At 41.6% G+C, this 133,959-nt stretch overlaps 12 protein-coding genes across 18 annotated transcripts; 7 read left to right on the top strand and 5 right to left on the bottom strand.

Moving 5' to 3' along the window:
* Nucleotides 1-802: 802 nt before the first annotated feature.
* On the top strand, nt 803-8,925 carry ctdnep1a (CTD nuclear envelope phosphatase 1a). Its single transcript, XM_083937562.1, has 8 exons — nt 803-1,451; nt 4,722-4,788; nt 6,593-6,711; nt 6,813-6,884; nt 7,159-7,275; nt 7,408-7,519; nt 7,804-7,888; nt 8,702-8,925. The coding sequence occupies exons 1-8, from the start codon at nt 1,347-1,349 to the stop codon at nt 8,760-8,762; spliced, it is 738 nt and encodes a 245-aa protein (XP_083793688.1). The 5' UTR covers nt 803-1,346; the 3' UTR covers nt 8,763-8,925.
* Nucleotides 8,926-14,359: 5,434 nt separating this feature from the next.
* On the top strand, nt 14,360-18,612 carry LOC310964425 (gamma-aminobutyric acid receptor-associated protein). The gene is made up of 4 exons (XM_083937545.1): nt 14,360-14,595; nt 16,979-17,057; nt 17,159-17,277; nt 17,625-18,612. Exons 1-4 carry the CDS (start codon nt 14,506-14,508, stop codon nt 17,703-17,705), a joined length of 369 nt encoding a protein of 122 aa, XP_083793671.1. The 5' UTR covers nt 14,360-14,505; the 3' UTR covers nt 17,706-18,612.
* Nucleotides 18,613-27,232: 8,620 nt separating this feature from the next.
* On the top strand, nt 27,233-31,343 carry gps2 (G protein pathway suppressor 2). Of its 4 annotated transcripts, none has more exons than XM_083937473.1 (11): nt 27,233-27,363; nt 27,787-27,904; nt 28,145-28,254; nt 28,407-28,519; nt 28,644-28,723; nt 28,817-28,896; nt 29,140-29,311; nt 29,447-29,530; nt 29,689-29,765; nt 30,029-30,124; nt 30,575-31,343. In XM_083937473.1, the coding sequence occupies exons 2-11, from the start codon at nt 27,811-27,813 to the stop codon at nt 30,665-30,667; spliced, it is 999 nt and encodes a 332-aa protein (XP_083793599.1). In that variant the 5' UTR covers nt 27,233-27,363; nt 27,787-27,810; the 3' UTR covers nt 30,668-31,343. The 4 variants fall into 4 exon arrangements, with proteins under 4 accessions (XP_083793599.1, XP_083793597.1, XP_083793598.1 ...); XM_083937471.1 differs by having other exon boundaries at nt 30,017-30,124; XM_083937472.1 differs by having other exon boundaries at nt 28,407-28,522.
* Nucleotides 31,344-31,582: 239 nt separating this feature from the next.
* On the bottom strand, nt 31,583-40,532 carry LOC310963745 (eukaryotic translation initiation factor 5A-1). The gene is made up of 5 exons (XM_083936663.1): nt 40,249-40,532; nt 37,819-38,011; nt 37,301-37,405; nt 35,977-36,108; nt 31,583-34,677 (listed from the first exon to the last, which is right to left on the bottom strand). The coding sequence occupies exons 2-5, from the start codon at nt 37,984-37,986 to the stop codon at nt 34,615-34,617; spliced, it is 468 nt and encodes a 155-aa protein (XP_083792789.1). The 5' UTR covers nt 37,987-38,011; nt 40,249-40,532; the 3' UTR covers nt 31,583-34,614.
* Nucleotides 40,533-42,658: 2,126 nt separating this feature from the next.
* LOC310964407 (Y-box-binding protein 2-A-like) lies at nt 42,659-46,439 on the top strand. Of its 3 annotated transcripts, none has more exons than XM_083937527.1 (10): nt 42,659-42,751; nt 43,720-43,783; nt 43,880-43,913; nt 43,986-44,075; nt 44,177-44,419; nt 44,627-44,712; nt 44,785-44,986; nt 45,324-45,449; nt 45,536-45,602; nt 45,984-46,439. In XM_083937527.1, the coding sequence occupies exons 1-9, from the start codon at nt 42,670-42,672 to the stop codon at nt 45,569-45,571; spliced, it is 963 nt and encodes a 320-aa protein (XP_083793653.1). In that variant the 5' UTR covers nt 42,659-42,669; the 3' UTR covers nt 45,572-45,602; nt 45,984-46,439. The 3 variants fall into 3 exon arrangements, with proteins under 3 accessions (XP_083793653.1, XP_083793651.1, XP_083793652.1); XM_083937525.1 differs by having other exon boundaries at nt 45,533-45,602; XM_083937526.1 differs by having other exon boundaries at nt 45,533-45,609.
* A 501-nt stretch (nt 46,440-46,940) lies between these two features.
* LOC310963821 (solute carrier family 2, facilitated glucose transporter member 4-like) lies at nt 46,941-60,325 on the bottom strand. The gene is made up of 11 exons (XM_083936751.1): nt 60,100-60,325; nt 58,159-58,254; nt 55,123-55,283; nt 53,327-53,451; nt 53,062-53,177; nt 52,565-52,727; nt 51,034-51,221; nt 50,804-50,908; nt 49,101-49,202; nt 48,807-49,010; nt 46,941-48,712 (listed from the first exon to the last, which is right to left on the bottom strand). Exons 1-11 carry the CDS (start codon nt 60,130-60,132, stop codon nt 48,488-48,490), a joined length of 1,518 nt encoding a protein of 505 aa, XP_083792877.1. The 5' UTR covers nt 60,133-60,325; the 3' UTR covers nt 46,941-48,487.
* Nucleotides 60,326-65,636: 5,311 nt separating this feature from the next.
* On the top strand, nt 65,637-72,474 carry tp53 (tumor protein p53). Of its 2 annotated transcripts, none has more exons than XM_083937482.1 (11): nt 65,637-65,767; nt 67,458-67,576; nt 67,665-67,734; nt 67,852-68,040; nt 69,221-69,395; nt 69,520-69,632; nt 69,950-70,059; nt 70,279-70,403; nt 70,489-70,589; nt 70,680-70,750; nt 71,096-72,474. In XM_083937482.1, exons 2-11 carry the CDS (start codon nt 67,503-67,505, stop codon nt 71,190-71,192), a joined length of 1,125 nt encoding a protein of 374 aa, XP_083793608.1. In that variant the 5' UTR covers nt 65,637-65,767; nt 67,458-67,502; the 3' UTR covers nt 71,193-72,474. The 2 variants fall into 2 exon arrangements, with proteins under 2 accessions (XP_083793608.1, XP_083793607.1); XM_083937481.1 differs by having other exon boundaries at nt 67,849-68,040.
* Nucleotides 72,475-74,287: 1,813 nt separating this feature from the next.
* LOC310963959 (receptor-type tyrosine-protein phosphatase eta) lies at nt 74,288-81,398 on the top strand (the record flags this gene model as incomplete). Its single annotated transcript, XM_083936916.1, has 9 exons — nt 74,288-74,864; nt 75,595-75,849; nt 76,819-77,070; nt 77,705-77,828; nt 78,452-78,600; nt 78,730-78,987; nt 79,981-80,256; nt 80,966-81,063; nt 81,235-81,398. 9 exons carry the CDS (start codon nt 74,288-74,290, stop codon nt 81,310-81,312), a joined length of 2,067 nt encoding a protein of 688 aa, XP_083793042.1. The 3' UTR covers nt 81,313-81,398.
* Nucleotides 81,399-82,779: 1,381 nt separating this feature from the next.
* LOC310963958 (natural killer cells antigen CD94-like) lies at nt 82,780-86,041 on the top strand (the record flags this gene model as incomplete). The annotated part of the gene is made up of 5 exons (XM_083936915.1): nt 82,780-82,828; nt 85,015-85,137; nt 85,226-85,386; nt 85,459-85,583; nt 85,924-86,041. 5 exons carry the CDS (start codon nt 82,780-82,782, stop codon nt 86,039-86,041), a joined length of 576 nt encoding a protein of 191 aa, XP_083793041.1.
* An 831-nt stretch (nt 86,042-86,872) lies between these two features.
* LOC310963956 (uncharacterized protein) lies at nt 86,873-92,305 on the bottom strand (the record flags this gene model as incomplete). Its single annotated transcript, XM_083936913.1, has 10 exons — nt 86,873-87,423; nt 87,513-87,539; nt 87,980-88,058; nt 88,776-88,904; nt 89,067-89,168; nt 89,298-89,435; nt 90,595-90,693; nt 90,782-90,927; nt 91,389-91,438; nt 92,235-92,305. The coding sequence occupies 10 exons, from the start codon at nt 92,303-92,305 to the stop codon at nt 86,873-86,875; spliced, it is 1,392 nt and encodes a 463-aa protein (XP_083793039.1).
* A 3,439-nt stretch (nt 92,306-95,744) lies between these two features.
* capgb (capping protein (actin filament), gelsolin-like b) lies at nt 95,745-108,076 on the bottom strand. The gene is made up of 9 exons (XM_083936775.1): nt 107,948-108,076; nt 102,031-102,224; nt 100,326-100,480; nt 99,318-99,476; nt 99,033-99,182; nt 97,677-97,763; nt 97,438-97,570; nt 96,259-96,350; nt 95,745-96,131 (listed from the first exon to the last, which is right to left on the bottom strand). Exons 2-9 carry the CDS (start codon nt 102,221-102,223, stop codon nt 96,066-96,068), a joined length of 1,035 nt encoding a protein of 344 aa, XP_083792901.1. The 5' UTR covers nt 102,224; nt 107,948-108,076; the 3' UTR covers nt 95,745-96,065.
* Nucleotides 108,077-112,331: 4,255 nt separating this feature from the next.
* On the bottom strand, nt 112,332-124,849 carry polr2a (RNA polymerase II subunit A). Its single transcript, XM_083936711.1, has 29 exons — nt 124,540-124,849; nt 123,637-123,769; nt 123,385-123,521; nt 123,093-123,266; nt 122,696-122,977; nt 122,388-122,549; nt 122,049-122,269; nt 121,803-121,935; nt 121,562-121,686; nt 121,256-121,466; nt 120,963-121,172; nt 120,703-120,871; nt 120,479-120,573; nt 120,153-120,356; nt 119,829-120,051; nt 119,456-119,639; nt 119,149-119,320; nt 118,925-119,030; nt 118,564-118,769; nt 118,216-118,479; nt 117,905-118,112; nt 117,692-117,792; nt 117,500-117,604; nt 117,197-117,379; nt 116,885-117,088; nt 116,618-116,804; nt 116,401-116,514; nt 116,158-116,307; nt 112,332-116,004 (listed from the first exon to the last, which is right to left on the bottom strand). Exons 1-29 carry the CDS (start codon nt 124,624-124,626, stop codon nt 114,854-114,856), a joined length of 5,901 nt encoding a protein of 1,966 aa, XP_083792837.1. The 5' UTR covers nt 124,627-124,849; the 3' UTR covers nt 112,332-114,853.
* Nucleotides 124,850-133,959: the final 9,110 nt, after the last annotated feature.

Genomic DNA, 133,959 nt, shown 5'->3' with positions numbered 1-133,959 from the left:
ATTTCTGCATGTATTTATTTATACATCTATTCATGCATTAGTTATTTAGTAATTTCTTTAAGCATTTATGCCTTTCTGTTTTTATTTATTTATACATTTTTTACCTATTTGAGAATTTATTAATTTCTGTATTTATTTCAGCATTCATTTATTTATTTATGAATTTAGTTATTTAGTAATTAATTTAGTAATTTCTGCATGTATTCATTTATTTACTCACATCAATTTATGCATTTAATTATTAAGTAATTTATTTAAGAAGGTATTTATTTATACATCTACGCATTTAGTTATTTAGTAATTAATTTAGTAATTTCTGCATGTATTCATTTATTTACTCACATCAATTTATGCATTTAATTATTAAGTAATTTATTTAAGAAGGTATTTATTTATACATCTACGCATTTAGTTATTTAGTAATTTATTTTTTCATTTATTCATTTCTGTTTTTATTTATTTATACATCTATGCATTTAGTTATTTAGTAATTTATTTTTTCATTTATTCATTTCTGTTTTTATTTATTTATTTATACACCTATGCATTTATTTTAGCATTTATTAATGTCTGTATTTGTTTATTTCAGCATGTATTCATAAATACATGTATTTATTTGTTTATGCATTTAGTTATTTAGTAATTTATGTCTGCATGTATTCATTTATCATGTTTAGTCTTACACATTCACAAACTCTTGCTCGTCCACGTCTGTTTATTTTCTTTCCACGTGGACGTGCTGCGCGCAACCGCAGGATCCCTCGCGGAAGTGACGGCAAGGCGGCGATGGCGGCTCTCAGTCTCATTCCGGATTTCCACTGGACTACAAATTGATTTTAACCGGACCGGTTAGACTTTGTGGAACTTTTTGTAAAGCCGTCTCTCTTCGGACGCCGCACAGAGTGAAGTCGCGTTGTGCCGGTGCTTGACAACGGGCGGCCCCGCACCTTTTTGGGGGTATTTTTGTCCAAAGGTTCAAGGTGGTCACCCTGTCGAGCTAGCGGTTAGCTCGGAGGCTACGAGCTAACGTTAGTCGGTGCACAGCTAGCTCCTGCGTGCTAAGGTCCATCCATACAGCAGCAGCAGCAGCTTTTCTTTCCACCACGTTTGTCTCACAGTTACAATGCGAATGTGCTCTATTTAATGCTAATTGTGCCACAAGTGTGCAGAGCGAGGTACTCACACACGTTTGCTTGGCCCTCTTGTTCATTTGAAGTGCTAGTTTGGCGGCTGTGGGCTAAGAGACGGCTTTTGACTAGCACGTTTTCCCCAGTAATTATCCTGCAAAGGCTTGCTCATCGACTGTGAATTGAAAGCTACTGTGGGGTCTTTGCGTGCTCGTCAACATGCTGAAGACCCGACAATGTTTACTTGGCATCCGCACGTTTCTCGGCGTCACGTCGAGAATATGGGGCTTCATTATGTACATCCTCAGGAAGCACCTACGGACGGTGAGAAAGGGTTTGACATACTGTTGATCCTGTTGTTTCTGTGACAAGTGAGCAAAAGTATTTACGTTGCCATGGCTGCCATGTGCCTAAACATTATTTTTCAGGTCACATCCACCTCGAGGGATGCTCAGTTGGCTCTCAGACAGCTGTAATTGTCTTGTTTATTATGATTAATTATGGTTTATTTGAAAGGGACAAATCCAGTGTACATAGACAAACTGAGAACAGCTATCCAATGCAAGCATCATAGTGCTTATAGTGGATGCTAATTTGCAACATCTGTCCCTAGAAGGGCTTTTGTGGTAAAAAGATTAAAACAATAAGGGTAAACAGAGTACAGAGATGCAATAAAACACGTTGAGTGGTAACATAGCTACAGACATGAGTACAAGTTAGTTGCTTAATTTACAAGGATTTGGTAAAATTGTTCAAGTTTGCAATAACTCAAGTGATCAGGAAGAAAGTTTCCTGACTGCTCTTTTCACAAAAAAAGCTGGCGTTATGTGCAGCCGTCATAATCATTTTTGCTATATAATCTGTTAATATGTGAACACATCCCACTTTATTAGCATCAACCTCCCACTTAGTAACATCAGTGTCGAATACATCCTTTTTCCATTCAGTGTAAAGATAGTTAGTATTGTGTGCTCAAAGAAGATATTGAATAGTGTTAACACAAGCACAAGAATTGTATATAAAGTGCCACCCAAGGATGTTAAAGTGCACCGTTTTTTAATAACGCCCATTATAAGGTGATTAACAATTTAGGCTAGAAAATGTCAGAGAAACAGAAAATAGTGCAACGTGTCTGCCACAGAAGGTCCAAAACCAAAGGATATTTCAAAATAAATGATTCCAACAATAATACAAAACCAGCAAATCCTCCCATTTGTGAAGCCAAAAGGTCAACTCACTGATTAATAGACTAATTGTATTTTATCTTGGGGTCTGTTTTTGCGTGATGTGATCATGTGAATGAATGGGTTATTCAGCTACAGTGCAAGGTGGAAATCTCCCACATCTAAAACAGTAGATTTAAAGAGCAGCCAGCACAAGCCTGCGGGTCACCTTCAATTGCTCACAAATGCTTCAACAATAAACCTGGCATTTAAGGTGGCAACAGCCGCCTGCCTCTGCCTGTAACTTAGACATGCACACAGGTGTTGTCGAGTCGTTAATAGACATGCATATATGTCTTGTAACACGAGCGGACTTCGACTTTAGCTCCATATCAAGGCAACAAAGCTTGGAGGAGTGCCCCGTGTGTTGTAATCATCTCGCTGTTTTCGAGGTTTGTCTGCAGTTTATTGTGTTGCAGTAACACTTGCCGGGTTGTCAACAGGCCCTGAGAGAGCAAGTAGACCAGTCCATGTTATGGCTGAAGTGAGAGGGATTATGTCGGCACAGAGAGTGCACTGTTCTCTCTCTCCCTCCCTCTTGTTTCTCTCATTCTCACTCACAGTTTAACGCTGTTGTTTACAAAATGCGATGCACTGGAACAAAGTCATGATCCAGCAAACAGCGCAACGTAGGTGAACCTATCAAAGCAGGGGATTTGATGACAATTATTTAAGGCGAGGATGTTGTGAACTAACCCATTTAATACCTTTTTAAAACGAGAGATTGATGCAGATGTTTAATGCCAAGGTTGTTCTGATAACCCCTTTCATAAATCTAATAATCCCCCTGTTAACTACTTCTTCTGTCCATTAAGTGACCCGATCCAAACATTTGGATCAATAAAAAGCTCTATTGTATAATGAATTTCAGGAGCAGCTAATAATCCAATGCTCCGTGTCAACAGATGACAAGCTGGTTGTTTATTAGTCTTGCATAATGGTTCTGCCTATTATCTCCTGTATGTGTGTAACTGTGTGTAACAACGCATGGTGTTGGTGCTGAAACTGTTCATTAAACCACAGTAATATCTTAGTTTTAGCAGTTCTTAATTGAACTGTACTGTAGTTAATTTACAGAAATTTAATACAAACAACAACTTTGATAATAATTTAAGTCATTCTTAATCAAACCAAAGTATCTAGTTTTGGCTTCTCAACTGTGAAAATCTGCTACTTTTCATAGTCTTCTATGAAGTGAAGTCAATTTTGTAGTTTTGGACTATTGGTCGGACAAAACAAACAGTTTGAATTTGTCATCTTGGGCTCTGGAACCAAAACCTAATCAAGAAAATAATCAATAATGAAAACATTAGTTTTGACTTATAGAGCTATTTCCTAAGTATCTTGTTTTCAGCCACACAGTGGAGGTTAGGCTGGTTTTCTACCTTTCATATCATTTCACATGGAACAATTTGAGATTTTTTTATTGGCTGCAGATTATTTGAAATGTTAGTTGTAGCCCTCGTCTGAAGTTTGCAGGCCTGGGGGTCCAGATGGACACTCTTGGAGGTGCAGAGAGCTGAGTCCAGGGTGAGGTTCCCCCCGCGGTGCTCAGCAGCTGCTGGTCCCAATAGGCTTCCCCCGAGCTTCCTCTGCCAGACAGCAGTGGGAGGGCACACATAGGGAGGCCCTGTCCATGGCGTAGGTAGCGAGGCTCAGTCAAAGTCACCCTGCAAGTCTCCCTTTCTGGGTTCGCCCCACGCTCCGCTGACACCCACTGACAGCTGGGGGGGATATAAATAGCCCTGTGAAGAAAAGTGCAGAGCCCCCTGGGCGAGAGTGTCCCTGGAACAGGTCCTCTGTATTCATCCTGCCGAGAGCAGAGCAAGGAAGTTACAGAGAGAGAGAGAGAGAGCAAGTCATGGGGTGGGCACAACTGTGTTCATTTCAGAATGGAGTCCTAATCTGTCCTCTAGCTGATCTCCCAATAATCTAATGTCTAAAGGCTCAAGTATAAGTTTTGGGATTTCAAGACCTTCACAGGGATATAAGCTGTACTTCTGCTCAAACTCCTTAGCTCAGTTAAGTTTCAGATGTGATGCTTTCTTCAAATTGGATTATGGATCGCAGCAAATAAGATGACGTAATACCGCTTCGTTGTGCCCCCAAAGGGTTCCTAAAATACTTTTACTGCTTTTCTGTGTGGCGTCACACAAAATATAGTCTTGAAAATGAAGTGGGACACCTGTAGAGTGCATTAGGAAATTAAAAGATTGGAGCTTTCAGTGTACTTGATTAAAAAAAAACATGCGTTTGAAATCTATCCATGGTGCCGTTAACTCATGGCTCAGTATATTGTATTTGGTCTGTTGTTTTAACAGTGGCCTGTTAAGGATTGATGGACTGTTTTGTTTGCCTTGTTCTTTTGCAGATAATCCAGTATCAGACGGTGCGATACGACACTTTGCCTCTGTCGCCTATCTCCAGAAACAGACTCAGTGAGTACAGCACATGTTCTGATGTCATGATATGAGGCTCAGTTAAATGTCCGGGGCCCCTGTGGAAGACGTGTAAACAAAGCTGGAAATGTACAGCAAATAATGCTTTTTACGTAGATATGTTTGTTTGTTTTTTTGTGAGAGGAGAACAACATATTTACGATGAGGGAATTTAAGAACAAGTTAAACCTGTCTGTCGAGGAAGAAGTGATTTACAGAAAAGTTATCAGCTACACAACACACACTGGTGCTTGGTCGTTCTCCGGACTGTCGTCACCTCAGAGTAAATGAACATCATCTGTATTTCTGGACAGATAGATGCTACACCTATGCCTTCTCCATATGAGGAGTCTCATGACTGTGCTTCATGATAACTGCATATAATGATTAAGGTGGATCAGATCATTTCCTGTTTCAATTGTTTCAGTAAACCTGTTGTGCTACATTGGTCAGTAATTATTATTTTTTGCAAGCAAGTCGTTTGACAGCAGTGCAGTGAGATTGTTTCTTACATCATTACAATTAAAAGCCAAACGGGTAGTAAGAATATAACAAGTGATTTTGATGACAACATACCTGGATTTTCCTCAGACACCACCAGCATACGGAAGTGTCAGAATGATGCACAGCTGTAAATATAGAACGTGAAATGAGACAGATGTGTCAATAAAGCAAAGGAAGACATTTTCAAAACAACAGCTCATCAGCATCACATTCATGATATCCATTGATATTAAATAAATAAATAAAACATGGCGGACCCCCAGATCCTGACCTGCTAGCTAGCATCTGCTCTTTCAATTTTCAAATCCTTCATTAAAAAGATCTGCTTCATGGTATCAAGTGTGACATAACATTTTGTACGATACTAAGGCCATATGGTCAAATTTAAATATTTTAATTAAAAATATGGGAATCATTAACCTGCTTTTGAGTTTGACTATAGAAATTGAAAGCTCACTTTTGAGTTGAACAACCTTTACTGCTCAAAATAACCCCAAACCTCTGCAGTAGCATGATAAGAGTCCTTACACATAAAATGAAGCACCAACAACTTAGTTAGTGAACCCAGAGTTTATTAAAAGAGTGTTTAAAGACTTACCAACTGACCCCTGTACCAGCTCCTCTCATAGTAAAGTCCATTCAAGTGGATCACCAAAGTCAATCCAAAAGGAAGGAGCCCATTGGCGCTTTTTTTTTGTGTGTGTAGGAACTCTTATCATGCTGCTGCAGAGGTTTGCTGTTATTTTGAGCAGTATTAGTGGTTAAAAAAGACGTTTTGATGCCTTCACCGTACTGCCCCTAGCTAATCAGTGTTAGCCACGTCCAGCTGTTAGCGACTCTACCGGATTTCTCCGTTAATAGTTGATCAACAAAAAAAACTCCCTCGATGGCTTATTTGACATATGTAAGTGCCAAAAAAGACCATGGGAGGATTTGTTTAGGGAAGTCCACACCTAAACAAGTGACTATTTGTACAATGGAGACACAAACGAGCCGTAACAACTGTGCACTCTTTCACTACACAGCTTTTCCTTTCACTGTGCTCTGAAATAAATCAGAGTTGTCTTCCTTTGTCAGGAAAACACTTGAGCAAACAAAGCGGGTTATGGTTTCAAAATAAAGCTAGGGGCAGGGGATAAATCTGATCACGTGCTGTATTTATATGCAGATTTTACAGTATCTGTTGTTATTATAGTGCGTTGGGATTTCCTGTGTAACCGCATTTGTCTCAGTATTCTGGATTGTTTAAATGTACAGAGATAAAGTAGCTCATGTGTCTATATTGTGTGATAAACTCCAGATGCAGTAAAGAGGAAGATTCTGGTTCTGGACCTGGACGAGACGTTGATCCACTCTCACCATGACGGGGTCCTCAGACCCACAGTGAGACCTGGCACGCCGCCAGACTTCATCCTCAAAGTACGAGCGTTCAGCCACATGACGTACATGTTTGACCAAAACACATTCAAACCTAAACACTGTCGTTCTATCTTTCTATCCTTCTTTCTTTCTTTATGTAGGTCGTTATTGACAAGCATCCAGTCAGATTCTTCGTACATAAAAGGCCGCACGTCGACTTCTTTTTAGAAGTGGTGAGTGTCAGTGATATGCGTCACTATTTGTGTGTTTAGATTAACATGGAAGGGAAGAGCAAAGCACACTGTGAACTTGACACATCATTGCTCAGGTCTTCCTTCTATCCTGTCTGTCATCTTTACCATCACTCCCTATTGTGCTGCACTCGCAGAACCTGATGTCATAAAACCCTATTTGATTTGGATAATGATCCGTCGTGACGACCAAAAGCACTTGCTGTAACTTGTTTACTTATACTGCTGTTTTGCTCTATACCTTGTGTGTACACAGGTGAGCCAGTGGTATGAGCTGGTGGTTTTTACAGCTAGTATGGAGATCTACGGCTCAGCAGTGGCAGACAAGCTGGACAACAACAGGAACATCCTGAAACGCAGATACTACAGACAGGTACTGCTCTATTAACTGTGTTTAAATTGCATGTGTTAAAGCTAAGGCTCTTTACTTCCATTGGCGCCATACAGTCTCTTCATTCTCTCTCCTTGTTGATGGTGGCTTTTGTGTTTTTGTTTCTTTTGCCAGCATTGTACATTGGATCTAGGTAGTTATATAAAAGACCTGTCTGTAGTACACGACGACCTGTCCAGTATTGTCATCCTGGACAACTCGCCTGGTGCTTACCGCAGCCATCCAGGTAAGACTTAAAACGTATTGGGACTGGTGACAGGTTGAGCTTTATATTCATCTTTAACACGCAAAGTCAAATGAAACATCATTTTGTACACGACCTTGTGATGATGAAACTAGAAGACTAATAACCGAGCAGTTTATCAGTACAAAGCTTGCATTGTAAGTGATGTAACAGTACATTAAATCTGCAGTTCTGCTAACACTGCGTGGCCTCTTTGACAGAGCTGCATAAAATCACAACCATATCCATTTCACTGACACGACTGACTGCTTTTTTCTGCCCTCCAGACAATGCAATACCCATCAAGTCCTGGTTCAGCGACCCTAGTGACACAGCACTTCTTAACTTGCTGCCTATGCTGGATGCACTAAGGTAAAGGGCATAATGAAGTTGGCATGAAAGCAAATAAACCCTAACCCCTGTGCGTACTGTCTGTATCCAAATGGTCCGCAGTGATTCAAGAGGTGCAAGCTAATGGCTGCAACTGGCATTCGGAATTTTAGTCATAAACGCCTGACAAATTCTAATTTGGAAACATTGAATGCAGGTGACTTCTTATGGGCATTATTCTGAACGACAGTGCTTCAGTAAAGCTGTTGACAAATGTTGGTTATGTAATATTTCATTCATATTCCCATTTATATGGTAGGGTGCACAGCCCGATAAGTGACTAAAGATGCTGCCTACCTACACTAGCCTTAAACCTCACCTGTCTTTCGTGTTGCAACATTATACTTTGAACGCCATCTTGGGACTGTGCTTTGGGAGTAGTTTAATATTTTGTGGAAATATGCTTAAATATGCATAAGAACAGGCGGAGTTAGCCTGTGCTTACCCGCACTATAAGTCTGAGACGGTGCAACTTTGTGCAGATTGATCGACTGATTAACTGTTTGTGTTTTTATGTATAGATTAAACAAAAGGGATACAAAGTTGTTTATTTGTAAGCTCTGGTGGTATTTATATTGTATTGTTTTTTCACAGAAAGCAAAAGTTGAGCTATTACTTTAACGGCCGGGGTATTGAAACATTGCCAAATCATAACAAAAGTTATCTTAAGACACTTCACATATAGAGTAGATCAAGACAACTCTGTGACTTATTCATGATTTACAGACCCAACAATTCCCCCATGAGCAGCAACAATGTCAAGTGGTTCAATCGCCCCTCTTGTCTTTCTCCTAGGTTCACTGCTGATGTCCGCTCCGTCCTCAGTCGAAACCTCCACCAGCACCGACTCTGGTGATTGGCTGAACCAAGAGGGGCGGGGCTTGTTGACCGGCCTCTTCCTCTCTGCAGGCTTCCATCCTGCCCTCCGTTCCCACACAGACGACCCACCAGCCCTCTCTGAGCCTCTCAGACGTGTGTCCTGAGGAGATGAGGGTTGGGGCGACCGCCTCACACGGGATGAACAGTACGGGATCACCAGAGCCCGGAAACTACTGAGGAGGGTGGGGGGTGGGGGCCAGCTTGTTTTTTTTTTTGTTTTTTTTTCTTGATTCTTTATTTGTATTTTTTTTTTTCCAAAACAAAACGGAGCCTCTCTGCCTTATTGCTCCTGATACTGACTGTGTGCGTATGGAGGTGAGCTTGTGTACGTGAGTCGGAGAATGCTTGCTGAGTTCATTAGTCCTTTTTAAACTTTTTTGAGAGTGGGAGGAGGAGGAGGAGGAGGATCAGCAAAACAACAAAGACAATTCTACATTATTATTTCTTCTTCTTCTTCTTCATCATCATTTGACATTGCACTTAAGCAGGCAACTCATCAATTTTACTGTCTTAACCTCTCAGAGCAACTGAGCAGGGGAATTAAGAAAAGCGCCCCTTTTTAGATCAACCTCACACCTTCAGTGGTAACATTTTGATTCATGAGGTACGTTTATTTTCCTTTTAACAAGAATGGATCAACTTAAACGGTGTAATCAACAGATTTTTTGCTCTCAACGTACCACCGGCGTTTCTTGACAAGCGGCCGAGCAGCCCGAGATTTTATTTTATTTTTTTCAGCCACATCATCACTCTTTCCCCGAAGCTCCTCATGGGACTCAGTGATAAACACTTGACTGAAAAGTTGTGAGAAAAAAAGGATGGGTTGTAACGATATGTGGACTGCCGTGCCGCCTTTCCATATCTGATTGTTTCTCTATTATAATATGTGATAATATGACATCTGCATACCATGACATTTCGCCCTCCCCCCCCTTCTGCCATCTGATGCCATCCTTATTTCATCTAATAGGAATTGCACTTAATTTTTCCCCCCTTCTGTTTTCGTTGCAGTTGGTTTTGTATTTGATTCAAATTCGCAGCCTTCCTCTTTCAGTTCTTACCCGCTCTGCTTTACTGTATGGGTTCAACTATTCGACCTACCGTCTTTAAATGCCTTCTGAACAATGTCAGTCTTGTCAAGGCTCACACCGGCTTCTTATTGGCTCTGTCTCCAGGTCTGTGTTACTAATAAAACACTTGTCAGTATCGACCAGTTATTATCCAGCCTGTTTTTCTTTTATCTTAATTAATTCTGCGGTCTTTGTCGCACTTGAGAGGCATAACTTTCTGCAGCTTGTCGACCTTCGCTGGGGTGAGAAAGAGCCCCCACACAGTTTCTGCCTGAGGCGATTTGCTGTTATGTTTTTGGGTTGTCCGTACGTCCCTTTGTGAACACGATATGTCAGGAACCCCTCGAGGGAATTTCTCTAAATTTGGTACAAAAGTCCACTTTCACTCAAGGATGAACTGATTAGGATGTGCCCGTCAAAGGTTGCTGTGACCTCTCAAAAAGTTTTTGCATGTATCTCTCTATGCTCCCTACGATAAAATGAACAGTAGGATGAAAATGATGAAGCGATGACATTTAATATCCAAAACTTCACAGTGCCATAATGTTTCTGTCCATTATTCAACGCCATAAATCTGCTTTGCTGCCTGGTTGAAGATGTGTGAAGCATCCACGTTTCACTAAAACAACACAATTAATACCTTTTTTATTAACTCCCTTCAAACTCTTCGCTAGATACTGTATATGAATGTGGAGTGACATGGATGTAAACTGCAACTTAACTGTTTGGTGGAGGCATAAAACCCTGAAGCAGTCATTGTAGGTTTCTAATAATCTGCTGCCATCATGTGGCGTAAAAGGAAACTGCATTAATCCTACCCTGCTGGTCACAAACCAGAGAAAGATTTGTTTTCTCCCTTACTGAAGGTATCAACGTTACAACTGTGCTTTTTTGAGAGCTGTATACTACTTATTAACAGCTTGTTATTTGTGTATAGGTTGGTATATATCAGCTTGAAGGTGAAACACTTTCAGAAGCACTGTCAATGAAGAACATTTCTGTGGTTTCAACATTGGAAACCACACTCATGGTGTTCCAGCCTATTGGTGTGCATGATCTTTAAATGTGTCGTTTCCATTTTATGCGCATTCACTCATCTGCCAGGTTATTAGGTACGGCTCGCTAAAACCTATCAATGGCTAAAACGAATGCGGTCTAACATAACAGTCCTGTAATAACTCACGGTTCAAGGTTTTGAGAGAGCGGTTAATTCAAGTTAGCAGAGTGACAGGGAGCATTGTCTTGCATGAAAATTGCAGCTGATAGGAGACAATTACAGTGAAGGTATGCGTGCTGCTGAAGGAGGTTCACATAACCATTTGCACTGTCCCCTGCCATGTAGCTGTGCAAGAGGCCCAACTCCTGACCAACCATGACACTTTAGAAGTATTTATACTTTGTTCTCTTAATTTTGATCTCCGTAGTATATATTGATTTAAATATTAGATATTCTTCCTTTTAATTCTAGTCATTCACATGCAGGGGTAGGCAACTGTACAACATGTGTACTTCTTCCTGATGATGGTTTTAAAACATGCATTTATCGTTCTTCAGAGCAGGGCTGCCCAACCCTGCTCCTGGAGAGCTGCATGTTTTAGGTTTCTCCCTGCTCCAACACACCTGATTAATGATGTGCTGGTTATCAAGCAGCTGAAGCTTGTCACAGTTTGATAATGATTAGAGTCAGGTGTGTTGGAGCAGAGAGAAACCTCAAACATGCAGGGCAGTAGCTCTCCAGGAGCAGGGTTGGGCACCCCTGCTTTAGAGTAACTCTGGGAAGAGTTTCAACCAGCCACCTCTGTAGCGTTTGTCGACAGTTTCTGGGAAAGGGGAAGACTTTCTTTTTCATTTTTCCTCTTCCACGTCTTCCTTGAAGATTGAGAGAGGGAAGGCTGCTGCGTCTTTGATGCACAGTACAGTCCACTAGTAGATGCAGCAAGGAGTTGCTACACGTGGAGTTGGAAAATACCGAGATTACTGTAACTTAGAGCAGCGACTTACCACTGACCTCTGATGGGGCAAGACTGCGCAGTAGTTGCTGAGTAGGCAATGTGGGGGAGTCAGTTGTTGGGGACCACGTCATGGTTTGTGCTGGAAGGGGAAGGGCGTTACTTGGAATTTGTTACTGATGATGAAGACTATCTTGTGGGAGAAACTATAACAGGCAGCAAAAATGGCCCAGTGTAAGGGGGACATGGGTGTCATGGCCTAATTGCTCCTCTGTTAGGAGACCAAATAAAGAGATTTTATACTCGCTCATCCGCCATTTATGATGTAGATCTGTCATACATGAAGTCCGACAATGAGGCTCTCTGGAACTGGAAGAAAACAAACATCCACGAGTGTGTTAGAGCAGAAAACGTTACAATGAGTACCTAAGAATATCTGTTTACTGGTAATTCTGGTTTGAACGGGGAGTTGTTTCACTTTCAGAAGTGCTTCCTTTGTTAAAGAGAAGTCTGTCAAAGCACAAAGGGGAGTTGAGGTGAATTTGTCACCTGAGTAGACGGAGTGAGTCATACATCACATGCAGGTTAGCAGAGTGTTTCAAGACACATGAATGGTAAACTGTGGCCCTGTCTCTGAATACATGAGCTCCACAGTTAAAATGCAGTAAGAGATTTGGACTGTCAGGGTATTTCCATAACTGGCACAGTTATTATTTTCCCCCACAACTTAATTGCACATTCTCACAAACATGTGACACAAACAACTGTAGAACAGATCTGCGTCATACTTTTTGAAATTATATATATATAAGGCAGTCATTTTTCCCTTCAATGAACATTAAATCTTAAATGATGTTACATGAGTAAATTAAAGAAGAATAGTAAAAAAATAAAACAATAAATACAAAGTAAATAAATAAATACAAAAAATGAATTGAAAGGGAGGCTTTATAACCACATTTAATTCATTAATAAAAATAAAATTAAAAAACAATTTTGAAGGGATTAAAGGTTGAAATTTTGAACATGCAGCTTTATGGATGAGACATTTTCCTTGTAGAATTGAACTAGTACAGTAATCTTAAGCACACGTTGAAAGAAGATTACAGTTGAAAGACATTAAGTAATAAAAACCACGCATTAGCATTAGGCTTGGCACGTAAAGGGCCTGACAATTATTCAACAATATTTATCAAGATGGAAGAAGATACATATTCAGTATAAATATAGATCAAATAAATGAGAGCATAATGAATACAAGTAAGAATATGAATACAATTTAAAAAATAAGAAAAAATAAAATAATGCAATAACCAAATTTAAAAAGTGCATTTTTTTAATTCAGTCCTCCCTTTATTCTTTTTTAAAAAAACATTATTTATCATTAAATAGTATGAATAATTGAAAAAGGAACAAACAAACAAAGCGACAGACATTCAACATGACAAAGGCACACAACGAAATGATGTAAGGACAAACATTATCAAAACATTTAGATAAATAATAAATAGTAGATAAATAATATTAGAAATGACAACATCATAAGTAAATAAATGAATAAGTCTAATAAAAGAAATAAACTATAAAAAAGAAACTAAAAGAAATAAAAATATATATAAACTATAAAAAACAAATTATTATATATATATTATATATAGGTTCACTGAATGTAATTTGAATAAAATTCAATAGCTGATAAACATTTTTTGTTGAATTCAACATGTGACAGAGACTCAAAATGTATTTTTAATTCAATCAAAAAATAATCGGAATGACATTTTGACTTTATGTACATGGAATTTACCAACCTCATATCGAAGTGATACCTAACTGTAGTTTTAGAAAAAGGAGAATTTTACAAAGCTTTCCAAAAGGTGGTACAAAATGGACACTTTAATAATAAATAAACGACACTTTCTCCAGAAGGAGCAGCTGTCATCAGTGTGATAAAATGTGCATATGTTTGCATTAGGATAGGATAGGATTATGTAATAGGTCCTCCCTGTGGTCTTCCATAAGACCTCCCTGCCTGACCATTGATTGTGTCTGATGTGGCAACAATGGAAATTGCGAAACTTCAAGCCCCTGAGCTCTGATAATGAGTGAATAGCATGGTGAACATAAGCTCCATATTCATTAAAAATACCCCTAATTTCCTTGACGACCTGCTGAATGTCTTTGATCAGGTATTTACAGCCCCGTTAAGCTCCAGAGCCAACACTTGTGTTTGAACACCACATGTTTTCCAGTTTCTGTTTTCTCTGCTAACTGCTGGGCCTCGGTCATATGACAAGGACAGCTGCCTCTTCACCGCCCTGCCCCACTGTCTTAACGCGCGGCGGTTGATCAAAATAAAATAGTTCCACAAAAAACGACCCTTTAAACCACTTTTAAAAATAATAATAATAAAGGAAGACACTGCACTTGAATGTAACACCCCGTTTTGAGAATTTAACGTTACCGTGGTGTGGGTGCAGCGTGAAGTCTACCTTGGCGAACTCTCTGCGACGTCATGTTATGTTATTGTATCCCTCCGCCGCAGTCGCACTAGGAAAAACAGCTGTGAGGAGCTAAAGGGGCTAGTTAGCATCGTTTGTTTTTGTCGTGTGTGTGTCAGCGATTTGAGCAGTTCCTTTGAGCAACACCGCTGTCGTGTAAACCTAAGGAGTGACCGACTTGTTGTCTGTCATCTCTTTTAAAGATGAAGTTCCAGTACAAAGAAGAGCACCCCTTTGAGAAAAGACGGTCCGAAGGCGAGAAAATAAGGAAGAAGTATCCGGACAGAGTGCCTGTGAGTAGCCGCCGTTAGCTCGTAATGCTAGCGCGGTTTAGCCTTTCTTCAACGACACCTAATATACGCACTTTAAATCGGTATAACACGTTTTTCAGTTGTAGCTACACCCTGTTATCTTTATCTTTAGCCGTGGTTGACTATCACGGTGGTAAACGGCACACCCGTTAGAGGTGAGATAATGTCGGCCTCAGCACACAGGCCAGCTCCTGCTAACGCCGTGTGCTAATCCTTCCGCGTTTATTTACTTTAATATTACATTACTAAATCAAATACACGGATAATATAACGCCACAGTGCTGATAAAGGCCGTGCTGGTTATTACAGTGAACCACATACAGTTTAAAGGATGATCATAATGTAAGTACTGTACTTGACTGCATGGAGGCTACCTGGATGGGTGGGTTCAGTCTGTTGTTTTTCTCTTAAATGGGGTTTGATGGTTTGTTTCTGTAGGATTTTAGCGTGATTTGATAAAAATGGGGGAAAATCTGTCTCTCTAAATTCTGTTTGTTACAATTGTTTCCTTGAGTAAAGCTTTTATAAAATAGATACATAAAAACAGGCTGATTGTGGTCTGGACTGGGGCTGTGCGGTGAAACGCTCACAGCAGTGCACCTTAAAATAGTGTGTCAACAAACAGGAGACTTGTTTACGCCTCCCCGGCTCTTATAGATGGTTTAGTCCACAGCCACTCAAACTGACCTTATAGTGATCAATAATACATAAGCCACATATACTTAAGAAGAGAAAACCAGGAGATATTTGAGAGATAAGATAGGACTTTATTATCCTGAAAGGAATTCTTGCTCCAGATTGCTCCAAACTTGCAGTAACAATTACAATAACAATGTAAGATATAAAAAAAATTAATATAAGATAATAACACTAAGATAACAGTAAAAGAAAGAGCATCAAATAGGTTAAAACTAAAGTGCAAATGACATAACATGATGTAATACAGATATATTTCACATGATAATCAACATTATAGAGCTCATGGTATTAAAATTAATATTAAATGGCGATGACAGGCGATACTTAGCAACATGTTATAGTAATAATTATAATAATAATAATAATACAAGATTAAATTAAAGAGCTGGAACTACCAAAGTTTTGCTTTGTAAAAAATAATTAATCAATTTCCGTTTGTTCATTTTCTGGCCACCGACTCATCAGCTAAGCTTTTACAATGAGGCCTTACTGCTGTGTGTGTGTGTGCACGTGTGTGGGCAGGTAATCCTAATTTTAGACCGAAGAGAAGACACTTAAAGGAGGTTTAACTTTTGCACTCCTGTCAGCCCCCTGCACTAAATCCTAGCTCTGAATTATAAATATATAAAAATACCACCGTCCGTCTAACTGAACAACTACAAAATACCATATACTGTTAAAACGAAACGCAACGTGCGGTTTAAAAATGTTTCAGTCTTCGCTTGACTGACGATATCGTGTATTCTCACATCCTTTTTCTCAGAAAGGTGAAAACTCCTGTGATACGGAGCCTAAAAATAAATGTGCAGGGTTCGTACGGTGCTGGAAATCCTTGAAAATGCTTGAATTTTAATGTTGTGTTTTCAAGGTTTGAAAAGTGCTTGAATTTTGGATCAAGTGCTTGAAGTTGTAGCCGTAGCCGCATGTCTTAGAAAGAGCGTAAGAATATAAATGTAATTAAATGGTATTACAAAACACCATTTTAGTTTTTTTAAGCATAATACTGTCTCATTTAATGTGATTTTTTTTTTAAGTGAAATAATAATTTTTTATATGTATATATTTGTAGAAATGTGGAATTTACCACGACTAGAAAAGCTTTAAAATTGAACTAGAAATAGCTTTAAAAGTGCTAAAATTTGACCTTGGAAACGTTCTCCGAACCCTGCATGGGCTAATAAATAAAATGATAAATAATGTGGAAACGTAAAGACGAATAACAAAATATAAGATTCTTATACATTCACATTTATTTGTTAATTTATTTCTGTATGTATAAATTTCAAAATGTGTAAAAAATATTTAAAAAATCCTTAGAAATTGTTTCTTTTTTTCTGTTTTTTACTTTCATTTCCTTTATTTTCCTCATTCTTTCCCTGTTGCTTTTGCGTTTCCCTATACAGAAATAGAAGAACGTGTAAATGTGGAAAATAAATGAAAATGCATATAATTGTTCTTTTATGTTCCTTATATTTCCATTTGTATTTATTATTTAGTTTATTTCTCTTTTATATTTCCACATTTATGGTCTTATTCTTTAACAGATTTTGGTTGCGCTCTATATTATTAAAGCCTTTCTCTCTCCATGCGCACAGCCTTTGTTCAGTGGACCGTGTACGAGATTATGTTGTTATATTAAAGAGAAATTGTTTTTTTAATTTTTCAGGTAATCGTGGAGAAAGCCCCCAAAGCTAGAATAGGAGATCTGGACAAGAAGAAATACCTTGTCCCCTCCGACCTGACAGGTAGACGTTTTATAATGTACCAAGATTCCTGACATTTAAAAGTCACTTGTACGGAGAAACTAACATTTTGTCAATCTGGTTGACTGTCTTTTTTTTAATAGTGGGCCAGTTTTACTTCCTCATCCGAAAAAGAATCCACTTGCGAGCAGAGGACGCGCTCTTCTTCTTTGTAAACAACGTCATTCCACCCACCTCAGCTACCATGGGACTGTTGTACCAGGCAAGGATCACTTTCTACCTCAGACTCTGCTCTCTTTATCCACACATTTGCTTCCTTTTTATCATAAATAATAATACATTTGATTTGTATAGGGCTTTTCAAAGGTCCTCAAAGACACTTTACATAATGCAATAAAACCAATACATTTAACCACAGGCAGGCTGTATTTAAGATGTAAGTCAAGGTACAAAGATGCAACGGGATAAAACGGCTAAAAACAGGCACATTTAAAAACTAGTGATGCAATAAAAATTAAATGAAATGGAGGATTATTGTGGATTATTCTAATAAAGCGAGCTTCCCTCTACCTATTTAATGTGCTAACATGTTCTCACCGTCTTCCCCAGGAGCACCATGAAGAGGACTTTTTCCTCTACATTGCCTACAGCGATGAGAGCGTGTACGGGAGCAGCCAAAGGGAAATCTGAGCCCACCCCCACCTCCTCCAACCACTACCACCTTACTGAGACCTCCACCATGCATTCATTTAAATATTAAATCCAGCTCAGCAGCCTAGAGTTCCCAGAGTAAATATGTCCAATGCACTTTCACCACCCATACGTTACCCCCACCCCATCCCTCTCTCTCTCTCACCCATTTATGTCTTTATTATTCTGCAGTCTGAATTGTATTTGCCTCTACTTTCCTTTTCAGTAGCGACTCGGGCTAAGCGGTCTCATGGCCAGTTATTTTTCTAGTGTCGTAATTGATCATACTTATTGAAAATAAACGGAGACATAATGAGATAATGTAAGAACTAGGCCATAAATATAGTTACCCCAGGGTTAAGGGAAGACGTGTCGGCTTGTGGGAGTATACATTTGAGTCGAGGTGATGGAGTTGATAGCATCTACCAGTTGAAGGAAGATTATTATTATTATTTTGTTGCAGAGTAAAGGAAAACTCTTTTGCAGCCGTAACTTTCCTATAAAAATAAACTGAAGTAGCAAGGGTTGTTTTTTTTTTTCTTCTTTAATTCACCAGCTTCTGAAGTCTGTTAATGCGAATCTTAGGGGGGGCTGCCCCGCATCCGATCTTAGCAAGAAGTATAATAGAATTCAGACTAAACAATCATCCTCTGCTTTCAGTGGTAAGACTATTACGTTGACTGCTACTATGATTATTGTTGTTGTTATTGTCCATTTTAGATGGCTTAATTTAAAAACAAAAAAAGGTATCGTAAAGCCGAGTGCAACTTCCTCTTTTTTTTAATTAAGTTTGTGTTCTTTTTAAAAAACAAAAAAAAAGTTAAGATTTGAACTCTGTATACAGCTGCATTACTGGCTCTTTCTCTCCACTCATGACCATACATGATAAAAATGTGATGAAAAGCTATGAGATTCTTGTCTTTATTGATTATCTTAGGTCATTTTTGTGGAGGGCTAAACATGATTTAAGTCTCAATAATTAAATAATTGCATACATTTATTAATATAGTAATGAATAAATACAAAAAATGCATGAATAAAGAAGAATAACTTATTTATACTGCAAGGAAAATTCAATTTTTTCACTCTGTTATTATACAGGCCCGAAATACAAACACATGCACAAACAGGACCTATATACATGCAATTAATGGAGAGATGTCATAGCGAGGGGGCTGCCAATGGCTCAGCGCCTCCAGCAGTTGGGGGCTTGGTGCCTTGCTCAACAGCACCTCAGCAGTGCCCAGGAGATGAACTGGCACCTCTCCAGCCACAAGTCCACGCACCATTCATGGTCCACACAGGGACTTTTATATTGCTAAAAAGTTTGCCTTGAACATGAAACACCCTGTCTTTATGATTGAGTTCAGCCTTTGCAGCTGTATTTGCATGCGTTGTCTTACTTTATCACCGTCTACGGCTGTGCTAATGTCAAATTTATGTGAATGTTTAAACTTGTTTACGTGATAAAGGTTAAAGAAACCAGGGGCAAAAGACTGACGGCAGAAAGAACAGCACACATCATCAGTAGCATGGTAAATGGTCTTGTACCTACATAGCGCCTTTCTAGTCTTCTGACTACTCAATGCGCTTTCACACTACTTGTCACTTTCACACACTGCAGTGGACATCTACATACCATCTAATCTAACCATTCACACCACGTTCACACACCCATGCGCAGCACAGGGAGCAATTCGGTTTTCAGTGTCTCGCCCAAGGACACTTCGACATGTGGACCGGGGGAGCTGGGGATCGATGCGCCAATCTCTCAATTGGATGACGACCCACTGATTCACAGCCGCCCCTCTTAGCAGCATATTCTTGTGTCCAAAATCATTGGATACAGTCGGACGGATATTGAAAGTTAAAGCAAAGAAAGACTACGGATCATCTTAGTGGGATCACATCAACCACACCCACCTGTGGCAGCAGTAGACTGGGGCTTGTTTTAGGAATCAGAGGGTCGTCGGATCGAGACCCGCCCAGGATTCCATGTATGGAGGTATGTGCGGACAGGCGTCAGTTCACCCCCTGTGCATCGCTTCTGTGTACAGGTCCTGTTTGCATCTGTGTTTGTCACATGTTTAAATCCCCTCTGGGGTAAATAAAGGACGACTTATTTTTATTCTTTTAGAGTTCAGCTTTCATTTTGATCTCATATACACGCCTCTAAGGTTTTTCAGTGAAGAAGAATTGCTTTTCCCTTGCGGGATTTCTGACTGTACCGTGCAATTTTGCAACGCTGTAGTGACAAAAAACTGCACGTTTTCTAAATAAATACATTTAGGCAGCTGTATTAGTAGCTCTTAGTGCTACAGCGGCACAGGAAACGGATCAAAAAGGAAATACATTTAAGAACAGCTATTACTATTCACAGGCATGATTTCAAAAGGACTACAATCAATCGACCAAAACCATGAACGGTGACAGATCTTACCTGTGTGTCACATTGTTAGTCATTTGTTTGTAAAACTAAGAAGGAAAACAAACAAAAGAACAGCGGGTTGGGTTTCAAGCTGTTAAACAGAAGGTTGGAGGATCGAGTCCATGCAGGGATGTCCCGTTTAAGGCAGCTTTCTTTTTATCACATAAGCATACAGTTACTTTACATACAGAGTCAAAGAATGTCTGAAGTCCACCATAAAACAAGTGTGTGGTTGGAAGACACTGAAGAAATCCAGCCTTGTGAATGTGATATTTGCCCAAAATACAAAACAATTGTATCACGTTGTCGACTTCGTTGTTGTCAGACTCTACATTCAAAAACAAGAGCATATACCCTGTTATAGGGACCAAGGCCTCATGAGTTTCCCCGTTTAATAAAGAGATTTGAGTCCAAAAGTTACATGAATGAGCACAAGCATAAATGTGAAAGGTACTTTTCCGTGATCAGGGGTAACATTAGCTGGACAGGTGCACCTTATAATTAATCCTATTTATGATGATTTACATAGAATCATAAGGAAGCGTGTTGCATTCACCATTACATTAAATTAATCACTATTAACTTTTAAACTTAGTTATGCAGATGTTTTACTATTTATTCTTATTTATATATAATATATATTTTAACATGAGTTACTTCCTTCCCTCTTTACCCAATGCACGTCCCTGTGCATTCTGAATCTATACTGTTTTTTGTTTTTGTTTCTTTTATTTTAAAATCTGACACTTGCATGAATAACGTGAGCGTTTGAATCGATGTCTCCCCCATGGTGTGTTGAATTTACACAGAAGGGAAGACTTCCATTTGAGCTTAATTTGCCAATATCCGTCTTTCTCATCCAGCACTGTGAAAAGCTTCTTCCCTGCTAGTCTGCACAGAATTTCATCCGTTGTTGGGATGGAGTAATGCTGCCCCGGTAAAGCTTTGTTTAGGTCACTGGGATCCAAGCAACCTCTTGACCACCAGGCTTTTGACCCAGGGTGAGGGCTCAGTCACCAGTCAGTGAGGATGGGTTTAACCCTGTCCATAATGGTATTTCCCTACAGCCGTGTACAACAGGTGTGCCGTTGGGATCAGTGTGAATGTGATATTCTCCAGCAAACTCACCTAAACCTTCAAAGACGGTTGGGTGCTTGGCTGTCAAATCCTCTTTTGTTGTTGTCTGTTTCTCCTTTAATGAGTCGACATCCACTCTTTTCACAAGATGCAGTTCTTCACACGCCTCGTTTCCCAGTATGGGTTTGGATGAGTGCCTGGATACATAGAATGGCAGAATTGCCTGTGACTTGGGTGTGAAGTGTGTGAGTGTGATCACCTCTTCAGGCTACTGCGGTCAAGTGAGCCGCCATTTGTTTCTCCGAAGTCAAGCCAGCCGCACGTATATTTGTAGTGCGCCCGTATTATGATGTTTACGGTCAATTCTAGATGACCTCAGGTATCTTTTTACAAACTTACAGAACTTTTCACTGTGGATTTCTTTCATAAAACGCATTTGAATATGTACTGTACACCAAAATATTATTATATTATTATATATTAAAATTAGTTGTTGTTGCTAATGTCTATCATGGGCTTAAGGGGTTGTTTTGCCCACCACTGTGTTCAATCATAAGTAGTAAATGTTGGTATAAACTATTATATTTTATTTTGATAATTTAGTGTCTGATGTGGACAACAATTGTGCAATGTGTGTCATAGCAAAGCCCCCTGGACCTGTGCAGCCATTGACAAACTGGGTGAGGTTTTTCTTTGAAATGCAGTGTAGCATACCATGTGTCTCCTTGCCTTAAACACTGACATAGTAGCATTTGGAGTAGTTTTTTTAGTTGTGAACGCAATATTAGTAGATACAGTATAAAGCAGTTGAAATAGTAAAATATGAGTGTTTAGATATACAGACATATTGACAGTAAATTGAATATGTTCATTGTTAACAAAACCATTGTATGAAAACATACTGTGGATGTGTAGTGTGCAATATTGCATGTTCAGACAATACTGACAGTTCTGAATTTGTGATTGTAACCAAGAAATAATCTTGTTTTATAGATCCAATGTGACACATACCACAGATGGTTCCATGAACAGTGCCTGGGCATGGACACTGAAGACCTGGAACAAGCCAGGGATCTGGTGGGGCTTGCTCCCACACACAGTCTCTGTTCTGGAACCGTACTCCTGGATAGGGGTTGGACCTTATTCTTCTATGGAGTTGCCCAGGGTGTGAGGCGCTGGGCAGGTGTGGGGATACTCACAAACCCCTGGCTGAGCGCCGCGGTGTTGGAGTTCACTCCAGTGGACGAGAGGGTCACCTCCTTACGCCTGCGGGTGGTAGGGGGGAAAACTCTGACTGTTGTTTGTGCATATGCACGGAACAGCAGTTCAGAGTATTCGGCCTTCTTGGAGACCCTGAATGGAGTCCTGAATGGGGCTCCAGTAGGGGACTCCATAGTTTTGCTGGGAGACTTCAACGCCCACATGGGCAATGATGGAGACACCTGGAGAGGCGTGATTGGGAGGAACGGCCTCCCGGATCTAAATCCGAGTGGTCATCAGTTATTAGACATCTGTGCTAGTCATGGATTGTCTATAACTAACACCATGTTCGAACATAAGGATGCTCATAAGTGTACGTGGTACCAGAGCACCCTAGGCCAATGGTCGATGGTATCATCTGATCTGAGGCCATATGTTTTGGACACTCGAGTGAAGAGAGGGGCAGAGCTGTTAACTGATCACCATCTGGTGATGAGTTGGGTCAGAGGATGGGGCAAGATTCTGGACTGACCAGGTAAGCCCAAACAAGTAGTGCGGGTGAACTGGGAATGTCTGGAAGAGGCCCCTGTCCGAGAGATCTTCAACTCACACCTTTGGCAGAGCTTTTCTGGCATCCCTGTGGAGGTTAGGGGCATTGAACCGGAGTGGGCAATGTTCAAAGCTTCCATTTCTGAAGCTGCAGCGGTGAGCTGTGGCCTCAAGGTCTTAGGTACCTCAAGGGGCGGTAACCCTCGAACACCGTGGTGGACACCGGTGGTCAGGGAAGCTGTCCGACTGAAGAAGGAGACCTTCCGGGATATGTTATCCCAGAGGACTCCGGAGGCAGTTGCAAAGTACAGACGGGCCAGAAGTGCTGTAGCCTCTTCTGTGTCAGAGGCAAAGCAGCGGGTGTGGGAGGAGTTCGGAGAAGTCATGGAGAAGGACTTTCGGGCGGCACCAAGGTGCTTCTGGAAAACTATTCGACACCTCAGGAGGGGGAAACGGGGAACCGTCCAAGCTGTTTACAGTAAAGACGGGACGCTGGTGACCTCAGCTGATGAGGTTATCGGGCAGTGGAAGGAGCACTTTGAGGAACTCCTTAATCCGACTAACACGCCCCCTTTTGCAGAGGCAGAGCTGGAGGCTGATGGGGAATCATTGAGGTAGTCAAACAACTCCACAGTGGCAAAGCCCCAGGGGTTGATGAGATTAATCCAGAAATGCTGAAAGCTTTGGGTTTGGAGGGGTTGGGTTTGGAGGGGTTGACACGTCTCTTCAACATTGCGTGGAAGTCTGGGACAGTGCCAAGGGAGTGGCAGACCGGGGTGGTGGTTCCCCTATTTAAAAAGGGGGACCAGAGGGTGTGTGCCAATTACAGGGGTATCACACTACTCAGCCTCCCTGGTAAAGTCTACTCCAAGGTTCTGGAAAGGAGAGTTCGTCCTATAGTCAAACCATAGATTGAACAATGAACAGGAACAATGTGGATTCCGTCCTAGGCGTGGAACAACGGACCAGCTCTTCACTCTCGCAAGGATCCTGGAGGGGGCCTGGGAGTATGCTCATCCAGTCTACATGTGCTTTGTGGCTCTGGAGAAGGCATATGACCGGGTCCCTCGGGAGATACTGTGGGAGGTGCTGGGAGAGTATGGGGTGAGGGGGTCACTTCTGTGGGCCATCCAATCTCTGTACACCCAAAGCGAGAGTTGTGTCCGGATCCTCAGCAGTAATTTGGATTTTTTCCCGGTGGGGGTTGGCATCCTCCAGGGGTACGCTTTGTCACTAATCCTGCTTGAAATTTGCATGGATAAGGTATCGAGGCGTAGTCGTGGTGGAGAGGGGTTGCAATTCGCTGGGCTGAGGATCTTGTCTCTGCTTTTTTCAGATGACGTGGTCCTGATGGCATCGTCGGTGAGTGACCTTCAGCAGCTGAGTGTGAAACGGCTGGGATGAGGATCAGCATCTCTAAATCTGAGGCCATGGCTCTCAGCAGGAAACCGGTGGATTGCTTACTCCAGGTAGGGAATGAGTCCTTACCCCAAGTGAAGGAGTTCAAGTACCTCTGGATCATGTTCACGAGTGAGGGGAGGATGGAGCGTGAGTTTGGCTGGAGAATCGGAGCAGCGGCGGCGGTGTTGCAGTTGCTCTACCGCACCGTTGTGACCAAAAGAGAGCTGAGCCGGAAGGCAAAGCTCTCGATCTACCGGTCAATCTTCGTTCCTACCCTCACCTATGGTCATGAAAGCTGGGTCATGACCGAAAGAACGAGGTCGCGGGTACAAGCGGCCGAAATGGGTTTTCTCAGGAGGGTGGCTGGAGTCTCCCTTAGAGAGAGGGTGAGAAGTTCAGCCATCCGTGAGGAACTCGGAGTAGAGCCGCTGCTCCTTTGCGTTGAAAGGAGCCAGTTGAAGTGGTTCGGGCATCTAGTAAGGACGCCCCCTGTGCGCCTCCCTAGGGAGGTGTTCCAGGCACGTCCAGCTGGGAGAAGGCCTCGGGGCAGACCCAGGACTAGGTGGAGAGATTATATTTCCACACTGGCCTGGGAACGCCTCAGGATCCCCCAGTTAGAGCTGGTTAATGTGGCCCGGGAAAGGGAAGTTTGGGGTTCCCTGCTAGAGCTGCTGCCCCCGCGACCCGACCCCGGATAAGCAGTTGAAGATGAGATGAGATGGGATTGCACTAATAGACATGGTACACTAACTGCCCCCCTCCTCTTTAGAATAAAATGGATTATTTATTTTTTTGGAAAAAAATATGTAGCATACAAATATGCAGAATTATTAACAAAGAACAACACATGGATCATACCTTGATGTTCACAAGGATGTACATTGATAAAAGAAAATGATTACTCCTGCATAGTATTGTTTTTTTCATTTACTTATTACATTTTGCACTAAATGTTTAATTTAATAATGTGTGAAATTATTTGTACAATTTTTATAAAATTGTTATATCGATCTTTATTTTACCATTTATTGAATAAATCGCTATTTGGAAAGTTTTTAAAGAGATTTAAAAAATATATGATTTAATAAACTAGTGTACAGAAAATATTTAAGGGCATTTTATTCTGATATTCCACAGTGAAAAGTTCTGTCAGTTTGTAAAAAGATACCTGAGGTCGTCTAGAATGTACATGAAGTGAAATTAGTCTTTGAATAAAAGTTAGGTGAATGGTATGCAATTAAACTTATTTCCGTGTTCATCCCGTATATGAGCCTGGTTTTGTCGCACTTTATTCTGAAAACTGAAAACCGGAATTTACTCTAAGCAGTTGCAATGGATTGACCGTAAATATCACAATACGGACGCACTACAAATCTACGTGCGGCTCGCGAGCCGCTTGACTTCGGAGGAACAAATGACGGCTCCCTCGACCGCAGTGTCCAAAGTCTCCTTATCATCATAATTGCGGTGAATGTCAAGTGTGTTAAACACTTCAAGAGCTTCCTCTCCGACGGCGCGTAGTAAGACGGCTACTTTTTTCCACGGTGAGTCCTAAATGCTTCCGTAGAATTATATGTAAATGCGTTGGAAATACTTTGTTGCCGTTACATTGTGACAAAAATGTTTGATAACATTTGCTTCAGAGGGGAGAGAAATCAAAGGTTTTATACCAGTGGGGCTAAATGTCCCCTTAAAACCAGACTACAGCGTGTGATGGTCAGTGTATCGCTTGCTTACTGCATATAATGGTTCTAGTTTATGCATTATTATGTCTAATTACTAACCGCCATCGCCACCTTCGGGTTGAAGGGTGTATTAGCACCTCATCAGCGCTTCCTGTAATCGTATGAAAAGTGGGCGGAGCTTCAAATTAAACCACGCCCATTTCCGTATAAGCTCGTCTCTGTGGCGCAATCGGTTAGCGCGTTCGGCTGTTAACCGAAAGGTTGGTGGTTCGAGCCCACCCAGGGACGAAATGTTTTCTTATTAACCGAAGCTCTCTGACTGACCAGCTGTGAGTTATAACGCACTTCATGTCTCCGTGCGCAGTATTATGTTAACAGGAGAATGGTAAGCGGTCATTGTGTAGCCTTTCATAATATACAAGTATCTTGCATTTAATTCAGATAAAATAAATGGCTATTGTGTCTTTTATTGTCTATCATTTAAGTCACTCTAAACAAAAGGAACAGATAAAAAAATAAATGCATTGACGTTACAACTTAATCCACAGTGCTGGAAATGAAGACTTAAAGCAGCACAAGAAACAGGCCAAACGGTAATACAGCGAAGTACAGCAAACTATTTGTCGGACATGTTTGTTTGTGATTGACCCGAGGTACAGCCTAAGGTGCGGTAAACGTGTCTTCCACACTTGATTGTAGAATGATGATAAATGATGGATCTTACGGCTGTTATATTGTCAGTCAGCCATTTCATGTAAAAACAGGGATCCGGGAACAGGTGATGTTGTGTTATGTTTATAGAAAAATGCTTAAACAGCTGCTAACAACTACACTGTTGTGTGTAATGCAGGCTGCGATGTGAGATTGGATGCAGTCTGATCACCTTTTCCCACTCCCCAAAAACTGAAAGTGCAATAAACCCACCCACCACTTCATTTTGCACCTTTTATTTTATAGTACTACCTCATTGTGTATATGTGTATATATTTATCGTATCTTGATTTTTATGTTTTGCTATTTGCTATTTTAAGTTTGGCTATCTATGCATCCTTACGGCAGTTAGCCACTGGGTGGCATCAAACTCTCGTGCTGGTGGATCTGAGTGCCCTGCTGAAACACGGGACAAACTACAAATCCCGAAATGCAACTCGGCTTGGAAACTTCGCACCGGAAGCGCATCATCATCACCCGGGCTGAAAACCTCTCCGTCTGTTTATATTTTGTGCCTAACGTTAAGTTTTGAATTTACACAGACACGGCTCCAATTAAAAACGCGAGACGGTTCGGCTTTTCTTAAACGACCCCCACAGCAACAAAAGTAAGATGTTTTTTATACTGCACCACTCCACCACAGTAACGTTCAATGACGTTAACTAGAATAGAAACCGTAAAATCCGTAACGTTGTTGCTCAGCAGCTAGCTAGCCCCAGCTAACGTTTGCTCTTGGGCGTGTAAAAATAGTAACGTAATATTGTCGCTGGTATGCATGTTAAATCTCCACGGGTATTTGTCTTTAACACACCCGTTGGAGTATTATACTCATTTAACAGCAGCTAAAGCTAACAATGCTAATTTAGCTGTTAGCCGGGTTGCCGCTAGGCCTTTAACCGTTTACGTTAACGTCACATCCGCTAGCATATCTACTGGTTACAAGTGAGATAAAGATAATCGACACTATTACATGTACCCCGGGTGTTTCTTATGACATTTCACCGCTATTGAATTGTTGCATCTACACCAGCTGGCCCCTCCACTGCCTGTTACCATGCCCGCCCTGTTGGAGAGACCGAAGCTGTCCAACGCGATGGCCAGAGCCCTCCACAAGCACATCATGAGGGAGAGGGAGCGGAAAAGACAAGGTGCGCACTCCCTGTATGTCTGTCTGTCTGTATGTGTGTGTGTTTAAACCAGCCTGGACTAGCCGAGTATGCACTGTCACATCTGAAGAGGTGGCAGTTTTGTGCGTGACTGCGAGTCGTGTTCCTCGAGTCTGTTGTCTTTCTGCATTCCTGAGTTAATATACAACTATATTTCTCCTTAAGCAAAGGATAGAAATATGCTTTCCATCGCCAGTGAACTGCATGAATGTAATCTTTCAGAGGAGGAAGAGGTGGACAAAATGATGGAGCAGAAGATGAAAGAGGAGGAAGAGCGCAAGAGGACAAAAGAAATAGAGGAGAGGATGTCTTTAGAGGAAACCAAAGAACAGGTATGGACAATTTAACAAACAAGTCAACTAAAACCCGTGTGCTTTAAGCTCTGCAAGGCTTTGCCGTCTTACCATGGGTTGAGACAGAAATATTCAGGTAAATACATGACAACTTTCTTACACTGTGATTCCCAACCCCAAACTAACTTCAGGTAATGAAGATGGGGGAGAAACTTCAGGGACTCCAAGAAGAGAAGCACCAGCTCTTCTTACAGCTCAAGAAAGTACTTCATGAAGAGGAAAAGAGGCGCAGAAAGGAGCAGAGGTAGTAAGGATGACGCAGCTTTTTCAGTGCTTTCAGTACATAACGGTATGGCAGAAATTTGTTATCAGTCCCACAGGTTTACTGAAGTATTTTTGGTACTCAGTTGCATTTTTGTCCTTTCTAGTGATATCACAACATTGACATCAGCCAGCTACCAACCCAGTCTACCCATGCACGCAGGGCAGCACCTCCTCAGCATTCAAGGTAAGGCAGTTCTCAAGTATTAATATGCTGAACCTCATCTGGAAAATCTGTCCTTTTGCTGTTATTGACATGATCATTCTCTTTGGCTCTCAGGCAGTCCAGTCAGCCACAGTCGACCCGGTGCGCTGCTTGGAGAACGTAGTAAACAGCTGTTCCCAGCTGCTGTGATTCCAGTGAGTAAAGCTGTGTTTCACTCAAAGATTATGCCTTTTCATAAAACATCTTGCCACATATACTTCTCCATAGCTCATTTGTTTTAGTATAGATTCCTGGTAATATGTATTTTCTCCTTTGAGTCCTGTGTGTTTAGAATTTTACTTTGATTTTTCCCCATATTCCCGTCTTTAAATCCTTTAGGAGATTCACAGTTAGACACCAGTATTTTGGGTTTAACCCTCCTTCTCTTCCTCGTTTAGGCACGTCACTATCAGACGCCCGGGTTCAGCTCAGGCGCAGCAGAGCACGGGCAGTTCAGCGGGGGCCAGGGGGTCCACGAGACCTACGGGGTGGCTCAGGCCCAGCATCCCTCCACCTACGCCCCTGGACCGTCAGTGCCTGTCAGTTTCGCAAGCAGCTCTCAGATCAGAGGTAAAGGACATGGATTACACGCCCTCTGTATTACAAGGAAACTTCCAAGTTTCGTATCGGTTTCATCTTGAAGCACATGAAAGTGTTAGCTGTAGTGATTTTTTTAAAGACAAAGTTGCTTTTGTTCTCCCCCAGGTGCGTCTGCGTTTCAGGCCATGCAGTACCTCCCCCACCAGCAGCCCGGCTACCCCGTCCACACTCACTTCACCTCCCAGCCTGGTCAGTTCCTCTGTCGTCTTCGTCCTCGTGTTCCCACTGCTGTTTCACTGCTAGAGATTATTAATAAACAGCCAATCACAGTCTAAATAATATGTGGAGTAAAATAACCTGAATGTGGGCTCTGTATTTTTCATTCATAACCTTTGGATCTCATGCAGGATACATTCCCGGTGCAGGAATCCCCCTCCAGAAGCAGCTGGAACATGCCAACCAACAGTCCGGCTTCACTGATGCAGTAAGACATGAAATATCTACAGTTTACTGATATGACAGTTCCTTCATAAGCTCATAAAAAGAGGGATCGTGCTGTCCTACAAGTGATGATGATGATGATGTCTAATTCGTAAATATCAGACAGAACATGAAAATAATAAATCCCACTCTAAATAGTGAAAGCAGCTAGCATACGCTTCACCCCTCTGCCCTGTACTTCAGGCCATCCCTTCATTATTTAACTATCTGTTGTTATTTTGTTCTGTCTCGTTGATGTTCTCACAGGGTGCATTGAGGCCTATGCATCCACCAGCCATGCATCCCTCTGCCCCAGGACTGCTTCCCACACCATCCATGTCAGTCCAGATTCCCACCGCAAAGGTGAATCTCCTAAACGCGCACACACACACACACACACAGTTCCTTTTAACGGACCGTAAACCTCCATCTGCTTTGACCAGTAAATAAAATAACGAATACAATTTAAAAATAGGGAAATGAGGCAATGCATTTGAACTATTTAAACTTTACCTGTGTTTACAGCTGACCTCTCAAACTGCATCCTATCAGATTATGAAATCATAATGTTTTGTTTTAGAATCGCTCCCAACCCCGTATTACCAGCCTTTATCCATCATTTTCCTATATTTAGCAATATAAAAACTTTTTTACAGAACATATTGCACAGAAAACAATGCTTAGGGAGTTTAAGAAGTGGTGTTATTTAGCTATTTATTTCATTTTTATGTATTTTTTTTATTGTTTCTGTTCATTCTCTGCATTTACTCCAAACATAATTTCATCACGTTGTTCCAAATTTTCCGTCACCAGGCCCCATTCCAGAGCGCTCCCCAGGCCGCTCCTCGCCATGGCTTCCTCCCCCACAGCCAGAGCGGGCAGAGGTTCTACCACCACGGCAAGTAACCCGCATCCATCTTCATTGTCACTGAGGCTTCACAGCTTCACTTCAGATCCTGGAGAACCTTTTGGACGAGCCATGGATTGACTGCCCCATTAAAAAGTCATCCTGCTGGATTATGCCATTTGATTTCCTGTACAGTATCTTGTTTTTGATCAGCAGTCCTTATGATTACTTTGGTTTTTACATAACTTTGAATGATGTTAATTTGTAAAATATAATTTGCCTACACTGTAAAGCCGTTCTAAAGGTGCGTATGTGCACTAAAATGTTAATATGTTGTATAAAAAAGCAAGACTGCATGAACCAGAGCTCATTCTTTGTACACTGACATTCATAATTACGACATCAGGAACATATTTAGAGTATGTAGATTCAATCAACACGTTGCTATAATTGAAATACTTTATTCCACTGTTCCACTGACTTCTGGTTGACCACATCAGATCCATTAGGGTCAGATAGGTGAACACTTTCATAAATCCCCCCTAAAAAATTTAAGTCAAAAGCAGCTGGACATAAATTTCTTTGGGGATAACGACGATCTGGAAAAATGAGAACATTCACGGGCCCGTTTTCTTGAAATGATGGATTTCGAGTGTTTTTGCATTGTCCTTTTCTACAGAATGAATGAAGTCTGAGCATCTGCTGTTTTAAAGCTTTTATGTTAGTAATAAAATGATACGCAAACGACACGTCCAACAGTTTGTGTCATCTTTTATTTATGTTTTTGGCCATGGAGACAAGTTATCTGCCTCCTGAATCATCGCTCAAGGTTCAGACGTAAGCTCAATTATACTAAAACCCAATTTCTCTAAACCGCTCTGTGTGACTTGTTCTTGAAGCACAGATTTATTTCCTTTTGACCCTTGTGATCCTTGTGACAAAAAGAAATGGGAACAACGGTGTGCCATGTTGGTAACCTTTTGTTTAATAGACAAGTTCCAGGTGATAAACAGAAGGAGGGGCTTGTTCAGATCTCCAAATGAAAAGTGCCTTTATGACAGACACGCTGAACAAGCCTCAACACAACAATGCAGATCTAGAGTTGAAGCCCTTCATAAAACGGGAACATATAAAAACAAAATGTATCACCGCCTTTCTTTTCCCTGATGGTAGGTTAGCTACTGAATATCTGCAGATCTGCTCAATCGTTAGTGGGAGCTCTTTCTCTACACCATTGACCTTTTAGTTTTGTTTATTTACATCTGTGAGCATGTACACAGAGAATGTTTACAGTCACCTGTTTCCAATTCTTTTCTAATTGAACCCAAAACAGAGCGAGGAAGAGAAAAGACAAAAAAGAATGAAAGATAGAGGAGGGGGGTTTGCAATTGACGAGGCAATATCCCCTCTTCCCCAGGTCCAGTGCATCTCGTTTGCCCCTGAAACACAATTACAAGGGGGAAGAATGAAAGGAAGAGAAAGAAAGAGTAATATATTTGAATGAGACAGTGTTTTTAACTGGCCTCTGCAGACGAAACATTGCACAACAGGTATTGAACATATCGTTTGTGGACACTTTACAGCCTGCGCTTTGCAGGTGAGAAAAGTGCGGGAAAGAAAGTGCATAGAACAGTTTGACCCGACAGTTAGGACGCTACACGCTTTTTTCTTAGAGAAAATACAGGAAGCCACTGCTAGATCAGGCTGTAAAATGAAATAAAGTGCAAAGAAAAAAGCAACATTACTCATGAATACAATATGAGCCATAAGCTTTCATTTAAGTCCTAAAGTGCTAAATGATACACATGCTCGTAATAGTGTTACTGTGAGACAAAAAGTATCTTAAGGGGCAGGCAAATCCACAGTGGCACACTTCATACAGGCTTCAAAGTTTTAATACACTCCTCAAGATAGTTACATCAAAGAAATTCTTACCTTTCTGCCATTTTAACACTTTTCTTTTGTCACCTTAAAATGCTCCTAATAAGTGTATGGCACACTACAATGTAAAGGAAATTCACCAGGAGTTGAAACTCCAAAATAATTAATTCTTGTATATTTCTGATAAAAGTCTAACCAATGATTTTATTCAGACCGGAAAAAAATTATTGGCCGAGCTTCCTGCCTGTCAGCGTCCCTTCCAGTTGCCTACCACTGTCACTGCTTGCGGGTCCCGCGCCTCTCTGCAGAGAGAGGTCTGTGAGAGAGAGAGAGCACGGAATGGCGAAGAACTGATCAAGAGGCATATGGAAGTTCAAATTCATGTGTATTTGAACTGGGCTGCGTTCCATAGAGGCAAGGCGTGAGTCAACGGTTCTGCTTTCTAGCGATGGCCGGGGCTAATGCAGCTTCATCCGGAGCTAATAAGAGATGAGATGGCCGTGAAGTATCTGCTGGACAGGTGCTTTTAGTTTGGCTAATCCTAGAACGCATCATTACGTGATAACGCAGCATCCAGATGCTATCAGTTAATACAGTTCTGGGGCCGTATTCACAAAACATTTTATCTTAGCGCTAAGAGTTCTCCTAAAGAGCACTAAAAGTTCTTAGTCAAGAGTAATTTCTTAAACCTACTCCCAAAGCCTCTGAGACCAACCTTTCTTAAGCAGATGGAGGGACTAAACTAAGACTAGAGGGCGGGGTTGACCTCTATGGATGACATCACGTTCATCCCTTCTATGCCCACAGTGATTGGCTGAGAGGGAGTGAGTCCCTAACAGTGAATTTATGACAGAAACACTTCAATAGGGAAGTGAATGAACTGCAGCTCTATGTGGGGTCTGGAGAGAGCGTTTATCATCTGGTGCAAAATCCTCCTGACCGACAGCTGAGAGACGCCAAGATCGTCTACCTTCACAGCTGAATTGTCCCGTGGCCAAATAGTGGAGAGTTGTACCAACTTTAATCTCCGGTGATATTGGGTGTTTTTTATTGGTTGGTGATGTGATGGCATCCCTGACCAACTCTACCACGTTCATAATGCCATCTCAATTAAAGCGATACCTTTATAAAAGCTCACTATCATTTGATCTCTACAAAATGTTGACTGCTGCAGCCACGTGAGGTCCTTCCTGATTTACTCTTAGTGACTTAGGAGTCCTCTCCTCTGGAGGACTCCTACGTTTTCATAGACGTAGGAGCTACTTTTAGCACAAAAATGCTTTGTGAATTACACTTATCTTAAAAAGCGAGGAGTCCTAAAATTTGGAGTGAAACGCCCTTATTTTTAAGAGGTTACTTCTAAATCAGCAAGTTAGGACCTGCTCTGAGCCTTGATGTTTTGTGAATACGGCCCCTGTAATACTATGCTATTTGTGCAAAGATTAGCGCTAAAGTCACGATAGTGTAAACCAGGGTCGGGAAACCCTGCTCCTGGAGGGCCACCGTCCTGCATGTTTTAGGTTTCTCTGTAAACAAACCAGCCATTTCCCTTGCTCTGCTCACTTTCTCACTGCATGCCTGGGGGATGGGGGGAGCGTCAGAGGTCAGGCAGGGGGAAGAGGGTGGGACTTTGGAGGGGGGAGTAGTTTTTCATGTTCAAACTTTTACTTTAAGTGCTGTGCAACATGCCAGAAAGGTAAGAATGGCTTTAATTCAAGTGTCCAGTTTAAGCAAATCTATTCACAAAAGGTCATTATGCATTTATATGGAAAAACATGGCTATTTCCAGTACAGTGGATTTGCATATTTTCTTTTTTGTCTTTTTTTCTGTCACACCAACTAAACATCAAACCTCAACCTTGGATCTTGTCGACTGGAGTTGCCTTCCCCTTGGTCCAGTGATGAACAGTAAACTGTACATGACATCACACACACTTGCACTGGCATGGTACATGCTGGTGGCTGGTGGTGTGACATCCAAACTCACACACACACACATACATCATTTTACATAACACACACACGCACTCCTCTTCAGGCAGGCTGGGGTCAGGCGGTAGTCAGGGGTCATGAGAGGACAGCTGCGTGCAGATACAGCTGTAGCTCTGAATTTACCTGCAGTGGCTCATTTACCCAGCGCTTTGATGCCAATTGCAGCTTCTTCGTCCATTGCGTTTAGAACAGTGATCTGAAAGCATAAAGGTTTTTAAGATGCTTCGGTTTCTTCATGCTTCCTTAACTAGATAACTAAGACGCTGAACTGTCCAACTGTAATCACCATTAGCACTGACACCATCAAGTCAATGTATTGATTAGTCCATCTATAGAAAATGACTCTCAAATTTGAGGATCTGATGTTTTAAATTTAACATTCAGGCTTTGGACTGTTGGACAATGTCACCTTCAGTTCTAGAATTTTTTTATAGACACAATTGATCATTGATCATATTTACCACCATAATTATTATCATTGTCATATTCTATCAACCTAACTGCAGTTGTTTCTACTATTCTGCTATATTAACTGCCATAACATGAGTCATATTCGCATTACTATAGATATTATTATAGTTACTGTTATTTTTGTGGTTGCTTGCATTTCTGGGACTGTTCTATCTGTCTTTGTCTCTCTCTATCTGTCCGTCTTTTCTCTCTTTCTCTCTCTTTTTCCTTCTGCCCAACCGGTGCAGACAGATGTCCGTCCTCCACAGAGCTGGGTCTGTCCGACGTTCCTGCCTGTTAAAGGGAAGGTTTTTTGTCGCCACTGTGTGCACAAGATTTCTGGATTAATCCTGTATATAATAACTATTATTGAATAGAATAGAAGTACTTTATTGATCCCAAGCTAGGAAATTGCAGTAGCAATAATAATAAGAATTATTGCTATTTTTATAACAGACCAGCTGTTCTTTTTAGCCACGAGTTGTACTTCGTTGTCAAATCTGCGCTTGTCTCTCTAGCTTGACACACCTCCTTGCACTGGACCTTAGTCACGACGTGGCTAATACATCAGGGAAACTCGGTACGGTTCCTTCTGATCGGCCAGGTGTTGACATGCAGCATCCTAATACATGACATATGGCAATATACCAAGTATCGCAGTATAAGCTGGGTTTTGCGATATGTGTATCGCGCATGTTAATATCGCGATGAAGGTAAATGTTGGATATATTGTGCGGCCCTAGTTTGAGTGGTTGATTAACGGTGTGTATCGCCTCACACGCCTCCTTTGTTTGTGGAATGCCAGGCTGCTTTGTGAAATCCCACACTTCATCACGCGTTTGCTTAAATCTATGTCAATAATCAAAGCCTACGTAACAGCGTGCTTTCATTGCGGCGCTATTGTGGAATCTCTTTGTGAAGCGGGCTTTTGAGTATTTGTTGATGTTTCTGCGTTCACAACAACTCATGATGCTCTCCGATGAAAGTTTCTGGACGGACAAAGACAGTAGAAAAGAGTGCGAGGTGAGGTGTGACAGTCACTGACCAGGATCTCCTCTCCGGCTTCGTGCTTGCTCTCGATCTCTTTGCCCAGGTCTCCCTCGGGAATCTTCAGGTCCTCTCTCACCTCCCCGCTGTCCTGGAGTAGGGACAGGTAGCCCTCTTGGATCCCAATCAGCTGGGAGAGAGGTAGAGTAGAGCAAGCGGACTCAGTACTTTGATACATGCTGACATCATCTTTTACCTCTTTCTGCTACTCATCATCTGACACATGCGAGTAGTCATTTAATCCATTGTTCTAGTTAAAAATATATTGATTAGAGCAGCTTTAGGAACATATTTCAGATATTTGCATGTGCTGTCTGTGCTGCTGCAAGAGGAAGGGGTTCACACTCCAGTTCATGCAGTACAGGAGTCACGCTCATATGATATTATTACCTATTACGTATGGTAGGACGCCACAGGGGTTGGTCTGGCAATAAGGGAGACGGGGTTTGGGTTCTTACATTTTCTGTGGACCACAAACTTCACCGTATCCACGTTCACCTTCGCTTACACTATTTTCATGTGCTACTGTGTTTTCTTGCTTTTGTTTTGTTGCTCTGAAATAGGAAATAAATCTTTAATCAGGCATGGCGGTACGCATATCCATAACTGGATTATTGAAACGGCGCGTCACGCAGGTGTTGATTGTTCCATGTCTCAGCCTTTCAGCGGCTCATGGTAGTTAAGAAGAAAGTCACTATTTTAAACAAAAGAAAATAAACATTAGTTTTGTTGCTTCGATCTAGCAAAATTAAAATATTTGAAGAAGGTCTACGTGACCTTTAGTTGAGGTCACAACTATACTATATATACAGTAGAAAGTGCAGCTACAGTCATTCCCTGTTTTCAGTGACGGTGCAGAGACGCAAATGTGGAAGACCCGGAAACATTTAACAATCAGAGAAGAGTGCTGCTTCTCTTTCTTTCTCCCAAAAAATGTCCTTAGTTGACTAAACAATCATAGAGCCCTTCAAATCATCATCAGACAGTTTAATGTCCCCCTGCAGCCATGTTGAATTATCTTTAATTAGAACTCAAAGCCTACTTGTGAATAATACTGTAATATGTGAGATGTGACTATTCTTTCAGTCCATTCTCCATAGGCAAAATATTACTAAAATCACTCATCAACTCACAGTTTCTGGTTTGTTGTTATTTGTATATTTGTGTATTCATTGGACATGAGCTTTGAGAAACCTGAATTTTTAGTCACCTGAGAGTGTGTTATTTGAAAGAAATGATTGTTTAACTGGCCAATAAGTGTGGAACAGTTTATTGTAATACTGTATTTTAACAACATAGTAGACAACAAGCTACTGTCTCACCTGGTAATCCATTCTCTTGATGTTGGGCACGTCCATGTTGTGAGTGGAGGGACAGATATCTTCATACTTCTTACCAGAGAAGATGTCGATACCAACCAGATGGACCTGGACCCACAAGATACAATATCCACGTTAGAGAAACATTTTATCATCACAGTCTATAACATATTCAATGTCCAATATGTAAGGAAAGTGCTTAGTTATCTACTATCATTTAAAAATGGTAGTTTAATAATTAAGTGTATCACATTTAAACATAATTTATAATACAAATACTGAATATTTGTTTTAGGAATGGAAAAGTCCTGAGCAGGGACATATTATTGTTCCGGTACAGACTGAAAGAGTCGAATAATTTGCATTAATATGAATGTGACCTTGTGTTTATTCCAGAGACAAATAGATGAACCTGTAGTCAAAACTGCATCAAAATTCCACTATATTCTTTTCAAAGTGAGTCCACAAGCTATTTTACATTTTAGTCCTTCGCCATCAGCATCCCGTGAAGATTTACCGACCTTAGCGTGGCCGTGCTTGCCCGTCTTGGAGGTGGACATCTCGACGATCTTGCAGGGTCGACCTTTCAGCACAACAAAGCCATTTTTGCGCAGGGCAGAGCACTGCATTGGGTAGGTGGCGGATGCCCCGGCATCACCTGTCTGGAAATCCAGCTCTGCATCTGCCATGCCTGCTGTGGAGGCGATGTGTACACTGGAGATCAAAATTAGAGAACAAAGTATTAAAACTTGTTTTATTCTGAAATAATGTTATTTTTTTTGTTGTTCATATTTTGATAGAATATCCGCTGTGGCTATACCACTGCTGCACTAGCATGTTTTAGAATAACCAAGGCACTTTTTTGTGTGAAAGAGAGCAGTAACCATTGTGTCAGAAGAGAAGATAAACCCCATAGAGAATCTCTGGAAAATCCACGGCAACAAAGTAATGTCTAAGAAACCCACTACAGTTACTGAACTGTGGAAGAGACTGAAGAAGAATGAACCAAGATCAAACCAGAGCACTGTGAGAAACTAGTGATGTCCTGTGGGCGCAGATGTGCTGAAGTCATTCAAAGCTGTGGCCCCTACACTTCCTGTTCATTTTTGAATCCTAGAGAAGAAAACATTGTTTAAATCTTCTCTTCTGACAAAATGGTTACTGTTCTCTAATTTTGATCAATATTTTTTTTCACAAAATAAAGGTTTTAAAGTGCCTTGGTTATTAAAAAAACATGCTAGTACAGCAGTGGTATAGTCACAGATGATCTCATCTCATCTCATCTTCATCCGCTTATCCGGGGTCGGGTCGCGGGGGCAGCAGCTTTAGCAGGGGACCCCAAACTTCCCTTTCCCGGGCCACATTAACCAGCTCTAACTGGGGGATCCCAAGGGGGATCCAGAGGCGTTCCCAGGCCAGTGTGGAGATATTCTATCAAATCATGAACAATAAAAAAATAACAATATTTCAGAATAAACAAATATTAACCATTTGTTCTTAATTTTGATCTCCAGTGTGTATACGTTCATGGTCCATTCAGGACAATGACGGTGGTTACCATTAGAGTTAGGAGGCGTACTGATTTCATATTGGGACATTGGACAAGAATCAACTTAGTGACGCTAAAGATGCTCATTCATCGGTTGAAATCTGTTGGTACTATTGTGAACATGATATCAAAACTTTTCCCATGCCTTATTGTGAGACAGGTTTTTCTACAAGACTTTTTTTTAATGAATTGAAAAGGCAGGTGTCTGTTTGAGCCTGTTTGAACCCGTTCCCTCTGTCAAATCGCACCATAAAAACAAGGATTAGAGGAGTTTGACTGTTAGCATTAGCCGTCATCATCAAGCAGAAACGTAGCCATTTGGGCGTGTGTTTTAATGCTGTTGAACTCCTTTATCTCAGTCCATGGAGTGAATGCTTGGCCTATATTGACTCTGGTTTTTGCCCGTCTCCAGTCACTCAGCTGCTGGGACAAAAAAGCAGCTGCAGGATTGGCAAACTCCATTTCTCCCCAGTGCCAGCCTACAGTAGCTGCACCCAACAACAGACAACCCTGGCAACCCGCAATGCCCAACACTATTGGCCGCTACAATGTAAACAGAACGTGACAGAAAGTCATTGTCAAACCCGTCAAAAAGGTTTTTAAATATTAATTCATACCAAACAAAATTTTAGTACCCCTCAAAACGCCCCGTGGGTGAATTATTTTTTTAAATATAGCTTTTAATAAATATTCTACATATAAAACCATTATTTTTTTTATATAGTTAAGCTATATTTTGATCTATTTTTGCTGATTGTCGCCTTGTTCTTAATCTGAAATAAAGATTTATAAATGGAAAAAAGGCAGAGCTACACAAAGTAACAGAGACATAGCACCTGTTAGCCAAACAAGCCCAATTCTTCCTGTAAAGAAAATAATATCCATGAAATAAATAAAAACAAATTAAAAGTTAGACTTGCAGTTTAATTATTCAGCTAAAGGTTTAGTCCGTGTGTCATTAGCTAGATAAACATTTTAAATGGTAATAATGAGTCGTTAAGGTTTACGGTCAGGGAGCACGCATGCGCACTGACTGCTCTCAGGCCGAGGCCATTCTGATGAAGAGACGTTCAAGTGCTCCAGACAAAAACACAACGTTAAAGACACTTAAAGCGTCCGTTATATGAATGTAGACCTCCATATTACACCACCCTGGTTATTTAAGTGCCTGTGCTGGTGGTGAACACGCTCACAGATGTGGAAAGAGAAGTTTGGCAGCTGGTGTGAATAATAATGACAAAGCTAATATACACTCGTGATGGTAACTGCTTGTTGTTGTGACTTCATGGGGGCGTTTACAGGGAATAGGTTATGTCAGCTTCAGACAGACATGTGTGAGGATAACCCGTCTGCTCAGGCGCAAACACGCCCCGTCTATAGGATGTTTTGATAAGGAACTTACCCCAGTGATACAATCTATCCTCTCCTGTGTTATTTATCAGCCTTTCCCCCTTTAAATCCTCTTTTCCTGCCTGTATTCCTGCTCGTCTGGCCCGGTGGAGTTTGTTCTCTCCTCCTCGGTGGCTCGTTTTTTTGCAATGTCGCCCCCTTTTTTTTCTTTATCTTATCTGTTTTTAATCATTCCTCTTTCTTTCCTGTCGTTTCTGCTGTTCTCTCTTCTTCTCCCCACCCTGCTGTGTATTCCAGGCTGCAGGAGGAGAGTCACAGCCCTGGACCCCGTAATGTCTGCACTGTCTCTCCCTCATCCAGCTCCTCCTCACCCTGCTGTGGTCACACACCAGTCCAGACACACCACTTCCTGCTGGGACTGTCACAATAAAACACCCACAGGAGAATAAAGACATTATGACAATGTTATAGATAAGAGAAACTATAGCTGCAGCAAATTATGTCGCTATTCTTCCTGGGGTCATAAATTAAAATAATATTAAAACAAAAATAAAAATAAAAATGAATTAAAACATCACTGTAAATCAAAACACACTGCACAGACAGTACAGTTACTTTTGCCATGCAAATGGTATAAATGCCCCTTCAGAAATATACTATACTATAAGTTATAATTCACTTTACATATTGTGATAAAATCCACTATATCAATGTGACCTTGTACATATTTGACTAGTGTATCAGTTTTAAAAATGTAACATATGTATATTATGATATCAATTATAATAATATACATATGCTACAAATAATAACAAACTGACACAATAACATACTCTTACATTGGAGGGGCAGTCGCATCTTTCCCGGTCTTCCCTTTGCTAAGTTGCAGTGGCTTGATGCTGCTCCCATCCCGATGCCCATGAAACAAACCTCGGTATTTGGTGTGTTCTGCGCATGCGTCACTTTTCATTCTAGTGCAGCATGGACCACTCAAGGTCTGGATTTATTTACCTGCATGGAGCTCTCACCATAGATGCCAAGACAAATGTATAATCTAGCCATGAATTTTACACATTCTTTGACAACAATGAAAATATCTATGTATAATTTATAATAATAAAAAATACAATAATAAAAAGATGAATTTGGTTGCCATACTCCATCTGGATGGTACAAACAGACTCTATTGTCTGTACTTAAAGTGAAACAATTCTCATCCAGATGCAATGTCGCATACTGAAAGTACAATTCAGGCATAGGTCAGGGTGTAAACAGAATTTTGCATTCACTTAATAAAGTCAGGATCCAAAAACAACAGTTTCTTCTTATAATTTACTGCTTCTTTCTAAGTCCGTATAGTGTCAGTGCTGCAGTCCACTCAGTGTGCTCTTCCACTGGCTGCAGTTTCCTCCACAAACAATAATTACTTTTCTGATTACAGTATTTTATCTGTCCAGACACCGCAGGCTTCAGTGCACACTATTTTTATTTGCTTTTATGCAGTGTTGCCGTGTGTTGTCCTGTTGTGTGCATCCACTGTGTGCTCTGGTGGGCGACTGTGCATGCCTCACTGTCCCTGTTTACTTTTATTTGTCTGATGCTCACTTGTTTGTCCTGCATGCTTTGTGTATTTTATGCCATGAACTATTGAATATGTACAGGATTTGTGGTTTGGATTACTGTTTTATCAGAAAGTGTTGTTCTTATCTTAGTTAATGTGTTGTTGTTGTTGTTGTTGTTTTTTAACCCTTCTTGTTATTTGCCTTTTAAGGAGCATATTGTTGCATCTGGCCAAGGACTGCAGATGAAACTCGCCTTCTGGCTAAATCTTGTATATTTACAGAAATGTTCACTAATATAAACTGTCACTGTCACATTATTTTAATGTAGGGCACCAGAGACCAGTGTAAGAAGTATATTAGAGTACGGACAAAGATGGGAAAAGTTATTAGAAATAAAGTGTAGTCAGTTTAAAAAATACTGAGTGAAGAGAATGTAGATACGTGTGAAGTCGAGTGTGTATATATGTTAACACCTGTATCATATTCCAAGCCCAATCCAGATATATTTTATTCTTCTTTTCCTCTTATTTAACACATTTATTGAAGAATACATGAATTTTGTGAGCAAGTAGCTACTGCAAATGTCCAAATATATTGTAGATACGTAGATGCGTTTCCCCCATACTGAATGTATGCTCATTTATGTTTGTTTTTTTTTCTTTAAAAAATGATAGATAAAGAGTTTTAAAAAGAGAGTATGGACAAAGAGTGAAGCTAAGTGGTTTTATGGCAGCTCCTGGTGTGATGACATGACTTTGGTGAAGACTTTATCCAGAGGGAGGCAGTAATGCAACGCCGAGGACGCCGACGGCCGGCAAAGCTCAGAGAAGAAGAAGAAGGAGACAGAAGAAAAGTTTCGGGACCTGCAGGAGGGAGGGGACTCGGGAGTGAGTAGTAGTCAGACAGCGAGCATGACTGACGCTGAGGCGCAGAGCGCTCCACCATCGGCACCTGTGGAAGACGACAAGCCACAGCCGGAGAGGAAAGTCATAGGTGGGTGAACCTGTGTGAGTGTTTGTGTGTGTGTTCAGGGACCTTTAAGACGACTATCTTTAGTGTGAATGTGTGTGCGTTTTATGGATACGAGTGAGATAAACACATGTATGTCAATGCAGAATAAAAATAAATTGCAATTTTTGCCTTAATAATGTAAAAAAACAAACACTTATTTCCGTGCACGAACCTGTGTTTTAACTGCAGTGAGTCACCGCTTCAGCCAAATAAATCATTTTGTTTGGTGTTTTTGAAGTAACACGTGTCCTGAGTGGGTCTAGGGTCTTTTTATTTGTAGGAAGCAGTTATTTATACCAATGATGTCAAACCTATGTGAAACCAAATATCAACCTTATCTTTTACTGGCAAAAAAATAAATAAAAATGAATGTTTAACCCCTAAATAGGTCACTAAAGCGCGCCGGGTTCTCCCTACACTTACGCGCATTTATTTCGCTTACATTAGAGGCTTCCTTTAATATTTTCTGCGCAAAATGAAGCCGCATTATTTGTGTTTTTACGTGTCTTTTAACAGTGTGAGCACATGACCTAAATTTCCTCTTTTTATCAGCCGTCGCGTGCTCAGAGCTGGACGTGCGCGCGCCCGCACAGGTGCAAATCATTTCACTTAAGGCTCAATTGAAAGGTGCGTTCAGGTGACCTTTAAAAAAGCAACAAACGACCCCGCTTTTATCGTCGTGGGTGTGATGGATAGTGATTTTTAAAGACCATTTCTGAGAGCACACACGTAGCCTTGTCTTTGACCCCGCTCCTCGTGAGCTAGGTTTCAAAGTCTTGCTGTTAATGATTGACACACAGAGCTCACATTTCTTGTTGTGAGCAATGGTGCCTTTGATACAACAAAGATAACAGGAGGAATATATGTTCTTTGAATGCCTGTGTAACAATGTAGCTTATGTCTCTGGGATACTTCTTTGTAATCATGTGCCACTTTTTTCATTGTTGTAGCCACATTGGTCCAAGGCACGGTGAAGTGGTTCAATGTGCGTAATGGATATGGCTTCATAAACAGGTACTGTGTTTCGTCTTAGATGATTATAGATAATAATTTTATTGCCTCTTTTAGCCTCATGAGCCATTTTTGCTAATCAGTTTTTCCCCTTCGCAGGAACGACACCAAAGAAGATGTGTTTGTTCATCAGGTAAGGCAAGGGGCATTAACCTTGAATTGTCTTTAGGCATCGATGTGCTTTTGACGTTCAATCTCCCTCCAGACTGCTATCAAGAAGAACAATCCCAGGAAGTTCCTCCGCAGCGTTGGAGACGGGGAGGTCGTAGAGTTTGATGTGATTGAAGCCACCAAGGTGAAAATGCGGGAATCCGTTTGATACCGTGGCTGCAATAGTTTTTAAGGTCTGCTAAGTTTTTACTTTTCCCATTCCCGCCCCTCTTTGGTGCCCCACAGGGCTCAGAAGCAGCCAATGTCACTGGTCCGGGCGGTGTTCCAGTCAAAGGCAGCCGTTATGCGCCCAACAAACGCCGCTTCCGTCGGCGGTTCTTCCCCCGCAGCCCGAGGCCTGGTGACGAGAGCAAACAGGCTGATGGCCAGTCCTCCGCTGTTGAGGGCGAGGGGTCAGGAGACAACGATGGAGCGAGACCCCAGCAGCGCCGCCGTAGGCCCCGCAGACCACGGCAGGAGGCACAAGATGTAAGCTGAAGCAGAGGGATTGGTCCAAAGGGAAACTACCTGTAGACCCTTGACTACAACACAGAGTTAATGGTGTACAGCAGGTTTTGTATTAAAGAAAGTAAAGTTGCACCACTGTTAAGAATAACCCTGGCCTGTTTGGAAGAGTTGTAAGAATCTCGTTTCAAATGGTTTTTGTCAGTCTGTTTTGTCCTCTCGATGTGTCAGGGTGAGGCTGGAGAGCAAAAGAACGACGTGGCAGAGGATGACCAAACACAGCGACCACAGCGTAGATTCTGGCGCCCATACCGGAGGTGACGTGACATGTTTGAGTTTTTCTGCTTCCGGACTGCAGAGCTGATTTTTAATATTTCCTCTTGTCACAGACCGTTCCGCCCTCGCCCAGCTCCTGATCAGGCCGCAGACGGACAGCAGGCCGCTCCAGAGGAGAGCCAGGAGCAGGACGACGTGAAGCAGACGGAGGCCTCTGAGGATCCCCAGACCAACGGAGAAGCGGCTGAGGGCCAGAAACAACGCCGCCAGTCTAGAAGGCGCAGACAAAGAAACTCTGAGTCGTCTACCTCAAAAGTGAGTGTCATTATAGATTATTTAAGAAGACAGGATATCTGTATATATGGGCCTTTTTTGGAGACCAGTTTATATTATACAGTCTGACTAAGTTTCCCTGAAACAGGATGTGATGTCATCCGTGAGCATGGTAGCATTGTACAAAATGAACTGATGAGCTAAGATAAATGCTATTTTTTCCTACACAAGTGTTTGGTTGAAGGTGCATCCCATCATTTTAAGTGTTACCTGTTTAATTCTTCTTTAGAAGTGTTTTGTTTTTGTGCGGACTGTCATGGTTTTTGCTGTTGCATGCTTAACGTGTTTTTTAAAAATGTTTTACTTGCACACATTACAGAATGATACAGAGAAGTCTGCATCTGATCCTGGTACTCCGCCTCAGACCGCCAAACCAGCTGACCTGAAGTCAAAATCACCAAAGACCTCCCCCAAAGCCCCTCCTAAAACGTCAGAGTCACCCGAGGTAAGGTGTTTAAAACTGCCTTTTTTTCTACTCCTTCCCTTAACTGTGATCTCACTGGTGTTTCTTTAACTGTCCCCCCCCAGCAGGCAGCTGCCCCAACAGTCCCAGCACCAACAGAGTGACGCTAGTGAGAGGACAGTCTTGTGACCCTTGGTAAGAGGTGGGTCAGGCAGGGTGGGACGCACGAGGGTGTAGGGTTGCATTTCTTGTGCCACGTTGGCTCACATGTTTCAGAGGGCAAGATGACGGAGATTAACGGGCTGTTTTCATGTAAATGGATCGAAGGTGGAACGATTTTTCTGAGGAGTCTTTAACGACTTGGCCTCGTATGTTTTGACAGACCTTTGTTTACCGTGGGGAACAGTTTAGAGAGAAAGCTTGCACCCTTTGAACCTGGATTTCACACTAATATCATCCTTGTTTCAGGGTCAGAGGTGTCTTTTTTGTGTTGTGTATTTTTGTTTCTGCACTGTCAATCCCTGCCTCTCCCCTTTTATTTGTTTATTCTTTATTTTGTCTTGTCTGTTTTCGTAGGTCCTAGGGTTGGAGGACTGGGCCTATTTCAGAACACATGCACTGCTCTCCCCTCCCTGTAGCCCCCCCTCCCCCATCCTCCAACCCGCCCCGTCTCGCTGTCATCCCTCAGGCCCCCTCCACGCCCCTCTCTCATCTTGTCTTGTGTAGTCCCGTCTTGACACTGATGTTCAGAGAGGGATGAGGTAGGGAAATGGGGGAACATGTGGGTGGTGGATGCATATTTAGAATTTGAAAGTACATTTTTAAAAAGGCAAATGGGAAAGAATGGATAATCTGCTTGGTAGCCCAGTTATTCCAACCCCCCTTGAAAAACTACTTTTCTTTAATTGCCTAGAAGGGTGACATCAAGTAGTTTAGAGGAACCAGCCTTGATCTTTTTGTTTGTTTTTTATTTAACCTTTTTAAAAATTTGGTTGATGGGGAAAACCAAGCACTTGTGAGGTTGGTGGTGCATTATGAGTCAGTTTAGTTCTGTTACCACCTCAATCGATTCCTCAAACCTACGACTCCCTTCATCTCCTCTGTTGAGGATAGATTGATGAAGAAACTTGTTTTTGTTTTACTTATTTGTGTGCTTTTCTTTGGAGGGGTTATGTGCAATTTCAGTAGTTAAAATGCAAATTAATAAATCATGTTTGCAAATCTCAGGGTACGGTCCTCATTTCTTGTCCTATGATGACTGAGTCAGATAAGATCCTGTTTTTGTCATTTGCATTTGTTTTAAAAAATTGCAATACAGTACGAGGTATTTTGCCTTTTTTTTTTTTTTTCTTAATCAAGGGATGTGTCATGGCAAAGTGGGCAATGTGTTTAGTCTGTCTCTGTCGCATAAATCCCGGCGTGACAGTTCTGCCGAAATCCGCTAGATAGTGCAACCATGTCATTGGGCAGATCTTGATGACACGAAAAAATTGCCATCATTAGGGATGACCTGGATTAATATGGATAAAGTATGTTTTTAATAACACAACTAAGTACTCGTTAGAAATAAATGGAGGCCTTCACAGGTGCTTACAGTAGCATTATTTACAGTACTTGCATCCTTTAGTCATGACCACAGCATCATAATTCACTCTGTGCAAATTACAGGTCCTCTCTGAACAACCTCAATACAAATCATCTTCAGAAGGTAGTGACACACAGCATTTAAAGAATAGACAGCAAACGGCACACGACAGAAGAAAAATACACAAGCATGGCACCTATGGGACAAAAAACAGATCTACTCTTAACAGTCAGCCTTTGTGATTGCACATCTTTCTCTAGTGTATCAGGCTTCTGTTTACCAAACCAAACACTGGAGTGCATAAAGAATTGAAACTCTTAGACCCTCATACCTTTTAATATCAACAAACACACTATATGTACACATGAAGTACTAAAATAGTTTCTTTTTTTAAAAGTAGCATTTCTGCAGGTTGTGCAATGAGTTTTGTGATCAGAAATGCACGTTGTGACGGCATGATTGAAAGCCAGGGTAAAGCCCTCTTCTCTCTGGAAGATTGGAGGGACTGGGTAAAGGAGTAGGACAACGCCAACAGTTGGTACGTTGTCATTGTTAGGGCTGGGTTATTGTTTTAAATGTTATTACACCCAATCTAAAATTAAAAAAAGAAATACCTGAGTTTTGGATCTGTCTACATCATTTCTACAATATTTTAACTAAAGAAGCTGTTTTGTTGTACATTTCTGAACCCAGCAAAAACATTATTTAAATGTAAAATTGGCAAATGATCATTTTGATCAAAGAATACAATTCTGACCAGCTTTCAGTAATTCAATATTTACTGAGTGGGTATTGAAGTATGTGTTTTATACCCAGCCCATGCTACTGTATAATGACGGGGATTGAAATTTAGCTTCAAATGAGTTAGACCTGTTATACTATAATATACAGCTTTGAGATCACGATCCTGTAGTTGGAGTGAAATGGTAGAACTCAAAATTAGTTTTTAAAGGGTTGGATTGAGTGTTCCCAGCTTTAGTACAAAATATGCAAGCATACTGGGCTCTATGGCTGTATATCCTAGTTTATAGTATAGGTGTATATCCTATCCTAACCCCCAAACTCTGCAAACTGGCTTTCTTTGTCGATAAAGTGCAGGAATTCCAAAGTCTCTCCGCCTCCGTCTGTCAATATTGCAACAGAGTGCATCACCATGGAATAAAGTCCTACCACACGGGCAGTAAATGGCTCAACAGTCCACACACTTTGTTCTGATGTGCATCCTATGTTTTGAAACTACAGTAGTCAACTCTTAATCTGTAGGCTTTTAGCCTTTGTCGAGCCACGACTCGTAACTTCATATTGCAGTGGTACCAGCAAAGGACAATTCCAAAACAACCAAAACACCTTTAACACTGCTTTGGCACCACAATCTATATGAATAATTGACCTCAATATACATGTCAGAAAACAAAAGTTTGGATTCGGGCCCACACACGCAGTTCATCACAAGCTTTCCAGACTTGGGTCCCATCTCTCTTCAAGCAGGGACTCTTCAGTTGATGCTTTCCTCTCCCAAATAGTCCAGCTCAGTGCTGGGCTTGTCCAGATCCATATCCAGATCCAGATCCATCATTCCCCCTGAAGAGTGATGATGGAAATTTGCTGCGATCTGGTCAAAGGTTTTGCCCCGTGTCTCTGGCACCTTGAAGAATGTAAAGATGAGGAAGAAGAGTAGGAGTGCTGCGAAGATCAGGAAGACGTACGGCCCACACAGGTCCTGAGGAAAAGAAAAAAAACAAGATTTAAAGATACACAAGGAGTAAACGATAGATGTTCGTGTAGGACGTCTGTTCAAGGTCAGAAATACTCACAGCAACATATTGGAAGCACATGCCAATGATGAAGTTAGCGGTCCAGTTGGAGAAGCCGGCCACAGCCATGGCAGCCGGCCTTGGACCCTGAGAGAACAGCTCGGCTACAAAGAACCAGGGGATGGGACCTGGACCGATCTCAAAGAATGCCACAAAGCCAAAGATGGACAGCATGCTAATATAGCTCATCCATGGTACGCTGTCCTATCAGGTGGGAGAAGAGAAGGGTTCAGATATTTTTAGAGAAAACATCCATAACGGTACAGGGCGCTTGCATCTTTTTAAGAGACTGACCAATAAAGCAAGCGCCATGGTCATGACGATGGCACAAATGCACATCCCACCAAGTCCCAGCATGTGGAGCGTCCGTCGACCCATCCTCTCTATCAGGAAGAGCTGTCAATAAGAAGAGAGGTGATCATTAGTAGGCAACTGGTGTTAAAGCTTACATATGCTACTTTTATATGCTAAAGTTTTTTATTGACGTAGATTGTACTAACATTTATTGTCAAAACAAGAGCAAGATTAACAGCCATACTAGCAGTTCAGTGAAGTTGAACAGGGCTGCTGCTTGAATGGATGATCCAGATGCAGGCGGAGGTATGACCCGCCCTACTCTTTCTCTGATTGGCTTACCTTGTCCCACTTTTAATGTCTTAACCTAACCAACCGATCAACCAATCAGAGGCGGGTCATGTCTTCGCCCATCCCTCTGGACTATCCGTTCTAGCATCAACCGTTGAATGATGGTGCTTAGGGCTGAGAGGGGAATTGTTTGGTCCACATTTCAACAGTATAGAAGGGCGGGAATGCACCTAAATGCTCATTGTCACCCGTCATAAAACTGAAGAAGAAGATTGGTTTCCCTCAGAAGCCGATGAAGTGGTAACACCCAATAAATGTACATGAACACAAATTTTTGTCATCTTAAGAGGTACAATGACCCAATCAGCTTTCAATACAATGGTAAGCTCAGTATGCTAACAATGAGGACGCTTACAAGCTGATGTTGGGTCATCCCTATGTTCCCCGGGTTCGACCCTTTTTCCCGAAAAAGGTCTTTTGTTCCCAGGTTGCATAAGCCTCTGCCTTCATAGATTTAATTCAGCATTTTGTTAGGGTTAGAGGTTGCGGTTTGGGTCAGGGTTAGGGTCAGGATTAGGGGGTAGTTTTAAGGTCGACATAGGGCTATTTGCCATGGAATTCGGCACTGATTGTGGAAAAAATAACAGACTGTGGCGCATAGGACCATTTCTGTGAACAGCGGAGAACATCGTACCACTGTCCCCCAGTCACACACAAAGCGGGGAACATAGGACCTGGGGAACGTAGGTATGCTCCCGCTGATGTTTGCCAGGTTTAATGTTTACCATGTTAGCATGCCAACATTTGCTAATTGACACCAAACGCCAACTACAGCTGAGGTTGATAAGAATGTCTTCAGACAAACTAGAGGAAATGTCAGGGGAAGCTATTCCACTTCACCTTGAGAAGGACATATTTCTACCACATTTCATGGCAATCCATCCAATAGTTGTAGAAACATTTAACGACAGCTGTTGACCACATGATGGCACAGGAGGAAAATTTGAGAGGTCTGTAAGGTTTGTCCTCAGAGAGTCATGAATGTCTGAACACAATTTGACCACAATCCATCCAAAAGCTGTTGTGTGGTGGACCAACCGACATTGCTATCCAAAGAGCCATGCTGCTAGCGTGGCTCTAAAAAAATCTTGGGTCCTGACCCATTTAATGACATTGAAAACATCTTGACTTGCTTAACCAAACTTGACCTATTTGGATGCGTGCACAAGAAAAACCTGCCGTGTTATCTTATTTACTCTTTGATAACACTGTTAAACAGTAATAGAGACACAATTTGGCACATAGCAGGACTGTCATCTTTATCATGCTAAATCTACAAATGATTGAACGTTTAAAATTCAATCTTTTAATAAAGGAGGAGGAGCACATCAAAAAGCCAAGCTGTTACTGACCGAGACCACGGTGAAGGCACAGTTTACCACGCCCGCGCCTATGGTGGCGTAGACTGGACTCTGGACTCCTGCTTTCCTGAAGATACTGGTGGAGTAGTAGAAAATCTGACCAGATGGGTAAACGGATTATGATTACGTGAATATCATAGTATCCATTTTATCCACTCATACAACAAAAAAATGTAAAGAATGTGCTTTTGTTGCTGTTAAATATAATTAAACTGACGCACAGCATTGATCCCAGAGAGCTGCTGGGAGAGCTGCAGCAGGATGGAGATGACGATGGGCTGGCGGTAGAGTGGAGAGCGAAAGAGCTCCAGGATGGACACCTTCCTCTCCATGTCCATCTTCCTCTTCTCCTCCTTCATCTCCGCCAGCATGCTGCCCACCTCCTGTCTGCCCGTCAGCCTCCTCAAGCCTGCACAAAGGGGGAATGAATAGTGAGGATTGAGAGGTGTAAAGGTTCAGTAGGACTTTTTTCACAGAAAACTGTTTCAGTTCAGGGCCTACGGACACTTGTTCTAGTACATTCAGCCCCATAAATGTTACATAAGGTGACCCAGGAGTACTTTAGTTCAAATACCAAGATACTGTACTGGAAGTGATTAGATAGTGTAGAAGACCTGTAGACAATTTATTTGAACATTATTTCCTCAGCTGAGGAAAAAAAAAGACGAGTCCTCTCAGGTTTTTACAAACTAACAAACACATGAAATAAGTCTTTCATTCTCAGCGTTCTTTCACAATATTTAGATTATTGCGCTCAGAGAGACACTTGAGTTGAGCATGCCATTTCACCTTTTTTTTTAAATGTAATCTCGCATAAATAAACCTCAAAATAAAAATAAGGTAAAAGTTCAAATTAAAGCACCTTTTTTATTAAAAAAAATTAAGCTTAAGCTTATTCCGGTATAAACCAAAGACCTTAGTAGCAGTAGGCCGATTAATCGATAGAGATGTTTAATCGTAACCCGACTCCACCAGATGGATTGACATGCATGATTCTCATTTGCTCAGCATATCAATCTGGTAACGCTTTGGAGATTTTTTTGGAACAGGCATAAATACAAGTTGCTGATTGGATAGACCATCACAAACATACGGGCCAAATCAACCAATCAGATCAACAAAGCATATGAAGTACGAACAGAGCGCCGAAGCAAAGCTCAGAAAGTGAACAACATGTTGGTAAAGGATATTTGCCATTTGTGTAACGTGAATTTATGGATACAAGGCACAATTACAGGTGCATGGTCCTTATTCCAACAGTACGATCCAAGAAAAAAAAAATGTCAGCGGGCTACTGCTGTCTGAAAATGTGTCTAGATAAGGTAGCATTTAGGTAGGATGCCTTGTGTCACACTCAAACCCACCTCAAAACCAACGTGATTGGACGTTTGCAATTTTTTACCAGACTGATCTGCTAGTACAATACAATGGGGCTCATGTAATCAGGATGGTTCACAAGGCTCGTTTGATTGGGCCAATAAATGCTATTTTGAGATAATCGACATCAGCCAACACACAGCTGTCTGACCTATCTGGTGTCTGCTGTGTTTATTTTATCTACTGTATTGTTTTTCTAGCGTCTTCAATAAACCAAATCTAGCGTTAGAAATGGGGCCATCAGTCAGGCTTAGTGCTAGTGCTGGGTGGTGTCATTAGATCATAGGAATAACATGTATGGATTTTAAAAAATGGCCATAGCTCCTCTTTAAAAACGTTCTAAAACCAATATAAAGCATTTCCAGGCCCGCTCACCTCTCTTGGCTTGGTGCTCCTGGCTTCGGACGATGTAGAGAAAGCGGGGGCTCTCGGGGCAGAAAGGCAGAAGAGCCATCTGAAGTACAGCCGGCACAACGGTTAAACCCATCAGAATAGGCCACAGGTCCTCAACACCCAGTAATGACTCCAGACCGAGGATCTGCAGGGAGAGGGAGTCAGTGTATGGGGGGGTTAAAGTGTAATTCAGCCATCGAGACAGTTTTTTTCATGTATGAACTATTAATGGAGAAATCTGGGAGAGTCGTTAACAGCCGGACGTGGCTAACACTGATTAGCTCGGGGCAGTACAGTGAAGGCATTAAAACGTCTTTTTTAACCACTAATACTGCTCAAAATAACACCAAACCTCTGCAGTAGCATGAGAAGAGTCCCTACACATAAAACATGTTGATATAATGGGACATTGCAGCTGGAGTTCATTCAAAAAGGTTTTATAATCTCTGAAACATCAGTATCACAGTGGGCGTTCATACCTGTGCTATAAGAATACCCGTGACTATAGCCAGTTGGTGCAGCGTGCCCAGAGCCCCTCGCAGACTCGTGGGAGCTATCTCACCCACATACATCGGTGTCAACCCTGAGGCCAACCCTGCAGAGAGAAAAGGTTGCAGGAGAGACAGAAACGTTTTATCAAGTGTGAAGGAGTTGACGGAAAGAGTCAATTATACAGAAGCAACTTTCAACTAAACTCCTATGAATTTCCTTTTCTAAAGTAAACAAGTATATGAAAACGCTCACCACAGTAGGCACCGATGACAAAGCGCCCGATGATGATCATTTCGAAGGAGCGGCAGAGCTTGGCCAGTCCCATCAGACTCCCACCGATGAAGGCAAACATGTTGTTTATGAGCATGGCTTTCCTCCTGGATAAAACACACACGCGCATCTTTGTAGGCATTCAACAGACTTTAAATCCTGTTTTGAGCTATTTCATTAATAGGTCAAATATTTCCTAGAGAGGGTGTTACAAGTCTCAGTGTGTTCTCCAGAAAACTAGCATTGACACAAACATTAGTGAGAATATGTACAGGGTGTCCCAAAAAAATGCATACATGCTTTAGCAGCTGATAACTACATTTATATATATATAAATATATATATTTATATATATATAAATGTCATACAAAATATATTATTACACCTAAAAGTCTATGCTATGCGACCTGCAACAGTCGAACAGTTGACAAAACAATACAATGATGTTTGTAAATGCTATTACATTTTGAAAATTAAATTAATTTTAATAAACACCTGCTTGACAATTGTTTAAAGTGAGTATACATTTTTTGGGACACCCAGTATATAAACATACGGTATACTGTGTAGTGTAGTAGATGAAGCAGACTGAGCCCTTTTTGCCTCCAGAGGGCAGTGTCATACAAAAGCACCGAAGCCTTGCTTAATGCTTGACTGAGATTAAAAGTTATTCTTAAATAAATTTAATTATGACACATTTACCAGGCTCGCCCTTGCAGTTTATTGAGGTTTATTTTCAGACCATGATCATTACAAACCCACATATCAAGATATTTTAAAGACCCCCACCCCAGTCATCTTCTGAGACATTAAAATTACCTTAATTAAGATGTTTTTCCACAAAAATGTTAAATTACCTCATTAAGAAAATCTTAAAATTTCATAAACTCTTTCTTCCTTATTGACCTCCTACTTCACTGTAAAGTATGTGCAATAGAGCAGCCTCCTGTACACGCTGTACTTCATCATTCTCCACAGTGAGCAAAACCTGGTTTCAGAGCAGTCCGCTCACCGCTCCGCCTGTGCTCACATCTGTCATTTTCCTATTTCAGTCTGTCTGTCTCCACCAAACAATAAGATATACTGTCACTGGAGAGTTGAAGTGCATGTAGATCACTTTGACCCCAAAGATCACAGCAGTTCCCATTGCTTTTTTTAGGAAGACCTCGTCCTGAGTGCACCCAAGCTGAACGCTGCCAACACCTCCTGACCCAGTGCTGCCGGCTCTGTTAAGATCCCCTTACACGCACCGCAAGCTGCCGGTTTGCATCCCAGCTCAGGTTGCAAAAGGAAACTGGGTCGACAAGGAACATCCTGGGCAGAGTTTCCCCTGAGAGACTAGTAGAGACTGGACGTTGGGATCCATTTTGGATCCATGCATAGGTGGAAAGGTGAAACGGATGTATCATGACTCGTAAAGTTAGCCACTTAAGTATTTTACAATTTACCTGATTGTCCAAACGTCAGATAGCACGGATTCAAGACGAATTTAGTCGTTTGGTTAAAGTATACTGGTAATTAAGGTTAGTTATGTGTGCTGCAGTGCACGAGCCTTTCTGTTTGTATTGATCTTGCTCTGTTTTTTGCACAAGTGAATCAAATAATCATGTGCATTTATACTCTTTAATGTCTGAGGTTTAGACTATTATATTGGGCAGCACAGTAAATAAGTAGTAGCCTGGAGCATATGAGATGTTTTCAATTGTTGTAACAAGCTTGGGTTCCTAATTTCAGTACAAACACCTAAATAATGTGCGACTTCCTGTGTGTTTCCCTACCTGCCCAGCCACTCGGAGATGAAGCCCACACAGGAGGAGGTCAGCATGCCACCGATGGAGAAGATGGCCACGGACAGGGACCAGAGAGAGGTGAGGGTCGCCGTGGGGATGGGCTCGCCATGCCGGTGCATCCATGTAGAATTATAGTCCGCCTCAATGATCTGCACAGGGGACAGAGAGAGTAACATGAACAGAGGAAGATTCTTGAGGAATAAGTTTATGTGTTAAAGCGTCATTTCAGTGTAAAATCAACCCAGGGTCTTTTCGGCAAATTTGGTCATCAAATAACACCGGCTGTGGCCGGGTGTTAGCTACAAGTAACAGTGATTAGCTCGGGGGCAACATGGTGAAGGCATTAAAACGTCTTTTTTAACCACTAATACTGCTCAAAATAACATCAAACCTCTGCAGCAGCATAATAAGAGTCCCAACAACGTAGTTAGTGAACCCAGAGTTTATTAATAGAGTGTTTTAAAGACTTACCAACTGGCCCCTGTACCAGCTTCTCTCATAGTAAAGTCCATTCAAGTTGATTACCAAAGTCAATCCAAAAGGAAGGAGCCCATTGGTGCTTCGTTTTATGTGTAGGGACTCTTCTCATGCTACTGCAGAGGTTTGGTGTTATTTGAGCAGTATTTGTGGTTAGAAAATATGTTTTAATGCCTTCACTGTACTGCCTGTACACCAAGCTTCGAGACTTTTTGCTGCCAACCAAAATGTTTCAGTAACAGTGTTTTAAGTTTTCAAGCACCGATATGGAAAGCCGGCATTTAAATGTCTTGATATACAAAAATCTTATAATCTCCTGAAAACATGCTTATATTTCTCAAATAAAAATTTTAAAATACAGAACTTTTGTATAACAACGTGTTAGAAGTTGACCTGTTATTTTACTACTGGCTCCTGAGCTGGAACTACATTAAAGGTCCCAATTTGTTAAAAGCACAAAGCTTGTATTCAGAAACTGTGCCTTTAAACGAGCCGTCAGGACTTCTGTATAGTTGTCTGTACATGTCACAACTACACTATATGTAGTTAGAAAGTGCTGCAGCGGTGCTGTTACAGTCATTCCCTGGCTGAAATGTCGGTGCAGAGACTCCGAGATCACAGATGCAAAAGACCCAGAAACATTGACCAATCAGAGCAGACTGGGCTTTTTTCTTTTCTTAAGTATGTAAACATGTTCTAGTAGAAACCCAAAATACAAGCATGAACCTGAAAATGAGCATAATATGGGACCTTTAAAGTAATTGTAAAGAGATGACCAACATACTGTACTAAAGTAAGCAGAATCTGTAACCTAAATGAAATGGTATTTCCTGTATAGAGAACATACCGCTGTATATTAAAAATCAGACTATAAGCCTCTTTCTAAAAAAGCTCTATTGTCACACACACACACACACACACACACACACACACACACACACACACACACACACACACACACACACACACACACACACACACACACACACACACGTAAAGACGCAGTAGCTCAGCTTCTATTCAGGTTTGAGTGTCAAGTCAAAACGTTTGAGTGTTACTAATGCCAAACAACAGTGTATACTCTTTAGGGTTGTGTGACATATTAATATATTGAAGTATTTATTGACTAGTATATACCAGTCCTGATAAAAGAGCATTCACTATATGAGCAGCCATAAGTCGCACATTTCTCACATGCAGTACCCGAGCAGGTGTGGCTGCAATATGAGCAGCCAGAGCAAGTCAGATTTTCAAAAATCATGTGCCTCTGTCTATATATACATATATCATACAGCAGTTTTATGCGAAAGCTCCATGCGTGCAGCACCATGTTACCTTCTGGATGTGACAGTAAACTATTCATACAACCCCCCTTCCTCATAAACCAGACAGAAATACCCCGTCTTTGCCGTCACACTGGAGGCATTGCTGTGTTCCCATAAACACAACTGAGACGCTCAACAAAACTGTCCCCTTGTTCTCCTCCCGCCTTCCCCTTTTTCGTAAAAAGTGTTCACCTGACCCTCTTTCGCATTGAAGTCCTTTGCATCGTGTGCCAGGGTTTGTTTCTCTCCGTCAAGTTTATGTTCTAAACACCATCGTTGATGTTGTGGCGTCAAACACACCGCGTTGTAAAATCAGGAAAACATGAGAAACAGCTGCGTTCATGTCTGGTTAAATGTCACTGTGTTTGCCTCCCTCATTGTTCATCACTTCTTTTAACACACCTCAATTCTTAAAAGGGATAGTTCAGATTTTTTGAAGTGGGGTGGTACGTATTTTATCCACCTTAAAAATAAAAAGATCAGTTAAAGTATATGCCTTATTTTGAATATTTTATCATCGCTTTACCTTGCCGTCGACAACCCTGTTTAAAGGCACTGTACTCAACAGCAAACATGTATTTTCTATGTAAAGTTCTAGTGGGGTAACGGCGTCCTCCTCACTCTCCCTCTGTGTGTGTTGTAATCTAAATTTCTCTGTTGTTTGTTGTGACACGTAATCCTCGATGTTCGTGCATGTGGCTGGAAAAGAAAAAAGTCTGTATTTCATGTATTGAGTGACAGCCGTGTGGAGGCAATCCCAACCCACTTTTTGTTTAGCATTTCGAGTAGAGCGCCATTTAAGTTTACACAGACAGAAAGTGAAGTGTCAAAGCCACCAGACTCCATCAACAAAAACATACATTTACCTGACAGACCATAGATCGAGGCAATGGTAAATAGCAGCTCCAATTTTTTGGGACGGCTTCAGTCCCCCTACATAAACTTAAACAGGGCTGTTTTATGTCAAGGTAAAGCGTTGAAAATATTCTCCAATAGAGTGCACTTTGACTATTTTTTTACGTGACTTAAATACATGTAGCTGCTGCTCCCATCCACAGCAGTACATCGCTTAGCTTCTGTGTCCGGACTCCTGCCTGCTTCTCCAAACTTGGGAATTTCTTTTTTTAAATCGGAACTATCCCTTTAATGCAGATTGGCACCAGTTTCATACCTTTGTGGGGTTTTATAGGCTAGTTTTCATCACCTCATGCTTCGTTTTTACCTTCTGCGGTGCATTGATGACGCCGATATTGTATCCAAACTCCAGAGATCCCAGGACAGCAGTGAAGACTGAGAGAATAAAAGTTCCAGTCAATGTCTGGAGTACAAACAAACACAAAGAGAGGCACAGAACAGTTAGTTCAAAGACTCTTTCAGCAATCGCAGCCCTACTACTCCCTCCAACGTCAACTATATATATATATATATATATATATATATATATATATACAGTGTATAACTGTGATCCGGATGAGAAACAGTCTCTTCAGCACTGTCCATGACTTCACCGTCTACTTCACTATTGACGCCTGAACTTCACTTCCCTGCAGCTCCCCATCAGGCTACAGGCACCTGTCTCCACGGTGACAGACGAGACGACGTTGGGGAGATGAGTTCTTCCCCTCCAGTGAAGTGTGTTTAAGTCTCAAAGAGCCATTTCATTAACTGGCAGATTAATTACCCAGCAGGTCAATGCTAAACACAGAACCACTTAACTGAAAAACATTGTATAATTGATGCTTTTGGAGGGCTTGTGAAGTCTTTCAAGAGCTGCTGCATAAACAAAAGAAACACACCCAACATGGCTTCCTGTGAAGTTGACATTTTGGTGATGTGGGTCTCCTGACAACAACAACGTGATGTGACTTTAAACTAAATCGGGAAACGCTCATCTTAGTTTTTTTACTTTTATTGTATTGTATTTAGTTGTATTATATTCAATGATATTATATATTATATATATATATATATATATATATATATATATATAATATATATATATATTATATATATTATAATGGATATTATATTCAGCAAAGTTTGACTTTGTACTGTGTTTAGTCAGCGTGCAAGTAACAGTCTGCCTTGACCTTCTTGTGTTGAGTCTCTAGATAAGTGCTGTTTAGTATTCATGAACCTAAACAAAAGTTTGTGTGTGTGTGTGTGTGTGTGTGTGTGTGTGTGTGCGTGTGTCCTTGCAACAGGGAAGGTAAAACATCAGAAGCAGCCAGTTTTGCTCTATTACCCTTCATGCATTTCATTAAATATGTCCTCACAGATGAATGGAATTCCTTTGAACTCACATAGTGTGTTTGCTTTTTGATTTGTTTGAGTTTCCAAGCTCATGGGATTCATAAAAGCATCAACCTGCTCTGTCACAGATGTGTTTAAACAACTGTCACCTGTTTTGTTTTGTCTTCGCAGCATCACAGACTCTCTTTATTTGAGATTATTTCAAGATAAAACCGTCCAGAATCACAGGAGTGACACTTTTTGAGCCCTACATTCACCTGACAGAGAAATCATTTCTCAGTAAGACCTGCAGGGAGTTTACAGCACAGGCATTGTTTATGAGGGTGGTGAAAAAAAGGAACCAGTCAAACTAGGTGGCCTATAACAAACCCAGGGTTCTAAGCTCTGACCTGCAAACTCAGATATTTGTCTGGTCAAGGTCACTGCTCAGGACTAAATAAGGGCCAAAGCTGACGTTAGTTCTCCCTAAAACTGACGCATCTATTGTTACTCTAGTTGCAAAGTTGCAAGGATGCACATTGTTGATTTGTATCACTCATTGTTCATTATGTTAGACTATATGTAAAGCACAATATATGCCATTACCTTGCATATTTTAAACAAATATACTACAGTTTTAGAACTGTTAGAAATGAGAAGAATCTTATTTTATATGATTTTCAGATTATCTTTAAATAATCAGTCAACGAGTTTGTCCTTATTTGTTGGGTTTTACGAGGCAACCCGCAATTTGGCATCGAAAAGAGAGGAGTTGCTCTTACAGTTTTTGTGCAGGACGATAACCCCGCGCTTAAAATCTCTCCAAATACAAATACGCACCAAATAGAGAATTACGCACAGACCAAAGAAGGGGGGGGGGGGGTCCAGACACTTTTAAACATTGTGAAAAGTTTCCAAGAAGACAAATTACCTCCCCTCCGAGTTGCTGAAACCCGGCCGGCATGACTTTGGCAGCTCCGGAGAGTCAATGACAGATGCGCCTGGTGCCAAATGGAGGCACGTGAAACTTCTCCAAAAGGACAACAAGCCCCGACTTCAACCTTTTGCGCTTTAGCAACGAAACGCGTACGGAAACGTAAAATCCAACAGTGAGGCCCAGAGGTATCAGTCTGATGCGCCCTGTTTTGGAGTGTGTCCTTTCTTCTTTGTACTGCGTGTTGTGCCTGTCTGGCTGAGATAGAGTGACACCCGCACACGCTCTCTCCGAGAGAGGAGGGGGAGGGGGGCGGCTGCTCCAGGCCACGGGGGCCCAGTGGGCTGATCTTGAGGTCCTCTGGCAGAGGTCGAGGCGTACGCAGCAGGAAGCTCTTTTGACCTTAACTCCTATTGGCTAAAGGGAGAGCAGAGGAAGACCATGATGCGAGCAGAAAGCCGTGATTTTTCTTACACTCAAGGGAGTCTGGTTTGTTTTATGGAAAGTGAGAGCGCTGTGATTACATTTAAAGATTCCTGGATGAATCAACTATAATTTATCTCTGGAGCTCATGGGTGAGAGGTTTGCTGAGGGCCAAATTTGGTCTTAAAGCCTTGTTACATAATGTCGATCAGCCTTTTGAAAAAAGTATAAACTCTCTAGTAAAAAAAACAAAAGCTCACATACAACAATGCTTAGCTTTCCTTTGCTGGTAACATGCAACATTTGTAACATGTTGAAAAAATATGATTTTTGACAGACAACTTTGCAAAGCATCATCTACAGAGGATGAAATGACATCGCTGGACCTCAGACGAACCCAAGTCAAGGTCCAACACCAGCTATGACTCAACATTTCTTGTGGGCAGCAGAGAGGGGCTCGTCTTTGACATCCTGGCTGCCATTGTCTGCCTTCCCAACAGCCATAAATCCCTTTCTATTTCAGATCACATGCCAAAGGGGTCACGCAGCAAACCTTCCCCCTTCTGTTGCACACAACAAAGCTTAATCCCCCTCCAGCAGCCAACAGGTGGACCCTAAATTTGGGCTGTGCCACCTGAGTTAACAGTTAGGGGAAGTTTGGTGATGGAGTGACCGAGGGGGGGATTAGGGGGTGTGTTGTGGGAGGGTTGCACTTGGGCGGGAAAAGCACAGATCTGCCAAAGACCTAAGTGGAGAAACAGCTGCTCTAGATCTCTCAATCAAATGATTCAAGCCCGCCCCTTGCAGACACACCTCCACATCACACCACTCTCTCCTTGGAGCTTCGCCTGCCCTCACACGAACACTGGGAAAGAGAAGAACCCGACACCCCCTCATCCAAAGCCAGGGGCCCCGGTCATGTGTGCATGTGTGACTCTGACTATATGTAGAGAAACTTTACACCATCAGAACAGTGGCATAGAGCCTCACCAACATAGTTTAAGGGTTCATGTGAGTAACCGGGGGGCAGACAGAGATGACAGATTTCCAAAAAGTATCACATGAATTCATACAGAGAGAGCCAAGAACAATAATAGAACTACAAGTACTGACTGAGGAATTGGTTTAAACAAGCGTGCACGCACAACCTTGCTCCATGGAGTCAGTGTTTTCATCCAAAAGCATATGTTAAGCACCGTTTAACAATGCAAAATGTCACCTGTGTTTTTCCAATACTCGAGAAGCAAGTCGTTGTGTGTGTTTCACTGTTATCTGAAACAAAAAGTCACACCACACACAATGGGACTGCCCTCTATTACTCACCCAAAGTGATGTGGAAAAATAGCTCATGTAAATACTGTTCCTCCTTGAACTGTGTGTGTGTGTGTGTGTGTGTGTGTGTGTGTGTGTGTGTGTGTGTGTGTGTGTGTGTGTGTGGTGGGGTCAGCTGGTTCAAAATGTTACAGTTAAGTGGCGTGACGGATGGCAGGTGTCAGCGTTTGTCAGCTGATAATATTTGCACTGAACTGCACGCATGTTCAGTCGTTTGCCGGGAGAGAAACTATGACTTCATATGTTCAGAGACTTCCGACACAAACATCAGTGATTGTATTGTGTATAGACCATGTATGAACATTATGTGACACAATGCAGTGGAAAGGTGGGATAAACTGTACGAAACGACACTCAACACACCACCAAATTATATTTTTACAAAGTCCAAAAAGAGCAGTAGATGTGTATTCAGTTTGCTTAAGTTTTATTAGAATGACCGGAAAGATATCAAAACGGAGTGTCTTTATTACAATGTCTATTCAAAAGACAGTCATTTTAGTCAACAGCTAACCTGGCTCTGTCTCAGCCGTACAGATAAAAGATATGAGATATACAGTCTGTAGATATAACATATTAAGATTTCCATGTCTCTTTTTATTATAAAGCAGGTTGAGGTGCTGTATACATTTTGTGAAAGTATCAAAACACTCAATTCACAGAGAAATGCACACAGCCCGTATGCAGAAACTGTGTTTTTAAAGGAGCCATCAGGACTTCTGTACATTTGTGATGTCACAACTATACTACATAAAGGTATATAGAAAGCAGGCTCCCAGGAAGTACGCCATAGTACACAATGACATAGTGGCCAGAGGGTGTCCGTCACGATGTGATACCGTTGGGCCATAAACTACTTCTTCCCATTGACTCTTATAGCAAAAGAGTTGCCTGTAAATCCATGGATTTTTTTTTTTTTTAGCGTCACAACCCTGCAAAAAGACTCATGTTGCTATTAGAATTTGATCCATTTAGTCCAAAAACATGATGAAAGTCTGGAAGGGCCGCATGATTAAATAATTGAATCCCCATTGAAGTTAGGCAGAATTCTGTAGCGCGCCTAGTCTATGGCCCAAAAGAGCAGAAGTAGTGCCAATCATCCGAGTATGTTTAGACGCGGCAGTTTAACTTTTTGGCTTCATGGGCCACTGAGCAACTTTCACATGAATGAACGGGGCACCGCCGTCAACGCTGTCAGTTCTCTATATACATCATAGTTAGAAAGTGATGCTACAGTGCTGCTACAGTCATTCCAGGGCTACGATGAAGGTGCAGAAACGCCAAGACTGCAGACGCAGATGAACTGGAAACACTAACCAATCAGAGCAGACCGGTCTTTTTCAGGAGCGGGTCTTAAAGAGACAGGAGCTAAAACGGAGCGTTTCAGACAGAGGGTGAATACAGGTATATTCAGACGGACAGGATGAGAAAAATAATGTGTTTTTTGAACATTAAAGCATGTAAACATGTTCTATAAGAAAACAAAAAGTATGACCCTAAATAAACATGATATGGGATCTTTAATGCTAAGCTAGGCTAACTGGCAGTAGCTTCATATTTACCATACAAACATGAGAGTCTCTTATCTAACTCTCGACAAGAAAGCAAAGAAGTATTTTTCCCAAAATGACAAACTTTCTTTTATGTTAACACTGCAAAGCTACAAAAACAACAACTTGTACAACTTTGATTCTTACCAGTGTGCATGCAGTGAAGAGGGACTAGTGCAGAATAGTAGTCTGTAGTCGATAGTAGTCTACTCACACACACAAACACACACACAAACACACACACACACACACACACACACACACAAACAACCTCCTGTCTCATGACATGCACGCTACGAGAAAATATTTGATTACACATAACATTAAATTTGTTTAATATTCTGCTGCCACATTATGCAAATTCTCTTTTCCCTCTGTGCCGGGTCCTGTTCTGTTAGACCTCACTATTGTATCTACGTGCCCACTGCAGTCCCACTGGGATCAGGTTCACAGTGGACTCACAGGCATCCTCACCACATTCACTCAAAGGTCAAACAGCCGCCAGGCTCCAAAGTGACACCAATAACCGCTACGCACCCAGAGGTACATACGAGAGCCAACACAAAGTGCGCACTCTTTGGATGTGACTCGTGCCAGCGAAGGACAAGACGCCAGCAGCGTGGCACAAGTGGCCCGATGCAGTCGCAGACACCTGAGTGAGGTCGTGCTTGGAGTTTCTCTGCAGCTCTGGTCCCCGGGTGCAGAGGTTTAACTAATCAGCACAGGGGCATTTGAAGGGTGATGAGAGGCGATGTCATCCAGCCTGTAAGAGCAGATTATTAAATCATTAAACAGTGTTTAAAGGTGAAATTAACCGATTTAAACTACTTTTAGACCCATGTAACCATTCCTGACGTGTTAGGGGACACTGCTGACCTCTGACCTCCCTGGAGAGAGAAAGAAGCAGGGGCCCATTCACCCCTCAAAGATAGCTTTACAGGAACTTCCAGGTGTGTTACAACTAATGTCTGCGCATTGAGTTATGTAATACTTTAGAATATGTCATAGACCAAGGTTTACTAATGATTCTGATTATACGATTTCATTTTTAAAGAACCTTTTAAAACAAAGTTATAAAGTGCTTCACAGATGCACAAAATAGGAAACTTACATACACAGAAAGGACACATATACTGTATAAATTACATTAAACATATGCATTTGTATGTACAGTAGCCATATGTGTGTTTTTATTTTGAGTGTAGATTGTATGTGAATGTATGGTTTTTGACACTTCAAGGCACAACATTTGCATGTCAGTGGGATAGTATACCCCAGAGATACATAATAACCCAGTCAGCATAGGTGTCGGCTAAATGAAGCAACAATGTAGGGTTATTATATGGTAATCATGGATGGTAACTGTTACATGTATTTATTATATTCCATACGTCAGTGGTTCTCCAGCTTTGTACATGATGTACCACCTAAAATCAGGCTCTCTCAAGTACCACCACTATGACCAACGTTAAAGTACAGCAGCGTAGGCCGACACTATTCAGCTACAGACAGGAACGTTTATTCCGAATCAGAAGATCATTTATCTCTGACTGTCTTCCGCCACAGCCACACTGTATGAAGGGTTAGCATCAGAACTGACATATCAGTGTTTTCAAACCAATTATTTTCCTTTCACAGCTAGGGTTGCAAAGGGGCGGTAACTTATTGGTAAGTTGCTGGAAACTTTCCAGAAACAGAAATATGACAGGAAATGCTAAACTTATTTTTAATTCCATTTCAAGGATCCTAAAAGTTTTAGTATTTTCTTTGTTTTACATTACTTAATAATAAATGTTTCCCTTTTTATTGTGGAGAAGTACCACCAGTGGTAGTACCACAGTTTGGAACCAGTGCCATACCTCATGATGTTGTTATGTTGCCTTCAGGTGCTCAGGAGAAGCTTGTATTTTTTTTAAATGAAAAAATACGTAAAGACTTCGAATTATGTCACTATGTTATTTTTGGGAACAATAAAAGGCACTAAAGTTAAGTAAATTTAAAGTGCATCAACACATTGTTAAGTCTCAATCCAACCGCAACCAAGACTTAAACAATTCTACAAATAACCTTTGCAACTACCCTTTTGTTTTGTTCGGTCATTCTTGAATATTTAATTTCCTGAGAACCCTGAATGCACCGACAGCATTTCGCGATGTTGCGTTTAAGCGCGTCAGGAGAGCAGAGCGCTCTGATTGGACACTGAGCAGAGGTGAAACCACGCCCCTCCCCCTTCGTCTTTGTGGGATTCCCCGACAAAAGCGTGCTCCTCCAAATATTTTGACTTTTTCGCCTAATTTGCACGCCTCCTCGAGACAGTGTCCACTGACTTCTGTGGGACGGCGTATCTGGACCAAAAAAAGGTAGCGGTGTGGTCATACATGTCTCAATCTTTACAGCAAAAGCCACTTATGTGTCCGTTAAAGAAAGTTTTACGGCAGTTGGTCGGTCTGACTTCAGACGTAGTGCCAACGTAATGAGCTAGCAAACAAAACGAGCCGACCGCTATCACGCAGTCGATAGTCGTTAGCTTGTTAGCGTGTTTTAATGACTAAATAATTATCCATCGAGTTATTGTGCATGTGTGGACTCGGTGGCCGAATGAAGCCAGCTCCATTCAGTGTGTGTGTGTGGGCCTCCTACTCACGGAAAATGGACGGTAGCATTAGCTAATGTTAGCATGTTGCAGGGTTTCTCATGCGTGTTTGTTTGTTTGTTTTGGGAGGCGCCGAGTGTGGAGTCAGTTAACCGGGTTTCCATTGCAGACGTTTTATTACGGTTACACATACATGTTTCCAGGGATATCTGTGTTATTAAATGGACACTTACGCGGGCTAACATCAACGTTAGTCAGCAGTTCACAGAGCATGAGGCCTGACGTTAACCTGACTTAATCTAAAGTTCTTGAACCCGCATTTCCTGTCTGGCAACAACAACAAGGGCCTAAAGTTTGAGTGTTCATTCATTTTAAATACTTTAATAGTGTAACGTTTATCATCCAGTCCTCCCTTAGTCCCAAGAAAGGTTGGGAATGTATGGAGGACTAAACGTGACTTTAGTTTCATTAAATAATCAATAAACAAATTAATGCTTTACATTTATCTCTACATTTTGTTGCTCACCTACATGTCTGTATTTCTGTCCATATGCTAATGAGATTTGAGGTTTATTTACGCATCTACTTATTTATTCTCTTATTTCAGTATTTATTTATACATTTATTTATGCATTTATTTGTTGAGAATTAAGTCATGTTTAGTCCTCCAGCATTTTTTGCTTTGTCAACTTGCATATTTTAGTGTTCATTAATTTTAAATACTTTTAATAGTGTATCGTATATCATCCAGACCTCCCTTAGTCCCTTTTAGCTTTTGGTAAGGTTGTGATCGTATGGAGGACAAAATATGACTTAAGTCTCATCAATTCAATAAATAAATACAGTAATAAACTAATAAATAAATCAATTCTTTACATTTATTTCTACATTTTTTGCTCTCCCAAATTTCTGTATTTCTGTGCATATGCTAATGAGGTAGGAGGTTTACTCACGCATTTATTTAACTTTTCTTTTGTTTCTGCATTTATTTATGTTTGCATTTATCTATTTATTATTTTATGTATGCATTTATTTGTTGAGACTTATGTCACGTTTAGTCCTAGTCTTCTAAGTATTGTTATTATTATGTCCTTGTGTCTTTGATAAGCAAAGTGATGATGTTAAAGTGATTTCAAGGAGCGACAGGAAACTATTTCGATAATGACATTTATCAAACACTTTTTGGTTTCATCTTCTCACATCTCTTGAAATTGGACCGTTTGTTGGACAAAAAAAGATTTGAAAACATCACAAGGATCTTTTAATAATGGTCTTTTTTGTTTGTTTTCACAACTTTTCTGACCAAACAATTCATAGATGAATCCAAGAAGTAGAGAAATACATTGATAATAAAAATAGTTCTTAGCCATAGGTGATTGCCCTGGGAGAAGTCAAATGGGAGGGTTTGATAGAGAGATTACTTATCTCAGCAGTCTAACACCTGTTGGTCTCCACAGACTATTTGCTCTGCTGGATTTTCCTCAGCTGGGAACGGAGGAAAAATGAAAAGCGAAGAGCAAGACCTTGAGGAACTGCAGCTGAGCCAGGGCTCTTTTCTAAAGCTGTGGGACAGTGTGTAAGTTAATATTTGTAGTATATTCAGGTTTTAAAATGACATTACTCCAGAAAAGGAAATTAACCAGTTTGTTTATGTTTTTTTGCAGAACTCCTCCTTCAATCTCCTCAATTTCCACTGTGAAAGAGGAAACATGGGGGACCAACATGGATTTGTTGGTGAGCATGTCTAACCAAGCCTCTGTTGAAAACATGACTTTGCTTTAGGAGAGCTTTCTGCTAGATAGTTGTCAGTATACAATGGTAACTTGACTCTCAATCCCCCTCCTTTAGCAGCTCCTGAATGACCACGAGCTGGCTGAAGGGTTTGATGAAAAGCTGTTTGAGCTGCCCCCGCAGATGTCCACCCAAGATGGTGTTACTCCCCCGGCCTCCACCGTCCCAGTTACAACCGACTATCCAGGGGAATATGGCTTCAAGCTTCGATTTCAGAAGTCTGGCACGGCCAAGTCCGTTACTTCAACTGTAAGTAATCCATGGCCTCAGATCTCAGAATTTAAATATTCTTCTCTTATTTTTAAACTGCACTGTAAATGTGTCATAGGTCATTTCAAAGGGTATGGACCAGATTAACTTGAATTATATCTACTCTGATCAATCACAGATGACTTTTGTCAGCAGAGAAAAGCTATACTTACTGCTCATAGTGTATCATTTTATCTCGATTAAACATAATCTAAATGTTAGACCGCAAATGTTAAAGTTGGACAGGACTGGCAGCAGATTTCCCTGCAACTAAACATTGCACAGAGCAGACAAAAGAGGATTTTTACAGCTGCTCAGTATCGCCATCCACTTATTCTAATTAATTTGTTGAGCAAAAACTGTTTTAATTCACCAAATTAATTCCCAACTGAATTATTCAGATTTCTCAAATTTTGACTTTTGGAAATTGAAAGGTTTTACTTTAGTAAACTCATTCACTGGTCTCAAAGGTGTTTTCCACAAACAAAATTATAAGGGTTTTAAAACGATGACAAAGTTTTTGAATAAACCTTAATATTAAGATCCATTATCTTACCTTTGCGTCTTGTTGAAAATCCATTCTTTCGTATCTCCCACGATGGCATTCATGTGGAATCTTATTCATTGTGACGATTCGCTAAATTTGAAGTTCTACAGTCAGTCATTGCGTTTGAAGAGCCAATGGCAACTAATGTTTCCACGGTGACTCACCCAGCAGAGTACTGCGGTTGGCCAGTTTAGTTGAGGTTAGGGTGGTCAGCCCTGAAACTCCCGCCCCTTGCGACTTGTGCTCTGCTGCGAGGGAGAGGTGCTGCCTGGTAGTAAAGCACAGCTCTGACATGACGGGACATGTTCCTGCGCTGTCTTCCTCCAGCACAGAATGGGTTAAAAGCGGACCAAAGCAAGGTAAATATATAGTCTTTTTATTCAACATATGGCCATACTTATTTGGAGCACTTAAAAGGTAGTTATTTATTTATTTTAGAAAAGAAAAAGTTGAGCTTAATTTTATGGAACTATAAACTATAATACAGCGTTTGACTTTCAGTCTTTTAAGATAGTGTGCTCATTTTGTCTGAGCCAGATCTCAGACCACTGCTTGGCATTTGTCCTCACATGTACGCTTAGCCCTGTTGTTGACATTAACGTGCATGGGTTTTCTCCCTATGCTTTCTCTCAGTATTCAGAGCTCCTCAACAAGCTGTATTGCCAACTGGCAAAGACCAGCCCCGTTGAAGTGCTCGTGAGCAAGGAGCTTCCTCCAGGTACTGTCCTCAGGGCCACAGCGGTTTATAAGAAGACCGAACACGTGGCCGAAGTGGTCCGCCGATGCCCCCATCACCAGAATGAGGACGGTAAGGAAAATGTTTCAGTGAAGAATTGTTTTGTACATACAGTGGAAAAATGTTTGGCTCAAAGAATCTTATTATGGGCTTAATATATCTGCTTTAACCTTTTCTAACCTTTTTTCCCCCTCAGCCGCGGAGCATCGCAGCCATCTGATCCGAGTGGAGGGCAGCCAGAGAGCTCAGTATTTTGAAGATTTGCACACAAAGAGGCAGAGTGTGACTGTCCCGTACGAGCCCCCACAGGTACGACCGCCCACTCGATCTGTCTGAGGGGGAACTCTACTACAGCAGATATTTTTACCAATTCACATTTCCTAATATGTGACCTACAGGCTTTAATGTGAGTATATAAACAAACAACAGTGTCATAATTACAGATTTTAGCCAGAAAGTACGAAAATTGTGAAACCGTATCTGAATGTTTCCCAAAATAAAAATAAAAAAGTGCTATGACACCCAGAAGAGTCGACGAGGACTTTAGTAAAACGGGTAAGTTGCATTTCCCTCTTAATGCTCACTCTTTAACCAGCTGAACATTTTTGTTTCTTTTCCTGTTTCAGTTGGGTTCAGAGATAACAACCGTGCTCCTGAGTTTTATGTGCAACAGTTCCTGCATGGGGGGCATGAACCGTAGGCCCATCCTCACCATCCTGACCCTGGAGACTCCAGAGTAAGTCTTTCCTCTCTTTAAACAGGTGCGAGGGGGCCGGTGGTAGTGATTACGTATCTTCTAGGTATAAAGAAAAGGCGATTTGAACCGGGGTTTCCCTGTCTTGTGCATCATTTGATAGATGAGAGTATAGAAATTGCATACGCTGTAACATCTTGGCTACTACGGCACTACATAGACAAGCGTTCTGACCCATACTTTTGTACATCTCCTCTCTAGGGGACTTGTTTTGGGGCGGCAGTGTTTTGAGGTGCGTATCTGTGCGTGTCCGGGCAGGGACCGCAAAACAGAGGAGGAGAACAGCACCAAGACACAAAATGGAACAAAACACACTAAAAAACGCAGTAAGCTTTTGCGGCGTTACTTGATATTTCGGTTTCCGTCCCTGCTTCTCGTTCCCTTGCTCACCTCCCTTTTTTGTTTCTTCAGAGAGCGCCCCAGCTCCACCTCCGACTCCCAACATAACCGCCAAGAAGTCCAAGTCGGCCTCCAGCGCAGAGGAGGAGGACAAGGAGGTGTTTGTTCTGAATGTAAGTAAACGTGTGCTGTTATAAAGTCGGTCATTTTTTAGAGAGATGTTTCACTCCGATTGATTAATACCCCTTTGATCTCTCCGGCAGGTTCGAGGCCGTGAGCGGTACGAGATGCTGAAGAAAATAAACGATGGGCTGGAATTGCTGGACAAAGAAAGGTAAAGGCACCCCGAAAAACAAAATGACCTGAATCCCTTTCCGTGGGCTAAACTTTTAATTTAATCTTTGAAGAATCTCTCAACATGGCCCACACATTGGCTTTGCTCACAGAGTTTAAACTCACATTGTCATGAAGATGTCTATATCTGGATTTTTAGCCTCAACTCCACTGTCTCATAGTGATTGCCTGCCACTAGAGGACACTGTGTACAATGTTTAAGTTAAACCCACCCACTACAGGTCAGCTGAGGTTATTGTGTCATTAAGACTGTTAAAAATAGACCAAATCTATCACGTCTGCCTTAACTCCTGAGACCTGATTCATCCTGCTTTTCTCTCCACAGCAAAACCAAACCCAAGGCGCCTGTGAAACACAACTTTGCTGTGCCGGCCAGCGGAAAAAGACTCCTGCAAAGAGGAGAGAGGAGCGACAGCGACTAAGAAGCTTGTTGCCTTAATCATGAGAACAAACGTCCTTTCTTTCTTCCTCCAAAACATCAGGTTTATTTCAGGCTTTTTCCTCGTCATCGGACCGCAAATCACCTCCTGCCACAGTACGCCAGAACACTTTAACTGTACTGCCTGACCGTCTACTGTACTCCATACTCTGTACAGTGTTATGCTGTTTTATCCTTTTGCAAATGAATAAAGGTTGAATAGATAATGCAGAGGAGAGCAGTTCATACTGTAAGCAGGTCTGCCTCCTCCTCAATGCTGTCATTGCATGTAAAGGTCCTGTGAAATGGCTTTGAGACAGGATATGCGGGTGGGACTTAAAATTAGGATGGACTGTGTTAAATCAGTGTTAAACTGGGCAGGGATTTTTTTTTTTAGTTTTAATGATTTTTAAGTATCATTAATACGAGTCACTGCCATTGACATTACTGTATTACTCTCCTGTCGGGTGTTTGTCAGCCCAAATGTTTGAGTTCAGGTGTGATTAGATGTCCTATCAGACATAAAGTTAGAAACACAGGAACAAATATAAGGCCAGATTAAAATTGCACGTGCTTGGCTGCACGCCACTTCATCTCGTCAGTGTAGCGGGGTTTCTTTTTATACTCCTTTTGATGTTTTTTTCACCACAAAGAGCTGTAAATGCATTTTATCTGTTTATTTCCAAGGGTCTGGTTGTTGACGTCAGCTGTGCCGCCTCCTACCGGTGGTGATTCTGCTCGCAGAGACCTTGTCTGCATTTTTGTGAAGATAAACAGTAGATTTGGTCGATGAGGGGCTGGCTGGATCACCCCAAACCTTTTTAGTTTTTGTACCTTTTTTAATGTACACCACCCATTTTTACATAAAATAACAGGAACATTGGATTGCAAGTGAACACGTAGGGACACAATGTAACAAGAAAATCATCTTTTAAAGGAATGATGAATTGTAACGTCATTCTTAAGGTATTGATAAAACTACTGCCTGTCTAAACTGATAGAATGTGATTTGAGCTCATGGTTCCATCTTTTGAGTATCGCCAACAAATCATGTCATTTGCCTTTCCAATCACTGTCAATTTAACCACTCCCTGTTTTTACACTGCCGTAATGGTATACCTAAAGGCATTTTAAAAATTTGTTTCTGTATCTTTATAGATTATTTTGGGAATTTAGTTTTGTATAAGTGTAATCTTTCTATATTTTTTATTGTCATTCTTTTCCATGTCTTTTTGTACTAATTTGCATTTTGTAACAAAGCTGTCAGCCAAAATAAATGCATTAACATAAAACTTGTTTCTTTCTATGGACCTTTTCAAAGATGTAATGTTGCCTGTGTATTCATTTGTTTAATTCATTAGATCATCCACCTTTTTTCATATGAGTACTTTGCATGTTTGGAGGATGGATGCAAAATTGTGTTGAATGGAGTCTTGTGCTCCAGTCAAATATGCTTTTTATTACCTTTTGAACTTCCATGTTCCTGGAACAGGTTTGCTTTTGTGTGATGTTAACGTCTCTCACACAGAGATAGTTTCCCTCAGTTCACAGGCTGCGTCAGTAGTCAGGGTGAGTAGTGAGACACGTACAACTCCATTTATTTAGTTTAAATGTATTTGCTTTTGCCTCCTGCATTTGCTTACATTTTTATTTTACAGTAGCTTTCCTCCGACATTTCACCAAGCTGCCCTTAATAGGACCCGCATGCAACCATCATGAGAAAGTTGCCTCTCAAGGATAAAGTCTGTTTCTTAATTTCTTGGGGTGAGTATTGTTAACTCAGTGCTTTTCATCTGTTAAGTTTGTGCAGATTTTTTAAAGCTGCAGCCAATGATTATCATTTTCGATTAGCTTAATTCAAATGTGAATTTGTCGAATACTGTTTGTGAACACATGTTTCTACCAAACTGTGCTAAAATATGAAAATCTAAACTGAGGATCCAGAGGCACAGTATATGGGGTCTGTGAGGGGAAACGGCAGGTATTTGGCCAGCTGTTGATATAACTTTAGGTTGTGTGGAGAGCCAAAGTGACAGGTTGATCAAAACATATCTACATGCAATTACGGGAATAATCCGTTAATAGTTGTACTCAATTTTCAAGCAAAAATGCTGTGATCCTGCCTGTCAAATATAAGGCTTTGTTGTTTTTCATGTCAGCGAATGAACATAAGCAATATAAAGGTCCCATACTATTCTCCTATATTGGGTTCCTACTAGAACACGTTTACATGCTATAATATTTAATAAACGCATTTTTCTCATACTGTGCCTGTATTCCCCCTCTTTCTGAAACGCTCCCCTTTAGCGCCTGTCACTTTAAGACCCCCTCCTGAAAAAGCCCTTATGCTCTGATTGGTCAGTGTTTCTGGGTCTTCTTTACCTGTGCTCTCTGCATCTCTGTACTGTCTTTGCAGCCGGGGACTGTAACAGCACTGTGGCTCCACTCTACATAATAAAAATCTCACCTTAATCTGTGTCCTTGTTCTCTGAGAAACTGTCTCTCTGCTGATACTGATCTCGTGGCTGTCGGCTTCTCTTCAGCTCTGGTGCTCATGGGCAGCGTCGCAGAGCCAGAATACTTCCCTCATCCCCCAAATCTCACCTGGGACCAGGCCAGGAACCACTGCCAGGTACAACATGAAGCTCCCATTTATGTACAAAAAGAGCCGGAAACATATGAGGCCAGACTCTTACTTGGCATTTAATTATACACTACAAATTTAATCTGCCATTGTGTTCAGAGCTGGTAATTAACTGTCGTTATTTGCACTGTCGTTATTTGCTGCTCTGTGTGCCCTGAATTGCCCCCCGGGGACAAATAAAGTTTTTTGAATTGAATTGAATTGAATTAGAAAACGTACTTCCACGTGGGTTCACAGCGCAGAGCTTTAGGATTAAGGATTTAATTATCAGTGCAATTGTGTCAGTTAAACTTTATGTCAGTGAGAGGTTTTGACTGTAGAACCTTACAATTAATTACCATAGCTGTTTGGTTTTTACCAATTTAGCTAAAATCATAACTGTTGATATTCATTTTAACCTATTAAAAACATCTTTGTATCCCAGCATGTAAAGCTCGGTTAGATTGTGGCCTTTCATGTCCCGTCAGGTCTGTTTCAAAGATCTGGTGGCATTGACTCCTCAAAACATCCAAAACATCCAGAAACTCGCCCAGAAAAGCTTCATGTCTGACTTTTGGGTCGGCCTCCGCAAGAACTACTCCACCAGCAACTCCTCCAGTATGTCCTGGTCCCACTGGGCAAACGGGGATCCCCTCATCTTCCAGAACTGGTACCCTGGTTGTCCCGTGTTGAAATCCTCCTTCCAAAGAACACACTGCTGCGTCTGTCCAGAAACGACAACCCCAGCAACCACGAGCGTCCCCACATTCACAGACTTTACAACCCAAGATGTGACGAACTTCAGCGCACTCGGAGAAGACCCCAACGAACACTCCTACGAACACGTAAGTGACGGGTTCGGCTCCACCGGTGTCACAAGCCACGCCGCGACAGACTTCAGTGAAGACGGGGAATCGACCGCCCAAAGCCTTCCACCCCCCACGCCCACGGTTCCAGTCAACACCGTTGAAGACTCTTGTGTGGCCATGCTCAGCTTTGGGGCTTGGGTTGAAAAAAACTGCGCTGAGCTTCTGCCTTCCATGTGCTATGAAGGTAGGACTTTTATAGATGACTGTCTATGTCTAGGGTGAGGCATACAGCAACTTCATTGATTTCAAAGAAGTGACCTTTTCATTAATTGGTCTTTGTCTGCGTCACTCTTTCACACACTCCTCTATTCTTTGCAACTTATTTATGTATTGATGGGAGATATTTCATCCATGTCTTTGAAAGAACGCCAGGCAGCCAGAGACAAAGGGTAAAAATACTTAATTCAATTGATATGTTGTCACAAGAAGACTAATTATTAAATTATTACTCATTTGGATAAGTCAACAACTGAAAGAACAAGCAATCTAAAAATACGGCCGATTACCTCCTCAGAGCTTTTTATGGTAAAAAAAATTGTGATAATTGGTCCAAAAAAAATAAATCCTGTCTTTCTAAATTCCTTTATTTCCAAAATAAGCAATCATATTTGATAATCTACATTTTCTGTTGTAAAGAGAAACGTCTAACATGGCTTTTCAAAAATGACCAAAACAATACAGATATGCATAAAAGATCCTCCTTCGCTTTTCCGTCTTTATGGGTAATTGCTATTTAAGAGCTCATGTATTCTTATGGGTCTGTTTATGCACTAATTTAACACATGCAGTAGTCTCATGCACTTATTTGTAACTATACGTCTCGTTTCTGCACCCGTGCTCTTTTTCTATCTATTTCTAACCTTTCTAGATATCTCCACTTCCTTGCCAGTTAACAAGCTTCTTTTCAACCGCAGAGCCTTTCGTTGGCCCGGTCGAGGAAGCAAACGTAACGTCCGAAAGCGCCGTTCTCAAGTGGAGTGCCGGGCCTGGTGTCATCAGCCATTACAACATCGAAGTCCAAGTCCATGAAGGTTCGCAGACAAAATTCCGGACTCACGATGTGACCTATGACCTCGTCAACCTGATTGCAGGCACCAACTACTCAGTCCAGGTGTTCCCCGTTAAGTGCGGGAGAACCCTCAAGCCGCAGCAGGTCACCTTCTATACCAGTGAGTGTGTCTCCTTTGGTAAAGTCTTCCTACATTAATATTATACTTTTATTTTCATGCATTTACACCTGTTGACGTGATCAGCTCAGAAAAATGCTTTTAGAGGGATGGGCTTGAGGTATAGACAAATCTGGCGAGCCATGTGTGTGTTTCGCCATCTAGCGCGCCGCCATTGTTGCGGTGGCCTCTCCCTCCAGTATGCGCGTGCTTGAATGGGAGCTGTCATTATCAGTGTACCTTTTCTATTTTTACATGTACTTTTTATGCAGCACGGTGTCTAGGAAGTCTAGAAGAACCTGTGCAATTATTATTATGGGAAACTTCAACTTTGAAAAAAACTGAATGTAAACTACACAAACCTATACCTCATGAAGAGTGCCCCTGTCTGAGGCCGTCCGGTCTACACTGATTCCCTGGGCGTGCAGATGTTTGACAGAAGTGGATCAAGAATGTTGTTCCCAACAGCAACAGCACGCTAAATTTTGGTTCACACTCGTCAATCTCAAAATGAACAGCATGCAGCTGCACAGCTTAACACAGTGAAAAAGTGATGTCAGCTAAGCTAGCGCTGCTTGGCTAGCTCACGTTAGACGCCTCTATCAAGGCTGCCGTGGTCGCACAGAGTAAATTAACTCAATGTGGTGTTATTGTGAAATATAACCTAAACATAACCCAAGTTGCTCTAACTAGAGCAACCTAATGACCACAATGCAAACGTCAAGTAGCTGAGTTAATCAGTGATGGAGGTAAATAATTACAAGCACTCTTCATGTGGTGAAGGTTGTAGAAATGGTACATCCACATGTATAATGACAGCTCCCATTCAGTCACTTGCAAACTGGAGGGAGACGCCAACGCAGCAATGGCGGCTTGTTCACTTCCGGTGCTTCGCCGGATTAGTCTATACACAATCAAAAATAATGAGCCCAGTAATAAGGCTCTACCCTGACATGTCTCCTTTTTTCTCAGCACCAAACAAAGTGGAAAACCTCACAGTCACCAAGGTGCAAGAAACCTCTGTCTTCCTGAGCTGGAACAAACCTGCGGGAAACGTGGATTTCTATCTTATTCAGGTCCAGGGCGGTGAGACGATTAAAAGCATCACGGAGGGCAAAGAAGTCGGCGGTTTGATGCCTGGAAGCCTTTACACATTCACCGTCCTCTCAGGAGTCAATGACAATTCCTCTAGGAGTGAAGAGTTCGTTATCCAGACATACACCAGTGAGTCGAGATCACATAAAACTTTTCACAAATAAGCATTATATTTCCTGATTACCTGCTATTTTTTTCCTTGTATTTGGTAGAGCTTCTTAGCAGGATGTACGCTGTTTGAATGAGGCCAGTGAACACACACAAAGCTCACATTTATTAAATTCAAATCAGCTGATGCAAATTAGAGCCACATCTGACCTGAACACTGACAATTGTGAGATTGTAACAGGGTTAGTTGCTGATATAGATACAAGACTGCTGTGGTGCTTTATGATGTCTCATCTGTTTCTGTAGTGTAGCGGTTATCACGTTCGCCTCACACGCGAAAGGTCCCCGGTTCGAAACCGGGCAGAAACATATTTTTTTCCTTTACATTCCCTCAAAACAATCAAAATCTTCTAAATTGAATACTCAGGACATTTTAATAAGTAGCACAACTTTTTTCTAATTTAATTTCCGGAGGAGTCAATAAAGATAAGTATAAGCAGGAGGAGATGAGAGACCTTTGAGTTGGCGTATGGCTGTGATTATATTTTTTTTGGATGTCAATTGTTTGTTGTATAGTGTCACCCTAAGATATGTTGATTATTGGAAGTAAAAATCATAATAATCAGTTTATTAATCTGTCTGTTTCCTCTTTCAGAGCCCGGGATCGTGTCCAACCTGAGGGTGGTTAGCACTAACACTACCTCGCTGCTGCTCAGCTGGGTGCCACCTAAAGGGAGCCACGCAGGTTTCCTGGTGGAGGCAAGAGATGATAAAAATGCGTATGTATTTGTAGATTGATAGTCCAGAATTAACTTGTTCACTTTTAAAGTCACGTGTATCTACAGCGACGCTTGTTTTCAGCCATGCTACCGGCCTGGAGGTGGTCAGTCCACCACTTCAGTCAAGGCTGAAATATTATTCATGGTGCCCAGACGATTCTGAAATTGGCTATAATGCATTATACTTTAAAATCTGCTTACGGTACTGTGTGACTAAAGTTATAAATATTCATTCATAATGCTTTATAAAAACATTCTAAAGCATTTTGTTATGACAAGCATAATATTTTATAATTACGACTCACAGATTGACTTTTTTTTTAAGAGATCATAGTGTTTTATAATCCTCATAGTTGTAATTCAGTATTATCTCTTTATAATAGTTATAATGAATTTAAAACATTATATGCATATGATACATTATAATCACTATTGCATGGCATTTTATGACATTATGATGCATTATAACAGTGATTATAATTCAGATACATACATATATAACACAATGTGTTACATGTAATGTAGGTCCCAAACTACATAAATAAGAGATGTAATTAAGTGGTTTGATCAGTTGCCGCTGCAGGAAGCAGTTTGAACGACGTAACTCTATCTCTTCCTAACAGAACAGTCTTCGATCGAGAGGTGAACACAACACAGGAGGATGTGACAGGGCTGCCAGTGGCCACTAAGATAACCCTCAGTGTGACCGCGTTCGCCAACAGCTCTCTGGAGGGGCACAGAGGGGACACAGTAACCATCTTCAACTACACCGGTAACTCTTTTCTGATGGTTGAACAGTTGATTGTTACTGTTTTGTCGGTGTATAAATGTACAGAAACAGAACAAAAACTGTCCTTCCTGTGTTGAATGGCACTAATCTGACCCTGTGACTCCTCCGCAGCTCCTGAACCGATTTCAGACCTCAAATTGAGCACAACGTTTAATTCCCTCAGTGCCAGCTGGACGTCACCTGTGGGTTATTCTTCGCCTTTCACCGTCAAGCTCCAGCTGGACGGTGAAAATGTAAACACAACAGAGAACCTAGAAGAACCTAAGATACACTTCGACGGACTGAAGACTGCAGCCCGTTACACAGTGATCGTCTACACCATGAGTGGACCTCTTGAAACCGCTTCAAGGAATTCCTCCAAATTCACCAGTGAGTCACTATTTTTAACCACCATTTCCTCTGCATGCTACTGCACGGTTCTACTCAACTCTCTCACTCCGAGCCATTCTTTGAGGTTTTCCATCAGCAAAAGTTGTGGATAGTACCTGGTATTTTGTGCGAGCCGAGCCGATACTAGAAGATGGAGTTAAAACACTGCAGATCACTGATCCATCGCAGAGGATTGTCCATTGTGCGACAAGGGACGTCCTTCACAAGCCTACAACAGCCAAGTTACTGTAGCGACTGAGGTTTTTTTCATTTTTCATTCTGTCTCTCTCCTCTCACGCATTAGCGCTGTTGTTGTTATATGAGGCAGTGGGGGTTAGAGGTCGAAGGTGGGGCGATGACTGCATCGTTTGACAAAGAATGCGTTTTCAGCGTCCAGACGACAACGCCACTCTGGGACCAGGTTACAAAAAATACCATTTTCAGGCTCCAGTAACGCCGGCTGCATTTGGATGGTCGGCCAAAACGATACTAAAGTTGTGCGGTTACATGAAATTGCGTCCTCGAGTGGACGGGCCCTCAGAAAACTGTGATACTGTGAATCTGTTCGGACCCTGCTGGGAATGGCGAACTCTGCCACTATTGTGGTTTTGACCCTTGAGTTTGTCTTTATTTTGTTTTTTATTTTTTTGTTTTAATTATGCATTATTTTCTTCAATAAGTGGGTTTGTTTCTCTGGTTGGCCTTGAGCTGTGATGTAGGTCATGTATATTATTTTCTTTTGTTTTTTTATTTGTAAAATACATTTTAAAAAGTGAGTTCATTACAGATTGAACATACATCAAATGCTTGTTGGTGAAAAAAGGCAGACCGTCAATAGTTTCATAAAACAGCGTTTGATTCATGAAAACCTCACGGATTATAATTTAAAAATCCTGAAAAACTCAATTCAGCCGTGTTCTTTGATCAAAAATACGAAACATCGTAAAGATCCTTTGACTGCAGCATAATCCCTGCATCATTTTGTTTTTCCAGAGACGGCACCTCCCACCGACGTCCACGTGGATGTCACTTTAACTGACAAAAAACAAATCACCCTCAAGTGGACGGCTCCCGCCAACATCACAACGGCCACTTACAGGATCCGAATCAGCTCCAGCTTCTGGGGCCGCAGCTGGTCTGAGGACGTCCACGACAAAACCAGCCACACCATTGGTAGTTTGGAATCAGGGACCAAGTACAACTTTGAAGTGCAAACAGTGGCTGACAACGGAGAGGAAAGTGAATCAAAACCCGTGTCACATTGTACAGGTGAGATCCTCAGACCTCGAAGACCATACTGGTTGTTTTGCATGCTTAAGCCTAATCGCAACAAACTGTCACTTCGTTGTTGTTTTTATTTTTACCTTCATGCAGCCATACATTTTCTGTTTGCTGAAAATAAAGTTGAAATGACTTCAGTCTCGAGAAAAATCTAGTTTTGGTGCATTTGAATGGAGGGAGTGTTTTCAAGATTAGAGTAGTGTTTGGATTTTGAATGAAGTGCTTGAAATTGATGTTTTATAGGATACCTATCAAGTCAACTTACAAACAGGTGACACATTTTGAAAGATGAAACTTTGCTGTGTTTTCCTTTCATTTGTCAGCCTTCTGTAGGCACATAATCTTGGTTGTTTCTAACACAATAACATCTTATTTAATGTAATGTATAAATATGTAATTACCGCAGTTCTAAGTGGTTGGGAAAGCTTGAAAATGGACCTTAAAATGCTTGAAAAGTGCCTGAATTTGACTTTGAAAAAGGTGTAGGAAGCCTGATGGCACTCACGAGCTGTGTTGTCTTTGATATTCAGCCGATTGTTTTAGTTTTTGACAGAAACACAACGCCGACATTTCAACTCGACAGCCAAAGAGAGCGCGGGTGTAATGGAGAAGCAAATTTAACAGCGTGAATGAGAGTCCGCTTCTTTGTTCCCACTTCCTCTTTACACATCTCACATCTCTGTGTTTGTTTCCCCAGAGGCAGAGAAAACGCACATCGACCTGTCGATGTTGTGCTCCTCGGCTGAATCTCTCCTCTGTGACAAAAGCACCACGAGGGAACATGTGTTTGAGCAGGTATGTCGATCACCTCCTGGATAAAAAACAAGGTTTGGGAGGTAACTTAAACAAGAGGCAGTCTTAAAGCGCAGTTATTATTTGTGCGACTGGCACAGTTTTGTGTTTTATGAATGAAGCTGGTGTAAAAATGTGTCCCCTAACAGCTCGTGTTTGTGTATTTTGTTGCAGCTGCAGGAACATTTCAAAAAGGAGTTTGGGGACAACATTTTTTGGAAACTCGAGAAGCGACAAATTGAAAACAAATGAACACAAGAACCATCTTTTTTTTTTAATTCAATGGGTGTTGGTGAAGGTATTTTAGACTGAAGTGCTTGTTTTCTGTGTCTCGTATTTATTTCACGTTCACAGACTTTGTCTTCTCAAATTTTACTCCTAAAAAATAAAATATAATAGTAATGAAATCTATTTTATATTTTTGTTGCTTTCCTCTTGTTTTTATTTCTTTTATAGAGGTAATGTGGTTTTGCGTTGTTTTGTGTGTATGGGAAAATCAAAATCATTCAATAATGAGTTTAAAAACTTTGACTTAGTAACTTCCCAAATTAAAGGAAATTTGGACAAAATCATGAAAATCAAAAATGGTCTTTTACTAAGCTAAAATTGTCGTGTGCCTTGTTGTTATTATAATGTTTAACTCTTTATCTTTTTTTCTGCCAAACATTTCAAATATGTCTGATGTTGTAACTAAATAATAAAAATAAAAACAAACGTTTTAGTTATCTAGCAGTTTGGGCAGTTTTCTGATGAAAATTTAAAAATAATGAATCATGTTCCAACTGTTCTGCACTGAATAGAGTATGCAGTACTATGTACCAATAACAGTGTTTGTGTTAGTTTTACACGCATCTTTAGAAGAAGAAGAATTACCTTATTTATCCCGCAACGGGGAAATTGAATTTTTTCACTCTTATTATTAATCATGTTACACACACAGGCCTGAAATACACACATGGACCTCTACATGCAAATAAGGAGAGATGTTAGAGCGAGGGGTCTGCTAGTGACCGGCGCCCTGAGCAGTTGGGGTGCTCAACAGCATCTCAGCAGTGCCCAGGAGGTTAACTGGCACCTCCCCAGCCACCAGTCCACACTCCATACATGTTCCACACCGGGACTTGAACCAGTGACCCTACTGTTCCCAGCCAAGTCACCTATGGCCTGAGCTACTGCTTCCTTCAAAATGGCAATTTTTGAATATTAACTACAGTTAAATAACTTTCCTAAGGTGAATAAGTAGTCCTGCCTTTTATCAACTTACTACTCTAGTTTTTTCAAATTTCCAAACAGATGATAGATAACAAGAAGCATGTTCAAGGCTCAGTTTTCTTAAATCAAAATTAAAACAACAGAATGACCCGATGGCTCTGTGATAATGAGAAACATGGGATGAAGATAATAATCAGTAGATAAGCAGCAGGAAGATCAGATCAGATCAGGTCAGCAGATAAACACGCAGAAGAGTCGATAATAACTCCACCAAAGCTGTTATTTCAGTAACACCTCCAGGGTCTGAGACGGTGCTACAAAAAGTTACTACCCATATAAGCTGTCGGTACGCCCTGACAGCTTCCTCTGTTAAAATGCAACACATTATTTAGTTTTGAGCTAATGTTGAAGAGCAATAAGAGGAAGGGGTGTCACATTTTTGTTCATTTGAACGCTGGAAAGTGAGTGAAATAGTAGAAGTTAGAGGAGAAAGCATCAAACGGCTCCATGGATCAGAGGAACCAGGAGCGTGACGCCGAGAGGGAAACACCTGCAGGTTTGTGATTCGGAGCATCTCCCACTACAGATAGAGTAAATAAAGTGCTATTTTATTTGAAGAGATGCCACTTTCCCTTTAAGCAAAGGGTTAAAACGACAAACTTCAACAACAACCTTGTTAATATGCAGTCGTGTGTGACTGTGTGACTCTCCTACGCTGTTCAGCCTGTCAGCACTTTGTACATCCCCACATACTTCACCTGGTGTTTCTGCTGCAATAACAAGCTAAGCTGCTGTTTTTTTTTTCTGTTTTCAAAGTCCACGTTTACTTTTACTCTTTAATGAAAGTGTCCCAGTTTTATCTTAATGGGTGTCAGAGGTTAAAAGGTGGATTTCTTCATACATGTGCAGGTGATAAGCAAGTCATAATACGATGGACGTGTGTTTGTCATTCAAGGTCTCATACTCTGCTCATTTTCAGCTTCATTCTTGTATTTTGGGTTTCTACTAGAACATGTTTACATGCTTTAACGTTCAAAAAACACATTATTTTTATTATTCTGTCTGTCTGAATATTCCTGTATTCACCCTCTGTGTGAAACGCTCCGTTTTAAAGCCTGTCTCTTTAAGACCCCGTTCTGAAAAAAGACCAGTCTGCTCTGATTGGTCAGCATTTATGCGTCTTCTGCGTCTGCGCTCTCTGCGTCTCTGCACCGTCCCTGCAGTCGGGGAATGACTGTAGCTGCACTTTTAACCTTTATATATAGTATATTTGTGACATCAGGACAGTACAGAAGTCCTGACGACTCATTTAAAGGCACAGTTTCTAAATACAGACTGTATGCATTTCTCTGTGGATTGAGCATTTTGACACTTTCACAATATTTATAAAGCATCTCATCCTACCTTTTAATGAGTAAAAATAAATGGAAATCCCTCTATTTACAATATGGGACCTTTCAGTCACTCATTTACATTTTCACTGACTATTCTCTTCATGTAAAGGATTTACAATATCATGTATAATAACCCTTCTTTAAAGGATGTAGCTGATTTTGGAAAAGCGTCTTGGTGGATGACGTTGTTTGTTTCATGATTGTTGCCTTTTTTCCTTTTTCACCACCACGGATGCAGGATGCTGTCAAACTTGTCAGCTGACAGGTCGTGTGGCTGTTGCTATGGCAACTGTGATCCTGGTCATCGGACTTCTTTTGTGTTTGGTATCATTTGGTGAGTATGAATGTGAGATAATATATTTTAGATATGTTTATATTACATATGGACTGTATATATTGACACGATTCATCTCGGTCGACACAGATTATAGACTACAGATTCCTCAATCCTCTACTCAATGTTTCCATGGAAAAAATACAAAACAAGAGTTACTGTTACTATGAACACCTGTGCTTACTTAAAAGTGTAATTAAGGCACAAAATCCTCCCATGGTCTTTTTTGGCACTTACACACATCAGATAAGCCAATCGAGATTTTTTTGTTGATCAACTATTAACGGAGAAATCAGCTAACACTGATTAGCTCGGGGCAGAACGGTGAAGGCATTAAAACATATTTTTTAACCAATCATTACGGCTCAAAATAACACCAAACCTCTGCAGTAGCATGAGAAGAGTCCTTACACATAAAACAAAGCACCAATGGGCTCCTTCTTTTTGGATTGACTTTGGTAATCCACTTGAATGGACTTAACTATGAGAGGAGCTGGTACAGGGGTCCAGTAGGTAAGTCTTTAAAACACTCTTTTAATAAACTCTGGCTTCAGTAACTACGTTGTTGGTGCTTTGTTTTATGTGTAGGGACTCTTATCATGCTACTGCAGAGGTTTGGTGTTATTGTGAGCAGTATTAGTGGTTAAAAAAGACGTTTTAATGCCTTCATTTTACTGCTTCGAGCTAATCAGTGTTGGCCACGTCCGGCAAAACTTCCGGCTTAGCGACTCTCCATGATTTCTTCGTTTATTGTTGTTACATGGAAAAAAACTGTCTTGATGGATTATTTGATGTATATTCATGCCGAAAAAGACCATGGGAGTATTTTGCGCCGGAATTACACTTAAAAAAACAAAACTTTACACTTTTTTTCATGTTTGTGTGTGTATGTGTGTGTGTGTGTAGCTACAGCTTTACTGTCCAGTCACTACCGGACTTTTCTTACAAACCATCTTGAAGTACAAACAGTGATAAAGTCAAAGTCACATCAAGTTATTCATGTCCATTTATCAGTCACATGGACGGCAGAAGAGGATCAGACCTCCAAAACTTCAGGAGAGCAGCTGATGGAGCAATTGCAGCAGTGCCAAAAAGAGCGGCATGATGTGAAACTGATGCTCAACCACGTCACTCAAGGTTATTAATGTTCTCTGATAAAAACATCTAACTTCCTGCACGTGTGACATCTTGCGTGGGCGATCTGTCGTTTCTGGGGTGTGTGAAGACTCCAGGTGCAGCTTGTGTCCAGATGACTGGCTGTGGTGGAGGGGTCACTGCTACTTCTTTTCGGTGGGACTGCAGGAAGATCGTCAGTGGAACGAGAGCGCTGCGTTCTGCGGGCAACACAACAGCAGCCTGGCTGTAATCAAAGACTCTGCAGAGATGGTAGGAGAGGACGAAGACAGAAAAAACATCAGGTAGCGTATAAAGTCCTCTGAATGTCTTTTTCCTCCTCAGGAATTTATCCAAGGTGTGATGAGGAGGTTCCCTCTCTTTCCCTTCCTGTGGGTGGGACTGACAGACGCCAAGCAGGAGGGTCAGTGGCTGTGGTGGGACGGGACGGACGTCCAGCGTTACATGCCGTACGTCCCATTTAAGAGGGCAGACAGTAATCAAAAATAGAAATGTTTCTTTTTTCTCACAATGAAGACAAACACCTTAAATGTTAATCCAAGTTACTTTTATTACAACAATATAGTACATATATACACGCGTATAAATATATATACAGACATACCTGCTTACAACTGATTGTTTCTGCCTACATGTAAGTATTTTATAATATATCAGCTCTTTACTCTACTCTACTCTAAATTTGTGTGTGTGTGTGTGTGTGCGTGTGTGTGTGTGTGTGTGTGTGTGTGTGTGTGTGTGTGTGTGTGTGTGTGTGTGTGTGTGTGTGTGTGTGTGTGTGTGTTGAAGGGTGACAGTGGAGTGGGATGCAGATCACAGGGACTGTGCAGATCTGAGGGGAGGCGGGAGTCTCTTCGCCACCAGCTGCGAGGCTTATGGACCCTGGGCTTGTAAGAGAGACTCCTGACACACATCTACACACATTTTATATATTTCTTTATACCAAAGGTTAAATGTTGCTAGAGAATTTGGCACTTCGGCTCCACTTTGTCATGCAACGTTATCTATCTAGGATAGAGTAAAGCCAGCTTTGCATGAGGCACATTTATTATTATTATTATTATTATTATTATTATTATTATTATTATTATTATTATTATTGAAGAGCTTTTTATCTGTCATCATGATGAGTGTTAAGTATCAGAGATAAGAATGAAAGACAACATGACACTGTATATTATGAAATATTTATTATGAGCAAATCTGAAAGTGCATTATAAAGTGCATGCATGTACGTAGATGCAGAATGTGTTCACACTTTTCATGTCTTCACATAAATAATATAAATGTTGTGGAAATTTAATTTTTCAAAAATTCCATTTCTATAAATAAATATTTTTACTCAAAGTTGAGTTTTCTAAGTTTTTGTTCCCCATGGTCTGATAAAAAACAATCTTTACATGAATCTGCTGATAGAAAGCGTAGATTTCTGTGTATTTTTAGAGTGGCATGATCAGATGCATCTTTAACAATATCATCAGCACTTTGATAAAGTTTTAGTTTTTTTACTTGTCTACCACTGTTGAAAAGTCAGATTTCAACTGACTTTTTAAATTCAGCTTAAATGAGAGGAAATGACGGATACAGGGAAGTAAAATTCATGTGAAATCACAGGTAGTTTTTGAAAAGTCAGATTGTGCTTTTCAATGAATTTAACCGATGACGCCACATTTCAAAAAGTCTTCATCTTCGTGCATTTTTTTTTTTGGGGGGGGCAAAGCAAATATTTTTGTTCAAATCAAAGTGAATCCTCCCACGGTTCGTCTCTCTCAGTGTTTGTGTGCTGGATTGTCATGCGTGTGCGACCATCCAGCGGGACGAACAGAGGGTACAGCTTCCCCTTGAAGTTTCCAGTGAAGGTGTAGATGTGGGACTTTGTCTCCGCGTTGTAGAAGGAGATCTGGCCCTCTTCGTAGTCCAAGTAGATCCCCATGCGTCGAGGTATGAGGCTGATTGGCAGTGGAGTCTCCGGCTGGGTGCAGACGTAGAGCTGCTTTGTGCTGCGCCACAGGGCCCAGTATCCGTGCTTTGGGGTCATGGGGAACCGGCCGTGACGCTTGGAGTTGGCGGTGGTCAGCCCCACGCGCCATTTGCCGTTGTTGGTTATGTCCACCTCCCAGTAGTGGCGGCCGCTGTTGTAGCCCTCCCAGCCCAGCACGCAGGGCCAGCCGTCGAAGCGCTGGGAGCTCTCAGGGTAATCGGACGCTGAGGAGCCTTCTTGGACCGTGCGCTGGTTCTCTGACAGCTGCAGCCAGGGGTGGTTGGTCATGGGGTCCAGAACCACATCAGCTGTCAGGGGGAAAAAAAGAGGCACACATGAGCTTGTGTCCATTTTTTTATGTTCTATGTCCTGAAGATAAAGTATAGGCTGATCTTACCTGCTGCGCTGCAAATCCAACTCCACACTGAAAATAGAGACGCAGACATTTTATTAAAGTTGCAGTGGAAAAGTGGAAAGACTAAGGGAAATAGTCACTGTAAATCATCTAAACGAGTGATTTCCAGGGAGTTGGAACGAGGAGTCGCAAGATAAATCTAAAGTGTGAGATGATTACAGGATAGAAAACACTAAATGTTATCTTTATTTTTGGGGGATTCTTTATTGTTTTCTTTTAAAGTACTCTTAAGGCCCCTACAACTTATTTTGAGAAAGAGCATCTTACACTGAACCGCTCATGACTCAAAGACGCACTTGAAGAAGAAATTGCTTTATATAAAAGGTTTGGGGACCACTGGAATAACAACCCTTGTAATATAATAATAACAACTGTACTGAAACTTTGGACAAAAAGGCGTCATTCTGAAAGCTACATGATTTTAAAATTATTTTTTTAAAAATGCACACCTGAGTTGGGGATGTATCTGGGAATTCCTGCTGTCCAGGTCCTTTGCTTTGCCAGTAACCATAACTGTGAAACCATTCTCTGAAGAGGAAAAATAAAGATGTAATGAAAAAATGTTACATAGGAACAGCATTTTAATGTAGGGATTCCCTTAATTCTGCCTACTCTTACGACCATGGGGTTTGCAAATATAACCGTAAGCTGTAAATGCTGTGTGAACTTTAGCGCTTGGCTACGTTTTGGCTTGCTGTGGTAAGTTTATGAGGGCAATAATGCTGAACACTGCCATTTTTGGGAGTCTGTTAATACTAAATGAAAGCCCTGAAGGTCATAACCATGAACAAATAGACCAAAAGACAGTTTATTGTTACGGCACTACTACTAATTCCTTAGCTACATACACAACACCATCGTCTGCAAATGTGATGATGTTTATCTGAGTCTTCACTATCAGTTATCAAGGACATTTCTTGGTGCACTTTATCAGGGCGGAGGCCATGGTGACATAAATTGAATCACATCATGCTGTGCACGCATTCGAAGTGCAGGGTTCACTCAAATCCCGTTATGTAAAGTTGTTTCGTAACCCTGGTCGTGTCAGATCTTTTAAGTTTGAGCCAATTCTGCGTTTTACAACTTAAATGATGCTTTATTTCTTTGCTATCAGATTCAAATGTTTAACTTCCCATGGTTTCTATTTCACTTTGGCCCTCTGAAGAACATTATTACACAATTTTTGGTAAAAAAAAACCCCAAATGCTCATTTGTTTTGATTTGATTTGTCAGTGGTTTTCTTACCGTGCTGTCTTCTTTGAGCAGAGACCAGGTGATGAACTCCAGCAGAGGCAGCAGGTTGACCAGCCGTTTCTTCTTCAGGCCCAGCAGACGCAGCACTTTACCCAGCTCGTCGCTCTGCACTCCACAACTCTGCGAACACAAACACTCATTTCAGCTACAAGATTTGGTCCCACTCTGACGAAGTCTTTACTGGCTTGAGAGTGTAACTGAGACAGTCAAATGGCTCGCACTTCTTCTAACAAATATTAAAACCTTCCCACGCATTCAGTTTTAAGTGTAGGACCCCCTCACCTCAGTTGCCTTCTGCAGCTCCTTTGCCCACTCCATTATTCTCAGTTGTGCCCACTCATTGGCGTCCTCATCTTCTTCACCCTCAGAGGCCACCTTCAGGGGCTGAGGACACAAACTCAGTAAGTTAAGATGTTCACAACCGTTTCTGTTATAAAGAATGTACCTTCAATCTGTAATCGACAGTTACAGTAAAGTCTTTTTGAGCACCGCGATACTCGATCACACGCTGACCTTGTCGACATGGCGGAGTTCATCAGCCCATTCCAGGATCAGCTTCCTGCTCTCCTCAAGACTGCGCTCAGTACGAAGGTCTGAACTCTGAGCTTCTTTGTTGCTGGGGCCCTCCTCTGGGTCACTGCCACCGCCGTGCTAAAACACAACACCACACACTGTCAGACAATGTCTTTAAAAGATATTAGTGAGTTAAAAATGGCAAAAATACATATGATAGTCAGCTCATGTCGACACTAATGTGAGTTTCAAGGCCAAAGCTTTTGGAGGTTAGCAATGAATACGCCACTTGTGGGACATTTTCCACTTACACATGTCTAAAGAACCAGGTGAAAGTCGTGTGTAGGAACAGTAGCCAACATAACTTGTTACATTACTTGTTAATCCCCACCCCACCCCCCACCATATGTGTCCTCAGCACTGCAGAAGGTCATGTATCCAGGCTGTAAAAGAGTCAATAAACACGTAGCCTATGAACATTCACCCACTAAAATAACCCAGTCATCCCTCTGCATGACCAGGCAAAAACGTCCTTCCACATTGCAATGCTTCTCCAATCTGCGCTGTGATAAATATTGGTTCTCCTGAACTCATCACGCACTAAATAAGGCCTCATAACTTCAGCTGTGGGTATTAAAGAGCAACATTGCACATTTGTAAGATTTACCTGCAGCTATGAACGTTTAACCGACTGAAATGATTAACCATGTGACACCTTTTTCTCATTTCCCTGTCAGAATCAATCTGTTTTTTGTCTGCGTCAGATATCAGAATTCCCATGCTCGTTAAGTAGCAACTGATGTGCAAAACATTCAGGCAAAAACACTTTTCTGTCTAGAGTAATCGGGCTGCCCGATTACGGCAAAAATCTTAATTGTGATGATTTGATATTATATTATAATAATTATATTATTATTATAAATTGTTTAACACTGTTACTAAGTATTTTAACGGTGGGTTTTAAATAACATTTAACAGAAAAAAACAAATAAAATAGATATAAAATAAATAAATAAATAATAAAAAAATGTTGAAAAAATACTTCAAACAAAAAAATCCTGAAATTCAATATATAAAATACATATGTATTTAAACAAATACTGCAAAAATAATGAATATAAATAAATGAGTAAATTAGTTAGATTTAACAATAGCATCAGTGTGAAAGCAGAATGCACCCCAATAATCATTGTCCCCTTAAATGCTCACTCTAAAGACTGCAGTAAACGCGTGATAACATTAACATGTGTCTGCTGAGCCACTGACTCACATCGTTCTTCCTTCTCTCATGTCCTACCTTGCAGACTCGGTCCACTTGCTCCTTCCAGTGATGGATGAACTGCACACACTCCTGCAGGCTGCGTAGATCCCTCAGGCCGTTCTGACGAGGATGCTGCTGAGGGAAATACACATCACATTGAAATGTTTGTTCCTATGGTAGGTATTTTCCTTTTTTAAGCACAGTCTGTGATGTTTTGATGTACCTGTGAGTGTTTGGTGGAGTTGTTGGCGGCTCTACTGGGGGCCGAGCTGGTGATCTGGATGTCCTCCTCCGGCAGGTTCCAGCGTACGGCCCCGATGGAGCTGCTCTGGGTGGTGCTGCCGTCGTCCACCTTCAGTAAGCTCGCTCCTGAAGAGGGACAAAAAGACAAACAGTGTTCACATCCAGCAGAAAATGAGGGGAAAACTTCTCAAGAGGATAAATCAACGTAACAGAGTATTGATTCTTCCCATAAATGTGATGATTAACTTTCAGGGCGTCACAATCAAGCTTTGAACCATAAATGATTTACTCGTTACTCGATTTACTCGAACGTAAGTATTTATTGAATGTAAGCTCTTAATAATAATATAATAGGACTTTATTTCTATGGCAACAGCAGATGAAACTTCAAAACAACACTGAAATATGATGAATAAGATTTGATGATATCAGGAGAACATAAAATACTGGAGGCTAAATAATAATAATGAATACATTTACCAAGGAGGGATGATCAAATTCAACACCATATCAAATATTCATAAACGGTGATGCCACAACGTGCATGTAGGAGAAGATTATTGAATAAACAAAAGTGCAAAACCTACTTCTAGCTTTTTTCAGGATGCTCTTCATCTCCATGGTGGCGTCCTCTCTCCTGTGAGAAAACACATGAAAAACACTTAATGTTTGGTGTGACCAGTGGTGAAGTAAAAGTAGCATTTAATATATAAAAAAACACACCAATACAAGTTAAGTCAAGCGTTGAAAACCTTAAGAAATATTATCAAAATGTACTTTATGTATCAGAAGAAAAATGGCTCCTGTAAGTTTTATACCAGTGAGATTATTTTAAGTGAAGCAAGGTAATTTTTTAATAGACTGTGAGGTAGTTTATTCTGTAGCAATATAACAGATATTTTATAAATATTTCCAGATTTACATTCTCTTTGTTAAGAAAATTCAAAACTAGTGAGAGACATCTGTTCATTCAGATGTGGTTCACTTTATATTTGCTCCATGATTGATTCATTTGAGTATCAATTTAGAATATGAGACACGTTTTCTCAAGTTTAGAAAACTTATAAGAAATAACATAATTGAATCTGTACTGTTGAATATTCACCACATGCATAAATATACTTATTAACCATCCTAAAAGTGTGTAAAAATGTGATAAATTCAGGAGAAAATGTTCAAGTTTGTCATCATATTCAGTCCCAGTGTGTTGCTGCTGTCATACCTTTAGTCCGAGGGAGCGCTGTTGGTGCTGCAGCTCAGCTGGCAGAGAAGACTGGGCAGCGTCTGCTCTCTAATCAGCCTATTTGTTCCTCTCTCTGCGTCTACCTGAGCTTTGGACTCATTTTATGGCCTCTGAGGTGGCAGAGAGACTCTCTGCAGAGGTCTTTGACACGAAATCCTAACCGTTTCCCGGCAGCTGCTGACACGTTCACCATGGAGGCAGGAAGGCGTGACTCTTTATAACACTCATAAGGCTCTGGATGTCACTTAGAGTGACGCACATGCTTGGAAATTGTCAGTATATAAGTCAACAAAGTTGTAACAGTTAACATATACAGTGGAGATCAAAATTAGAGACACATTAATTCATTATTTATTCTGAAATATTGTTATTTTTATTATTGTTTAGAATTTGATAGAATATCAGCTGTGGCTGTACCACTGCTGTACTAGCATGTTTTTTTTGTTTTTTTTAAATAACCAAGACGGGATTAAGTGAAGACTCTCAATGGGGAATCGGTTCAACACTTCAGCTGGAGTTGTTCTCCAGTTCAGTGCTGAACAGGGCGAGGATCTGTCTCCGCACTCAGTGTCTCGTCGTTGAAGACAATGTAGACTGAAAGCCCACTCTGCAGTGACCAAACCTCTCATCAGCAGAAATAATAAAAAGCCTAGACTGCCTTTGCTGAGGAGCATGTTGTGTGGACAGAGGAGAACTGGTCCAGAGTGACTTCAATAATGAGAGGACGTTCAATTTATTTGTGTCTGATGGGAAACATTATGTCCGGCGTAGAACTAGGGTAAGACTGAACCAAAAGTGTGTAAAGAAGTCAGTTAAATTTGGAGGAGGAAGTGTTGTGGTTTGTGGGATGTTTTCTGCAGCAGGAGTTGGGCCTCTTGTACAGCTACATGGCAAGGTGAATGCAAACGTTTATGTGAACCTCCTTCAGCAACATGCAATACCTTCACTGTGATTGTCTCCAATCAGCAGCAATTTTCATGCAAGACAAAGCCCCGTCACACAGGTTAGACAAGTTAAGCAGTTCCTTGAAGCTAAGAATATTGAAACAATGAAATGGCCCAAAGTCCAGATTTAAACCCCATAAAGAATCTCTGTAAAATCAACAGCAACAAAGTAATGTCTAAGAAACCCACTACAGTTACTGAACTGTGGAAGAGACTGAAGAAGAATGGACCAAGATCAAACCAGAGCAATGTGAGAAACTAGTGATGTCCTGTGGGCGCAGATGTGCTGAAATCATTCAAAGCTGTGGTCTCTACACTTCCTGTTCATTTTTGAATCCTAGAGAAGAAACTGTTTAAATCGTCTCTTCTGACACAGTTGTTACTGTTCTCTCAACTTCACTGTTTTTTTCACAAAATTAAGGTTTTTGTAGATATTGTAGATAAGCAGATATTCTATCAAATTCTGAACAATAAAAAATAACAGTAATTCAGAATAATCAAGTACTAATAATTAGTTCTCTTATTTCCACACGATATAATGGGTAAAAAGAGACGAACGGAAAATAAGCGTCAATTAATGTGTAAAATAATTCTTAAATCACCTAAAAGTCAGACCCTGTGTCCATTGGAATGGACATGAAAAAATACTATTAAAAACATGAGTTACCAAAAATTTGTTTTTTCCACTTTCTTTCTATGGTGAAGAAGAGTCAGAATCAGTTTTAAAATATTTTTTTGAGTAGCCAAAAAAAATGCGGGTCTGAAGGGGTTAAAAGTGTTAAAAGAAACACAATAAACCGCAAAAGCAAGAAGGTCTATGCTTTAAACCATGTTTTCAGTATTACATAATTTAACAGTGCATTTATTTAAAACAGTATCTTTACCGTGACACAGATAATCTTTATGGAGATAATGTTGTTTACACTTAATTACTATCAGTCGTATCTCCTCTGCAGCATAAACCACCATAAAAAAGATCTTTCAGACTGATTTTCAGATAAAACCACAGTAAAGGTTTGATCATAATGTTTTTTTCCTTTTTTTTGTTCACATTTATACATATTTTTAATTACTGGAGGTTAGACTGAGAATGAGGGCAGATCAGCAGCCTCTTTATACGTCTGTAATACTGCACATGGATCGTTTTAACAGGAATACAAAAACATGGTGCTCTCGTTCATCATCATATATCAACTGATCTATTCGTCCTCCAGTCTTTGTAAGTCCCCCTCCTCCCTTCCTCCACCCTCGACAACACATAAACCAATATATAAAGAAAGAACCATAAAAAGAAAGCTTCACCTTAATATTAACAACTTTTTTGGTGTCAGATGTAGTGTTTTTGTCAGGTTTGAGGTTTGATCATAAGCTTTTATCGTGTAAATGAATGTAAAAGTCATTTTTCAGGCAGTTTCAAATAAAACCTTTTCCAAGAAATGATGTTTTACTGCCATGCCTTTTATACGTTCCCCTCTCTTTCTTAAGATTTCAAGATAGAAGAGACGTTTGATAAAGGCCACACAAAGCAAAACAGAAACCCTGTTTGACGCACACACACACACAGAGCAGTGCACGGTCGGTAGTATATGAGGATGCACATGCAGCACGGTTGTTTTATTGCAACTTTGAGAAATTCAAAGTGCTTCATAGAAGTCATAAAATAAAGAAGAGGCGACACTAAAAGACATGTAGATAGAAATTAAGAACGGTAAAATAAATAAGAAATAATATATAAGATGTGACGGGGCATGGATTTGAAATCTAATTATATATTATATAACAGGCTACGAGTAAATGTCATGGACCATGTAATAAAAAAAGACAATAGTTTGTATTTAGTAATTTTTAAAATTGATGTAGAATTTTTAAAACAGATTAAAGCATCTCATCTCATCTTCATCCACTTATCTGGGGTCGGGTCGCGGGGGCAGCAGCTTTAGCAGGGGACCCCAAACTTCCCTTTCCCGGGCCACATTAACCAGCTCTAACTGGGGGATTCCGAGGCGTTCCCAGGCCAGTGTGGAGATATAATCTCTCCACCTAGTCCTGGGTCTTCCCCGAGGCCTCCTCCCAGCTGGACGTGCCTGGAACACCTCCCTAGGGAGGCGCCCAACAGATTAAAACGAACCACATCAACAGATTAAAACATACAAATGTAAAAATATGAAATAACTGCATTAAAAAGTGAGTGAGATTTTCAAATTAAAGTAAATTATTAGAATAGAATAGACCTTATTTCGTACATTTAAAAAATGTAATCATTTTTAATAGAGTTCCTTTAAAGAAAATAAATTAAAGAAAAAACAACAAGATAGCCAATATATAATATAATGTTGAACATATGAGCACCATACATTTATAAATAAATGCTAGTAGAAAGGAGTAGGAAGAATCGACCCCCTTTATATTTTATTACTGCTGCGTTAATATGTAAACAGTTGGTTGAGGTGGAGCAGATTTAAATACTTTAAATGCTGTTGGGTCATTTCATCTTTAACTTTCTATAAACCTTCACATAAGTGCAGCATGTGGGTAAACGTGCAGCATGCGGTTAAACTCCACCTCTGATCACAGTGGACCATGACTGTAAGTGACGTCATCCTACTGGGTTATGTGTGCAGGTAATACTCACGCCGCCATGGCAACACAGAGGGCATAGTTTAAAAACAACGTTATGTAAAAGCTGCCGTCGAGGGCGGAGACGTGGACGAGCGGCTCAGCACGTTATAGAAAGTGATAAAGCAAACCTCCTCATCTACAAGTAGTTTCAGATTTATTCTTCAAATGCAGGCGAATCTGTGACACAAGAACAAATGTAAAAAAAAAAAAAAATCCAAACTCAGTCACTTTATAATCTTTCTAATTAAAAGGAACACGTCTGCGTTTATAAAAGTAGCATCACATCTCTTATTCTAACAGTTTCATAACGAGCTACAGAGTGTTCCAGCAGTACCTTACAAATATGTACATCCAAGTAATGCATATATGTATAAAAAAAGTATTTTTTATCAGATCTCAGCCTCGTTTTCTCCTCCTCCTCGTGTTTCAGGATCTGTCAAACGTTTCCATGAAATGTTTCAGTTCCAGTTCTTGAAGAACTGCTTGAAGATGATGGTCTCCTTCCCCTGCGGCAGTATCTCCACCTGCAGCACAGAAACTCTCACTGCTCATTCTGAACACCATGAACTGATAATCCTTTAAAACCATTACAAGTTGCCGTAAAGGCTGCAGGAACGATAACATTTACAGTCAGTTTTTACAAAGCAGTACCTGTGTTTTCATCCTGGGGTACTTCATTTGTTCGATGAAGTTATCCGCCATCTGGAGGGCCACCTGCTTCTCCTCAGCATTTGCTCCGTTACCTGTCGGTGGCTCACATTAGTGCTGGCACTTTAAAGTGTAACTCTGGTGCAAAATCATCCCATGGTCTTTTTCAGCACTTACAGTCATCAAATAAGCCATGGAGGCAGTTTTTTTTCGTGTATGAACTATTAACGGAGAAATCCAGGAGAGTCGCTAACAGCCGGATGTGGCTAACACTGATTAGCTCGGGGCAGAACAGTGAAGGCATTAAAACTGTTTTTTTACTGATAAAAAAACTGACAAAATAACAGCAAACCTCTGCAGTAGCATGAGAAGAGTCCTTACACATAAAACAAAGCACCAACAATGTAGTTAGTGAACCCGGAGTTTATTAAAAGAGTGTTTTAAAGACTTACCTACAGCACTGGCCCCTGTACCAGCTCCTCTCATAGTAAAGTCCATTCAAGTCAATTACCAAAGTCAATCCAAAAGGAAGGAGCCCATTGGTGCTTCGTTTTATGTGTTAGGACTCTTCTCATGCTACTGCAGTCATACTCCCGGAAGTGAACACTGAATTTCATACATTTAAACTTGCATCTGAATTTGGTATATTTCGTTTTTTTTAACATTGAATTTTTTATTCTGAATTTTGGGACATTGAAAAATAAAGGAGAAAAGAGTTCAATTCAAAGGCCAAAAAAATCATATATATATTCAATGCATAAATATTCAGTGGTAGAAATTAAATGGCTTTTTAATTTCAAATTTCAGTGGAGCCGATTTACTCCCATAGCTTTATCTGTGTTTGTGTTTTTTGTGCTGCATTATTTTGCTTTGAAATGAAAATCTAGAAAAGAAACCCTTAAAATATGTAAAATCTTATCATTGCATGTACTTTTCATTCACATATTAACAATTTTCAAACTGTGCAGTATAGGTTTTTAACATTTTCAGTGAATCTATAAATATTTGTGGTGTTCTTTGAGACTCGCCTCCATGTGAAAAACTGTCAGACAATATTTGCTCATTAAAGTTTGATCCCATCAGACACCGAATATCACTGGCATGTAACAACTATCACTTTCCTCCGTATGCATTTCAGGCGCCAAGAGTCTGCTGGTTCAGGATCAAGTAGTATTTCCTCACCTTTCCAGACGAAGACCTTTCCGTTGGCGCCGTTGTCCAGGATGAAGCAGTCGTCACGGACCAGCAGATCCTTGGCGAACGGGCTCTTCTCTGACACTTTGGTCGTCGTCATGGAACCTGTGGCGTCCGATACCTGTGGGGTAAAAGCATGCAGTTTTATGCTTTACTTAAGACGCAGTGGATGTAAATGGTGGTTTGAGGTTTCGGTCTCGTTTTCAGGGCTCGGCGGATATGGTGACCTTGTAAAGGGAGGCGGAGTTGGAAGCGTCTGCTTTGCTGTCTTCCTCTGGTGTGCTCTCTGGCAGCTGTGGCATCTGTCCCAGGACCTGCTCAGCAGCAAGAGAGAAGCTCAGACACCAAGGCCTTTTTAAGGATTAAAGTGTAATTCCAGTGTACTTGCATTCCATGGTCTTTTAGGGCATAAATATATATCAAATAAGACAGTTTTTTCCATTGATAACCTATAAACCGCAGGCAGTCGCTAACAGCCAGACACGGCTAACACTGAGTTGCTCGGGGCGGTGCGGTGTAGTACTGCTCAAAATAGCATCAAACCTCTGCAGTAGCATGATAAGAGTCCCTACACATAAAACTAAGAACCAACAACGTAGTTAGTGAACCCATTCAAAAAGACTTTTACAATGCTACAGCAGCCGGCTCTGTTCATATTAACAGGCAGCCCAAACAAGTCGATAACAGAATACACTGGAGTTCAGTTCAATACTTTGCCTCCTTGAACTAAACTCTGAGGAACTGTCCAAGATTTCTCCATTAAAACTGTCTCAATGGCTTATGTGATGTATATTTATGCAGAAAAGACCATTTATGCAGAAAAAGACCAAGGGATGCAAATACGCTGGAATTACACTTTAACACAGTTTCAGAACTAATCTCCATCTATACTTGATGCCTGAAAACCACATCACCATTCACTTACACATGCCGACAACGCCGTGGGTCACTGGAATTGTCGCAATTATAATAAAATAATAGCTTAGCTCCTGCACAAGTAGGCAGTAGTGGTATTATAAAATGCAGATTTTTTGCAGGGTGATGTTTGTTGTCTTCCAGAAAAGGATAGACGGCTTGACGAATCAGGGAAGGACGCGTCAGGACTGATGAGACGAATGTGCGTCTGCATCATCGTTTTCGAAGTTCTCTTTTTCTGCCTGTCCAGACTAAAACGCAACCCGGAGTTTTCAAACTTAAACGGGGTCAGCAGCATTTACGAACGTCTCTGTTTTAGAGGCTTGGAAACAAATTATAACATACAAGTTATACGTAGCAGTGAGGTTTAGTAGTAGTTTAGTCACTTAGATCAGATGATTGACAGCGCTCTCACGTCTGTACGCTAATTGTGCAGCTACAGGCATCAGACGGTTAGCTTAGTATGAAGACTGAAAACAAAGGGAAACAGTAAGCCCCCACACCTCTAAACCTCACTAACACATTACAGGCATGAAGATGGTCATCATTTTCTTATCTAAGCACAAAAATCAGAGTTAGTGCACTTCCAGAAATACCAATCTGTTCCTTTTTAAAATGATCTATAAGCCAAACTATTTTTTAATTACACGATAAAAGTGTGCACTCACCTTGAGCATCTCCTCCGGCTCGTCCCCCTCAGTGCTGTCCACGATTCGGGCTTTTCCGTGTCTGTCCGTGTCACGAATCAGCGAGGCGATCTCACGCACCTTCTGCTTCTCGAAGATGTTGGCCTGCGACCCGATCCACGACACGATGATCTGCGACGAGATCACAACGACGGTGAAACTGTCGCCGTAATCATCATTATCTCAAGCAGATTGCAGTTTTAGATGCACAGGGAACTTGATTTTGGATTGCAGCATTTTATTTTATTCTGATTTACAGTTTCTCACCTCTCCAAGGTCGAGGACGAAGCAGTCTCCTTTGTTGAAGCTGCTCCAGGACAGTTCCACCTCCTTGGCACGGATGTTGCGTTTCCCTTTGATTTGGTACAACCTCTGCACCGGCCCGGAGCCCTGAGGCCTCCTGAAGCCCGAGTCCACACCGCCCGCCTGTGAGAGATAACATGGCATCTTTATTTAAAGGCATTGTATGTTTATTTTTTAGGTTGTTTGCACTGGGAAATTTCAGCTTTAACATCCTGGTTTGTTTCTGAACGAGCTCGACATGTTTCAGCCCAAATGGAGTTGCGTGAATGAACTTTGGCACAGAGGCCTGAATATCCAGGGTGCTGTAACATGATAGAAGGCATGAGCAATAAAAAGATGCTAGATAAAAATAGAGATGCGTCTAAAGGCCACTTTTGGAGTCAGATTCTCAGTTATGACTGAAAACTGAGAAAACATGTTTTTGATTACTTTAATTGACATTGCAAGTCAATGAAGTATACAATTAACTGACTTGTTCTGTACATCCAATTAATAGATTCTGATTAAATGATATAGTCATGCTGCATAAAATATCAGATTTGTCGACAAAAAAGCCCACAATTCAACATATAGGAAGGATTACCTTTCTAATTATACATTTTTATTCTGTTATTCTATTTGACTCTTTGTATGTGTCTGAATATGCATTGTTGCTTTTTTTATCTTTTACTTAACTTAACTTAAATGTTAAAAACATATTTAAAAACTGAAAAATGAATGAATATTTAAGGGTTTAAGGAGCTTTTCTTTCATTCCTAGTTGACCTTTTTGCCAAATAATATCATTATTTCCAGGAAACTTTCTTGGAAAACAAGAAATGAACATACTAACACGTCAAAATAAAGCATTTTTGAAATGTAACTGCATTAAGAAATATGTTTTTGCTTATCAATATCAAAGCAATATCTATACTGTCAATGTCCTTCATTTTTCAATGGCATGTAAAGTATCTGTGCAGGTCTTCTCCCTCACCTTGTAGCTGACCCCTCTGGGGAAGAGAGCCATGAACTCGGGGGTCTCGTGACCCTGGATGTGCCTGTGCTGAACAGGGTCACCGCTCAGGAAGTTGTCCAGCTGGGTGGCCAGCATGGCGCACGCCACCTGCTCGTCCCGGGACGACTTCTCACCTACAACAGGAGGAAAGAACTAAATATCAAGTTCAAAAACAACAGATTGTATACCTGTTTTCTTTCTTTAGTCAGAAAATGAGGCCAGAAAGGTTAACATGTCACAATATAGGGGAACAAAGACAGAGGGGGGCGGCTCATGGAGACAAAGAGCTGAGAAGCAAACAGTGGACGCGTGGAGACAACACGGGGAACTGTAAACAAGAGGAGGAGGCTTCAGATGCTTGAGCACAGAGAGCCCTCTCCAAGCTGTGACAATCAGCTTAGTGTTACCTAAGCACCGGATACACGCTGGAAACAACAGCCACATTTGAGCGCTGTAACAGTCCCCCTGCATTTTTAATGGGCTCCTGCTCCAAAAACCTTCCCAGTGTCCCCTGGGACGTGTCTCTCTCTCTCTCTCTCTCTCTCTCTCTCTCTCTCTCTCTCTCTCTCTCTCTCTCTCTCTCTCTCTCTCTCTCTCTCTCTCTCTCTCTCTCTCTCTCTCTCTCTCTCTCTCTCTCTCTCTCTCTCTCTCTCTCTCTCTCTCTCATCGTCCCTCCATCCCTTCTCCACGCAGCCTCTTCTTCTCACACAATGATGCAGCAGGTCAGCGCTGTGTCTCATGTGTCATCACCATCAGTGAGAGGGTTATTAGCTCTTTTCTAGACCTGGATTAGACGTGTGTGGTAAGCACTGGACGATGGGGAAGTGAAATAGAAAAAGGAAGAGTATCTTTTTAATCAGGATTTCATGTTTAAGTGTAAAAGGTCTCGACTCGCGTCTCTCCTGGCTCTCTAAATGCATAGGTCTGGAAATGGTCTCATTTAGATAATCTCATTCTACGGAAGCCCTAAAGGGTTATACATATACACATTTTATTTAATCCGTTTTCCCATGATAATGAGATAATTAATTTGAGATCTGGAGAAAAAAAAACGTTGCTAAGAAGACGATTAGCAAGACTCAGCCTGATGTCCTCATTAACGACATGTTTTTTTTTGTTTTATTTTTTAAACAAACTTAATTATCAACAATATTATATTACAACAACATAAATGCCAGTACAGGGAGGAGTTTTACAGTGTGCACATAAATATAGCGGCTGATTTCGGTTAATAACAAACTGAAATCATCAGTCAGTGTTGTCTATAGTGTTCTTCAAGATATGAGTCTCAACCAGGCATGACATGTCAGGTGTGTTGGAAATATCAGGCCTATCATGTTTCATTCATTATCCCTCAAATTAATTATCTCGTTATCTCAGAAAAACTAAGGAAAATGATCTTGTTATCACGGGAAAACGGAGGAAATAGCTTTTAGGGCTCTTCAGTTGTTCCTATTATCTCCTCTTTTATGATTTCAATGATCTCTGCTTGGTACTAAAATATTATATCTCCCTCTTCAGCTCTTATTTGATTTTATTTTCAAAGTGTTTCAAGTATGCAGTTTGCTTTTTCTTTCATAAATAAATGAAGCTGACTTGAAATGAGTCGAGTGTCCAGCTGCATGCTCCATAATCCTTTTGTGGTGACACACATTTTTATACGACCCAGATGTTTCTCTCTCACCTATCCACATGTGGAGGTCGGCTCCCAGTTGGCCACGGTTCTCCAGCACCAGATAGGAGTCCCCGTTATAAAAGGCTCCAAACTCGGAGGGATCCAGCAGCACCGCCTTCATCTTCTCCACCCTCCACACTCGGACGCCCGGCTCGCGGACCTCTGGGCCGAACTGACCCGGTGCTGGCTTGAAGGGGAGCATTCTGCAAGGAGGAAGGAAAAGACGTAAGACAAAAGGAAAGAGGACAAACTTTGCCGTAGAGAGGGAAGAAAATATGGGGAATGATTATAAATATAAATATGAACTTAAGATAACTCTGAGTCATACTCAGTTGACACAAATGCCCTCCCACAGAAGGGGAAGAAGGCAGTGTTAAAGCTCACAAGGTCCTGACAAATGAAGGAAACATGTCTCCATCTGAAGACGTGTGACATCACAACTGTACAGGAAGTCCTGACGACTCTTTTAAATACACTGTCTATACATTTCTCTGTGGATTGAGGGTTTTGATACTTTCACAGTATTTATACAGCACCTGAACCTGCTTTATAATATTATTTACTGTTGTCCACACTGACTGAAACTTTAAAGACCAGAGCTCAACACAGATGCCTCCAAAGCACAAATCCTGGGTGTGGTTGATGTGATGAGTGCTAAAATGAGGGGTTGTGTTGCTGCTTAACAACCACAGGCTGCATTACATCACTTTTATGCAACACAAGACCAAGCAGGCCTCAAACAGGTGTGGCCCGCTAGATCATATCTCAGGTGATGGATTTGGTTGAGTCACTCTAATGTAAACCTCCCTCTGTCTTATAGTTTTTCATACCACGTCACATGGGAACAAGAAAGAAAAAAGCAGTGCATTTGGATGCTTCTAAACGTGTGTCACCTAACCACACCTTTGTCTCTTCCTGTCTGTTCTTGCCTTGCTGTGCTATAATCTGCATGACTGAAAGAAAGTGAGGTTTGTAGAGAGATGTGTTACTGCTACCTTTCTTTTCCTGTTTACCTCACTCTGTCCCTCTCTGCTGAGATACACTTGATGCACTGTTTAAAATGTAATTTTGTAATGTAACAAGTGTGATTTTCAAGTAGGAATCAAAGAAAAAAACACTTTTAACAATAGAAATGAGGAATGGAAAGATGGTATGTGTCAGAGAAAGAGGAAACAATGCCGGATTAGTTCGCACCACAAGAGCAGCTGCTAACAAACAAAACTCAAAAAATCACCCTGAGTGATGTATGAGGGGTGGACAAAATATTAGAAACACATCCAAGTGTGACGCATAACAGCAGCCTCTTGAATGATTGATCAACTGAACATTACAACCTTCCTGAAGGATTTATTGCATTAGACATAAGGTATAAGATTAAGCTAGGTGTCCCTAATAAAATGGAAACAGGGTGTACTTCTGCAAAAAATGATTATCAGCCGCAACGCCTCTGTTGTTCACTCTGTGAGTGAGTGAGTCTGTGTGTGTGTGTGTGTGCGTGTGTGTGTGTGTGTGTGTGTGTGTGTGTGTGTGTGTGTGTGTGTGTGTGTGTGTGTGTGTGTGTGTGTGTGTGTCATCATGACTGTCTGTGGATGGATTTTATCACTGTGATAGCGTCCTGATCGTGCGAGACACACATAGCCCTGCAAAAACAGCCCTTCTACAAATAAGCCTAATTCACTAAATCTAGTTCAAGTATCTTGTATTGAGCAAAAAAATCTGCCGATGGGGTATGACAAATTTACTAGGAAGAGTTTTTAAAACGTGCAAAAAAAAAGTCCAGCCTCTGAAAAATAAATAATGTGCCTTTAGACTAGACAAAAAGGCTAGAGTAAAAAAAAAAACAGTTGCAAAAAAGAATTGCGGTATTTTCTTAAGATTCTTAAATTGAGAAGTTGAGCAAGTGTACTCAATCTAAAAATAAGGAACATAATCTTGAGCTTGATATCGGCTGGTAAATCTAATTTAAAAAAGTTAGATATAAATATCTTCTCAAAATAAGACTATTTTTGTGAATTTTGTGAAAGAAGCTTGACAAGATTCTTATTCTTTTTAGACAAAAAATAGGACTCATTTTCTAGAAAGGCTTTTTTTTACTTTCTTAAAAATCAGCATTTGCAGTGCAGTTCAGAAATGTTACAGGTGTGTAGTTGAGATCCAAATTGCAGTTTAATTCATTGACTTCAACACTATTTAACTGAATAAAAACACTTCGTCCTAAGATATCTAATGCAGTGTATAATAGTGCTATATATTTGCAGCTTCATGCTTCTACAGATAATCAAAAGGCGTTTCCTGGATGATAATAACACACAAACACTGGAAACCTCTTCAAACCCATGCTGCAGCTACATCAAGTATCTTCTGCTGCGGTTTCCTCTTCTGCAGCTTTATGACGGGGTTGTTACATCGTCAGATTAGACTCTGGCAGCATTACACATCAATTAACATATGGCTGTGTTAAAATAAACAACATTATATGGCCGTCACATTTACTGCACCTCCTTATAATATAACTATTATCATTATATAAGACAGCAGTTTATGTTTCACTTTGGCTGTTAGACCGGCGCCAGGCAGCAACCATGACTGATTAAGAAGTAAACAATAATAATTATAGTAATTAGAGTCAACTGAGGCCACTGATCCAACATAAACTACCAACTCTCCTATATTATCTGTTAGAAATGACTCACTATGCAGCAGAAACAGTTGGATCTATTGGTGCTGATTGTCAGAAGTGGGGTCAGTCAAACAGGATGTCAGCAGCTTTCTGTTTTTTTGGTGGAGTTCAGTTTGAAAGATACATAAAATGTAGAGGAGGTGAGGGAGCGAGGACAGAGAGAAAGGGCCTGAGGCAGCACATGCAGGGGCCCTGAGTTTAGGTTACAAGTGCTTGGATGGCTGCTCCAAGAGTAAGTAAGGAGGGCAGAGAAAGAAGGCCCCGATCCACTTAACTGTATGATCTCCTCTGGTACCCCCGGCATACTGTCTGACTCCGGCTCCATTCTGCGTGTCCACTGGAGTGTGTGTGCCCTGGTGTGTGTGTGAGTGAGCGTGTGAGGGATTGAGGGTTCTGCCGAGGAGCAGTGTTTGCGCTCACCTGGCCTGGTTAGCTTATATGTGGGAGGTAACTGGAGCTGGTGTGATGAAACCTACCTGCGGCCTGTGGATAGGACGCCGCATGGGGGTGGAGGGGTAGAGTCGGGTTCCTGGTTCCTGGCTAAAGCTAAAGACCAAGTGGATAATTACTGGGAGATCACGCCGCTGGCTCCTCCATCTTTCCACTCTTCCCTTCTCCTCTGACTCCTCTCCCTCCCTCGCTCTGACATCTCCGCATTAATTCATGTGTATAGGACCTTTTTGTGCATGTGTGCATACTTGAGGCCTTCGTGTGTGGGACTAATAAAGGCATGCTTTCTTTTCTTTTTCTCTCCTCCTTGTATACCCTCCTTCACCACAAAAGGTCGACGAAGACAGCGACAGATATGTGGAAGTGTAAAACTCACTATTTCTTTCCGATGGAGGGGTTTAGCTAGCTAGTTTTAGGCCCCCAACATGCTCAGGAAATTACTTTGAACACCACCATCCTCAGCCAGTTGAGGTGGTTCGGGCATCTAGTAAGGATGCCATATGGGCGCCTCCCCAGGGAGGAGGCCTCGAGGATTATATCTCCACACTGGCCTGGGAACGCCCAGTTAGAGCTGGTTAACGTGGGCCAGGAAAGGGAAGTTTGGGGTCCCCTGCTAGAGCTGCTGCCCCCACGACCTGACCCCGGATAACAGGTTGAAGATAAGTGAGTGAGTGAGTGACCACCATCGTTTCTCATTCATTTCTCATTTGAGCCTCCCAGATTAAAGATGTAAACGTCCTTTTCATTTTCTGCATAGTGAAACTCACAGTTAGAGCAATTCTAAGGAGTTGATCAGCTTGAAATTCTCCTGGTTGAATCATCAGTATAAATGATAAATTGTGTTAGAAAATATCTGGTTAATCGATAAAACGGCAAAAGGTAGAAGCAAGTGCAAGTAAAGTGATAAGTTAACTACGGTTCTCCATCTCCATCCAATCTCAATACTTGTGTGTGTGTTTAAAATGCACCGGGCCTTCAACTGTAAACCCATCCGCTCCATAATTAGACACACAGAGAAGTGCTCCAGAATTAAAAGCCACAGAGTTCTGGGGTAGGGAGGAGGTCGGGGTGGTTACTTCATCAGGAGACTGAATCAGTTGGACTTCTGTTTTTATCATAAAGCAGGTGGAGGTGCTGTATACATATACTGTGAAAGAATCAAAACCCTCTATCCACAGAGAAATGCACACAGTCCGTATTCAGAAACTGTCTTTAAACGAGCCGTCAGGACTTCTATGATGTCACAACTATACTATGTATGTATATATATGCAATGATAGTGCAGAGATGCAGAAGAACCTAGGAACGCTGACTAACCAGAGCAGACTGGTCTTTTTCAGGAGGGGGTCTTAAAGAGACAGGAGCTAAAACAGAATGTTTCAGACAGAGGGTGAATACAGGAATATTCAGACAGACAGGATGAGAAAAATAATGTGTTTTTGAACATTAAAGCATGTAAACATGTTCTGGTAGAAACCCAAAACCTGAAAATTAGCATATCACCTTTGAAATTCAGAGTCATGTGCCCCACCAATGGTGAGTGGATTCTTTCTTATTTTTAAATCCTCAGTGCAGATCAAGAATAGGGGTACCGTTGATAACTAATGACTACTCACTAACAGCACACTAAGAGCACAGCTTGAGAAAGGCCTACTTTGGGTTTTACTCCAAATGTCATGATGCATTCAAGTGTTATCAAACAGTGAAACCATTAACATTTAAAAGGATTTAGAGTGAAACAAACATGGAAAATCTACATGATTGTTTGTTTGATTGACTTAATCTTTAAAGCACTGATTTAAAATCTGATTTAAATCTCAATAATCTCTATGATCCAGTCTAGTCATTTACATCGGGGGGAAACAATGAAAGAAAAGAAGTGAGGAATAAAGAGTGAGTCTTGATAATTGTTCCAAAGAAGTTCAACATTAAAAAGATAGACGTTCGCCCTTTTGGCCTCGACTACTGGAGCGGTCAGTGGCGTGTGGTAAGATGGAGGAGACATGGAGATCAGAGGGGTTTAGATGGAAACACAAAGTCACAGAGGTCACTGACTCAATCTGTCATTCGTGTGTTGATAAGCAGACAGAAATATGAGAGCAGGCGGACAGAGCAGCAGGCGTGGAGTGATCTGACGGTGAGTGTATACAGCGTGTGTGTGTGTGTGTGTGTGTGTGTGTGTGTGTGTTTGTACGGCTGCGTACGCTGTGTGTTTTTGAGATTAGGAGGCTGAAATCCAGACAGGGTGATGCAGACGGAGGAGGAGAAGTTGAGACTTGACTAGAGAACAAAGAGGAAGGGGACAGGAAATATAGCATGATGTGAATTTTAAATCACACTTTAACGAAAGTGTAATGTTTTTTTAATTCTAAGGTTACTTTTCTGAACTAAAGATACAAAGCTGTTACCGTTTCACACCCCACCCTTACTTTAAGGAAGTTGCAGCAAAAAAAGACCCGGATAATGTGTAGGAAGTGAGACAAGCGACACACTGGGAAAGGAAATTAAAGGCCGGGTTTCCCCCTCCACTGATAGCAGAAAAGGTGGAGCAGATAATAAGCAAAGAGTCTGAATGGACAGATGGATGTCAGAGAGAAACTAAAGGGTTGTTGTCCCGTCGTGAGATTCCTCAGGGGAAGGAATGTGATGAGCAACCAGGGAAAGAAGAGTATGAGAGGAAAGGTTTTTTTTTACAAAGCTTTAGGGTAAAAGAATGTGAGGGAAAATAAGAAAAAAGACACTGAAAGAACAAATCGAACTGCACAGGATTAAAATAAGGTCCATGTTAAAGTTTACCTTGGAGAGTGAGTTGGTGGTGGGTCGCAACACGTCTGTGCAGAGAGTGGAGAGAAATGCAGTCACGCAAGGAGAAACACGTCCCTAAACACACAAATTCTTTCTCTCTCTCCCTCTCTCTCTCTCTCTCTCTCTCACACACACACACACACACACACACACACACACACACACACACACACACACACACACACACACACACACACACACACAATATTTCCTGCCTCTGTCTGGCAGTCTAAGCCCAGCCCTCTGACTCAAACACAAAAGAAGCAAAAAAAAAAGTGCGGAAACTTGATTGAATCAGGACTTAAAGTGGCGTAACTGTAGGCCTCGAACAAATCCATCTGAAACTGCTCATTTTCAACCTGATTAATACTTAAAGTGCATTAGACTTTCTTCCTTTCTTTAACAGATACAAAGATGAGGTGATACAAAAGCACAGAAATTAAAAAAGAAATGTCCATTCATGAAATCCCTCCATAAACTTGCATGTGATTGTCTTGAGCCCCTTTCTGGTCTCTGTGTCTATAATGTTTAAACACAAGGGATTTATCACTTTTTAATTAAGAGATAAGATCTTCTAATAACTGCTCTCTCATTAATGACTCAACGTCACAATCTCCACAGTTGGTAAATATCGCCACAGCAACCGAACCCCCAGTCAAACACACCCATGCGTGTGTGTGTGTGTGTGTGTGTGTGTGTGTGTGTGTGTGTGTGTGTGTGTGTGTGTGTGTGTGTGTGTGTGTGTGTGTGTGTGTGAAGCTAAGTTCAGCCTCAGAGTGAAACCTGTGATTCATCATTTCCACAGGTGAAGATTATTTTAGCCTGTCTGATGTTAAATGCACTCAATCAACTCGATTACGTTTGGATAATCTAAGTAAAAGTTTTAATTTTCAAATGTAAACGAAAAAATACACAAATGTTTCAGCATGTATGGGACAAAAATAAAAAGAATCAGTCTCCACAGTTTTAAGTAGCAGACAGATCGTGTTGAGCTTTATTTAACAATTTTGGTTGAACTCAAAAAATGTAATTTATTACTCATTACTCTTTTCCAAAGTTATTTTACTTTACTTATTAAGTTATTTGTTACACTACTCGTTATATTTCTTTTCTGTTACACCAAACAAAATTGGTAATTGCGTTCCTTCTCCTCAGACTTTTCATGTGCACGTCTGAATGTCAGGGGAATCCCCATCATGCACAGCGAAGGGTGCACAAATACACTTTCCCCTGCAGCCTATGAATCCATACAAAGTTACAGGTTAGATGGAAAACTGAGTGGATCTGGATTGTTGGATTTCAGATCAGTCAATCTAGTTATAACTAGTTTTTGGGGGGGTAACTGTAATATTATTAGAGATATTTTATTAGTAATTCGTTACACTACTTGTTTCTAGTGAAAGTAATATTGTAACTGTAATCTGCTGTGCAGCTAAACATTGTTCAAACCCACAAAACTCATCCAAAGTTTCTAAAAAATAGCAAAAATCAGGGAGGATGTTGTGGAAATGTGCATCAAATTAATCACAAGACATGGTGTTAGTGTATTTTCACTAAATATCATATGTCTTCAATAAGGAGCTGGAACAAGCAGAATATATTTGATAATATCACAGTGAAAATGAGAGGGAGAGAGTTTCCCCAACAGGAAAACTATTTGTGAGAGACTTGTTGATTGCAGGTGTCGGTGGAGAGGCTTTACATTTTGTCAGGAGCCGAGCGGCCTCTCCTGGGGAAACAGACACATCACAGTGATCTCCAAACTTTGTCTGTGCCAAACTCTCTCCATCTGGGGGCCAGAGAGGGAGACGCTGAGATGGTTTTCTACCTGCAGGAGAGGGGAGACAGCACAGACAATGAAGACAGAGCTCAAACAATACTGTTTGTTTGTTTGTTTGTTGCATTTATTTTGAATATTTCTCCAAAAAAATAATACACACATATGTGTACATACACATAAATGCACATACATATCTACAACAGTGATCGCATTCATCATGAAATAAAATATTGGAAAAGGAGTGAGAAGAAGTTAAACTTATAAACTCCCACCCCTTATCCTTCTTTATAACTTACAACAAAAATAGAAATGAGCCTCCTAGCCCAACAGATTTCTTATATAAAAAAAATAGAAAACGCTTTGCTTAGTGCTAAGCAAAAAAATTAAAAAATCTATATATATATATATATATTTGCATATGATATCCTCAACGCACAATAAAGTAACACACATATAGCTGTACGTGTGTTTACCAAAAAATTAATACGTGATTCAGATACACACAGAAAGATATAGAGAAAAAAATATCCACCCCCATACTTTACAGTACACCACATCACACCCTTATGCCCATTATACCACTTAGTGGTCCTGAGTAACTTCATCCCTGTACCTTGTAAAGATCACATCTTTATACCTCAGTTTAAACTGTTTTATGTTTGGACATTCCTTTAAGTCTTTATGAAATCTGTTCCAAAGCCTCACACCGCTGACTGAAACACAAAAACCTTTCCTGATATTAAGACACATAAGCAAGTACTTTTTTTTAGAAATTACTATCTGAACATCCCTGCAGCCTGCACACAAATCTGCTCCTAAACAGGAAATCATTTCCCCCTGGGATCATTCAAGTATTTCTGATTCTGATTCTGATTGAAACAGAACATTTTTAAAATTGTATTGCTGGGCAATATCGTTTTTCAATAGAACTGATATTGTGAGAGAAATAATATTGAGATTTTGTGATGCACAAGAATAACAATAACAAGCACATTGACTCAGAATTTTGACGCCGCTCGGATCCTTGCGCGTTATGTTCATTTTGTTTCAAAGTTCTTAATGAAATTAAGAAATAATTTTCCTTTTTTTCAAGCATTTAATTCACACAGGAGGATACAAAATAGGCTTTACCATGCGTTTATTTCATATAGACTATTTATCTAGATCAGAAACTACAGCCTCAAATCTCCATATTTGACCAGTAAATTTAATGTCTAGAATGAGAGGACAGTTATATTTCAAAATAGGCGACTCAATGTACTTGTTTTTCCAGCTTCTTGTCAGTGAGTGAGTTCACAGCGCCCCCTAGAGGAGGGAGTGTGTTAGCTCAGGTCACTGACTGACACGTGTTTTCCATCAGGACTCATTCAGTGAAATTCCAGGATAAAATCCTCCCATGGTCATTTTCGGCAAATACACACATCAAATAAGCCATTAAAAAAAAAAATTTAGTGTAACAACTATCAATGGGGAAATCCGGTAGAGTCGCTAACAGCTGAACACTGATTAGCTCGGGTCAGTACGGTGAAGGCATTAAAACGTCTTTTTTAACCACTAATACTGCTCAAAATAACACCAAACCTCTGCAGTAGCATGAGAAGAGTCCCTACACATAAAACAAAGCACCTACAACATGGTTAGTGAACCCGGAGTTTATTAAAAGTGTTTGAAAAACATACCTACTGGCCCATGTACCAGCTCCTCTCATAGTAAGGTCCATTAAGTCGATTACCAAAGTCAATCCAAAAGAAAGGAGCCCATTGGTGCTTCATTTTATGAGTAAGGACTCTCCTCATGCTGCTGCAGAGGTTTGCTGTTATTTTGAGCAGTATTAGTGGTTAAAAAAGACGTTTGAATGCCTTCACCTTGCTGCCCCGAGCTAATCAGTGTTAGCCACGTCCGGCGTCTCAACCGGATTTCTCTGTTAATCGTTTATACATGAAAAGAGTGTCTTGATGGTTTATTTGATGACTATTTGATGAGTGTATTTGCCGAAAAAGACCCTGGGATGATCTTATGCACAAATTCCACTTTAAGTGATTGTCCGTTCTCCGGGTATCAACATGCTAAAAATAGTGCATTTTAAGTCAACTAAGGAGTATCACTTACCCTTTTCCTTGAGTAAAACTACAAACACGACAACAAAAACCTACTTAATTACAAGTACAAATCTCTAAAAGTTGAATTATCAACATTGACTTTTAAGTGGTAGTTGGTCATTGTGGAGCTATAATGACCTATTTTTTACACTGTTGGATATTAAAACTAAAATCTATAATGCATCAGTTTTTTCTGACAATTTTGATTTCATGTAAAATCTTAAATTGGGGCAGTTTGTCAAATATAAGTGGAGTAAAATTAGGTCAAATCACTGAAAAAAGGGTAGGTTATGGGAGCATAAAATGTTATACTTTACAATCGTCTCAAAATTGTCCTGAATACACGTAATACTTTGCCCCAGTTACACAGAAGATGGACTATTACTATTTGTCTCAAACCTACTAAATGTAGCGTGTATTGTTGCATAAACCAGATATGAGTTCAGTGTGATCCATTTACAGCTGCAGCGCACAACTGAAGACAGACAGACAGACGTGTAGTAAAACTTTTTATTTTTTCCAAGTCAAAAAACAAACAGAACAAAGATACAGAGAATGAGATACTGAACTGATTTCTATACAGTGGCAAATTTCAAGTTAAACCTTCTTTTGCCCAGACGTGTGAAGTCTTTCCTCAGTTTGAAACCCTGTCTCGCCCTGACACGCACGCTTCACCCAACACTCGTACACACATTCATACAACCTGGGAGTCCCGATGTCCTGAATTGACCGGACAGCACACAGTTAAGACGACAGGATTAGATGCAAAGCACAGTGGACAGAATAACACAAGGTCTGCGGCTCGAGTCCCCCACGATAATGTACTAAGTGCAATCACTGAACCTGCTTTTATCTCAAAAGGCCAGAGGATGCAGTCCTTTCAATTAAGAGTCCATCTGGGAAGCAACGTTTCACAAAATCATGACTGATAACATTTTTAGAACATAACCCAAAAGATTACTGGCTGTGTTTTATTTCCTCAGGACTCCCAGTCAGATCCAATACGCCCCCCCTTCCCCTCCCTCCCCTTGATTCCCCTCGTCACAGGTACATACACTGGTAGAAAAAAGGAACACTGATTTCAGAAATGAGGATCACTTGTGGATGAAGAGGGAAGAGGGAGGAGACTCTGCTAGTCCGATAAATTCAGAAACCGCTTCGAATGATGGAACGAGGAGGGAAAGGAAGAAATGTTTCCCTTCTCATCAGGTGTACAGTCGGTTCCCTGACACAATCAAACTAGGTCGAGTCACGTGTGAAAGCACCCATATTCAAAAAGAAAGTTCACACTAATGTAGTGGGTAATGTTTGTTTTTTTAACAGAGGCCAAAAGCGTTGTTTCTTTGGACAATCTCTGCTTAAAAGGAAATAAATTGTTCCGCGCAGTTGTAAAGAAAAAAGGCCGACAGGAGGACAAATGTTGCCCTCTGACGTCCCGAGAAGTGAAAACCCTAAAAAGGAGCACTCTATTTGTTTTGCCATTCGACCTTTTAACTGAAGCGGCGTCACAACCTGGTGACAGCATGCCGCAACACGTTGGCGAAAAAGAGCAGTCGTTGTCATGGCAATTGACTCGAACTGTTAGGGAGACGAAAAAAAACTAAAATACCAATCCGTCTCCTGCCTCTTCATCCACAGTATATGAACATGAACCTCCTGCAAACAGGTTTACAAAGTCACCAAAAGCAAACAGGAGAAATGCAAAAAAAAGAAAAAATTAAAATTAAATTCTTATTTTTCTTCTATTCATATTCACACGGAATAGTAGTTAACGTTCTTTCTTAAATAAATTGAATAGTCCAAATAAACCTGTGTACACGTCAGCTATCAGAAATGGGGAAGATTAGCAAGAAGTGGGAGGGATTTGAAGAAATTTTAACCTAAAGCGTGATTAAAATGTATTAACATGTGCTACTCATGCAAACAATGACAAAAGCAGCAACGCCAAACTAGAGTCCCTCATCCACGTGCCCCCATTTCCTCCTAGAATCAAAATTAAAGACAGAATAACCATTTTATTTTATTTTTTTTCATATAAATCTTTAAATTCCCAGTGTCAAGGGAAGAATATTATCTGGAAAAGTCTTTTTTTTTTTTTGCTTTTGATGCACAAGTCTCCAAAATGGTAGAGGACAAGAGGATGCTGGTGGGTGTTTTCATGACATCTTTCAGGTGTTTTTGTCTTTGGGGTGTGAAGGAGGAAGAGGGGAGGGCGATGGGTACATACACCTATGTAGTTAATGATGTTCAAGAGTGAAATTTCGTTTTCCCTGCAAGCCAGTTTCTCTCTCCGACCACCCGACTTTCTTCTTTGGACAATCTGACCCAATATATCGAACGCCTAAAGCTCCTGTCTGTGATCCGCAAAATGCGCCCAAAACTGGCAGCGACTGTACTTTTACAAAAGCAGCAACAAAAAAAAAAGGTCAAACAAGATACACCTTGGTGAAATATGCAGTAAACAAAGTTCTAAACCTTACATCCTTGATTTTCTTTCGAGCTTTAGTGATGAATACAATCCGCTTTTCAAAAGGCTTTTGGCAATATGTACGCTTTCCACAACTATACACCCAATATTTAGAGCAAGAGAGAGACTGGATGCAGTACACTATAAAGTTAAAAAGGGACATTTTCTCCCTGTTATGTGTTCACCACATCCTCCTCTCCTTTTCATTCCCTCTTGGGATTTTGCAGTTTTGCATCAACACCCCGTGTGAAAATTAAAAAACTATTTCAAAAGGCAGCCTTTTTTTTTTCCTTCAGGCAGAGCAGTCGAGTCTTCCACATAATAGTTTTAACAATTTCTGGTGGTAAAGTGGGGTCTCAAGACAGTCAAGACTGGAGCCTAACAGAGGTCCCAAAGGAGAGACCGCCCCAAAAGAATAGAAATCCCGACCGGGACCCCTGTGGCAAGAAGCAGCGCCACCTCCGGTTGGTTAAAAGGTGCCGTCCTTTGCGTGTCCACCCGTGAGGTGACAGGGTTTTCTTCAGCTGCCTCCCCTTCTCCTCCGAGGCTCATCAGTTGTTCTCCTCGTCGCTGTCGTCGGGGCTGATGGCCGGGCTGTATGTGGGCGAGGTGGGGCTGTATCCGGGGGAGGTGGGGCTGTACGTCGAGCCTTTGGGACTAGTTGGCGAGTACGTGGGAGAAGTGGGCGAGTACTTGGGTGAAGTTGGGGAGTAAGTCGGGGAGGTGGGGGAGTATTTGGGGCTGGTGGGGGTGTATGTGGGGGAGGTCGGGGAGTAGGTAGGAGAGGTGGGGCTGTATTTTGGAGTCGTTGGGGAGTAGGTGGGAGAAGTTGGGGAGTACTTCGGCGATGTCGGGGAGTACTTTGGCGAGGTGGGGGAGTACTTGGGAGAGGTGGGGGTGTACTCTGGGGAGCTGGGGCTGTATGAAGGTGATGTTGGGGTGTATTTGGGGGAGGTGGGGGAGTAGGAGGGAGAGCTGGGGCTGTATGAGGGGGAGCTGGGGGTGTAGGTGGGCGACTGCGGGGTGTAACGTGGACTGGAGGGCGAGTAGGACGGAGAGGTGGGGGAGTATGAGGGCGAGGTTGGGGAGTAGTTGGGGCTGGTCGGGGTGTAGTTGGGGGAGGTCGGAGAGTAAGAGGGTGATGTCGGGGAGTAAGAGGGAGAGGTGGGGGAATAACTGGGCGAGGTGGGCGTGTAGTTTGGCGATGTCGGGCTGTAGCTCGGGCTGGTCGGCGAGTAGGAAGGAGAGGTGGGGGAGTAGGAAGGAGAGGTGGGGGAGTAAGATGGAGAGGTTGGAGAATAAGAGGGGGAGGTGGGGGAGTAAGAAGGGGAGGTGGGCGAGTAGCTGGGTGATGTCGGGCTGTAGCTTGGCGACGTCGGGCTGTAGCTCGGCGAAGTGGGAGAGTAGGACGGGGAGGTGGGAGAGTAGGATGGGGAGGTGGGAGAGTAGGAGGGAGACGTCGGGGAATAAGACGGAGACGTGGGAGAATAGGACGGAGAGGTTGGGGAGTAACTGGGCGAGGTGGGAGAGTAGGAAGGAGATGTGGGGCTGTAGTTGGGGCTGGTCGGGGAGTAAGAGGGAGAAGTAGGAGAGTAAGAGGGTGATGTCGGGGAGTAGCCGGGGCTCTGCGGGGTGTAACCACCGGGGGAGCGCGGCTCGTAGGCCGGAGAGGTGGGGGAGTAGTTGGGTGACATGGCTCCACCTGGGGGAGAAAAAGAGAGTTTTAAGGGAGGAGAAAAACTTTCTTAAATAATTGACATGCTGTAATATTGTGAAAATGGTTTTATATAATTCAGTAATTTTGTGCGTTTATTTTCATCTAAGCGTCAAAATCAAGATCAAAAGAATGTTTAACCTGGAGATGGGATGTACGGGCTGGCGGGTCCCGGAGATCCTGGAGACCCAGGAGTGGGAGACCAGGCCGGGGAATAACCTGGAGAGAAGCCACTTGCGTCTGATGCTGCACTGGGAGAAAAACCTGCTGCTCCGGGGGTCATGCCGCTTCCTGGAGAAAAAACAAAAAAACAGGGCAACAACTCAGTGAAGGAAAGCAAAAAAGGAAGAAAGAAAAGGAACGCAACCTGGGCATAACACTCACCGACACTGGGGGACCAGGCACCGTAGGCCGGTGTTGCTCCTGTGTTCCACGGGGTCATGGCAGGAGACATGCCGCTCATCGGGCTCGGCACCGTGCCGAAGAACATTCCAGTGGCTGCAAATAGGACGGATGCGAAACATAAACATCACAGCTCTTACATCATCTCTAGAATCCAAACTATTCATGCAAAATATCCGAGGAACGTCTCTCCACTTACGTCCAGCCACGCTGATGCCAGGGATGTTTGTAGGGATCTCCATGCCGTATTTACACTTCTCAGCATCCAACAGCAAATCGAAGCATCCTGTACCGGCCGGGGCGAGCTGGCCGAGCATGATGTTCTCCGACACACCCTTCATTGGGTCGCTCTCACCGTGGGATGACGCCTCCATCAACACATCCACCTGAAGGAGGAAATAGTTATTATAATGGTCCTTTTCTCTAATCAGTAGTACTAAGTGACTTCAGTCGATGGTCCTCTCACCGTCTCCTCAAAGGAACACTTCATGAGAGGTCCCGTGTCTTGACGGTTGATGCCGTGACGCGTGATGGCCATCAGGTGACCACGGCAAGTCATAGTGTCACAGAGCAGAGCCAAGTGACGGTAGTTGACGTAAGAGCCGTCGAAGGAGATGACATGATACAACTCCCTCTCCAGAGCCTTTCGCACCGCCTCGATTCCCAAAACCTACGTAAGAGAGAGAGCAGGAGGAGGGAGGGAGAAAATAAATAGATCTATTTTTAAATCTGCTGGAATTCTACTGTGACACAAAGCTATTTTTAGGCTTTTACGTACCGTGAAGATCTCCACAATGTCGTTGGAGGTGGTCCTGACGGGGTCTACGTCCTTCTCGCTGAGGACCCTCATGAGGCTCACGCCGTCTGTCTCGAGGATCCATTCCTGCAGGGCCTTGAACTCGCCGTCCTCTGTGATGATGATCTTCTTCTTATTGTCAGTCTGGGGCAAGTGCATGTACACCTGGAGGAGAAGATCGTGACTTAACTTATAGCAGGCAGGTATACCTTTTTGTTACAGATGATGTACAATCATCCTGTAGTGAATACTATTATACGTCTGTGTATGTGTGTGTTGACTTACCTTGCTGATCTGCTCGATGCCTTGCAGGGTCATGTCTGTCAGCATGTTGGACTCTATGCACCTCAAGAACACATCGTCGTCCATTTTGTCCACCACCTCCTCATCCTAGACAGGTAAATGCAGGTATTTATGATTAACACTGAAACTGACTACAGGGAGTTTAGCGTTATAAAATATAATATTGATGCTCACCTCTTGGAATTTGTTCTCGTCGCTGTTCATGATTCTGATTCGCAGAACGAGCTTCTCAGCGTTGTCGTCATTGAAAATACAGTTCAGGTCGTCTCCAAAACCTTGCGGAAAAACAAAGTGTCAGTCGAGAACCACGTCAGTTGCGTGTGTGTGTGTGTGTGTGTGTGTGTGTGTGTGTGTGTGTGTGTGTGTGTGTGTGTGTGTGTGTCCCACCTGCGTTGATCTTCTCTGCGATCTGCTCCATGGTCAGCTTGCGGTCAGTCATGTGCTTGCGGTCGAGCTCGATGCGCAGTAGCCACGGGGAAATGCGCGTCACGTCGAAGTCGGGCATCTCGTAGTAGACATTCACCCACTCCTGGTCCTCGGCCACCACCGTGCTCTGGGGGTTGGGGTCGTAGTAGATGGCGGTGTTTGCTGTCACCTAAGTAAAAAAAAAACAAAATACTTTTAGTCACTGCTTTCAAATTAGGCTGACATTATTTTGGTTGAAATGGTTGAAGATTAGAAACTTTTCTTTCGCTCACCTTTCGTAGTGTCGTGTGCTCCAGTCGACAGAGGATGTCCTTGGCCCTCTCTGCGTCACGGGCTGCCTGACCCAGCAGGAAAACGGTCAGCGAGGGGGTTTTAGGCCTCTTGGAGATGTTTATCAACTCCTTTAGACGGGGCACACCGAGTGTTACGTTCTTGGCTGACACGCCGGCGTAGTGGAAAGTGTTCAGGGTCATCTGAGTGGCGGGCTCTCCCAGCGACTGAGCAGCCAGAGCGCCAACCATTTCACCTGGGTGGGCCTGGGAACGCAGGGAATCTTATCTTATTATCTTCAAATTTCAATCTTTAACTTTTAAACTTTACATGCAATATGCTAAACTTACAATGGACTGATTGAATTTGGTCTCGATCTCTCCCAGCAGCCAGTCGAAAGCTTCGGTGGAGAGGCGGAACTCCTCGGTCATTCGTTTGGAGCAGAGAGTGGATCGCAGGTGGATGTTGAAGAGCAGAGTAGCGTTCTGCTGAGCCTGTCTGCTCAGTGGGTCCTCGCCATTCACAATCACCAGCTTCTTACTCAGATCTTGAAGACCTAGGGATGTAAAAACGTGCAAAGATTGAGATTTATGCAACAACTCTTTAGGCTTTCTAACGTTGTTTTGTATTGTAAGCTATAAAATTGTACACATTTAAAGAAACATGCTATATTGTTCTTTGGTCAATGAGGTTTGTTATTTTGGAGCTCACCCTCGACCACCCGTAGAGGATTGAGGTCTGTTGGGGTTCGTATGTTGATGCGGAAGATCTTCTGAGCATTCCAGATCATTCTTGCCAGGTTGCACGGCAACACCACCTGCAGACGAGGAGAAACATTTGCAGTTTATGAAGATTTTTCGATTTTACGTTCAGACAGAGAGACGACTAAAAGAACAGTGGTGCATTTCCAAATGTGAGCGCGCGCACACACACACCTTACTGTCCCCGGTGGGGAAAATGGCGCGGAGGACCTCTCTGTCCTCCTTCATCTTCTCAAACTCCCTCTCCAAGGAACTCTGCACGTGGGCGTTAGTCAGCACGTCTTTTACTACGTCTTCCTGCAGCATCCGCCTCAGTGCTCGCTCATTGGTGCAGTCAAACTTGAACCTAGGCAGAAAATGAGAAGAGAGTTTTGATATTATTTACATAGTTGCGTAAATGTTACAGCATATGTGTGGGACTAAAACTCCTTTCTTAGTATGAAGTATATGTAGTAGAGCATAGTGTGGGTGTGTGACTTACTTCTTTTCAAAGGCCTTGTGCGATGGTTTGAGTGTTGCCACGTTTTGGAACTCGACGTTCTCTCCTGCCAGGCCGTCCTCGCCGTAGCGCAGCTGAACCACCTGGTTGATGGAGTTACGCACCGTGCCGTCGTACTTCACCATCACCGACTCCATGGACTTGATCAGACGACGCTGGATGTAACCTAATGATAAAAACAGATTTACCCCGTTAAAAACTAACTTGTTGATGGGTTAGACAGTCCCTTTGAATACATTTTGGGTCTGTTAGTTGAGTAACTACTGATTTAAAAAAAAGCATGTTTGTGTACATTTATCAAACATATCCTGACTCATTTCTCCCTGTAACCCTCCACCCAGCTGCCTGGACTCACCAGTCTCAGCAGTCTTGACAGCTGTGTCGATAAGACCCTCTCTGCCTCCCATGGCATGGAAGAAGAACTCTGTTGGAGTCAGGCCGGCCAGGTACGAGTTCTCCACAAAGCCTCTACTCTCAGGACCGTAATCATCCTTAATGAAATGAGGCAGCGTGCGGTGTTTGAAGCCGAAGGGGATTCGTTTACCCTCCACGTTCTGCTGCCCCACCACAGCGATAACCTGAATGAGGAGGTGAGATAAAGGAGATGTTAGAGATAATGTGAATCAAAGCTATCATTACCCTTTCGTGAGGTAATTATAGATACGAGGGTTTCTTTCACCTGTGAGATGTTAATCTTTGAGCCCTTAGAACCAGCCACCACCATGGACTTGAAGTTGTTGTACTCTGACAGAGACTTCTGGGCTGAGGATCCCGTTTTGTCACGAGCGTCGTTGAGGATACGGTTCACCTGGTTTTCAAAGGTCTGCCTCAGTGTGTTACCGGGGGTCGGCTCCAGCTCGTTGTTGTGGGCTTTCTCGATGACCTTGCGGACAAAAGGCAAAGGGAAAATGTAACTTTTTGTGCGCGTCATTTCTGCTCAAAAGAAAAGAAAAAAAACAACAGCTATGTTGATATAAGGATGTTGGAGACTATACAATGACTTACTTCTATCACATCCTGTTTGGCTTTCTTGATGGTGTTCTGGATGTCAAGGTAGGTCTTGGCGTCAGCAATGGAGTCACCGATACCAATGGAATGACCTGAACAAATATCAAGAGTAATCTCATAAATATTAAGACAAAACAACAGCAAAAAATATAAAGGGATTATGCAAAAACAACAAAAATCCATTGTGAAAAACTATAATTGTTGTGTCAATGTTCACTTACCCTCGATGAGCAGCCAATTGTTGACCACTGTCTGAATGTTGGAGTAGAAGAGTCTGGTGATGTCGTGGCCCATCTCCAGGTAGGAGATGTGGACGAGGGAGCCGGCTGAGGTTCCTAGTGATTTCTTACACAGGATGCCCATGATCAACTCACCGTTCTCCACTATGACCTGTGTGAAGGAGATGAATGCGGGGCTCACTTTGCGTTGTCCTTCATTTTCATTCTGTCATCTAACATGGGATTAATCAGGTGATTTGTACCTTGGTGTCGCCGGGGGAGATGTGTTTGTAAGGGCCGCTGTCTTCCTCGTCAGGATGGGTGCTGTGTGTGCGGATCACGTTTATGTGTCCTGGAATGATTAGGCTGAAGATCTGCTTGCCTGTCCACAGGGGACGGGGCTTGAGGATGGCCGGCTGAGGCACTTTCCCGTCCCAAGTGGAGAGGAACATGAGGAGGTTCATCACCTCACCCTGTGGTGGAGAAACGCACAGTGTTAGGAACCTTTCAGACCAGAAAAAGTAGCAGCCGGTGGTCCCTGTAACCATCTCCTTACCCGCTCTAAGAAGACGTCTCTTTTAGTAAATTTGCGCACGGCTGTCAGGGTGTCCTGCACAATACCCATGACGGGCCTGTTGGACTGGGGTGTGACGATCATACGGGGCACCATGGCCAGCTCCTGAATCTCTGCCCTTGTCTCCAGGGACTGCGGCAGGTGGAGGTTCATTTCGTCCCCGTCAAAGTCAGCGTTGTACGGGGTGGTGACACTGGAGAGGGAGACGACGAGAGGATGGGATGTTAGAACTGCTGCACCACAGAGATAAAAGTGATAATATAAAAATTCCACGTCTTCATTTAGTACCTGAGGTTGAGTCGGAAGGTGGACCACGGCAGAATTCGCACCCTGTGCCCCATCATGGACATTTTATGTAGTGTAGGCTGTCTGTTGAAGATGACGATGTCCCCGTCACACATGTGTCTTTCCACCTAAACAGAGAAAAATGTCAGTTTTAGTCAGCATAAATATCTACTTTGATTCATCATCTAACAAAAAATGGTAACAGACGTCGCTCTAAAGCTGCTGATAAGAATTTCAGTCTTGCCTTGTAGCCAATCTGCAGGTGAAGGTCACTTGGTTTGGGGTGAAATCGCAGGTCAATTCTGTCTCCGTTGTCTCGGATGATGTATTTGGCTCCCGGGTACTGGCTGTTGCCTCTTCGCACCAGCTCTTGTAATCTAAGATGGTCGACAGGATAAATGAATGAACCGACATCGCATTTCATATAATGGTTTTGGAATATGGATTTTACACACCGTGTGAAGTTTAAGAAAAACTTATCTGCAGTTACCTGTCAATATTAAAGGGTGTGACGATTTCTGGAAAGGTCATATTGGCTGCGATGGATCGTGGTACGCCCACTTGGTCGATTTGCAGGTTGGGGTCCGGGGTGATAACGGTTCGAGCGGAGAAGTCCACTCGCTTACCCATGAGATTACCTCGGACTCGCCCCTCCTTTCCCTTTAGACGCTGTTTTATGGATTTGAGAGGGCGCCCAGACTTTTGCATTGCCTGTGAAAGGAAAGGAATAATACTGAGAATGGGCTCACCTAGGTGTTTTTATCACTATGTTCCATTGGATCGTGTACTGGGAACAAATCTATCTGTATTTAAGGAATGAGGGAAGTACCCTTGGCAGGCCTGGCAATTCGTTGTCCACCATGGTGGCTACATGAAACTGGAGTAGTTTGACATCCTCAGCTATGACGTGAGCTGCGGCACCGCTCTGCTCATTTCTCCTCAGTTGGTTGTTGATTTTGACAATGTCAGCAAGCTTGTGGGTCAAGTCATCCTTTAAAAACAGAAGTTAATTGACGGTTTGTTATCGTCATACGGTGTATGTGTGTATTTTTACACAATTTAAAAACACGCAGGTAGGACAAAACAAGCAGTATAACAACAAAACAAAACATTCAGTATGGGATCATATTACTTTACCTGGTTGCGAGCAGAGCCCTGCATGACTACAGCAGGCCTGACAGCCAGTGGAGGCACGGGCAACACAGTTACAATCATCCACTCCGGTCGGGCAAACTTGGGGTCCATGCCCAAGATGACGTCCTCTTCATCCGAGATGCGCTTGAAGATCTCGTGCACACGCTCGGGACTCAGCAGGATTTTCTTCTCCTGCGAATCCTCGTTGACGTGCTTCCACTCTGCATACAGCTCCAAGCCGGAGCGTCTGATACGTGGCTGGTAGCGCCCGCAGCCGCCGTGGCCCTGTATAAGTCACATTGTGGGGTCGGAAGAAAAGTGTGAGAGAAAGAAAATAATGGGGCAGTGAAAGTTGAAAGCTGGAATTGCCATTTAGTATAAAAAGACTCGGCACAAATACCTTCTCCTTGGTAATGTCCTCCTCGGTCTCCTGCTGTTCCATTCCAAATTTGTTGTCCATCTCCTCTCCTCCTTCACAGATATTTTTTCCTTTGCACAGCTCGTACACGTGTGTCAAACGTTTCCTGGGCTGCCCTTTAGATTTTATCAGAATGTCTTTGATCTTTGGGTTGTTCTGGAGGCATAAGCAAAAGGGAGCAAGTTAAAAAAACGCTACGAGCAAGACTGAGAAGCTCTTATGATGAAATAGAATTTATTTGTACGACGTACGGTAACATGCTGGATATACTTACTGAATCCACTAATAGCTTGGAGCAAAAGAAGCAAACACATCGAAGAACCTTCATTATCTTTGTTACGAATCCCACATGGAAAACCGGCTTTGCCAGTTCTATGTGCCCAAAGTGACCTGGACATTCGGTCATGTTGCCTGAGCAAAATAAAAAAAACATGATTAAAACATCATTAAGTGATGACATCAGACAGGTATAGCAGCCAACTGATCAACTATATATTTTAGCAAAAGTGCAAATATGCCATTATACCTGCACATGTCTGACATCGTCCACTTCGTTCTATGACCCCTTGTCTCGGATCCATAAGGCCACCAAGTTTAGGACGTCCTCCTTCTGTTGTTTCGGGGTATTTGATTCCCCCTTCTGTAACTGACATCCGTTTCTGGAGAGAAAGACGCCATATATGTAAGTTGATGCTAGAATAATCAGCAGTTGATCAGCTACCATCCATGCTAAAATGCAGCTGCATATATGTCATATATATTTATTTACCACAAGCAGTCATCCACATCAGTGATAGATCCTAAATGTATATTAATCATCGTCCATTACTCAATGAAACAATAAAAAGTAGGCAAATCAGTCTTTCTAATTATAGCTGGAGCTGGCTAAATTAAATTATGAAACGTTATGCTCAATTACATGAACACACAAGATCTAGTATTTATGAATCCATAAAGCCACGAAACATCCAAACCTCAGTTAAAGAAAACATGCGTGTCGGAGTTTGGTGAAGTACCCCTTTATTCATTCATTGTGATGAAACAGACAAATGCGACCAGTGGTACACCCAACGAGCCATAACGCAAAAACAAAGTAAGCACAATTTCTACTTACTGGTGGGCCTACAAGTAACATTACACAAATAAAAAGGGGGTTTAATTCATGTGATAGCATTGATCCTTTTTGATAATGTTGTGCTTAAAGTTTTACAAACTTCCTGCAACATGCTAGTTAGCACAAGCTTCACCAGCCTGACACAGCTAGTTAGCCAGGCTAGGCTAACAGTGAGCATTTTACCGTTGTAAACAGAACCATGTCTTTGCAGCATTATGTTAAACCACAAGATTAATTAAGAAACTACAAAACTGATGTGTGATATGTGCGAGAATTAATAAAATACCCCACTAGCCCCCCAAAAAGAAAACCTACAAGCTCATCTGGGCTGATGATGCCGAATTGAACTCTCTTGATCGTGCGCAATGGGCATGCGCTGTCGCCGGAGGGCGGTCCGTGCATCCTGTCTATTCAAAGAGACGCGTCCTTCCTCGGCACGCCGCTTTGTGAGCAGGAACAGCCTTTAAATTGTCACCACGACTCTGGTCAGGCCGCCAACGGTGACCGGAAAGTCTCCGAAGGCGATATCCCAGGGACCACTGCTGTCGGTTGCCTTTATAGCCGAGTTATTTGTGTTTTGGTCCTAAGTAAGATGGCTACCGACTGCTCCCTTCCCTTTTTTGTTCTGACCTGTGGAGCGCTCTAAGCGCTTCTGAACGTGAAGCGGCTCAACACTTGCTTTTATAGACTGACTGCATACTACGGGGTTGCACACTCAGGAAAACAGGGGCCGACTCTTCGGGAGGTGGGACATGGATCTCTGTAGTAAAACGCTCATTGGCCAGTCAACATAGTTACATGAATAATTAATTCTGTCTCACGTACAGCCAATTAGAGAGCACGTTGGTTCGTCGTATTTTTTTAAACCAATCAGAATATAAGGCGGGTGTTGATTTATTCTAAACTCATCCCGATTGGCTTTATTAAAATAGAATAGGCGGTGCGTCGTATATTTTACATGCGAAATATGAATATTCAATAGAAATCATCTCGATTCGTCCGTTTTCTTATTAATATTGAGGAGTAGGAAACGGGAGACCAATAGCTACGAAGAAATGAGCCTTCTTATAATATTTCCAACAAAACCCGCCCTGCTTCCGATGTTAGCCGAGTGTGGCCGATGTGAATTTCTCCCCTCAGAGCAAAAATAAAAAAAATCTCTGTTCTGCTGTTCGTCTCGCTCTGGATCAGCCTGGGCTCTAAGAAAAGAGGCTCAGGGCTGAGGCCTGTTAAACCCTTTGGTTAAGCAGGGGAAAATAGTCGAAATACATTATACTTTTTAGCTCGAAACACTGTATCATGGATTAATTTCGAGCTAGTTTAGAAACACGTCGACGTATCGGTTTCTCGTCATCTGCATTTTTGGATCTCTGGGACTTTGTTGCAAGCCTCGGACTCGCCTGAGATTGGTGTCCGGCCAATGGACTGGATATTCCGCACGCCCTGTAGGAAAAGTCTGGGGAAGCCTTAAGTGTTCATTTAACATTTGTTTTTCAATAGCCTTTTACGGGTTTTACATAGAAATGTTATCTTTGTAATTCCCCTTTAGTTATTTTGCTCAGTTGTTCTTGGGTTTTTCATGTTTTCGTTAAAAATGTTAGATATTTTTGTAGGCCGCGTTTCGACAGCACTCTGAAACTACCGTCGTTTTGGCGGTTAACGCAACATTAGTTTGCTTGTTATTCAGCTACACACTAACTTGAATTACTCTAACGTGTGCATATTATAAGCCGTTTACTGGGCAATTGAATAATGTTACGGTTACGAAAAAAAATACTCAAATATGCTTTCTTAACGTAGCTTTAACGTTACAGCCGTTGGTTTGGTTAGCCTCAACGGTTGACTACCGTTAACGTCACAGGCGATAGGGGTTGTTAGCTCTATGGTTGACTAGCGTTAACGTTACAGCCGTTGGTAAGGTTAGCTCTACGGTTGACTAGCGTTAACGTTACAGCTGTTGGTAAGGTTAGATATACGGTTGACTACCGTTAACGTTACAGCCGTTAATCTTGTTAACCTCACGCATGACTAGTGTTAGTTAACGTTACCGCCGTTGGTCTGGTTATATTAACGTATAACTAACTGCCGTTAATTAACGTTACAGTCGTTGGTCAGGTTAGCGTATCGTACGACCAACTAACCGTTATTTAACATTACAGCCCTTGGTCTGGTTAGCTTAACGTACGAGTAGCCAACGGTTAACGTTTCTTTCCTGACGACGATATGTTCCCCCATTTGTCTGTAGGTTTTTCTACACATTCTCAATATGTATTATGTGTAGCTTATGTAGTTAATGTTGACTCTGGAAGCAATGTCGACCGTAAATAAGTGGTGTAATTTTCGGGTGTCTGGCTTAACGTTAGCCTTGTATGCTAATGGTTACTGAACGGCACGGGAAAACAGTTTGCGTTTATCTAAAACGTAACGTTAAGAACAAAGTAAATCCCTGATGTTTTTCTGAATACAATATGTCGTATTGTTAATGTTGTAGTAGGCGCATGGGGGTTATGACGGCACTATAAGGACAAAAGTAAAGGCTAGTATAATGGCTAAGGTTAGCATAGTTGAACTCCAATATGGCGGTGTTTGACGAGATGCTTCTTGTTGTGAACGAGAAAGATGGAGTCTGGGATATATTCTTGTTGAATAACTTGGACCGGCCGCCTAGCTACGCATTTTCATAAACTGCCGAGCTCTGTGACATAAGAAAAATGGCTATGTTAACGTTTAGTCTTATATATTTTAACAAGATGTGGTTTTAAAGTGTCGGAACTACTTAGGTATTTGCTAGCCAGTGTTTAGTCTCGACTCTTCGTCGGTGTCGAAGTTGAAGCCATTTTGCTAGCTAACTAACGTTACGTGTATATGATTCTGTTATGAGAAGCTTGCTGTTTAGTCAATAAGCAGTTTTACAGGTATTATGATGACAACGGAGATATTCCGCCATTCCTCTCAATCTTTGGATTACTTTAAGTTTGGGTGTTAAAGATTAACGTATTAATCTTGTCTCCGGGGTCTAGAAGCCATTAGCTTGTTACACAATAGATTTATCCGGTTAGCTGTCGTTAGTTGTGCCCAAGGGAAGGGAAGGAACAACTTGGCCCGGTGTTAATGGCTATATAAATTTCCAAAAGCAGAACGGTTCACTGTCCGTTGAGAGCCATAACTCTCCATTGTCCCATTCAAGCAGTGTTGTGGTATTTTGCACAAGGCGTTGACATGTTTCTCTTGACCAATTTCTGCATTTCTTTATACATTTAAATAAGTAAACAGTGGTTGAACCCTATCTGAATGTCTCAGTGCCATAACTGCATGGATTCAACCTGATGTAGTGTGAAATGTATGTATGTAACAATGCTCAACTCATCTTGACACATTGTGTTACAATGTTTTTCTGCCGTTTGTATAAATAAAGATATTCACTGATTCAACATGACTGACTGTGGCATTGTTTTATTCTTGAGTAATTTCACATTTCATTTGAACACAAAGTCGTGATGAAGGTTCATGTTAAGTGGGATAGCATAGTGTCTGTATGCTGATGCCACCATGAACATGCCTCTTTGCCATCATCTCTCTTTTGGCAGGTCCAGCTGAGGAAGGCATCATTCAAGTCCAGAAGCAAGGGAAGATGCCACATCTGCAGTATCCTTACGTTGTCAAAACATGTGCTCTTTTGAGTTATTTTAATAAATTGAAAGGTTTGACGTGTGTAGGAGAATGTGACAGTGAATCACTTTGTTCACCATGTGCCATGCAATACCATGATTATACAAAGGATTCATTATTGACCAGCTGGCTCCCCCCTCTGGCTCATATAGAGAATGATCAGCGTTGCAAAGACATTGCACAACCACACTCTAAATGGGGAAGCAAGACCCACCAGGCTGTCTCCCTCTACTGCTGTAAGGAGGTTAGTGCACAGAGGCCGGATTGTCAGGGCTGTAGTTTGGTAGCTACTCATCCATCCACACTTTCAAAGTTGTAAAATCTATGGCACTATTTGTAAAGGATTTCTGTAAAATGTAAAAGCCTATCAGCAGCATTTACATCCCATTTTCTGACAATTTGAGGATTACAAGCTAAATGTATATAGTTATATATGGGGAGTGCTTGTAAGCAGCAATTGACATGCGTATGGAGGTTAATTTCAGGTAAAAATGACAAAAGGTTAATGCCTTCAAACACTATAAGATTCATAATCAACCAAAGCAAAATGTACATTGTTGTATCTCTCGAGTATTTCCATTTTGAGTCTTTATACATGTGTCCACTACATTCAAAAGTGCGTTACAGTCACGTTGCTGATTTAGACTTTATGCAAAACATTCTCTCTTTAATAGATGACTTGATGTAACATTGCTAAAACCCCGACCTGCTACAGCTGTAAAATGATGCTTACATAACCATCTAATAATATGAGTGCTTTAGCAACATGAGCACTTTCACTTTTAATACTTCAAGTATATCCCTGCTAGTCCTTTTTAAATTGCACCTGATTTTGCTTGATTTTTGCACAAGTGTATAACTGTCTTTTGTAAACTTGAAACTTTGATGTTTGCAGGAGCTGTTTAATTATTTCATGTCTTAAAAACATTGCGATAAACTAATGGTATTTTCTGATGATTAGATTTGCCTACATTTTCTGTTATGATTCTCAGTGGTAGCTTTTAAAGTGCTGAAAAACTGCAGTTTGCAAGTAACCTTATAACATAAGGCCTTGTTGAAGAACAGTGGATTGTTTTGGCAGTTGGGATTTTTATGCACGATCTGTACGGATGGATCTCTGCAGGTGGCATCATTGTTTGTTTCTACCTCAAAAGTTTATATATATATATATATTAATATATGCATTACTTCCTGCTGAAAGGGCTGAGGATTGACGTAACTAGGGGGAGCTCTTGTCTGTTGATGTCAGAGCCTGACAGTGAGCGTGTTTTCAGGGGTTGGTAGTGGAGTTAGAGGAGGGGGAGCTTAGCAGCACAATGGAGTAGGCGAACAAGGAAGAGGGAGGGAGAGACAGGCAGACGCAAAGGTAGGAGGAGCAGAGCATTTCTTTTTTCAATCTGATTTGAAATCAAAAGGCCTAAACCATAACTACAATCTGGTTACTCCAGAAAAACAGCAACCTCATTAGATGTGTTCAGCTAGTGAGCAATGGCGCCTGAAGCTCAATCCACACAAAAAAAAAACAGTAAACAGCCACTTCTTCTAAAACAATTCAGTCACTGTTGGTGAGCATGGATAACTTTCTCTAAAGACTTCAAACCAAGGCAACATGTCCTGAAGGCTGTGACGCTGTTCTTTGGATAAAACATCCCTGCTGACCATGAAATAGAGAGTTTGTCAATTGAAGCCTGGGAACTTACTGCTGTAAAAATAACCAATCCTTGTCTACAGTGTCAGCCTAATACGCAGCATCAAAAAATAAACCAAAAACTGTTCAGAATCGTATCTAGTCATGGTGGTTTTGTGGGCCTTCTTTTTGCTCGCAAAATAAGTGTATCGCCTGTTATTATATAAAAGAGATATAATCTGTCTTAAGCTGTATTTTGCCTTAAGTTTTGCACCAGGATGTTGTTTTGTAAAATAAAAAAAAAGGGGGTGACGCAGGGTCAGAGGCATGCTTTCTCTGAGAGCCCACTGGAACAGGCCGGCCCATTTCTGTCTGCAAGAGAATGTCCTGTTCTCTGGGTGTTTGTTTTGGCTGTTGTCAGCCCCTGCCAAGCGTCTTCATCTTTCTTTTATCCTTCCTTTTATCATCCACACACCCTTTCAGACCTTCCAAATTCTGCGCTCTCTTTTTACACGGGATCCTTTTTAAGCAGCTCATTCGTAGAGAACAGACAGAAGTAGGAATGTTAAGTCAGCTAGTATTTGAGTTTTTGCTGGAGATCTGCGTTTTTGTTAAGGTTCTTTCAGCCTCTTCCTGGAACTATCTGGGTGCTAAATTAATTGCTCTTGATCCTACCTCGCGTTGCGATCAGCTTAGTGCTAATCTGGGGTTCTCACAGTGCAGCCAAATCTCATCCAGGCAATGCTGCTGCACTGAGCTGTCCACTGCTCCCTTCTCCCAAAGGCTCTGACCCCTGGCACTGTCATGCTCCGCTTTGCCATACAGCGTATTCTTTCATCGTTGTGAAGCCATTCGGGCAGCTTTTTTAAAATTTGTTATAGTGAATCAACTCAACCTATGTCTCGTCTGTACAGTCCACTTTTTGTTTCCACATGATTGCTTTTCCTTCTTTATTGTCTGAACCTCCCACCTGAACTCAAACCTTTTTCATATTTCCTCTGACACCCTCTTCAACTCTCTCATCTTCCCTCTCCCGCTGCATTTTCTTCACCCCTGTCGCTTGCACAATAAGCCTCACAGATGACCACATGCTGCCTGCAGTGGCTCCCTCTCTCTCTCTTGGTCTTACCACTCGCCCTGCCTCTTTTCCTTTTCTCTCACTTTTTGTGTTTAGTTTCTCCGCTCTGCTGCTGTTTTGTTTCACCTGGCATGATGCCATTGCCTCTAACCATCTGCCTCACTTTCTTTTTTCCTCCCTTTTCACTTCTTTCTTTTCCCTTTTTCACCCTTTCATGTCACTTCAACTATTAGCGATTTTTCATTTTATTTTGTGATCACAGGATAAGTTTACCTCATGCTGTCGATTGCTCAAAAACCCTTCGTATCTTTCTTCCTCTTTCTAATGGCGAGACTTTCTGAGCTTCCCTTCTTTCCGGGAGGTTTTCTGATTGAAGTGTGTGCGTGCTATTTAAAGAGGCGTGCAGAAAAAAGCAGGGTTGTTTACAGTGCCCTGAAAATACAGGCTGTCTAGAAACAGGAAGTACCATCGCTCCGAAGAGCAGCAGCACACAGTGTCAGCCAACATGCAGCCACTTCCTTGTCATGGCTGCACAGAGGTTCCAGCAAAACAACCCTTACGCTTATCAGAGAATTATGCACCCCTCCCCTCCGCTGCCCGTCCCCTTGAATGGCGCACATACACAGCAGGCTTTTCACCCCTCCACCATGTCCTATCTCGCCTTCTCTCGTTCTCTTATGCCAACAGCCCCCTCCTCCTTCTCCTCCGACTGTCTCTCTTCGCCAGTACAACATGCCTGAGTAGCTGCCTGGAGATGAAGGAGCTAATTAATTTGATTTAGCCGTCCTCTCTCGCTGGCAGTGGAAAAAACAGCCCCCCCTTCCTCCTCCACACCGTATCAGGCACCCCTCCCAGATGATTTTCCACCTATCCTTTCCAGTCTCCTTTGGCAACGTCCACACTCCGAACCCTCTCTTCCTCTCCTCCTTTGATTTTCTTTCCTCTTATACAAGCATATTTTGCTAGCTGTTTATTGCGTATCAAACGGATTGTAATCTGCATGCCAACTGTAACTCCTGTATGGCCTACTCCCGTCTGATTCCATTTTTTTTTAGCGTTTTATCTCTTGCGTGTGCCCAGGGACAGTTTGTGTGACTCAGCAGTGTTTCACCGCCCACACTAACATGCTTGTTATAGTTCAATGAGTCTGAAGTCGGCCTTTCAGACTACGCATGACGAAACCCTGCTTCTGTCATTTGATACTCTGATGGATCTGCCCATTGAGTTATAGTAGAAAAGTCCTGCACATATACGATATTACAACATCACTTGTCAACATAACTATCAATCCTTCCTGTGCTTTCATCATATCAAGTATATAGACATACTCTCAACTTTGCAACACGCAGGTTGTGGACATCGGCTCAGCATAGCCTCTACGGGTTTTGTGTGTTTTAGTCCTTCAGTGTTGTCTTGCAGGCGAGGGGTGGTGCAGTGTTCAACTCTCAGCTTATTAAAGAGGACATATAATGCCGATTTACATACTTGTATTTTAGGTTTCAACTAGAACATGTTTACATTCTTTAATGTTAAAAAAAACATTTTCTCTTAAGCCGTTTCTCGATTTGCGTTCTTGTCTGCACTTGTGTTACTTGTGAAACATCATCAATTGCAACCCAAGTACTGTTTTGATTCAATAGTCCGCATCTCGCCAAGTACGGCCCCAATGCCCAGATGTGACTTGCTCCACCCGTGTTGTCGAGGATGCATCGTAGGTGGCTGGTGTAGACTCCGGACAGCCGGGTATCCCAGAATGCGTTCCACATTAACGGCCGTACTGCATCCTCCCGTCCTCCAGAGTCAAACTTGCCAAGCCTGAACTACTGAGCTCACAAGTCCAAACTTGGAAACGGCTAAACTGTCTGTCTGAATAAACCTGTATTCACCCTCTTTCTGAAACGCTCCGTTTTAGCGCCTGTCTCTTTAAGGGGAATGGGAATGGGAATAAAACTTTTTTATAATGTGGGACCTTTAAGTTTCTCTTCTCCTGAAACTGAACAAGCTGAAAAGGCCTGAACATTTTGTCACCTGTAACGTTCAGCTGCTGATTAAATGCAGCTTTGTTAAGCTGCCGCTCTTTATATGGTCACAGAGGACATGATCAAAGATTTCTACCCTTTATTTTCATGTGATCGCAGGAAATGTAACAAGATGGGCGGATTTTTTTGAAGTCAAAACATTTTTGGGATACCTTTCGTTTTTTGATGACAGTGGTTCCCAACCTCTTTGCCTTGTGACTCTATTTGTGATTCATCATCGGTGGTTGTATAAACCTACTGGTTATGATCAGTTAAACCAAAGAATGAAATTAAAATGACCCAGTCATTCACAAAAGAAACGTTTCAGGTTATAATGAACAACTATAACTTGAATATAGCAGAAATCCAATTCTTGCATCCAACAACCCCTCGGACTTATCTTGCAATTCTATCATCATTTAATGGCAGAAAGGCATTGTTGAAAGGACTGAAAGTTTCAACTCTGCTGCACTTCTGTTTTGACAATGTGATTTGACAAATTACATTATTACATTTTTCCTGGCTCAGTTGAACTCCTCTTCACCCAAAATCTCTTATTACATTTTATTAAATCTGTTTTCTACACCCCTTGATGCGTCAGGAAAAGATTTTGACACTTTACTGGAACGTAAATGCTCGGATTCTCTAAGAAAAACATATGAATATGCATGTTTGACATATATCTGGCACATACCGATACACAGTGGAGCATCAGAGCAATACACCCGGGCACTCAAGATAACGACATCATCATGTCATCTGACTGTCAAAGGCTGCGTTACTTAATACATTTACTTATGACTCATCTGGAATAGATGAATGATTGTTTCTGTTAAAATAGATACACTTTTGATAGACAAGTGACATCAGAATTTTTACATTGCTCAACAGATGCAGATAAGGGGATATCGCTTTTATTTGTGCTGGTCTTGTAAAAACATAACATCTCCGTATTAAGATGTGTGAAAGAAGTGAACGATCCCTGCAGAGGAGGTACATGTACTCTGCTCCAAAGTGTGAACTGCAGTGTGTTTATATCCTGCTTTTTCATTCATATTCATTTACATTATCACACGGCTTTGTTGACTACTCAGTTCTGATTGGTTAATTACAGCCTCCTGTGGTCAGGTATTTCTAAATAGTAGACCACTCCTATGAATAACAGTCTGTTGCTATGGACGCAGTTCTGATCCATGAATCTGCAGAAAGAAGTCCAGCAGCGGTGAGGAGAACAAAAATGGCTTTCTGTTGAAATTAATATTCTGTGTCAAATTATTGATTTCTTTAGTAAACAGACATGCAATAAGAAGGATAATGTAGAGTAAGCGACACTGACGCGAAGC

This window comes from Echiichthys vipera (assembly GCF_963691815.1).
Source record: "Echiichthys vipera genome assembly, chromosome: 22".
NCBI classification, from domain to species: Eukaryota; Metazoa; Chordata; class Actinopteri; order Perciformes; family Trachinidae; genus Echiichthys; species Echiichthys vipera.
The sequence above is the reverse complement of the archived record's forward strand: the minus strand, read 5'-3'. Positions and strand labels throughout refer to the sequence as shown.

Coding starts and splice junctions, on each gene's coding strand:
- ctdnep1a (XM_083937562.1), top strand. CDS start 1,347: ATGCTGAAGACCCGACAATGTTTACTTGGCATCCGCACGTTTCTCGGC. Junction 1,452..4,721: donor TCAGGAAGCACCTACGGACG/GTGAGAAAGGGT, acceptor GTTCTTTTGCAG/ATAATCCAGTATCAGACGGT. Junction 6,885..7,158: donor TCGACTTCTTTTTAGAAGTG/GTGAGTGTCAGT, acceptor GTGTGTACACAG/GTGAGCCAGTGGTATGAGCT.
- polr2a (XM_083936711.1), bottom strand. CDS start 124,626: ATGCACGGACCGCCCTCCGGCGACAGCGCATGCCCATTGCGCACGATC. Junction 120,052..120,152: donor CAAAGATTAACATCTCACAG/GTGAAAGAAACC, acceptor CTCCTCATTCAG/GTTATCGCTGTGGTGGGGCA. Junction 119,321..119,455: donor CACAAGGCCTTTGAAAAGAA/GTAAGTCACACA, acceptor TTTTCTGCCTAG/GTTCAAGTTTGACTGCACCA.
- LOC310963821 (XM_083936751.1), bottom strand. CDS start 60,132: ATGCCGGCCGGGTTTCAGCAACTCGGAGGGGAG. Junction 55,284..58,158: donor TCATCAATGCACCGCAGAAG/GTAAAAACGAAG, acceptor TCCCCTGTGCAG/ATCATTGAGGCGGACTATAA. Junction 53,178..53,326: donor TGTCATCGGTGCCTACTGTG/GTGAGCGTTTTC, acceptor TTCTCTCTGCAG/GGTTGGCCTCAGGGTTGACA.
- LOC310963745 (XM_083936663.1), bottom strand. CDS start 37,986: ATGGCAGATGCAGAGCTGGATTTCCAGACAGGTGATGCCGGGGCATCC. Junction 37,406..37,818: donor GCAAGCACGGCCACGCTAAG/GTCGGTAAATCT, acceptor TTGTGGGTCCAG/GTCCATCTGGTTGGTATCGA. Junction 34,678..35,976: donor AAGCCGGAGAGGAGATCCTG/GTCAGTGACTGT, acceptor TTATGCTTTCAG/ATCACTGTTCTAAACGCAAT.
- gps2 (XM_083937470.1), top strand. CDS start 27,811: ATGCCCGCCCTGTTGGAGAGACCGAAGCTGTCCAACGCGATGGCCAGA. Junction 27,905..28,144: donor GAGGGAGCGGAAAAGACAAG/GTGCGCACTCCC, acceptor GTAATCTTTCAG/AGGAGGAAGAGGTGGACAAA. Junction 28,523..28,643: donor CGCAGAAAGGAGCAGAGGTA/GTAAGGATGACG, acceptor TGTCCTTTCTAG/TGATATCACAACATTGACAT.
- LOC310964407 (XM_083937525.1), top strand. CDS start 42,670: ATGACTGACGCTGAGGCGCAGAGCGCTCCACCATCGGCACCTGTGGAA. Junction 44,076..44,176: donor ATGTGATTGAAGCCACCAAG/GTGAAAATGCGG, acceptor GGTGCCCCACAG/GGCTCAGAAGCAGCCAATGT. Junction 45,450..45,532: donor AAACGTCAGAGTCACCCGAG/GTAAGGTGTTTA, acceptor GTCCCCCCCCAG/CAGGCAGCTGCCCCAACAGT.
- tp53 (XM_083937481.1), top strand. CDS start 67,503: ATGAAAAGCGAAGAGCAAGACCTTGAGGAACTGCAGCTGAGCCAGGGC. Junction 67,735..67,848: donor GGACCAACATGGATTTGTTG/GTGAGCATGTCT, acceptor CCCCTCCTTTAG/CAGCTCCTGAATGACCACGA. Junction 69,633..69,949: donor TCCCGTACGAGCCCCCACAG/GTACGACCGCCC, acceptor TTCCTGTTTCAG/TTGGGTTCAGAGATAACAAC.
- LOC310964425 (XM_083937545.1), top strand. CDS start 14,506: ATGAAGTTCCAGTACAAAGAAGAGCACCCCTTTGAGAAAAGACGGTCC. Junction 17,058..17,158: donor TGTCCCCTCCGACCTGACAG/GTAGACGTTTTA, acceptor TTTTTTTAATAG/TGGGCCAGTTTTACTTCCTC. Junction 17,278..17,624: donor CCATGGGACTGTTGTACCAG/GCAAGGATCACT, acceptor CGTCTTCCCCAG/GAGCACCATGAAGAGGACTT.
- capgb (XM_083936775.1), bottom strand. CDS start 102,223: ATGCTCCCCTTCAAGCCAGCACCGGGTCAGTTCGGCCCAGAGGTCCGC. Junction 99,183..99,317: donor TCGTCCTCGACCTTGGAGAG/GTGAGAAACTGT, acceptor ATCTCGTCGCAG/ATCATCGTGTCGTGGATCGG. Junction 96,351..97,437: donor AAAGGTCTTCGTCTGGAAAG/GTGAGGAAATAC, acceptor AGCCACCGACAG/GTAACGGAGCAAATGCTGAG.